Genomic DNA, 144179 nt, shown 5'->3' on the forward strand with positions numbered 1-144179 from the left:
TGCTGGATAGTTCTGCAGGACAAATGGTCTTTGCGTTTGCATACCATCTGAGTCTGGGCTCTTCATTCAGCCATTTTCAGACCCTTACACTGGCCTCTTTGTTGGCCCCTTTCCTTTCTTCCCTCCCTCTTCTCCTCACATCCTCAGTGTCATGTCCACTCTGGACTCCCAGACATCTTTGTGTCTCTGCTCTCTTTTTCGTCTACAAAAAAATGTTCTCCTCCACCATACCTAGGAGCATTCGCGTCTTACCTTTCTCTCTTTCTTTCTCTTATTCTTTACTTATATATTTATTTATTTATATTTATTATTTAATTCATCTGGTGCCAAAACACAGGATCAATCATGTCCTTTCTTTTTTAATTTCTTTTTCTATTCAATGGCTGCTCCTAGGTATGGTGAAGGAGTAGGTTTATTGTAGGTTAAAAGGAGGAGGACATAGGCAGAGACAGAGACGTCTGGAAGAGATCAGAGTAGACATAACACTCTGAACCATGTGAGGAGAGGGGAAGGGAAAAGGGGAGAGACCGGAGAGTAAAGGGTAAACTAGTTAACCAAAATGGCTGGATTATATATGGAAGGGCAGCTAGGAGAAATGCAGCCCAGCCCAGTTTAGGGTAGGGGGTGGGACACACAAGCCAGGAGTGCCCTTTAACAAGTAGGGACTGAAGTTGGGAGAACCTGAAACCAAGTCTGATTCGATATGTTACTCACCTGCAGTTAGCCCTACCAACAAAACATTACTCAGAAACATCATGTGAGGCATGGTGGGAAGAAAAGATTTCTCACCTTGACTAATAACTATCTTTTCTCCTTTTTTTAAAAAAAAAACTTTTGTTTATATGTACATTGGTGTTTTGCCTGAATGTCTGTGACGCTGCCATGTGTGGCTGCTGGGAGTTGAACCAGGGTCTTCAGGAAGGGCAGCGAGTGCTCTTTAATAGCTGAGCCATCTCTCCAGCCCCTATCTTTCCTTTTATATCCCTTGCTTCTCACCATACCAGCAAAGCACGCCCCCAATACCAGTCTCCATCTACAATCTTTGCACCTAGGCAGATGAGACCTGCCCAGGGCTCACAAAGTAAACAAGTTCATGACCCAGTTGGGACCAGGCATTTCCCACATCAGATAGTACCCGAAGAAGGAAGCTAAGGCATGGAAAATGTAGCCTTCTTCTATTCTGACCGGGAGCCTTTTTCCAGGGAGTTGTAGCCAGGCCTCTCAAGTTCTTTCCACAGGAAAATGAAGAAGCATACAAGACTCGAAAAACGGGTCCCTAGCACCTCCTAAAAGCTTTTCCCTTTCTGAGGCCTCTCACCAGCAGGCAAGAGGCTTTGACTAGGGAAGGGGAAAGCAGCTGCAGAGAGGGCTCTTGGACAGGCAGCTGTTCCACTCTCCTTCTCTAATCCCTTATTCCCCAAATGGAGGAGCTGTTGCCAAAAAAGGGCTTGGCGGATTTGATGTGCTGCTTGAGACAGCTCCCTGCCCTCTCAACTCTGAAGGCTCAGCGACCTATTTAAAGGCAGAGAGACCAGTTAAGGGTTTGGGTATCGCCCTGGGCAAGCAGTGCCTCTCAAGGGGAAACTCTGGAGTCTCTCCGGCATCTCTTTGAGTCTCTCTTTAGAGTAGTAGTAGGGAGCAAGGAGGGAAATTAGCTGTTCTTGTGTATACTGAAGGCTCAGAACGTCCTTGAAGACTCCCCCACAAACCCGCCTCTCCCCAAAAGGAAGAAAGTCAAATTAGGGCCTCCCTAAAAGGCAGGCTAGAGAGGTACCAACCCTCCTTGCCCCACCGCTATCCCTGCTGGTTCCCACCAGGGTCTGGATCCCCTGTCTCTCTTCTGCTGCCCCTACCAGAGCTCTGAGTTAAAACTGGAATGTGGAAATGAAAACAGAGCTTGGAAGAGGAACACTAAAAGTCCTTTGCTCGGATATGTTCTTCATTAGCTGGATGCTAACGTGGGAAACAGAACGGAGCTCCGAGGCCAGGCCATGAAGATTTGGATGGGGGTAGGGGTTCTACACATGTTGCCTTTAAAGTCAGGAGGCCACTGGGCTATCCCTTAATGAATGCCCTCTCTGTATTTAGCCCCAGGCAGTGTTCCAGGGACCACGAAACTTTATCTTTGTTTTTGTTGTTGTTTGTTTGTTTCTTTCTTTGCTTTTGTCTAGAATGAGCAGATAGCACCCAGGGAAGGCTTTTGCTCAGGCAGGGGTGGGGAGGTAGTGGGGAGTGGGGAACGGGAGGGGGGATGGGGGTGCTGCTTCCAGTCAACTTAAAAACTTCTATGTTCATATCACTCTTCACTCATTAATCAGTATTTGGTGGTTCCCTTGTGCTGGGCATTAGAGATACAGTAGCACTGTTTTGGCTAGCAAAGAAGAAAAAAACAAAGGGAAGGGATGGGGGTCCTCCTTGTGCTAGAGGTTTAAGAGAGGTCTCTCACATCACACTGTAGGAATTGCTTCTTAAAAATCTACAGATGCTTTCCAGTACTACTGCCAAACCGAAAGTTGAACAGCAGCCTGGAAAAACTGCCAGCATTTAGCAGACATACAAGACTCAGAAAACGGGTCCCTAGCACCTCCTAAAAGCTTTTCCCTTTCTGAGGCCTCTCACTAGCAGGCAAGAGGCTTTGACTAGGGAAGGGGAAAGGGGGCTGCAGAGAGGGCTCTTGGACAGGCAGCTGTTCCAGTGTAGTTCCCTAATCCCTAGTCCCTATCCCGCCATAAATCCCTCCCTGCCTTAAAGGCACAGTACTTCAGAGCTACTCTGCTAGACTTTTTCCTCTGAGCAGTCACAAAACACCAACAGTGTTAGGGGGGCTAAAGATTCAAGAGTAAACTTCACAGCCACCGCCTCTAAGGGAGCTCACAGTCTAGTCAATTAAAGAGAAGACACTCAATCACATGAATAACTAATTAATTTTGATTATAGGAATCAATCTGAAAGAGACTAAAAAATACAGAAGATGCTATTTATAAAACTCAGGATTTAAAACTTGGTGTTTAATGTGGTGCTTTCTTAGAGAGTACAACAAGGCCCCGAGTTCACCAGGGAGAAAACCAGGAAACAATATTACAAAACCACAAAACAAAGAAACTAAGACTAAGGCTTAAAGGGTGAGCAAGATGGGGCCTGGAGGGATGGCTCAGCGGTTAAGAGCACTGACTGCCTTCCCTAAAGGTCCTGAGTTCAAATCCCAGCAACCACATGGTGACTCACAACCATCTGTAATGGGATCTGACGCCCCCTTCTAGTGTGTGTGAAGACAGCAGCTCATAAAATAAAGTAAAAATAAATCTCTAAAAAAAATTAAAAAGAGTGAGCAGAATACGGCCTGTTAAGATGTTGGGAGAGATTGTCATACAAAGAAACATGTCCCTGGTCATAGGTCAGACAGTACCTCCTCATCTTTTAATTATATTTTTATTTTTTCCATATTGTTCACTTATTTACTAACATGGCATGCATGTACACACTATATTTAGATAAGATACATCTCTGACTTCTAGAAATTTTGTGTGTTTCTTATTTATTTATCTATTTATTTATTTACCCTGAGGAGATGTTGCGGGCTGGCATCACTGACTTGATCTGGTGTGCATACCAATGTCTTCTGCAGTGAGTTGATGCGCGCAATGGGTGTGTCATATCCAGGAGACAGCATATCCCAGCAAGCCTCTGCATCCTCCGTCTACCACTGTAGTGGTTTAGTGGTTTGCTTAGAGCTTTTTGCCAACTTGACTCAAGCTCGAGTTGTCTGGGAAGAGATTGGCAACTCTGTGGAGGCATTTTCTAAATTAGTGAATGATGAACAAGGTTCCATCACCGTGTGGGTGGAGCCACCCCTGGGCTGTTGGTTCTGGGTTCTATAAGAAAGCAGGCTGGACAGCCATGTTGAGCAAACCATTAAGCAGCACTCCTCCGTGGTTTCTGCTTCAGTTCCTGCCTCAGTGTTCCTTGATGATGGTTCCTTGTATGTCCAAATAAATGGTCTCCTCCCCAAGTTGTTTTTGGTCCTGGTCTATATGACAGCAATGGAAAACAAATTAAGACAAGCTCTTACCTTCTTTCCACTTTTAATTAGCCTATATTAATAGTACAAAGTAAAGCATCTCATGACATGTCTATACAAGTGTGTAATGTACTTTGATGATGTTCTCTACCTCTTGTAGTTGTTCTTACACTCCTCTCCCTTTCCTCTTCCTCTTGCATATCCCTGGCAAGCCCCCCCTTTTACCTCCAGGTTCTTTTTAGCCCTGGTATATATGAGAAAAAGCAGAGATTATCTTGGTATAGGCCTGGCTAATTTTATTTCACAGGATGACCTCCAGTTCCATCCATTTTCCTGCAGATGTTGTGATTTCGTTCATTATACCTGAATAAAATGGTTGATCACTGATTTCATAACTGGGCTGGTGGGACTACTATACTGAAAAACATGAAAAAGCAGGGTCTCTCTATAGTAAGCTGACTTCAATTCTTTGGGGGGCGTATACCCAGAGTGGCATGCCTAGATCATATGAAAGTTCTATTTTTGATTCAGGGGGGATGTCTAGGACAGAAAATCAACATACGAAAAGAAGCTTTTTTATATATCAGCAATTAACTCATTGAAAAATAAGTCAGGAAAACAGCCCCGTTCACAATAGACTTACCTAAACTCTTGGCTATGTTTATAGCCAAGAAATGCTAAAGTGATGTACAATGAAATCACCAAGCCCTGAAGAAAAATGCAACAGGGTGGCACAGACCTGTGATCCTAACACTTTGGAGACCAAGGTCAGAGAACTATGTGCAAGACCTGCCTGGGTTACAGAGTGAGTTCAAGGCCAGTCTGGGCAATGTAGTGAGACTCCATCTCAAAATTACTAATAGAAAGAGCTGAGGATAGAGGTTGATGGTTGTATTCTTGCTTAGCATGTGCAAGGCCTGCAGGTTTTTTTCTTAGAACAGCTAAACTTTTATTTGAAAAGCAAATCAAGCATATTTGTCATCTTAAAAAAACATGTAAACATTGCAAAATTTGGAGGATTGTTTATAATCTGAAGACACTTATAAAATTATTGGACTTGTTAGGACTATAAATACTAACCCTTCCACCTTCACACACCCCCTGGAAAAGACCAATTGTTATAAAAATATAAAAAATATACTAGCTTCTAGTTAACCTTTCAGGGAAGAATCTCAGAACTCCGGAGCACATCTGGATTATATGCCCAGCAAGTACACATGCTACCTTTTCAGCTTTTAAAGGAAAAGTTGTAGAGCATTGCATCCTGCTGTGGATGTGGCCGCTTCCTTCACGGTAATGTGCCTCTCGCTTGCCCTGAGTGGTAACAACTTGAAGTTCTTTTTTTAAATATCTCTCTCTCTCTCTCTCTCTCTCTCTCTCTCTCTCTCTCTCTCTCTCTCTCTCTCTCTCTCTCTCTCTCTCTCTCTCTCTCTCCTTGATCTCCCCTAACTCACTGGGTACCCAGGCTCCTGAGCCGGAGCTCCCCCATGCCTTCCCTCACTCTCACTGAAGAACAGAGACAGTTAAGAGCTGGGGAGAAAAGCCTGCCCTGGCTTTCCCTGTAGCACCGATTTCCTGGGTGTGCACACAGCCCACCCAGGTATGCTAATTCAAGGGATATACTTGCTTGGTGGCTACTACCCTGTGACCCACAGGGATGGCTGATGATACAGGATGCTGTCCACAGATCAGGGAGGGAGGCAGGAAACTGATGTGGCGAGAACACGGAATCATATGGCATGTGCTCCTTCTTGGCAGCCAGTGTAACCAGGCGCCATGATCAGTTAGTTACAGACGAATCAAATTGAGCTTGAAATAATTTAAAAAATCTTTCAGGGCCTTGTAAAAGCATAGCCTCCATTTTAAGCCCTTGCTTATCTCTGCTGCCACCAGCAGAGGGCAATAGTGTGCATAAAGGCTCAGCTAAACCTGGAGAAAACTGTTCTAGGTAGCCAGGGCAATCTAACCTGGAATCTGATGACCCCTGTCCTACTACTGACTTCCATGTTCTTGTCTGTGATGCGCAGCCTATCTCCAGACCAGAATGTCCAGCTTTCTCTTAGTCTTCACTAGACTTGCAGGTTTACTGTCCAAAAGGCTGCATTTTCACACTGGTAAGGGTTTTAGTTATGGATCTCACTGTTGATTTCTGGATTTCCAGGCCTTGTCAGGTTAAGTCACATATTTCCCAACACCTGCTTGTTTCTACAGATTTGAAATGTGTCATTTCAATGTAGTCTGGCTGCTTAAAACCCAAAGGAACTTTCCAAACAGGACAGCGATTCAGAGATTCCCAAGTACATCCGCCAAGCAGGTTGAGACTACTTTAGTTGCATTTAAAAAAGCAAAAGGAAAAAAATAAATAAAAACAGGGCCTGCGAGACATTACAAAATGTTTGCTCAGAAGAACTCTCGAACATCAAGGCACAAAGAAAGAAGTCTCCTTGGAAAACCGATGATGAACAGGGTTGGTGACCTGCATGAGGTCTGAGGCAGAGTCCATAAAGAAGGCCTGGGTGGTATTGGAACCGAGACCCAAGAAGGGGTCTCACTCTGGTGCCTGAGGCATCCTTGTGAGTACTTCTCCAGGAACTTTAGGTGAAAATCTTTCACCTCTTGGAGGACTGTCTTCAGTTTCTCCACTGGAAGGAGAATTGTCATTCTGAACTAGTAGGTGACTTCTCGCTCCCCAAAGCCACTGCCAGGCATGACACAGGTGCCAGTCTCCTCCAGGAGCTTCATGCAGCAAAACATGTCTGGAGCCATTTTCTAGGACTGAGCTGCGTTCACGAAGGCCTGCAGTTTAATACCCATTACCAAAATTAAATTGAAAGCCATTAGAAAATTGAAAGCTCTCCCATGTTCTTGTATCAAAGTAAATACTGTTAAATTGGTCATATTACCAAAAAAAAAAAAAAACCCTATGCAAGTCCCATATAATCCTATCAAAATTCTAATTAAATTATTCACAGAAAATGTTATGAAATTAATATGTAAACATGAATGGTCCCTGAACAGTCAAAACAATCCTGAGAACAAGAGTAGTGCTGGGGACACTGTGATGCCTGATTTCAAACTACATTGCAGGACCACACAATCAAAACAAGCATGGGGGCTAAAGAGATTTCTGAGTGGTTAGGAGCACAGGCTGCTCTTGCAGAGGGCCCAGGTTTGGTTCCCAGCACCCTGCATGGCAGCTCACAACCACCTATACTTCCAGTTCTGGGGAGTCTGATGCCTTTTTCTTGTCTCTATGGACACTGGGATGCATGCGATGCAGAATACATGCAGATGCTCATAAGCATAAAATAAAAATAAATCTTTTTAAAAAATCAATTTGATACTGGCACAAAACAGACAAGTGGCACAGAGTAGAAGATAAACAAGCTGAAGCAGCTGCGGATATCTAATACTTTTTTTTTAAATTAATTTAATACTTAATAATAATTCTTTGGTTTCCCGACAAACATCCCCCTCCCCCCTCCCCTTCCTTATGGGTGTTCCCCTCCCAGCCCTCCCCCCATTGCCGCCCTCCCCCCAACAGTCTAGTTCACTGGGGGTTCAGTCTTAGCAGGACCCAGGGCTTCCCCTTCCACTGGTGCTCTTACTAGGATATTCATTGCCGTGGTGGTCTGATAGCACGCATGGGATTATTTCTATCTTTCTGTACCTGTTGAGGCCCGTTTTTTGACCAACTATATGGTCAATTTTGGAGAAAGTACCATGAGGAGCTGAGAAGAAGGTATATCCTTTTGCTTTAGGATAGAATGTTCTATAAATATCCGTTAAGTCCATTTGGCTCATGACTTCTCTTAGTCTGTCTACGTCTCTGTTTAATTTCTGTTTCCATGATCTGTCCATTGAAGAGAGTGGGGTGTTGAAATCTCCCACTATTATTGTGTGAGGTGCAATTGGTGTTTTGAGCTTTAGTAAGGTTTCTTTTACGTATGTAGGTGCCCTTGTATTTGGGGCATAGATATTTAGGATTGAGAGTTCATCTTGGTGGATTTTTCATTTGATGAATATGAAGTGTCCTTCCTTATCTTTTCTGATGAATTTTAGTTGAAAATTGATTTTATTTGATATTAGAATGGCTACTCCAGCTTGCTTCTTCTGACCATTTGCTTGGAAAGTTGTTTTCCAGCCTTTCACTCTGAGGTAGTGTCTGTCTTTGTCTCTGAGGTGTGTTTCCTGTAGGCAGCAGAATGCAGGGTCCTCGTTGCGTATCCAGTTTGTTAATCTATGTCTTTTTATTGGGGAGTTGAGGCCATTGATGTTGAGAGATATTAAGGAATAGTGATTATTGCTGCCTGTTATATTCATATTTGGATGTGAGGTTATGTTTGTGTGCTTTTCTTCTCTTTGTTTTGTTGCCAAGACAATTAGTTTCTTGCTTCTTCTAGGGTATAGCTTGCCTCTTTATGTTGGGCTTTACCCTTTATTATCCTTTGTAGTGCTGGATTTGTAGAAAGATATTGTGTAAATTTGGTCTTGTCATGGAATATCTTGGTTTCTCCATCAATGTTAATTGAGAGTTTTGCAGGATACAGTAACCTGGGCTGGCATTTGTGTTCTCTTAGGGTCTGTATGACATCTGTCCAGGATCTTCTGGCCTTCATAGTTTCTGGCGAAAAGTCTGGTGTGATTCTGATAGGTCTGCCTTTATATGTTACTTGACCTTTTTCCCTTACTGCTTTTAATATTCTTTCTTTATTTTGTGCGTTTGGTGTTTTGACTATTATGTGACGGGAGGTGTTTCTTTTCTGGTCCAATCTATTTGGAGTTCTGTGGGCTTCTTGTATGCTTATGGGTATCTCTTTTTTTAGGTTAGGGAAGTTTTCTTCTATGATTTTGTTGAAGATATTTACTGGTCCTTTGAGCTGGGAGTCTTCACTCTCTTCTATTCCTATTATCCTTAGGTTTGATCTTCTCATTGAGTCCTGGATTTCCTGTATGTTTTGGACCAGTAGCTTTTTCTGCTTTACATTATCTTTGACAGTTGAGTCAATGATTTCTATGGAATCTTCTGCTCCTGAGATTCTCTCTTCCATCTCTTGTATTCTGTTGGTGAAGCTTGTATCTACAGCTCCTTGTCTCTTCTTTTGATTTTCTATATCCAGGGTTGTTTCCATGTGTTCTTTCTTGATTGCTTCTATTTCCATTTTTAATTCCTTCAACTGTTTGATTGCGTTTTCCTGGAATTCTTTTAGGGATTTTTGTGTCTCCTCTCTATGGGTTTCTACTTGTTTATTTATGTTTTCCTGGAATTCTTTCAGGCATTTTTGCGATTCCTCTCTGTAGGCTTCTACTTGTTTATTAATGTTTTCCTGTGTTTCTCTAAGGGAGTTCTTCACGTCTTTCTTGAAGTCCTCCAGCATCATGATCAAATATGATTTTGAAACTAGATCTTGCTTTTCTGGTGTGTTTGGATATTCCATGTTTATTTTGGTGGGAGAATTGGGCTCCGATGATGCCATGTAGCCTTGGTTTCTGTTGCTTGGGTTCCTGCGCTTGCCTCTCGCCATCAGATTATCTCTAGTGTTACTTTGTTCTGCTATTTCTGACAGTGGCTAGACTGTCCTCTAAGCCTGTGTGTCAGGAGTGCTGTAGACCTGTTTTCCTGTTTTCTTTCAGCCAGTTATGGGGACAGAGTGTTCTGCTTTCGGGCGTGTAGTTTTTCCTATCTACAGGTCTTCAGCTGTTCCTGTGGGCCTGTGTCTTGAGTTCACCAGGCAGGTTTCTTGCAGGGGAAAAGTTGGTCCTACCTGCGGTTCCAAGGCTCAAGTTTGCTCGTGGGGTATTGCCTAAGTCCTCTCCGCAGCGGCAGCAACCGGGAAGATCTGCACCGCTCTTTCCGGGAGCCTCCGTGCACCAGGGTTCCAGATGGCGTTTGGGGTTTTCCTCTGGCGTCTGGATGTGCACAGAGTGCAGTCTCTTCTGGTTTCCCAGGCGTGTCTGCCTCTCTGAAGGTTTAGCTCTCCCTCCCACGGGATTTGGGTGCAGAGAACTGTTTATCCGGTCTGTTTCCTTCAGGGTCCGGCGGTGTCTCAGGCGCAGGGGTCCTGCCGCTCCTGGGCCCTCCCCTACGGGAACCCAGAGGCCTTACACAGTTTCCTCTTGGGCCAGGGATGTGGGCAGGGGTGGGCAGTGTTGGTGGTCTCCTCCGCTCTGCAGCCTCAGGAGTGCCCACCTGACCAGGCGGTGAGGTCTCTCTCCCACAGGGTTTGGGAGCAGAGAGAGGATATCTAATTCTTCACAGAGGTGCTGACACATCTTAGTGGTGCTAGGAAAACAAGAGAAGACTTAAAATATATCCCTTATCTCTCATTGTACATGGATCAATTCAAACTAGATCAAAGACCTTAACAGAAGATCGAAGCTACTAAAACTGCCACAAGCAAGCATAGGGTACACACTTCCAGACTTAAGCATAGGCAGTGACTTTCTGAGAACAACGCTAATAATTCAGGAAATAAGAGCTTCAGTTGATGGCTGAGATTACATGACATTACAAGGCTTTGACACAGCCAAAGGAACAATCAGGAGAGCAAAGAGACATCTTGTAGAATGGAAATTTATTTGCGAAATATTCGAGCAACCGGGTATTAATATCCAGAAAAACAGGAAGAACTTGAAAAATTAAACACCAAGAAAGAAAGATATCCAATTAGCCAATGGGCAGGGTAAATGAACAGATGCTATTGAAAAATGGACCCCCCCCAAAAAAAATGCATGACCAGAGTGTTTGACTTCATTAGCAATCATAGAAATGCCAATCAAATCTAAATGAAGAATCCATCTCACCCCAGTCAGAAAAACAAAATCAAGAAACGCTAGCAAGTATAAGAGTTTACAACCTACATTAGAGAGGTTTCCTCTGGCAGCTGACAGAAACGGATGCAGAGACCCACAGCCAAGCATTAAGCAGAACTCAGGGAAACCCACAAAAGAGGAGGAGGAAGGATTGTAGGAGTCAGAAGTCAAGGATACCAGGAGAACATGGCCCACAGAATCAATTAAGCAGCACTCTTTGGGGTCCACAGAGACTGATGTGACAATTATGGAGCCTGGATGGGTCAGAACTAAGTCCTCTACATGTGTTGTGGATGTGTAGCTTGGTGATCTTGTAGAACTCCTAACAGGGAAAAGGATTTTCTATGACTCCTTTGCCGCCTTTGGGGATCCTTTTCTTCCCACTCAGTTGCATAGTCCAGCAAGGGTTTGTGCATAGTCTAATTGTATCTTATTTTGTCCTGCTAGGTCGATATTCCTCTGAGGCCTGCTCTTTTCTGAAGGGAAACAGAGTAACAGTGGATCTAGGGGAGAGGGGAGGGGAGTGGAGGCTGTGTTTGGATGTATTGCATGAGAGAGTAAAAAAACATGACTAAGGGGAAAGACCTTATTCATGCTAGTGGGGATATAAAGTTAATTCAATCTTCTACTTTTGAAAGTATTTTAAAATTTTTGTTTATTAATGTGCATGTTTATGCCCTAGTACACACATGGAACTCAGAAAACAACACCCAGTTGCAGCAATCAGTTCTCTCCCTTCTACTGGGGATAAAATGCAGGCCACCAGACTTGCACCCACGTGCATTTACCTGTGCACTGTGACTCTTGTTTTTAATTCATTCATTCATTACTTACATCCCAAACACTGCCCCTTCTCCCGGTAACCCCCTCACAGAGTCCCTTTCCCCATCCCTGCACTTTGACTCTTAAGGAAGAACAAACCGAGGGTTAGAGTTGAGTAAGAGGATCAGACAGGCTCAAGATGAGTCATGGCAAATAGGCAAGGAGGGGCCACGTTGATAAGGCATCAGTGCAATGGTATACCTTAAGAATATTAGGGAGCTCCTGGAAAATTTGGATGGCAGTCTGGATGAGGATTTTACTGTCCTTGGAGGAACTACTGGAAATGGGGAGGTTGCAGGAAGCTGCCAGAGTCCTTTTGGCAGGCCTAATGGCAGAAGCTTTGACAAGTATGGTGTGGTTAAGATAGAGTGAGAGCATTTAGTACACAGGGTCCAGTATATTTAGGCGGGGGAGTCAATGAAGCACTGTGATGGATTGCCTATAGAATTTGCGCAGGGAGGGGGCAAATAGACGTATTTTTCTCATCCTCTAGTAGTTTTAAGAAGACTCAGGAGAATCTTTAGAACTATGGGCTTGGTAAAGATTTAGATGGATGTCAAGGGTATTCATATATGAGAGGGGAATGCCCATTTCCAAAAACTACTATATCGTTCTGTTTCTTGAGCATTCTTTTAGTGACAGAAGGGTTGAGATGGAAGACAGTGGTGGCTGGGGCTTAGGGACATGAGGCTGAGGACTAAGGCAGGTGTGTGATTATCTGAGAGTAGTTCCTGGGAAGTTTTGTGGTGATGGAATAGTTATTTATGTACACTAGTTGGCAGGTACTCATCTAATAAAATGTATACCTTAAAGCAGTGTTGGATTCCTGGTTCCACTATTGTTCTGTAGTTATGCAACCTTTAACTATGGGGGACAAATTAAGGTACACGGGAAACTCCATTCTGTTTTCATGGCTGCCTGTGAATCTATATTTATAACTTTTTAAAATGTATAAGACACAATTTCCAGCATATAGAAAGCATTCAACCCAATGTTCCTATAATTAAAGCCACGTACCTTCCTTCTATCTTTCCATCCTTCCAAAAAAATCTCCAGGAAGTTTTTGTTTCTGTTTTTTCTTATGGATAGAGAAATGAAAGGCCTTGGTGCCCTGGTACCCAGTCCAGTGTTTCTCAACCTTCTTAATGCTCTGCTCTTTTAATACAGCTCCTTCTGTTATGGTGACCCCCCACAGTAAAATTATTTCATTGCTACTTCATAAGTGTAATATTTCTACGATTCTTATGGATCGTAATGTAAATATCTGATGTGCAGGATATCTGATATCTGATCCCTCCGAAGGGGTCACAGCCCACAGTTTGAGAACCACTGACTTAGGATGGCTTTTGACAGTGATTTAGGGACATTTTGAGTATTAAATAGAGGACCAGGGGAAGGACAGAGAGTAAGTGAATACATGAAGCCTTTTGTTTAGAAAGCAAGTATTAATAATGAAAAGTAACTAACTAAAAAGTAGAATAACAGATGAAATACTTTGGAATGGCTTGGAAAGACTCAGGATATCTTTGAAAGATTTTGAATTTCTTCAGATTAACTGACGCCAAGTTTGTATAGTGAATGGCCAAGAAACTTTTGCAGTAAAAACCCCATTCAGGCACATGAGTAGGCTGTGCCACTCCACTAATAACTCCCTTCTGAACAAAACGAACCCTTTAAGGCTAAAAGGATGTTTGTGGGGCAGGTTTAGTTTTAGAGTAAGACTGGGCAGAAGATCCAGAGGCTTCTCATATAATCCTCCCTCTACACACAGGTTTAAGTTCTCTCATGATCAACATCCCCACCATTCAAGTGGTGAATCCCCACTGACCCAGCATTACTACCAAAAGTCCATAGTTCCCACTGGAGCTGTACACTGAATATTCTATAATACACACTCACTCTATAGTATCACACAGTGTAGTTCCATCTCCCACATTCTGCCAGCCCATCGCCACCTTGCATGTAGCCCCCTGGCAACCACTGATCGCTTTATTGTTGCCATAGTTTTGCCTTTTACCAGAATGTCAATAATTGGATCTATGAAGTATTTCATCTTTTCAAAATGTTTTATTTTTCCCCACTAAGTGTCTTCTATGTCTTTCTATGGTTTGACAGATGTTTCCGGGTTTTTTTTTAACATGCTGAATATTCCATTTTCTTGATAAACCACTGTTCCTTTATACATTTGCATTTAGAACACCTTGGTTGCTTTGAGGTTTGAGCAATTATGAGTAAAGCTGTGATAAACATTCATACTCACAGTTTTGTGTGGGCACAAGTTTCCAGTTCATTTGGAAAAACACTGAACTTGGCAGCTGCTGAGTCATATGCTAACATATTAGTTTTGCAAGAACTTGATAGGCTCATTCCTATCAAGGTTGAACCACCCACTTCGCATTGCCATCAAGCAGTGAGTGAGGGTTTCTATGGCTCCACATTCTCGTTAGCATTGGTTGTCATATATATATATATATATATATATATATATATATTATACATATATACATATATATACATATATGCAATTATATATGCATATATGCATATATATGCAATTCCAGGACCTCATGCATGCTCAGCCAGCACTCCACCAAGGGCCTACTTCGCCCTTTAATTCACATTTCCTGATGACATCTGATGCCACACTCTTCATCTGTATAGCTTTTCTGGTTGGGTATCTACTAAGATCTTTAGAGAATCTTATCTTCTATTGAATTTTCACTTCTTCCTTGATAGCTTAAGGATTCATGTATATTTCAGATAACAGTGTTTTCACTGTATTTCAGAAAATAGTTTCACCTGGTCCTTGTCTTTTCTTCTCATTCTCTTAGCCTTTTACAGGAGAAAAAATTATTATAATAATAAAAGTTATCAATTATTTCTTGCATGCAGGCTACCTTTGCTGTTGTATCCAAAAACCTATTGCCAAAGCCAAAACAGTAGAGATTTTTATTTTATGTCACTTTCTTGGAATTGTATTGTTTTGTATTTTACATTCAAGTCTATGAACTAGCTTGAGTATATTTGTGTGAAAGGGTTTAAGTATAGATTTTCTTTACATCAAAATATTCAATTTTTCTAGCCCTATTTTTGCTGTGCTGAATTGAATTTATTGCATTTTAAAGGCCAGTTTATTATTATGTGGGTCTGTTTCTAGGGTCTCTATTATATTCCATTAATATATTTTTCTATTCTTTCATCAATACTACACTGTTGTGATTATTATAGCTTTACCATGTCTTGAAATCAGATAACATCAACTGTCCAACTTTGTCCATATTCTTAAATAGGAAGTTGGCTGTTTTAAGTCTTTCCTTTCAAATAAAGTTTAGAATTGACCTCTCATGCTTCCTTTAGCTTTAGGCCCTCTTGTGGAATAGGGCTCCACTAGGTCCTCTTATAACATGAAATGCAAACCTTTCTAGAAGGTCATATGCCATGGTGTTTTCCATAGAGAATTACAGTTGTATCGAATATTAATTGGAAACCTTTAGTGGATGAGGGACTGAAAAGAGGAGGGCAAGTTTGAAGGGAGCTAGTCTGTTATAAGAGGAGGGAAGTGCTGGGGTACATCTGGATATGCTAATTTTGTGAAAGGTTCAGAGAGGGGGAAAAGTCTCTTAAAATAGCCAAACACGTTTAATATGTGTACTCAGAGAAACCAATACATGAAAGCTAGCCACTGAAGGAAGAACACTGCTTGTCGTTCATTCTAGGTTATGGAAGTTTGGAGAGAGGGGAGAGGGAGGGAAGGAGAAAGGAAAGGAAGGAGAGAGAGAGAGAGAGAGAGAGAGAGAGAGAGAGAGAGAGAGAGAGAGAGAAACAGACACAGAGAGACAGAGAAAGACAGAGACAGGGAGAGGCACTAAATAATAAACAAAATAATCACACGAGGTAGAGAGGGACCTGGGAGGGAGAGAGAGGAGGGGGAGGAAAAAAGGGGGACAGGATCACATGTTGGAAGGGACAGGAGAGAGGTACAGAGGGTCAGGAAATTAATAAAAACATGTAGCAGTGGAAGATAGAGAACTGGGGTAGTCACTAGAAAGTTCCAGATGCCAGGGAAGCAAGAGGCTCCCAGGACCCAGTGAGGATGACTTTAGCTGATATACCCTACAAAGGGGAGAGAGAACCTGTAGAGACCATATCCGGAGGTTAGGCATGATCCCTGGTTGAGGGATGGGGCCACCCACCCATCTCAATAATTTTAACCCAGAATTGCTCCTATCAAAAGGAAATACAGGGACAAAGAGTAGAGCAGAGACTGAAGGAAAGGCCATCCAGAGACTGCCTCACCTGGGAATCCATCCCATATGCAGGCACCAAACCCAGACAATATTGCAGATGCCAAGAAATGCTTGCTGACAGGAGCCTGAAATAACTGTCTCCTGAGAGGCTCTGCCAGAGCATGACAAATACAGAGGCAGATGCTCACAGCCAACCATTGGACTGAGCCTGGGGTCCCCAATGGAAGAGCTAGGGGAAGGACTGAAGGAGCTGAAGGGGATTGCAACCCCATAGGGAGAACAATATCAATTAACCAGACCACCCAGTGTTCCAGGGACAAAGCCACCAACCAAAGAGTATACATGGAGGGATCCATGCTCCGGCTACATTTGTAGCAGAGGATGGCCTTATCTGACAACATGCGAGGGGAGGCCCTTGATGCCCCAGTTTAGGGGGATGCTAGAGCAGTGAGTCAGAAGTGGGTGAGTGGGTGAGGGTGCACCCTCATAGAGGCAAAGGGGGGGAGAAAGGGGGTAATGGGATGGGGGTTTTGTGGAGGGGTAACCTAGAAGGGAGATATTATTTGAAATGTAAACGAATAAAATGATTAATAAAAAAAAAATAATACCTTAAAGATTAATGAGGAACTGTGTCCAAAACCACAGAAATGGCAAAATGTCGCCCTCTGCTGGGTTAGGTGAGTGACTGCTGCTTCCTTACTGTTTTGCCAGTTAACAGCTTTAAGGTTATCTATCCTCATTCTAGAAAAACTTTCTCGAAATGCCCGGTCAGAATGCCCTGACTGCCAATCAAATTGAAGCTAGAGAAAATCCAGAATTCCTTAAATCCTCCCCAAATTCCAGAACAAAAGCCCAGCTTCTGTGCTTTCAATCAGTCTTCTCTTGAGATGGCCACAGTTAGTGCTGGTGCAAACGAGGAGCAAAAGAGCGAGGAGAAGAGAAACACACGGGTTCTTTTCTCCGTGATTTACTCTTGGTTTCAAATTTGCCACTTGACATAAATAATGACGCCTTGGGACAAAAGTAAAATGAGCAAAGTAGAAAATTAATCATCTGAGTAAAACTGGCAGGGAGGCAGTTTGTTTCATTTAAAAGTAGCATTGGTTTTTTAATTGTGTACTAATTACTTTGCCTTATCTGTTCATTAACAAAGGTCAAGGAAACCTCTACTTAGTTAGAGCCTGTTAGGTATTTGTGTGAGCTTAGCATTTAACTTGAAAATGGCTTATATTAAAGGTGCCTATAAATCAGACTTACTACTTCAGGAGGTTGCATGACCTGCTACTATTTGAGAAGTGAGGAGCCCAGCTGCCTATCTCACGCCATCAGGGGGCTCGAATGCTGGTCCCTGGGTTGAATAGATGTAGAGAAGAGAAGTAACAATCAGAATATAGTTGGGCCAGCAATCTGAGGAAAGAAAATCCAAGGAGATGGTGGAATCTTTAGTGACACCTGAGCCCAGGCTAAGAGATCTTCAGAGGAACCCCAGAGAGTATGAAAATAGAGTCTGATTAGGAAATAAAAATAAGAATTGTCAAGGCAAAGGCTGGAGTGGGCTGAGCTGAGCAGAACTAGAGCTAGAGGTGAAGACCTAGACCAGCTTAGATGAGGCATCATGGTAGGAGGTAGGAGGTGTGGAGGAGGTAAGAGTTCCACATTCTTAGGTATTTCCCTAGCTTTAGGTGTGGAGCACCAAGACAGCAGAGCAGAGCAGTAGATGAAGCTCATGAAAAGTTGAGGATAGTATCAAAACATCTTTTTCTTTGTTCTTTGAGAATTTCACACAAAACACACACACGTGATGTGTAGTCGACCCAACCCATTCTCCAGTGTTTCTCCTCCAACTCCTCTCAGCTCACCCCAACCGTATCTCCCTCCCATCTTTATGTACCCGCCTTTTTAAACCACTGAGTTCAGTTGGTGCTGCTGGCAGGCATACGGGGCCATAAAGATGGCATTGTTTATCTTGAAGGGCCAAGAGTCATCTAACACTCCCAGAATATTACCATGTAAACTCTGCTGAGTCATGGTATATCATCAATGCGTTTTGAACCTACATTTGGATAGGATTCGGCCCTGTAGTTTTATTGATTTGGTAATATTTATGGCTGTCTGTTTGTGCTATCTGGTTAATGTTGGTCTCATGTGTGAGTTGAAAAGTATGCCCAAACATGTCTTTTTATGAAGGAAATTAGGAAGAACTGGTATTTTCTTTTTTAGCTATTTTCATAGAATTCACCAGTGAAGTTATTTGGTCCTGGCTGTTTTACTGTAGAATTTAAATTACCAAATCTATTTCCTAAATAATAATAGTGAGACAGATTTTTTAAAAATAGAGAAAATTAAGGAGGCATGAGGAAAAAAACATTCACTCTCTTAGATTTGATTTATGTCTCTGGCTGAACGTCAGGAATTTTAATACAACCAATGAAATCATTGCAAAGACAACCTACAAAACAGCCATATGTAATTCACCTTTGAGAGCTATCTCAGGTAAGAATTTGAAATCAGTTCTCTATAGGTACAAAGGTTTCGTTGTTTAAAAATTCATTATTCAGGGGTGTAGAGGTGAGTGAATCTCTAGAAAGCCCCAGAGACCTGGGATATAAGAAATGCCCAGGACTCAATGGGGATGACCTTGGCCAAAATGCCCAACAGTGGAGAAATCCAACCTGAAGAGACCACCTCTAGTGGATAGACAGGGCCCCCAGAGGAGAGATGAGATTACCAATCTACCTTCAAAATTTTTAACCCAGAATTGTTCCAGTCTTAAAGAAATACAGGGACAAAAATGGAGCAGAGACTGAAGGAAAGGACATTCAGTGACTGGCCAACCTTGGGATCCATCCCATGTGCGCATACCAAATCCTGACTGTATTACTGAAGCCAAGATGTGCATGCACACAGGAGCCTGATATAGCTCTCTCCTGAGAGGCTCTGCCAGAACATGACTAATACAGATGCAGATACTCAGAACCGACTGAGATTGGGGACCCCTATGGAAAAGTTAGGGTAAGGATTGAAGGAACTGAAGGAGATGGCAACCCCATAGGAACAACAACAGTGTCAATTAAGCTGAACTCCTGGGAGCTCCCAGAGACTAAACCACCAATGAAAGAGCATATATGGGCTGTTCCAAGGCCCAGCACATATTTAGCAGAGGACTGCCTTGTCCTCAGTAGGAAAGGATGTGCTTAATCCTGTAGAGGCTTGATGCCCCAGGGAAGTGGGATGCTGGGGGAGGTGAGATGGGGGGTGCATAAAGGGGTTGAGGGCGTGGGGGAACACCCTCTCAGAGCAAAAGGAGGGGGGGTGGAATAAAGAAGGAGGGGGCACCAGGAAGGGAGGCAACATTTGGAATGTAAATAGATAAATAACATTTTAAAAAGAAACCCATTATTATGTATAATCTTATATGCTAATAGAATATTAAAAATAGCATTAAAGTAACTTATGAATGACACTTAAGGACAAAATATATTAAATGCTTGTGAGCTTTGATTTTTCATATTATCAGCACATATTATTGTCCTCCATAAATCTGTTCACTATACTCATAAACCATTTACAATCTCCTTTGTAAAGGAAAACTGGCTCATTTATTCTTAATTTTTAAACTTTCCTTTATCTTTCAAATTGGCTATAAATTACATCCACAGACTAACATAACTTTCAAAGGGACCCACGTGTAGCTATTCTTAAGACACTTAAGCCTGTGTGTTTATTCATGCCCACACTCCTGGAGTGGGTGCTCGCCTTTCATTACTAAGCTCTAAATGTGCTTCAAACTGGCTTGTCCGAAATTCTTTTCTGTGACGTAAGTCAAGGTCTCAGTTGCATTTCCTCTGCCTCCTCGGATCACATAATTCAGATTAAACAAATTGGAACAGCTTCTAGTTTTAAGGAATTGGTCTGAAATGGTCAAAGATCTGTGTAGAGCGGTTAGGATTGAACCCTTAGGCTGCCTTTGGTATATACAGTGTCTGTACTGACACAGTGTTTTATTATTGTCTTTTTTTTTCTGTTTATCTTGAGAGCTTAGAAGGTCTTGAGATTTACATTGTTCATTTCAAAACCCTGAGGTTTTGTTTGTTTTGTTGCTCTTTTCGTTTCTTTTTAATCTCTTTGGATTTTTGTTTTGTTTTGCTTGCTCTTTATTGCTTTCTTCTTTCTCCATAGTATGGGCTCCTCTTGCCTTTCTTTTTGTAGCTTTTTGGAGGAAAAGCTTAGCTCATTGGTTAAAGATCTAATAATGCAAATGTACATCTCCAAATTGCTTTCATGGCGGCCCCCCAAGCTTTTCCAAATAATATTGCCGTCTCCACCAAAAACATTTCCTAATTTCTTTGGAATCTCTTTGTTTGACACATCGCTTTCTGAGAAATACGATATCCAGTTTTGAAACACAGCATTTGTGCTTTGTGTCTTATCTGTCTGCTACTGATTTCTACCTTGATCCTATCAGAGTCAGAGAACACACTGTGATTTCAGTTCTCCTTAGTTGGTGAGACTCTTTTTATGACTCAGGATATGGCAACTTCAGCAAATGTTTAGATGGACTTGAAAGGACTGTGTCTTTGGAGTAGGTGGACTGTCCTTTAAATGGATATTAGATCTGCTTGGTTGATGTTCTCTATAACCTCTATTGATTTTTTTTGTCTCAGCTCCATTTTTAATCAGATTTGAGGAAATGCAGTGTGGCCTTTATTTAATACCTTTTGCTCTGGGCACTGAACAAGGACGATGAAAACTGGACCTAAGAGGCACCCGATGGAAATGGTCTTCCTAATTCAAAGGCTTTCTCACACACAGGTACAGAACCTAGGGGGTTCTAGACACCCAAAATTCAGATTCAGTAGGAGGAGCCACCTCAGAGAAAACACATGTAGCTGATTAAGTCATAGAGTGGGCTGTCAAGAAAAACTGGCCTCCAAGAGTGTTTAAATAAGAAGAGAGGGGAAAGGGCTCAAACAAGGAAGGAGGACATGGGAGCGTCAATTCTTTGGTCACAGTCTTTCTTGGGGACAGCCTCCAGCTTTATGAGTCAAGGGAGGTTAGCCTTGGGTGAAGATTCTCAAAATGCTGGCACATCCTTCAGGGACAAAGGAGATCTTAATATCCCTCCACTCGCAAGGATTCGGCATTTGCTCTCTGTCGATCCTACTCAGCCTTATGATCATTAGCACCTGGGCAGTTTCCTTGGCGGCAGACACCCATGAAAGTCATCAGAGAGACAACGTCTTGTATTCCCTGGAGCAGCACTAGCTGTTTCCTGCAGGCACTTACTTGTTTACTCTAAGCCCAAGAAGCACATTTCCTTCTCCTCCTCCTACCTGTACTTTCCCATTGGCTCTATATGTCCCTAACCCACTCATTTGCCTGAAGCATTCTGTCTGAGAAGTCAGGTCAGGGTAAAGATATGAAACATAGCGAGGAGATGCATGAGAACCCTGGGTTCCTTGAGCTATGTCTTCTCTTTCCTCCTCTCCTCTCCCTAAAGGACAGCTGAAGCTCAGGTAGCTAACTCCTGCGTGGGCTGGGAAAGGGGCAGAATGGGCAAAATGGATAGCAGTCCAATGCAGTGGTTCTCAGTCACCAATTTTAGGCATTTGGTAGAATGATTTTGGTCCTCCATCCCAGAAGAAGAAAAAATATATGCCCGTAAAACGGTCTCATAGTTCTGCCTTCAGTTTTAGGAGTGTTTGAACCCTCCAAAGGATTAGTCCTTGAGCCCCATTTTAAGCCATTTTGTTCAGAAGAGACAACACTAAATGTACAAACACTATACAAGGCATCGCCTCTGGTTTTAAGGGGTTTGTTGCTTTTTGTAACACAGGGTCTCACTATGTAACCAATCTTGCATAGACTTCTCCATCTTTCCAGCTCAGTCCCCAGAGTGTTGCATTATAGGAAAAAAAAAACCCAAAACTGAAAGCCAGGCGGTTATGTCATAGCACTAGCTAACTCCATTCCTATTTCCTCTGCATTTGATCACCACTTAACCTTATGCCTTTGTATCCATTATCTCACACTGGATCTCATTGATTTATACACCGAGCAATTTAGATTATTTATATTTTGAATATTTTCTTTCTTTCTTCGTTTATTTTTTAAGATTTATTTATTTTGTATATGTGAGTACACTGTAGCTGTCTTCAGACACACCAGAAGAGGCCCTCAGATCCCATTACAGATGGTTGTGAGCCATCATGTGGTTGCTGGGATTTGAACTCAGGGCCTGTGGAAGAGCCATTTATTTTTTAAGTTATTAGGATCCTGCCATAGTCCAAATTGAAACAATAAAACAAGACACTCCCTTGTCTGTTCCCACCCATCCATTTTTTACCTATGGATATTCTGTTTTATTACTTCCCTCTTAAAGTTTGGACTGGGATTTTTGCAGTGTTTGTGATCTTTTCCTGCAAACACAGGGAAGTGTTTGTTCTTCCCTTGGAACAAGGGTATTGCACTGCAGAATAGGTCTTCCCACTCCAAAACCCTGTTCTGCAAGGCTTGCTAACTTCTTGGCATTTTTTTTAAAAAGCATTTTGATTCTATCTCAAGGAAACTAATGCATTCTATCTGGGTTCCTGGATAAGTGTCTCTTGCCACTTCTGCTTCTTTGGTTAGTTAGGAAATCCATTTACCTACCCATCTCAAACAGATAAGTACAGCAGATACAGTGTATTGAGAATTTGCGAGACTGGTTTATGCAAAAGCTTTAAATGTCAGGAGGGAGAGTTTGACCTTAGTGCAGTTTATGTACATGATGGCTCAATGTCTTAGGTATTACAGTAGATCCTGGCTTCAATGCAAGCTCTGTTCCTTGATCAATTCTTTTTACTTCCCTGGGGCTCTGTCTCCTCTGCTGTTATGTAAAGATAATCACTTGCTATCAAGAATTGGATGAGGACCTTATTGGTTGCCATAGTGATCGTGACCGGGAACAAGATGCACTTACCCTCAGCCATACCTTCAACTGATCTCATTATATTGCCTTGTAACACAAGTTCTGGGCAGATCTGCTTATTTAATAGTCTGTGTGGCAGCCTCTATGGCTGTGGATATACATCGGGAAGGGCCTCAGCTGCCCCTTACTGCCCAGTAAGCAGTGGCTCCCAGGGTCTGTACCATGATTCCCATATCCCCTGACATTCTGCATGGATACTGCAGCCTGAATTTGGGAATTAAGCTGTTTGGGGAGAAATGCCCTTAATGCTATGGGTTGTCAGGTTTTCACTGTTTTGTTCTGCTCCCAGCTTCTCTGTGCTTGTTTCCTAGAAGGGAATGTAGGCAAAAGTGCTAAAATGTCAGGCCACATTTCAGGGTCATCCTTTAGAGATCAAAGAGACCACACATACAATGCCACTGACACAAACTGCTGGCAAGCACATAGAGATAGAAGTTGGATTGGTGCTTTCTTGGACCTGGAGAAGACAGAAACTGAGAGTGATTGCTAATGGGTACAATTTTCTTTGGGAGTAATGAAATGTTCCAAAATTACAGTGCTGATGGATAATAACTCTCTTGAATAGACTAAGAAACCCAATGGATTATACACTTTAAAGGGGTGAATGTTATGATATGTGAATTTTACCTCAATAAAGCTGTCACTTAAAGAAATGATCAAGCATATTTCTTCGTCTATGGCTCCTAAGAAGCATGGACATGCATACACAGACACAGAGGGAAACACTGCAAGGACTGGATTTTCACTGAGGAACTGTTTGTATTACTGTATTAATATTTAGCAACAGCTTACCAGTCTTCTAAATCTTCATTTGCTAAGAGTAAATCACCTTGGAAACAGGGCAAAGGGCTGTGTGTTTGTGTGTTTGTGTGTTTGTGTGTGTGTGTGTGTGTGTGTGTGTGTGTGTGTGTGCATGTATGTATCCATTATTTTTTTCCAGATGATGAGGCTCCAAGGTGGAAAAACCTACAGGAACAAAACATAAGAGGCAAAAACACTTCCTGGAGGCCAGTGCACATATTTCAGATAACCCAAAGTTTTAACATAGTGCTGGGGAGCCCTGGTGTTAGGCGTTCATGTCATTTCTCTCAGATTCTAAGTGTGGGCACATTTCTGCTCAACATTTGCTAGACATTCAATTCATCTTTGCAGTTTGAATGAGCTATCAAGCGTGCTCATAAAGCATGGCCTAGAACACACCTTCTCCCACGCATCAGTGAATCAGATCCCTTCACAGATGTATAAAATTCACTTCAATAAATGTTCATCATGTGCCCACCATACACAGTCACCAGAAAAGAACAAGACGGTTTCTTGGGCAGTCGTCTCTCCCTCTCTGTGTGGCTGCTCCTGGGAGCAAGATTTTATTGGGTGCCAAAATAGTCCACCCAAAGGAATATGTAAGATGCACACTGGGAGAGTCCAGCTTCATGCCCGGCCTAGGTTAGCTCTGCTGCTGAGTCAGAGTGAGAGGCCTTGGCAATCTTAGTGAACCAATAGCTTTGCCATGTTTCCCAAGCTCCATGACGTTTTACCTCTGCACTCCCTACGTGGTCTGTCAACATTCGAGGCCATCTGCCCTGAGGACCTAGAGAACTAATGTTGGGCTCTGTCACAGACTCAGTATGCAGCTCTGACTAATAGCTTTCTCTTTGTGAAACATCTCTCTTGTAAAATGGAAGAGTGCTGCCTAATGCAAGCTCTGTGTGGTGCGTTACCTTAGAACAAATAAATCTCAGAGGTGGGAGGATTAACGTGGATAGCAAGGCTGAGACCCAATCAATAGGAACTGCCAGAGGCAAAGGAAAAAGGGGTCTGTTTAGTGAGAAGTCACCTTGATGCTTATATAAGCTAATTTTTGTTAAATGTCAGTGATTTGTGATTTGGAGAGTGTTGTCTTTTCGCTGCGTTAGCTTTGTTAACTGAGGGACTGGGGAGATTGATAAAGGTTGGAAGAGTGCATACCATACACGCACAGAGACATCTATTCCCAGTACCATGTCAAAAACTGGACACTGTGGCATATGTTTGTAATCCAAATACTGGGGAGACAGAAACAAGTGTATATAGGGGTCTCACTGGACAACCAACCTACCTAAGTTCCAGGTGAGTTACAAAAGGAGGGAGAATTATTTTCAAGGTTGATCTGTGGTCTCCATGTGTACCTACACATGTGTACACAAGTACACAGGCACACACATGTACATACCTCTGCATACACAACACATAATTTTTTTAGACTTACATAATTTTTAAAATATTGATATATTTTTACAAGGTAGTTGTGGCACACACCTTTAATCCCAGCACCTCAGAAGCAGAAGCAGGCACATCTCTAAGAGTTCCAGGTCAGTCTAATCTATATAGAGAGTGAGTTCCAAGACAGCCAGGGCTACATAGAGAAACTATGAGTCAAAAATAAGATTTATTTGATTATGTTCGTGGGTCTGTGCACCGTGTGCATACAGTGCTCAGAGAAGCCATCAGAAAGCATCAGATGCCCTAGGACTCAAGGTATAGACAGTTGTTAGCTGAGGTATGAATGGCTATTCCTCTACAAGAATAGCCAGTGCTCTTAACTGCTGAGTCATCTCCCCAACTCCATAAATGAATCATTAAAACAAAAAAGTAACCAAACATGAAACTAAAAAAGGGAATCATGATGGAAAAAGGGGGTGTTGAGGAAGGAAGGAGAAGTAATAGAATAGATGTAACCTGAAATTGGAAAAGTAGTGACTGGGTGTAGAAGGATATAAGCAAGGAGGAAGGGTGAGAATTAGCTAAAAAGTATCAACACAACAAATTATGTTTGAAAATGCCTATACTAACCTGAATCTCCTAGACTCGAGCAATCCTCTGTCTTGACATCTTGAGTAGCTGAGATATTTGAACCACTGCATCTGGCCGAAACTTTCCCTTTTTAAGCTGTTCCACAACAAAGGAAATGATTTGTCTCTCACAATTAGTGGAGGACATTGAGAACTCCTTTCATAATGTTCTCACATTCTCCACAAAGACTATCTTTAGTCTCTGGAAAGCAGAGAGACTTTCGGTCTCCAAACCTCTTCAGTGCTAGACCTGGCCAACAGTGTAAGAAAACAGGCAACTTCTTTGGAAAACAGACACACACACACACACACACACACACACACACACACACACACACACACACACACGACAGGAATACGTCAATGTGGTCCAACCTGCCCCGTATATTGCTATAGTCCTAGCCCAGAGCATAGCCACTGCAGACTGCCCAGCCTTCAGGCACACCGTGTTCTTTCCATGTCTGTGCCTTCACACCAACTGTAGTTATGGCTTCCTATTGTCTCCCCTGTCTCCATCAGATAAGTGCAATTCTGCCAAGATCTCGATCAAATACTGTCACTGTGTCTTATGAACATTCAACATACACGGAATGGCCTGCAGAATGGATTTCTTTCCTTTCCCCTCATAACGCAGGGCAACAGTGTGGTATAACACGACACAGTCAGTGTATGTGTGGCAGATCTCTGGGTAGCCTTACCTCTTCAACTATTCAACACACATACATAATAGAATAATGTGAATATTCTCACAAACATAATAGAATAATGTGAATATTCTCACAAACATAATAGAATAATGTGAATAGGGAGATGAAGGTCCAGACAGTCTGGTTTTCAGTTCCAGCTTTGTCACTACCTGATGAACAGGACTCTGGAAAGCACGTGATCCCTTGTGTTATTTCACAGTCTGGCATATTTGAGCGAGCATTTAAACACAGTCAGGCACTAGCAGCTCAGGTGACTGGGAAGTGAGGACCAGCTAGGTTAGTCAAGGAAGCTGCTTCCCTTCACCTCAACATCGCCTCCCATATCCTATCTTTTCTTTTAGGACATGCCTCACTCCATTACCTGTTATATAGATTGTTGGGTTATCAGGTATCGGTGCTCCCAATAGACTAAGCTCTGTAAATGTGGTGGTTTGAATGAGAAGTGTTCCCATAGTCTCGGACTTGTGAACTCTAGGTCTGCAGTTGGCTGTGCTGTTTGAGGAGGTTTAGGAAAGATGGTCTTGTTGAAGAATGATGTCGCTGGGTGTGGCTTTGACAGCAGTCTGCTCGCTCTGCTTCATGCCTGCAGTTCATGATGTGAATTCTCATCTTGCAGCTCCAGCTGGCAGACCTACTGCTGCTACCTGTTGTGCTTTCCCCACCCGCATGGACTCTAACCCTCTAAAATTGTAAATCAAAAGTCAACTCTTTCTTCCACAGGTTGCCTCGGGTTGCAGCAGGAAAGTAACTAATAAAATGAGGCAAGAAAGTACTCGTGGGTTTGTTTTTTGTTTTTTTGTTTGTTTGTTTGTTTGTTTGTTTTCTTGGAGCTGGGGACCGAACCCAGGGCCTTGCGCTTGCTAGGCAAGCGCTCTACCACTGAGCTAAATCCCCAACCCCTGGTTTTTTTTTTTTAACCACACTCCCCAACTTGAACCAGCGCCAAGAAGTAGTCGCTCCAAAATAGTCAGTCAATTAACAAACAAATGAGAGAAAATCCAGAAAGGAGGGTGTATGATTTTAATGGCTTTGAAGGACAGTTTAAAATTGAATAGAAAGCCAGGGGTAAATGCACAGACCTTTAATCCTAGCCACTTAGGAGGGAGGTCGAGGCAGGAAAGTCATGAATCCAATGCCAGCCTGGGCTACAGAGTGAAATCTTCGCTCAAAAACAAACAAACAAAATACCCCACAAAGTGTAGATTGAGAAAACAGACCAAAAAGTTTCTAAATGAGAGACACACCCCCAGGGGAAACTCCTGCACGTACAAAACACTTAATGACAGGCTGGAGAGGGAAGGGTAGTAGCCAGCAAATGGATTCACTTGTTAGGGAAAGCAAGAGCCTGTTACTCAGTTTTAAGAGGCGAGTACTGAGACTTGTGAAGGCAAGTAGTGAGTTCCCCTGAACAACAGACCATTTAGGAATTCATTCTATTGGTTGTAGCTCTGCCTTCTACTATTATTAATACTGTGCACATAGTCCTAGAGAGGTATATATTAATACTCAAGAATAATGGAGCATAAGTTGATTGCTGTTTGCCTTATAGGAAAGTCTGCAAAAAGGGAAAGGGACCATTTCAATGGGCTGCTCAAAAGAGAAAATAATGCCCTTGGGATCATTAAAAGTATGTCAAGGAGAAGATACGATAAGGACAAGCCTTGCTCATTCCAGGGTTCCTGAACCTGAACTCCAAACTATTTAGAGTTTGCTTCGCTATAGAATGTCCCTTCTTTATGAAAATACATGCTGTATTTTATATTTATAAAATATGGATGCTGTGTGTTGTACGGGGAAATCTTTATGTATTTATTTACATCCCAAATGTTGCTCCCCTCCTGGTCCTCCCTGGAAGAATTCCTTCCCCTCCCCCCTCTACTTCCCCTCTGAGAGGGTAACCCCTCCTTTCTGGTATCCCCCCACTCTGGTACATCAAGTCTCTGCAGGATTAGGATCATCCTTTCCCGCTGAAGCCAGACATGGCAGTCCTCTGCTACATATGTGCCAGGGGCCTCGGACCAACCCATGTATGCTCTTTGGTTAATGGCTCAGTCTCTGGGAGCTCCCGGGGGTCCAGGTTAGTTGACACTGTTGGTCTTCCTGTAGGGTTGCCATCTCCTTGAGAACCTTTAATTCTTCCCCTAACTCTCCATGTAGTGGGTTGGCCTGATTTTTGGATCACTGTTGAGATTTCTTCGTAGGTCTGCTTAGCTTTCCATGTCTTCTTGAATCACTTGGATAATACATATGTTTTGCCTCCCGTAATCTTTTAAGTGCTGAGGTTATAGGCGTACACTGCCACACCCAATTTGCCTTCACTGACCTTCAGGGGCTGATTTCCCCACTCCATATTATTATTTCTTCTCAATGTTATTATGTCCAGAAGGCTTAAGTTCTATGTAGGTATGACAATAATTGTTTTTACTCATTGTTTCTTTGAAACACTTCCCTAGGTAAATACTAGGTGTATAATCTTTTTAAAAAAAATCTTTACCTTTTATGCATGTGCATTTTATTTCAATGTATTAGGTATGATTGTTTTTCCCAATTAGAAATCATTTTAGCAGCATTTACCGAACAATCTCCCTCATTGCTTTGAACTTTGTAATTTCTTGCATGTGCTTACAACCATGGTCTTGTTTTGTTTCTGGGCTGCCTATTCTCTTCCAGCGATCTGCAGTTCTATCCAAAAGCGTTTTAAAGTTGTCATTTTCTAGTACATTTACAGCAATACTCATTTCTTCAGCTTTGTGTTAGCTGTTTGTTACTTTGCTTTTCCACACAACATAATTATTTTGTTAGGTAACTGCTTTGTCTTGGGAGCTCATTCAAGTTATACCTTTGGGGGCTAATTCCCCAACTTTGATCAGGAGATAAGTTTGTTTTATTTTATACATATGGGTGTTTTGCCTGCATGTATGTCTACGAATCACTTGTATGTCTGGTTCTTGAAAGAGACCAGAAAAGGGTATTGGATCTCCTCGAATTGGAGTTTATGTTGGTTGTGAGCAGCCATGTGAGTGCTGGGAACCAAACCTGAGTCTAACCATTGAGTTATCTCTCCAGTTCCACAAGGCAACCTCCTCATAAAGAATTTCTGGCTTCATAATAAGTCAACTTCCTGTGCCTTTATGTAATTATTAGTTACTACAGAGTGGATAGAGAAAACCTATTTTGTACATGTCTGAAAAGCTGAAATGGAAAGCAATCATTTACTATACCGAACATGTTTCATGTCTATTTTTCTGTATCTCCAAAGTTGAATTACTCTCTAAGGTGACATTATTTTATCTATATTTTATTATTTTACATATATTTTATTATTAACATCCTGAATTACATTTTCACAATGTTTTCAATGTTGTCTCTGTGATTGTAACTAATTGCTAAAGCACTCTGATTGTCATAGCCAGGTGTTTTGCACATTGAGGTCACAGGTAATCAGTAACTGAAAGCTATATCATAGTTCGGGAAAGCATAATTGCTAGAGTCAGGTTTTGGGGCTTAATCTTTATTAAGTTGTCTTTGATTTTTACTTACTTGTTTTTGGTTTGGTTCGGTTTGGTTTGGTTTGGTTTGGTTTGGTTTGGTTTGGTTTGGTTTGGTTGGTTTTTAATAATGGCCTTGCTATGTAGCCCTGAACACATTCTCAGAATAAGAAATACGAATGGCTGAGAACTATTTTGAAAAGTGTACACCATTATTCGTAGCCATTGGAAATGTGAGTTAAAACTGTTCAGGATCATCTTATCCCAGTGAGACTAGATAAGATCAAAACTACAAATGAAGACAAAGGCTGATGTGGATTGGGGAAAGGGGAACACTTATTAGCTATTCGTTGGAGAACAGACTGGTACAGCCACCATGGAAATCAGTTAGGAGGTCCTCAAAAAAACTCGAAATAGATCTACTACATGATACCAAGATACCACCCTGGGGCATAGCGCCAATTCACCTAGCATACCTGCTCATCCTGCTCATACCTGCTCATCCGTGTTCATTGCTGTTCTATTCACAATGGCCAGGAAATGGAAACGATCTAGATGCCCATCAACTGATGGATGGATAATGAAAATGTGCCACATATACATAATGTAATTCTATCAATCTGTAGAAGAAAAAGTGAAATTATGACACTGTGGGTAAATGGATGGAAATGGAAAACATTATACTAAGTCTAAATAACTCAGACTCGGAAAGACAAATGTTACACGTTCTCACTCATGTGTGGCTTAGTGTCACATCTTTAGATGGATACTCGGAGAGGAGGAATTGACAGGGAAAAGATAAATTTTATGTAAGGGAAATAATTCCTTTAACGAACAGCCAAATAGCCCCAGTCAATGACAGCTGAAAGAATCAGTTATCCTGTTTCAAGTGGTTTATCCTAAACACAGTACAGATGAGAAAGATTAAATAGATTCAGTAAGTTATAAATACATATATGTATGCATATATGTAACAATAATAATTACTGGAGAGGAGGTCATGAATTGGAAACAGAGTGAGGAGGGAAAAGATGGAGTTGCAAAGTGAGAGAGAAGGGATAAAAATGACACAAATATAGCCAGGTGCAATGGTGCATATCTTTGATCCTAGCACTCGAGAGGGATGAGGTAGGAGGATCTCTGAGTTCAAGGCCAGCCTGGTCTATATAGTGAGCTCCAGGATAGCCAGGGCTACATAGTAAGATACTGTGCCACACACAGAGACACACAGACACACAACAGATGTAGTCATGGTGTTCTCATGTATGAAACTCTCAAAAGGAAGTTTAAAAATTGCTTATCAAGCCAGGTATGGTAGCCTGTACATTTAATCCCAGCACTCAGAAGGCAGAGATAGCTGGATCTCTGTGAAATTGAGGCCATATATATCAAATTCCAGGTCAGTCAAAGATACACAGCAAGACCCTGCCTGAAAAAGTTTTGCATAATAAAATAAAATGTAAATAGCTTTACAGATGGTTTACTGCACCATTATTTCTTCATATTTTAATTTTTTGAGAATGCATTTAGCTATTATTGCTATATATATTTATAAATATAACCTTCTGAGTCCATTTTAGGGTTACTCATATCTAGATGTGTCTAGGGAAAGTTCAGATTGGATACTCTATCAGAGTTCTGATTGCTGGAGAACACTGATTTTTCCCTCTCAGCAGCCATTAGTTGTCTGTGGCTCTTGCTCTAGGTGTGAGGCCTTGTGATAATTCCCTTTTCCACATCAGCATGTCAACTGGTGATGTTCTTTTCCTGATCTTGGTCAGGCAATCATATTATTGAGATTTCGGCAGCTTCTCTGTTATATACAGAAGATACTGTCTCCTAGCAGACATCCTGTTCCTCTGGCTCTCAGAATTTTTCCTCTCTCTCTTTGGTTCTATTCCCTGAGCTGTAAGTGGAAGAGTTGTATCATTTCAGGCTCGGTCCCCTTGCTCAGTTGTTCTATGACTTTTGACCAGTAGTAGTTTCTATAGTAGTCTCTGTCTGCTGCAAAAAGAAGTTGCCTCTGTAAGGGATGAGGTACGGGCTAAGTTTAGAGCCCAGTTTGAAATTGTACTGGTATAGGGACATAACAGTAGAATTTTCCCCTCTAGGGCCCATGCCTCACCAGCCCCAGGCAGTTGGCTAGATTTACAGTACATACCAGGCATGAATTCTCTCCTCTGGAGGGGGCCTTAAGGCCAATTAGAACACTGTTGGTTATCCCTGGGGTATAAATGCACTATTGTACCTTTTAGTATGTCTTGTTATTCTGGTCATTGTTGTACTTTGTGGCTTTATAGCTGGATTGCCTTTCTCCTTTACAGCTTGCATAGCTTCTGCTGGTACTGTGAGAACTAGCTAGGCCTCAGGGAGGAAGCTTCCAAGTCACTTCCACCTGGATTACCTCCAAGTTTGGTGTCAGAAGAGTGTAGTCTTTATCAATAGGGTATTACTTTCAATTTCTGGGAGGCAAGAGCAATGGCAATAGCCTATTTGGGGAGTCACTTGGGCTCACCTGACCACAACTCAAAAGGTTTCTCATGCCTGGCATTGGAACTTTTGTTCTGTTTTGCTTTGTTTTTCAAGACAGTGTTTCTCTGTGTACCAGCCTTGCCTCTCCTGGAACTCTTTGTAGACCAGGCTGGCCTCAAATTCAGAGATCCAACTTCTTCTGCCCCTGAGTGTGGGATTAAAGGTGTGAACCATCATGCTATGTTTTTTTTCGGGGGGGGGATTGGGATTTTTGTTATACGGTCTATGGTTTTGGGGAACAGAAGCACTGTGTGTGTGTGTGTGTGTGTGTGTGTGTGCGTGTGTGTGTGTGTGTGTGTGTGTTTTGTATGAGTTCCTGTATGTGCAGAAACATGTGCATATGTGTATATGGAGGCCAGGGGTGGGGTCAATGTCAGGGTATCTTCCTCCATCGCCTTAAATTTTTAAACAGATTCTCTCATTGAACCTGAAATCCCCTGAGTTAGACTGAAAGGCTAGCGAATCCCCAGGATCCTCCTACCTCAGCCTCCCCAGCGATGGGCTATTAGGCACACCTGGGTTTTTACATGACTTCTGGGAATCTGAATTCAAGTACTAATGCTTCTTCTGTCACGCACTTTGACTGTGTCAATTCTCTAAGCCCAAGCACTGGTTATTTATAGTCTGGAAAGCTGCTACAATACATTTTTCAGCAAAGCTAAGAGGGCAGTTTCAATAAACCTACTAATTTGAAAACATATTTTTGTTCTTATCATTCTCTCAAAACTACAGCATGATAACCATTTAGTATACATAGGAGCCATTATAGTTACTATTCATAAAATAAAACAGGAAATAAACCTAATTAGACAAAATAAATCAAGGTAAAACATTTAATAATAGCTCCTGCCATCATTAAAATTATGTTTATGAATAATTTTAGTGACCTAAAACTCTATCAAAGGAATGTTCATAGATAAAAGGCAGGACAGATAATTGCATGTGTAACTTACTAGTTGTATAATCTTGTGCTATTTACCCAACTCTTCTATACTTTAGCTTACTCATCTGCAGATGGTGTAATAGTAAGGATGATTTTATAATGGAACTTGGAAAAGTGCCATATACATTTATATATATTAACCGGCAATATATATATATTATATATATATATATATTACCTATATTAACAGGTGTGTGTGGGGTGTGTGTGTGTGTGTGTGTGTGTGTTTAGCACGAGTGCCTGTGTGGTGGGCACTAGAAGAAAAGAGGGAGAGAAACGGCAGTCATCTACTTCAGTGCTACCACATCTCCTAACACCCTGTGTATTAGGCGGTCGTTTATGACCACAGTGGTGGGGGTTGGCTTCCTGCAGTGCCGCTCTGGCGTTCAGTTCTGGAAGTCAGTAGTCTCCTGAATGCTCAACTTTACACATATTGCCAGGTTTTGTAAGGCACCTTTAAGAGCAACCTTCTCCATTGACTCAACTTTAGGGTCATTTCCTTCACTTTTCAGCTAATACTTTATGATGCAAGTTGAGCATGCCCACAGGTTTTCCTATGTGCTATTTTAACCTGATCGACATGTGTCTCATGCCCTTAAGTAAGCATACCCCAAAACATTTCTGGCTTCTTTCCTTCTCAAATAATGGCCTTAACTGAGCATGCCCAGGAACAAGCCCACCTCTGAAACACTTTTCCTATATTCAAATGTCTAGACTCCCCAAATAAAAATTTCATGCTTCATTTGTTCAGAAAATAGCGTAGAAATCACTTCATGCTCTCCTTGTGCACTGTGGTAATAAATCTTTCTGTATACTTTGATTTCATGGTTATGTTGGTTTAGGATTTGTACTCAGCAAAATGTAAACTTGTTGCCTTCAATTCCAATAACAGGGATGGAATAAAACATTCTGCTTTTTTTCTTTCTTTTTTTTCTCCATCTTTATTAACTTGGGTATTTCTTATTTACATTTCAATTGTTATTCCCTTTCCCGGTTTCCAGGCCAACATCCCCCTAACCCCTCCCCATCCCCTTCTAGATGGGTGTTCCCCTCCCCATCCCCCCCATTACCACTCTCCCCCCCCCCCAGCAATCACCTTTACTAGGTGTTCAGTCTTGGCAGGACCAAGGGCTTCCCCTTCCACTGGTGCTCTTACTAGGATATTCATTGCTACCTATGAGGTCAGAGTCCAGGGTCAGTCCATGTATAGTCTTTAGGTAGTGGCTTAGTCCCTGGAAGCTCTGGTTGCTTGGCATTGTTGTACATATGGGGTCTCGAGTCCCTTCAAGCTCTTCCAGTTCTTTCTCTGATTCCTTCAACGGGGGTCCTATTCTCAGTTCAGTGGTTTGCTGCTGGCATTCGCCTCTGTATTTGCTGTATTCTGGCTGTGTCTCTCAGGAGAGATCTACATCCGGCTCCTGTCGGTCTGCACTTCTTTGCTTCATCCATCTTGTCTAATTGGGTGGCTGTATATGTATGGGCCACATGTGGGGCAGGCTCTGAACATTCTTCTTTTTATATGTAAAAAAATATTGATGTTTATTGATTTTAAGTGTAAGTAAATGTATTTAAAATATGGAGCCCAGTGGTAACATCAGGATAAAACGTTTAAACAACTGACTCATATTTATATGAATAATATTCTAAGCCAAAGAGACAAATAAAACTGATTGTCATAACAATGATAATAGATGCTGTCCCATGAGATACACCTGGGCACTGCAACATTTCACAGCCTAGAAAAAAAGGGGGGAAATTGTAGCCATGATTGAAGAGTAGCCAGAGGGGAGACAGAGAGAGAATGGAGAGAAATCTGGGCCCTGATAATGAAGGAAGAAAAAGCTTCTCAAGGTGGCAGGCTCAAATCTTGCCAAATAATCTTGAAAGACAGAGTTAAAATAACATCCAGGTGATTGAAACCTAAAGATGAATGGGAGAGAGGCAGTAAGGAGGTACCTTAGTTAAGGTTTCTATTATTTCAACAAAACACCATGACCAGAAAGCAACTTGGGAAGAAAGGGTTTATTCAGCTTACACTTCTATATCATAGTTCATCATTGAAGGAAGCCAGGACAGGAACTCAAAACAGAGCAGGGAATGGGGAGGATATCCTCTTGGAGACAGGGGGAGGAGGAATGAGATGAGGAATGGTGGGAGGGGGTAACAACTGGACTGTAAAAAAATAATATAAAAAAGTCTCTCAACTATGGGCTCCAATAAAATATTTTTTACTTCAAGAAGGAAAAAATTCAGAGCACAGTCGCAATAAAATCAAAACAAAATCAAACTCTAACATCCCAATGTCTGGGATCCACTCAAGGTCTTCTGGACTCCTCTTAAAGGGTTTGGGTCACTTCTCCAGCTCTGCCCTCTGTAACACACAGCTGGTCCTTGAGGCTCTGGTTAACTCCACTCCACTGCTGCTGCTGCTCTTGGTGCGTTCTTATGGTACTAGCATCTCCAATATACAGTCTTCTGCTGTAACTTGGCTGCACTTTCACATATAGCCTCTCACAGGCACTCTTCATGGTGCCAAGCCTCAGCTTCTCTGAATGACCCCTTCAGTCTTAGGCCTTCAATTGCTACTGAGGCTGCACCTTCACCAACAACATCTCCTGGCCTCTCAAGAGTACCAAACCTCAGCTGCTCTCCATGACCCTTCTTGACTTCAAAACCAGTACCACTCGGGTGACTTTTACAAACATTACCAAGTCTGGCAGCAAACACGAGGTACAACCTTGGCTATCTCTCGAACACAGCCTCTCTGTACTCTCAGAAAACACTTTCCAGGAAATTTCAGTTCAATGATGCTAGTCTCTCCTTAATCATTGCTAATTTCTTAGGTCCAGCTAACCAGCATCCATTGTCTCAGTAGTGTAAAAGTTTCACTTCAGCAGTTCTGGTATCTTGCTAATCACAGTTGAAAGTTCAGCCCCAGATAACCAAAACCACAGAATCTTAAATCAAAATAGCAACGGCCCTGATAAAATCTTTAATCCTCTCTCTGAAGCCTCACAAACCAGGCCTCCATCTTCTGCACTGGTCTCAACATTTTTTACCTAATACACCCAATCAGTTTTTGTTTATGTATTAGTAGCTTGTTCATACAAATTCACTGGATTGTCTGCATACATGATCATGCCACGTGTTAGGAAAAAGCGTTCTTACCTTTCCAATTTTGTTTTAAGGATTTCATTTGGATGGTTTTCAGAGTTGCTGCTTTTAGGTCCTTTCCATGTATGTTTTACTAGTTCCTTATTTTAAATGGTTATAGGGTTTGTTACAGTTAGGATCTTCTCGTGTAAATTTTACTTCTTTCTTTTTTAAAACTTTTTGCATATGTATGGATGCTTTGCCTGCATGTATGTCTGTGCCCAAGGCAGTCAGAAAGGGGGGCATCAAATTCCAGGCACTGGAGTCCGAGATGGTTGTGAGCTGCCATGTGGGTGCTGTGAATTGAACCTGGGCCATTAGAAAGAGCAGGTAGTGCTCTTAACCTCTGAGACCTCACTCTAGCCCCCTTTAAATTACTTTTTAAATTATTCTTTGAGCATTTCATATGTGTTTTGATATTTGCCCCATTTCCCAACTTCTTCCAGGTCCATCCCCAACTTTTTGCACTCTTCCTAATTCTTTTACCCCAACTCATGGAGTACAAATTTGTGAGACCTGTATATTCTTGAATGTGTGATCTTCCTTTGGAGCGGAGTCAAGTAACCTGGGGTTATACTCTTAAGGAAAACTATTTCTAGCCTTTTAAAGAAGCTCTAACCTGAGCTTCATAGTGACTGCACCAGTTTGCACACACACTCGGAGTAAAAAAGTGTTCTCTCCCCACATCTATGTCGGCATGCATTATCGGTGTTTTACTTTGTTTTTTTTTATCTTAACCATTCTGACGGGGATAAGGTGAAATCTTAAGTAGTTTCCATTTGCTGCTCCCTGGTAACTCAGGATGTTGAACTTTAAAAAAGAATTGTTCCTTGTCCATTTGCATATTATCTTTTGTGAACTTCGTGTTTAGTTCCATGCAACATTTAAAAAGATTAAACTTAAATTGTTTTAAAAGTTCATATATGTGTACTGTGCTTCCACGCTTTCTCAATTTCCTCTTCCTCCTCCAAACCCCTCCCAATGCAACTCACATTCCCTCTTGCTTTTAAATTGACTTGTTTTCTTGGTGTTTAGTATTTCTTTTTAATTCTTTGTATATTCTAGATACTAACACTCTTTCAGATGAATAGCCAGCAAGGATTCTTCCCTATCTGTAGGCTGGCTGCCTTGTCACTGCAGGGATGGTATTCTTTGCTGTAGAGAAGTGTATTAGTTATGTAAGATCACATTTAGTAATCATTGGTCTTAATTCCTGTGCAGTTAGATTAGTGTTCAGAAAGTCATTTTCTGTACCAATGAGTTCAACAGTATCGACTTTCTCTTTCATCATATCCAGGGTACTAGGCTTTATGCTGAGATCCTTTATCCATTTGGAGTTGAGTTTTGAACAGGGTGATCGATCAGCAATAAAAGAAGCAATAAACATTTTATGAAACCACCTATTCCCAAGCTGGTTATCCCTGTTTCCTTCCCTCACACTGTAGAAGATGGCCACTGTGTTCCCTATGGAGCAGAAGTCTCTCCTTGCTTCACTACCTATCCAATGTGTCTGTTGAACACGTTGCCTTTTCTCCAAAGTATGCTGGGGTTCTCTTAATAAAAGAAAATCAGGTGGCTGTAGGGGTGTGAGCTTCTATGTGGGTACTCAGATCTAGTCAGTGTGTCTAACCTGGAATCTGGGATGGTAATTCTTCCCTCAGTTTTTGTTCCTCCTGTTGTTGTTCCTGATTGCTTTGGCTATCCTGGCTTTTGGGTTTCCATATAAAATTTAAAATTATCTTTCTTCACTGGGTGGTGTTGGTGGATTTAAGGTATCTTTAATCCCAGAACTTGAGAGGCAGATCTCTGTGAGTTCAAGGCTAGCCTGGTCTACATGGAGAGTACAGGACAGCCAAGAATATACCAAGACATCCTGTCTTGGAAAACAAAACAAAATTATTTTTCTTTAAAGTTCTGTATCAAATTGTGTTGAATCTCCCCCAACCACACTGGTATGTCACTGGTATTGTTATTATGTCAATCTCCTTGAGGTCAGTCACACTGAAAGTTCCTCAGTGTATCTTCCCTGTTATGATGTAGCAGCAGGAACTCTATAGCACAGAAAAATAGAGTTAACTGGTTGCTTTGGTGATCCTGCCACAAAAATAGAAAAATTAGAGAAGACATATTTCTCTTCCATTAATTGTAGGTGTTTCCAGTTAATGGATATATTAGTCAGCATTTTCTTATTTTAGCAAAATACCTAAAATAGGCATCTTATAAAGAAAAGATGTTTATTTAGAGGTTCAGAGCTTGAGTTACGCATTTACACAGTTCTGATGTGGGCTGCATCACATGATGGCAGGAGTGTGTTTTGTGTGTGTGTGTGTGTGTGTGTGTGTGTGGTCTCTCCTTCTCATGAAGTCATCAGGTTTCAATTATTGGAGCTCCATTTCAGTGACCTTACCTTAATTACTTTCTAAACATTGTGGGCAGATTAAGTTTCTATCCTCTTAAATATCTTAAAACGGGAATTAAATTTCAACAAATCAACTCTTGGGAGACATTTAAATTGTTTACAACACATAGCAATGATATTTCGGCATAATATATGTATATATTATAAAGGCATTGAGTGAGTGTGTGTGTGTGTGTGTGTGTGTGTGTGTGTGTGTGTGTGTGTAAACCCACAGAAACATTAGGAACTGACTGAGAAATTGGTCTTTGATGCCCTATTGCCTGTACTTCTTTGATGTTCTCTCCCATTTTATTTAAGTCTCCTATCCCTGGCCTATCATACCTTTTTCTTTTTCCCAGACTACAGAAGATGCCCACCGTGTATCCTGTGGAGCACAAATCCCTCTACCTATTTCACTATTCACCAGTTCTATTTGGATGACATTGGTTACGAATGGGTTAATGTGATTCAAAAAGGCCCAGTATTGCTTTAGCAAACCACTGTGTTACCTAGGCAACACAATGCCTGCATTTCTCCTGTTTGTTCTTGTTCGTAAAAGTCCCTATGGAGAGAATGGTGAAAATATTAACATTGGCCACCACTCAAGCCCTTGCTCTTCCCTTCCCCCTCCCCTGCACTTGACCTTTGTCTCCTACTGCATGGAAAAATGTTGAGCCAGTGAAGTGTGAATTCTAAAAACCTTAGGGGTCTCTCCTTCATTAAAGGATGATATATGATCCTTTGTCTCATCTTTTGATTTCATCCTCTCCTGTCTCATTTGATGCCACAGAGCGGAACAGCACCCCCTCCCCCTTTCCTGTGTATCTAGTCTCCAAGCAACTAGAAGGTCTGCTGCTGTAGCCTGAATCTATTACAGCTTGCAGAAAAACAAAACTCAAACCACAAAATCTATCTTCCTTCTCATCCCCACCCACTATCACTTCTTTAGGTAAGTACTTATTTAGTTCATTTATGCTGCCATAACAGAAATACACTGACGGGGTAATAATGTATAAATGACTATAAATTCTGAAGGCTGAAAAATCCAAGACGGAAAAGGCCTGCGTCATCCATCTCATTGCAGAAGGGAATGGAGGAGAATCTTTGATAAGGAATCCATCCATGTAATACATTAGTCTATTCAAGAGAATGGAACCATTGTGGGCAGATTACTTCCCACTAAACCCTCCACCTTCCATCACCACTACATTGGGGATTAAGTTGGGGGGAAGCATTCAAACCAAAGCATCATTAAATAGTATCTTCTTAGCATGGTAGGGCCAGTGTACTCGTGAATTCACAACAGCTGTGGATTCCTACAACATCAGGCCAGTCAATACTCCAGCATGGATAGGGAGGTGCTTCCAAAACACCACTCCGAACTACGCAGCTTTTTGGCAAATAATGAACATCTGAGCAAAAGCAAGCTAGTTTTCTTCAGTGGTGTCGCCAAAAGTAGATAACTGTTGATTCCATGGAAAACCTGCCAGCCATTCACATACATACAGTAATAAAATGAATAGGATCTAAATTCATCATATCTCTCTGTGAAATTGCCAAAGAATGTGTAATGATAACAAGATTATTTTTAAAAAGAACATTAATATCAGAATTCGCAAACATAAATTTTAGAGAGCAGATCTCAACTCTTATGTTCCACTCGCTCTTGAGGACCCTCAAGACCAGGCTTTTTTATATTTCCCATGTCATATGAAAATTTGACTCTGACATAAGTAACCTGGGTTTTGGAATGACCTAGAACAATCTTTTCATGGTCATCTTTCTTGCTTCATTTGCACAACATTGTGAACCTCTCCTTCTTCATTTTCTGTCAAACCATATATCCTGGAGACGGCTCAGTGGTTTAAGAGTCCTTATTGATTTTGCAGAAGCCCTGAGTTTGACTTCCAGCATCCATGGACTGACTTACACCCAAGGATCCAACACCCTCTTCCAGCCTCCATGGGCACTGGGTGCATAGACTACACTGACAAATATTCAGGCTAAATACCCATACCCATAAGACTGAAGTGAAAATAAATAAATCCTTAAGACAAGATACTATGTTGGCCCCTTTGTTCTGTCTACAGCCCACTAGAAGCGCCTGCTAATGTAGATGAATAATGCAGTTATGATACAGTATATGCTGGAGTTCACAAAGAAATAAACCAGAACTTTGGAGACACTAATATTGTTCTCTTTCAATTTCCATTTCTAACAGTCTTGAGGGAAAAAAAAAACCCAAAGCAAAACATTTGAGTATCTACTTAATTATGCCATTAACCAAACACAGGAAATGCAATAAAAAACAACAGGGACAAGGGAGATTCCCTTAGGCATACCTGGGAACGGAGGCAACTGCTAATCAACACCAGCCAGTTGCCAAACTGTAACAGAACATCAGATCCTTCCTCCCCCACTGTCATTTTGTTCTATCGAGAAGGGGTTTGTTGTGTTGTAGTTCGGGTTATTAATAAATAATTCTTCTGCCTCAGCTTCCCAAAATATTGAAATTATAGGTGTGGCCCAGCTCCATTCTTTTTGTCTTTTTTTTTTCTTTTCGGAGCTGAGGACTGAACCCAGGACCTTGTGCTTTCTAGGCAAGCGCTCTAACCACTGTGCTAAATCCCCAACCCCTCCATTTTTTAAGACATGGTAGAAATACAGGTTTGCTGAAAGGATCTAGTGTTTACATGTTTATATAAAGATGTCTCACTGCAAAGTATGCAACACTGCTATATTATTTGAAAGGAAATTACTTGAAAAGTGTAAGTTCAGGACAGGCCATTTGGCCATTCTTTTTTTTTTTTTTCAAAATGCAAGCCATAAATATTCTTTGAGAGTGCTGTGCATGGTGTTTCACACCTGCCATCCCAGCATTAAGAAAGCAGAGGCAGAAAGATGATGGTAAGTTCAAAGCCAATTTGGTCTGCATTCAGAGTTCAAGGCTACCCAAGGCTAGAGTGAAGCCTTTTCTTAAAAAGAGTAAAGCAAGGGCTAGAGGGATTGCTTAATAGTTAAGAGCAGGGCTGGAGAGATGGCTCAGTGGTTAAGAGCACTGACTGCTCTTCCAGAGGTCCTGAGTTCAAATCCCAGCAACCACATGGTGGCTCACAACCATCTGTAATGAGATCTGATGCCCTCTTCTGGTGTGTCTGAAGACAGCTACAGTGTACTCATATGCATAAAGTAAATAAATCTTTAAAAAAAAATAGTTAAGAGCATCGGCTGCTCTTCCCGAGGTCTCAGGTTCAAGCCCTAGAACCCATATGATGACTAACAACAGCCTATAATTCCACTTCCATGGGATCTGACAGTGTCTTCTGATGCAGATACTGCACATGCAAGTCATGCATAGACATAAATGCAGACAAAAGACCGATACACATAAATAAAAAATTTTAAAGCAAAAGAAAACCAAAAAATATATTCTTCCAATATCAAGGTAAAAAAAAATAGCCTCAATCATCATAGACTGGTCACTGGGACAGCAGTAACTCTATTATAAATAAAGTTATAAATGAATAAGTTATATATATATATGTATTCCTAAATATAATCTGCTTACTCCATAATGTTTCTAGGGCGAACCATTTAGCATTGGACAACTAATTGGTATGCTCTTCCCTGGGAAGGATAATTTTTCCTGCTCCTAGCTTTCCTCAGCTTTCCAGTTGCCTATAGTTGTGTAGGGTTGAGGCCTTATGGGTATTTCAACATCCAGTGTGCCATGTCCATTGGTGTCATCTTTGTTTAGCACAAGTTTGGATTCTCATGTTAGAGAGACTGTGTGTGTGTGTGTGTGTGTGTGTGTGTGTGTGTGTGTGTGTGTGTACGCACGCGCGCGCACAATAACAATAACAATTAGTGAATAAACAGCCCATGAGTTTGAAGTAGAGGGTGGATATATGGGAGGGTTTGGAGGGAGGAAAGGGGAGGAAGAGACGTAATTAAATTATAATTTTAAACAAAAAAAGTTACTGAGCAGGAGAGATGGACTGGAGGTTATGCGTGCTTAGTGCTCTGCCAGAGAAACTGAGTTTAGTTCTTGGCACCCACATCAGACAAGTTATAATCCCTTGTACCTGAGGACTAACAGCTTCTTCTAGTCACCTTCCCAAGTGGAACTCTGTCTCTCTGTCTCTTTCTCCCTTTCCCCTCACCCTCACACAAATAACAAAAAGAAGTCTTAAATATTAAAAATAAAAGTTTTGTACTTTTTCCTCTTTAATCATCTCTTGGTTCTACTAGTTTTCTCTAGCTACAGCTAAAATGCCTGTAAAAGAAGCAAGGAAGAAGTATAGAAGATCTTTCTGTCCTCTCCTTTTAAATGGAATCTTTTTTTTAATTGAAAGAACTTGAAAATCAAATAAACATGTGTTTGATTCAGCCCTAACCACCAAAGCCAAGAGTTTTCACCCTTGACTTAGCACAGAGTTCAATGAGACTTGGAGAGACCTCTGCCCTATGTTCGCTCAGTGATCAAGTTCAACACCATTGATTTCAGCTACCACCTACACAGGCTCCTATTACCTACCTTTCTTCAATCCAAACCTATGCCTGAGACACAAACCCAAATATCTGCCTGCTACATTATTGGCTATCTTCACTAGGATGTTCCTGTCGTCTGTGCTTGGACAGCAGGAGTCTGTATGTGAGTCACCATTGTTGGTGATTCTAATTCAGTAGTTAGATATACTACATACAGCAAGGCCTTGCATCTCTAGTGAGTTCCCAAGCAAAGCCAATGTAATTGGTGGTCCAGGGCCCATGCTTTGGGGCATAGTTCCATTTAAATATAAAGTCTTGTCTGCAATTTTGCTCTTCCCTGCGTGCACTTTCTATGTCCTGTCTACCCAGCTCTGTAACATGTGCCTTAGCTATCATGGAATGTAGACCCTCACTCCCACAACCTTGATGTGAGCCCACACACCCATACTTTCTTCTATGGGAAGGCTCCACACTGACACCGTTCAGCGTCCACCTTTCTGATTGCAGCCTTAATGCTCCTGCCATTGCAATACTTCCAAAAAGGGAAAATGATCTCGAGGAGAGAGAGCGCAGGCTCTGTGTCCAGACTGCTAGATTTAAATCCCACTTCTATCTCTCATTAACTATGTGATTTGGGACAAGAAATTCCTCCATGTATAATTTTCTTATACAGAATAAGACGATAATGTAACTTGGCTTTTGAGAGGGTCTTAGAGAAACAAAGTGTTTGTAACAGTCAATAACTGCGTAATTCTCAGATGTTGCATCATTCCTGGCTATAGCATGGTTGAAATGTTGAGTGTGAAGAGATAGTAGAGGAGAGAAGTGAACAGACCAGATCAGAAAGGGCAGGGTTTCCTGGAAAATTGATGGAAAGTAGCATATAGGAGATTTTCTGATAAGTGCCCTTGGCATCTATACCCAAAGGGGAAGGAAAGCAAATACTAGGCAGTAGGAGAAGCTCGCCTGCCCTGTGTTCTCAGCTGAACTTCCACTCCTCTCTCTTAGGGAGTGGGGCAAGAGAAAGAAGCTTTATATCCCCGTATTAACCATTTACTACCTGCAGGTTGCACAGATAAGGAGGTGTGACTTGGGTAGGAAGGTCTGTTAAACCCAGTGCAATCTCAGACCATCTACTTCCAGACTCAGAGCTGCCAACACTTGAGCAACCAGAGACAGAGTGCTTGGATCCTGACTGGAGGTTGAAGGTGAAATCTGAATAGTGTGCCAGTTAGGTAAACCTTGCTTCAGACTTTGGACTTACTTTCGCTGTCAACAGGGAATAATTACAAGGCTTTTCTTCAGGATGGGGCAAATTATGTCATATCTCTAAGCCTTCACTCAAATAACTTCTAATTTCTTTGGAACCAAATTGGAATCATCTGAGCAGGTTTGTGAAATTGTTCGAATGGAGATAGAGGAATGGTAAACATTTAGATCCAGGCTGACTGTGAATTCTGACCTGGTTCTTTCCTAGCCAAGTAACATTAAGGAAGTTCTTCATCTTCTTCTCTCCTTAAGTTTCCTCAGTTGTGAAATGGGGGTAATATAACCAATATCCTTACGGAGTTTCATGAACAACACATGGAATTAATCCACAAAGTATTTAGAATATTACATGGCATAAATTCCATGCTCAGAAGTTTCAAGATTTCTCAGGTCTCCATTATTTCCTTCTCTGTTGCTGTGATGAAACATTGACCAAAATCAACTCCAGAAAAGGGATTATTTCATCTTACCACTTCCCAGAGGGAAGCTGGAGAAAGAACTCAAAGCACGAGCCTAGCAGCAGGAACTGAAGCAGAGGCCATGGCGGAGTATTGCTTTCTTGCTTGCTCTCCATGGCTTGTTCAGCCTGTGTTCTTAAACAACCCAGAGACACCTGCCCAGGGGCAGCATTGGCCACTTTACATTACACCGTCCTACATCCGTCAAGAACCTGCACCATAGACTTGTCTACAGGTCAATTTTGATGGAGGTATTTTCTCAGTCGAGGTTCTATCTCCTCAGATGACTGTTAAATAACAACAAAAAAAGTTTTAAAAAAGGGCTGGGGATTTAGCTCAGTGGTAGAGCGCTTACCTAGGAAGCGCAAGGCCCTGGGTTCGGTCCCCAGCTCCGAAAAAAAAGAACCAAAAAAAAAATTAAAAAAAAAACCCTAGGGGTTGGGGATTTAGCTCAGTGGTAGGGCGCTTGCTCTGAAAAAAAGAACCAAAAACAAAAAACCCCTAACCAGCTTTACACAACATCCTTGGAAAGAATACATTTTTTTTTATTTTTTTTATTTTTTTTTATTAACTTGAGTATTTCTTATATACATTTTGAGTGTTATTCCCTTTCCCGGTATCCGGGCAAACATCCCCCTCCCCCCTCCCCTTCCTTATGGGTGTTCCCCTCCCAACCCTCCACCCATTGCCGCCCTCCCCCCAACAGTCTAGTTCACTGGGGGTTCAGTCTTAGCAGGACCCAGGGCTTCCCCTTCCACTGGTGCTCTTACTAGGATATTCATTGCTACCTATGAGGTCAGAGTCCAGGGTCAGTCCATGTATAGTCTTTAGGTAGTGGCTTAGTCCCTGGAAGCTCTGGTTGCTTGGCATTGTTGTACTTTTGGGGTCTCGAGCCCCTTCAAGCTCTTCCAGTGAAAGAATACATTTTAATAAGTATCCTTTTCTGCAGACTCTGTTGATCTTCACTGAAGAGACTCCATCTCTATCCACCTGAGAGAAATGAATTCTACCCAAATGTACTTTTTCTCTATAAAATCTCTATAGGTCACACGTACCCAACCACATGTCCACCTCCATGTTACTACGTGTAATAACATGTCTCTGCCGTGTGCGGTAAGGGCTTTGCATCCCCGACCAGAGCACAGAGCCTCACCAAGACCTAGAACTGAGCAGAGGCTAGTAAAGTGGAAAGCGCTTTTGGGTGTCCGCCATGCAAACAACAATTACTGCTCCTATCTGAAGTCCCAATACCACGGCGCTAATCAAATCCTAATCAGAAAACTACTTGGCAGCTGTACCACTTGCTTTTCTGCTTTTGACACTTTAAATGCTTCTCCTTCCTTTTTTACGATAAGAAAAAAAAAATACGCTCATTCAAAAAGGAGAAAGCAAAAGCTACCGTAATCTCATACTCAAAGATAACTATTATTAACATTTTACTTCCTCCAGCCCCTTTCTCTTATGTGTGTGTGTGTGTGTATTTAGCATAGTGCACTTCCACAGTCAAATAAATTCAATTCCACAAATATTTACTGAGTGCCTACTCTATTTCAGGTGCTGTTCTAGTTTTTAAATTTTACTAATTTTATTTTGTATATGGCTGTGTTGCACATGTATGTCTGTGAACTGCTTGTATCCCTTGTGCTGGAGAAGGCATTGGATACCCTGGTTGTGAGCCACCATGTGGGTTCTGGGAATCCAATCCAGGTTGTCTGGAGGAGCAGCTAGTGGTTTGAACCTCTGAGCTATCTCTTCAGTCCCCAGGTCCTCTTAAATATAGGAGACGGAACAGTGAAGAAAATAGACACAATATCTGTTCTTGAATAATTTATATTAAAGTCAAGAAATTAACAAAAATGAGAACTAATAGTTATATAAGTTATACAGTAATATAACTTCCTAATAAGGAAGCAGTAAATGTGATAAGGAGAGTAAAATGGAAACCAGGGGTGATGGAAAACATGTCTAATTCCAGCACTGTAGAGGCTGAGACAGAAGAATAAAGAGTGCAAGGTCAGTCTGGGTGACAGAATGAGTACTGTAGCCTTGGCTACATAGTAAGACTGTCCCCAAATGAATGGATGGATGAATGAATGAATAGGCGAATAGAGAAAAGAAATGAGGAGTAGAATGCGATATTTCAAGAGTAGAAAGGGAGGGTGTGACCTGTGATGGAACCCAGAGAAGAGCATTCTGAGCAATAGGAATCATAAGTAGGCTCTGACTTGAAAATAAGCCTGATGAATGGCTGTCGGAGAAGTCACTGTACGTGGAGCACAAGCATCAGGTGGGGGGGCAGTGGTCAGTGAAGGCCTAAGGTTCTAAAGGGAACTGTGGGTGGGATGGAACAGATTCTCCTGAGCCTCGCAGGATACTGTCAGGGATTTGTTTTTACTATGTGGTTTCCATGTTTTTCCTATTATGTAACATTGTATGTAATTTTTCTATATCAATCTGTGTTCAGATTTCTGAGCATGTCCCTAGGAAAATTCCTTGAAGTTATTGTCCTCATAAAATGAATGTTAGGAATGATTTGAGGCATTTGTTGCATATTGCCAAGGGGCTTTCTAGAAAGCCTATGCCTAGTTACAACATAAGTGAGTTCAATAAATATTTGAGGGCCTACTATGTATCAGACATGGTCTAGGGACTTGAAATAGGTTAGTGAACAAAATGAATCTTGTATTCTAGCAATTTCCTTCTTGCCGGCATTTGCCAGAATATTTGTCACGCATATGCCTGCCAACTCCAAGTATTTCTGTTTTTAAGAACTCCAAGGGGAGAGAAAAATGTACTAATAATTGGAATGATGAAAACTGATACACTGCTCCTTTGGATTTGATTAGCACTGTGGTTGAATTGTCTCCTATACATTTTCTAACTAATCAGGCAATTGTGCTAGCTTTCTTGAAAAGCCTTTTAGAACCATGAAAGATTATTTAAGGGAGGCAGTTTGAAATTGATAAAAGACTTAACAGGTATCTTGGGTCAAGTAGATAGGATCTAGGGGTTACTTTCCAGCCACAAGTATGTACAATGAAAGTCTCATGTTGTGTGTCTGTGTGTGTGGGGGGGGGGGGCGGTAAGTGACAAGGATCCTTGGTTATTTGAGAACTTCTACGGAGGATGGCACCTATCCATCTAGCATGAATTCTAAGAAAAACCATACAGGTGGGATGCTTTTGAACGATCTCAGTGTCCCGCTGTTATCAGTAGCCCATTTCATTTAACATTAAATCAAAATATGTATAGTTTTAAACTGTATCACCTGAGGTTTTACAGTGCAGATTTTCTATTCTTCACATAAAGCAAAAGTTCTTTTCCTGGGTCTGGAAAGATGGCTCTGAGGTTAAGAGCACTTATTCTTGCAGAGGATCCTAGTTCGGTTCCCAACACCCACATGGTGGCGCACATCAGTCTGTAATTCCAATTCCAGGGGACCCAACACCATCTACTGGTCTCTGTGGGTACCAGGCATGCACATCCTGCACACACATAAATGTGGACAAAATACTCACACACATAAACTAAAATAAATAAATATTTTTACATTTTAAAAACTTCCTTCCCTTAAGCCATTCCCCTTCCAGAAGGACACTGATCTGAATAGCAACTCTCTGGCCCACCATGCAAACAGTTTCTACATCTTTAATAGTAGTTACCTTGGAGTAAACAGAATGAAGAGTGTGAAGAGAGGGGATTTACTTTTCTTTTGTGTTTTCCATAGTTTGAACTTTAACAGTCTTGCTATACACCCCAGGGTTATCTTGAACTCATATCCTCCTATTTCTACCTAGAAACTACTGGGATTAAAGTTATGTGCTGCCAAGACTAGTCTGTAAATTTTAACTTTGAATAAATATAACTTCAAAAAGTTTGAGCAGGAGTTGCCTGAGGAACCTAATGACTTCCTTTCTTTTTTCTCTTTAAAAATAGTATTTGTGCAACAATGCCAACCAACCAGGGCCTCCAGGGACTAAACCACTACCCAAAGACTATACATGGACTGACCCAGGGCTCTAACTGCATATGTAGCAGAGAATGGCCTTGTTGGGACACCAGTGGAAGGGGAAGCCCTTGGTCCTGCCAAGGTTGGACCCCCAGTACAGGGGGATATGGGGGGGCAATAAGGGGGATGTATAGAGGGAATACCTGCATGGGGGAGGGGGAGGGGAGGGAATGGGGGCTTATGGACAGGAAACTGGGAAGAGGAATAACATTTGAAATGTAAGTAAAGAAATATATCTAATAAAATATTTTAAATATATATAATATATAAAAATAGTATTTGTACTAGAAAAGAGTAGGTCAATATGTTGTCATTTGAAAGTACTTCTAGTATGATAAAATAAAATTTGTATGTGCCCAAGTTTCACTTTTGTTACTGCTTTTATTATATACAATTAAGTACCTCTTCAGTCTGTAATAATGAACATATATGTCTTAGTCAGGGTTTCTATTCCTGCACAAACATCATGACCAAGAAGCAAGTTGGGGAGGAGGGCATTTATTCAGCTTACACTTTCCATAGTGCTGTTCATCACCAAAGGAAGTCAGGACTGGAACTCAAGCAGGTCAGGGAGCAGGAGCTGATGGCCATGGAGGGATGTTACTCACTGGCTTGCTTCCCCTGGCTTGCTCAGCTTGCTTTCTTATAGAATCCAAGACTACCAGCCCACAATGGGCCCTCCCACCCTTGATCACTAATTGAGAAAATGCCTTACAGCTGGATCTCATGGAAGCATTTCCTCAAGGGAAGCTCTTTTCTCTGTGATAACTCCAGCTCAAGTTGACACACTAAACCAGCCAGTACAGTATATAAGTTTTATTTATTTATTTATTTATTTATTTATTTATTTATTTATTTATAAAATAAACCATTTTCTCAGGTGCTTAAAATGACTTGTGCATCTGGGCAGTGATGGCTCATGCCTTTAATCCCAGCACTCTGGACACAGAGTCAGGTGGATCTCTGAGTTCGAGGCCAGCCTGGTCTACAAACTGAATTCCAGGACAGTCAGAGTTACATAGAGAAACGAACAAGGAGGAGGAGGAGATAAAGACAGAGGGAGGGTAAGAAAGATAGGAAATAAGGAAGGAAGGAAGGAAGGAAGGAAGGAAGGAAGGAAGGAAGAAAGGAAGGTAGGTAAAGTGCTATGTGCAACTTGTGAAAAATTAATAACATTATCGTGTTTCCTTTCAGGCTTCCCTTTAAGTAATTTTAGGGAATTAACAATGTATATAGTTTTGTACACTATTTTCTCCCTGTATACTGAAATGTAAATATTTTCCCATGGTGTGTGCTGTTTGAATAGTCCAACTATGATTTTATCACGATATAAGTGAATTAATTAGCCACTTTATTTAAACTTGGACATTTGGGTTGTGTCCAGAGTTTCCATATTAAAAATGAATGTGTAACGAACATCTTCCTAATGAAATCTTGGTCCTCATTCTAAGCAGGATGGATTCCTAGAAGTGGATTACTGGGACAAAAATTCTATTTCTAGAAGTGGGTTTCTTGAAAACACTTATGGTTAACAAAAGCTTATGCCAATGTTGGTGTATGGGAGCATGCTCAGTTTCCTGCCAGCATGCTATCCCTTTCTGCTCTTTATTCCCGTCCTATAGAAAGATGGCAGATGACAACGTTATTTCTGTGTATTTTTAAATTGCGAACAAACCTGAACATTTTATATGCTTTTATTCACCACTGATACTTCCTCATTTTTTTTCCATTATGACTAGAGGATTTTACTAATGATTTTGTTTTCTTTCTTTTTTTGCTACATGTCTGTGCGTGTGGTCTGTGTTTGAGTATGCATGTGTGTGGGGGGGGGTACATTTGGGTGGATGGCAGAGGTTGAAGTATATAGTGTCTTCCTTGATTACTCCCACCTCAGTATCAGGGCAAAGGAGAGTCTAGCCTGCCGCTCACTCTCCAGCTCTGGCATTAAAGGCTAGCTGCCAACCCCTCCTGGCTTTTCTATGGGTGCTGGGGATTGGAAATCTGGTCCTCACACTTGCATGCCAGTGTGTTTTGCCCACTAGGCCATTTCCCCAGTCCCTTAACGATTTTCCTATCAATTGAAATGAGCACTTCAAGACAGAATTCTTTTGCCCTATTAGTTTCAAATGAAAATATTTTTTCACGAGCTTGTTATTGTTTTAGAAATGTCTGCTGCTCACAGGACTCTGTGAAAGGGATAACTGGATTATAACTGTACCTGAGTGCTCTCAGTTTGAGCTTGTTTCATGATGATTAAGTTGAAGAGTTTTGACAAAAGATCTGGAGGGGCCGGTTTAGCTAATCCTAAATTTAGCTCTGGAGAAAAATGTGTGGGCTGGATATAAAGATTGTTTGGCTCATTACATTTTAAGAAGATGGGGTGGGGGGCAGCAGGGATTAAATCAGTCTTTGCCAAAATTTTTCAGAATTTAGCCAGTATTCAGCACAAATCTCTTGCATGTAAATAGTGGTGGTAAACTATGCACAGACAAACAGGATTCTATGGGAAAGTAGTGCTCTGGTCTGCAGATGGTTGCATGGCTTGGTTTTAATTACTCTCCTTTTTCTTCTGTTACCCTCCCTCAATTACAATTTAAAGGGTGGGGTACAGCCAGATTAGGTCTCTGAAAAATAGGTGCAATTCTTGTTCCATAGAGGCCTGCTCCCAGGTAACCTGTTGGCATACCAGAGGCCTAGGTATCTCAAAAGATAAAACCTAGCATCCTTCCAAACTCCAGCATTTATCAGGGACTATGCTCAGGGTTACCATGACTCCAAAGGTAGTTTCCACAAACTTCAGATAGAAGAATGCTGTCAAGCAGAGAAACTTTCAACATTATTCTGGTATTTTTATAGAAAAAAAAGCTCAACAACAGAATGTCAGTGGCTGATTGCTGATGCCTTGTGACTAAGCATAATCGATGATTGCAAAAGGGAAAAAAAAAGAACAAACTCAAATCTGGCTATCTGAGCTCCACGTTTTAAAGTGTTGGCAGGCCTGTTACCTGACTGGCAGTACTTCGGGTGTTAGTTAGTTCTGCAGCTTTGGGGCAAGAATTGGAGGAGAACCATCCCAAAATGGATATTTGAGTAGTCTAGGTCTGTAAGATGAAAAGGAGTTGAAGGCCTGATTTTTGAGTATCCTAAAACAGCTTCCTGGCTCTAAGGGTTCGGCCAGGAGAGAGACTATAGGGGCTTTAAAATGGAAGCAAAGCAACAGAAATGCGACCCCATTTTAACAAAGGAGCAGGCCCCCAGGAGCAAGCCCTAGAGGCAAGGCTCTCCCACAGGGTCGGCTGGAAGCTACCCACTGTACCCAGGAGACTGAACTGTGTGTCTGTGAACTGCACTACGCTCAGAGCGAGCCGTGAAACCGCGGAACAGGCCCAGCAGGTAGAACCGAGAGGTGGGCTGGGCTCCGTGGCCCACAATGACAGAGCTTTTGAGGGAGAAAGGCCAAGACCCCAGGCTAAGGAGCCTAAGCTGAGGTCGAGACTGCGGGAGCCAGCCCCAGCCAGTCCGAGCAGGGCGGGGCGCTTAGGTGGCCGCGAAGGCGTGGCGTAGAGGCTCCGCCCCTCGAGGCCCCGCCCCCTCTCGAGGCTTTTCTTGCAGAGCCACTGAACGCTGCGCGCCACTGTTCGCTTAGAGGGCGGAGGAAGCCGACTGTTCCGGATCTCTGCATAGCAGGGCCCAACCTTTGCTCCAGAGATCATGGCTGCCGAGGATGTGGTGGCGACTGGCGCCGACCCCAGCGAGCTGGAGGGCGGCGGGCTGCTTCAAGAGATTTTCACGTCGCCTCTCAACCTGCTGCTCCTTGGCCTCTGCATCTTCCTGCTCTACAAGATCGTTCGCGGGGACCAGCCCGGTGCCAGTGGGGACAACGACGACGACGAGCCGCCCCCGCTGCCCCGCCTCAAGCCGCGTGACTTCACCCCTGCCGAACTAAGGCGATACGATGGAGTCCAGGACCCGCGCATTCTTATGGCCATCAACGGCAAGGTGTTCGACGTGACCAAAGGCCGCAAGTTCTATGGGCCGGGTACGGAGGCAGGGCCAGGGGGTCGTGGAGACAAAAGAGGGGACCCTGGCGTGGGAGCGGGGCGGGAGAGAGACCGAGGGAGGTGGGGCGCCCCCTTGGGAGGGTCGGAGGGAAGGCGGGGAGCTCCGGGAGCGTGCCCGGGGCAAGAGGAGCTGGGGGTGGGAGGTGCTTACGGGGGGATGGGATGCCCGAATGAGGCTGAAGCTTGGAAACCGCGGGTGGGAGGGACAGCAAGGCTCGAAGGCCCGGGATGTTGGTGAAGTTTTCGAAGGTAGCGGGCTTTGGGCTTTGGATTGGGGGTCCTGAAAAGACGGGGAGGTTTCGGGTTTGAAAAAAAAAAAGGAAGGTGTCTCCAGAGAGGCCCAGACACTTGAGAAGACGTGGAGGCCGATGACGCCGAAGGAGCCATGGTGGAATGTAAGGGTGTGCAAAGAGAGAAAGTGGAGAAGGGGATTAGTGTCAGGTAAAGAAGCATTGTTCCTGGTGGAGAATGTGTGTGTGTGTGTGTGTGTGTGTGTGTGTGTGTGTGTGTGTGTGTTACACTGTGCATGCGCAGTGAGTGTGTTTGGTGTACACCGTTTGGTGGGGGGGGTGCTTGGAATGTGACATGTGTTAGGTATGCCTTTGGTATGTGTTATATGCTTGTTATGTGGAGTGCACTGAGGCTGGATGATGACCAAGCAAACAAGCTTGATGGAGGGAAGGAGACTAGTTGAGGATGCATTAAGAAGAGCAGAGTGTGATGGACCATGGTAAGATGGTGAGATGGTCAGAAACATCATATTTAGTGTTGGGTTAGGGTGGGGAGACTGGGAGGTGGAAAAAAATAAAATGAAATTAAACCAGGGGCCGGGTTGGAAGGGAGGGTTGAGAGGGTCCTAAGAAACAATAGGGTAAGGCCATGAAGCCCGATGGGTGGGGGGATTTCAGGAAAAGCCAACCAGGGGATAAACAAGGCATGGACCACTAGTGAACTGTGGGAAAGGATCCCTAAAGATGTTTTTCCAAACTGGATTGCCTATCACAATCACCTACCTGATGCTTGTGAAAAGATACACATTCTTGGCCTGACCAGCCATAGTCACACTTACCTCTCTGGGGGAGGGGAGAGAGCTAAAAAATAATCTATGTTTTAGTACTCTCCTGTGGGGAAATCAGCCAGGTTTGGAAAGCCCTGCTTTCTAGAACATTTAGAGGGGAAGAAGAGGTTTTCGCTCTTCCAATATGGATTCCTCTAAGCACTAGGAACTCAGGGGGTGTGTTCACATGCTCATTGGTCTGAGAGGGAAGGCTAGTCAGCACTAATCCAAACCAGACATACCCACTCCATTAAGTCTCCAAAGTCCAGCCAATCAAAATCACATGTGCAGAAGGCTTTTAGCGAACACTCGCCCTTCATTTCTGCTTTCAGACATTTTAGAAAATCTATTTTCTGTAGGCATGTAACTGCAAAACAATGGGAAAACTGCTTGTCACTGCACTCGCACATTATCCATAAATAATCGTGTAAATACCCATAATTATTAAGCTAAACTCTAAGGTAATCAACACAAAGGCATGAGGCATCGGCATATGGTTGTAGTTTGCAAAGTCATCACACGGATCCTCGGTGCTTTCAGAGAGCACGGCTGGAGGCCATTCCATTCTAACCAGGTAGGTTATAGTTTGCAGAGTCATCCTGAGGGACATGGCTGTGTATACAGGGATAGCTCCAACTAGGAGTCAACCTGCACTCTACATTCAAGCCTAGATGTTGTCTGTCACTGACCAGCTGTGTGATCTGGCGCAACACATTGCTGTCTCAAGGCCTCACTTCTGGGAAAATAAAAAGGCAAGCACACCCCAATGTGAGGAGCCCGAGTTGCTACTCTCCATTATTGAAAGGGCTCAGGAACACTAATGACATCATAGTGGAAATATTTTCTGGTACAGAGCACACCTAAAATCAAGTCATTTGGGTGTCTAGTACTATGTGCACAGCACCATTGTGGGTGCTATGGAGTAACAGTGTGAGTTTAACAACATAGAGCTCTGTTCACCAAGCATCTAATTAATATGCTTTGTAGTGAACAAAATCTATTCTCTAAAGACTTAATATTTGCCTTCGATCTTGTTTAAGTAGGCATTACCAGTCCAGGAACTGTAATTTCTAAAATGGTTAAGAGTCCAAACCAAAACAGTTTGCTTGTTTCCAAAAGCACGAGGTGCTACTCTTTCTGTTAGCAGTATACATTTAGTGAAAAGCCTGTGAATGCGTTTCTTTTTAAATCTTCTCTAGTGGCAGTATGCAATGAGGAATGAAAACAGCCCCCATTTTAGAATCTTAGTTGCATTTACAAGTTGATCCCAAGGGCTTGAAGTATGTCTCAGCAGTAGGGTGCTTTCCTAGAATATGCAAAGACTGAGTCCTACAGAAAAGGGATCATAAAATTGAATATGTTAGAAAAGCAGTTGGGTGGACTAAAGTTTCAGATCACCAGATAGTAACCAAATACCAGGCACTCTGCTAGTTGACATAATGATTTTAAGGTCAGAGTTGCTCTCCAGCCTACTTTTGGGAAAACGAGGCATTGTTTAAAGTACCCTGAATTCTTTTCATTTGCTTGTGCCATATTTAACTAACACTAAATAAACACTTTAGGTGAATTCAGAATGATCCACTGCTCTCAGACAAAACCTTGCTATGATGTTATACGTACATAATAGCATTTTCCAGGTTTTATGAGATTACTTGAAGGCACCGATTGCAGCCTTTTTCAGGGAAGATTTTAGTGTTTTCACCACTGTTGGTTCTTATTTGTATGCTTATACTTAAAAAAAAAAAAACAGTTCAAACCTGATCTCCCTTGTTCTTATTGATTGACAGTAAAGGTTATATAACGTGGGTAGGTTTTTGAACCACTGACATTTGTAAAATCATTGCTCCTACAGAAGCCTTACGGTTCATGTCTTGAAACCAAAGATCATTTAAAGCACATCAGAATGTGTTGCTAAGGAAATGTTTTCATTTACACATTAGTGTTTAAGAAACCGTAACTTTTGACTGCCTTGGCTAAAGCACCTAGAATAGAGCTAACCTGTAGATACAAAGTCTGAGCTGAATTCTAAACCTTGATGATTATACACTCAAGGCCACCCCCGAATGAATCACTTATGCTTATATTAGCTATGTGCAGGACATAGGAGATTTCAAATGCTACACGTTTTAATTTCATTTTACTTATTGAAGTGACAGGAAGTCTGTCAACATCCTTTATGTAATGATCAAAGCATCAGTATACATGTAGCTTAAGAATGGAATAGGAAACCAGGAAGTGATATTCATTTAATCCCAGCACCCAGGAGGCAGAGGCAGAGGCAGATGGACCTCTGTGAATTTGAGGACAGCCAGAGCTACACGGAAATCCTGTCTCAAAAAACCCACCAAACAAAAAATAATTAAAAGGAGGCTTTCAGTGTTGAAAGCAAGGAAGCCATCTTTTGCATGTGAGACACAGAGGTGTATATATCTAGTAAATATCTTTGGTTTCATTTTGTCTTTGAAGAGGGGCCATACGGGGTCTTTGCTGGAAGAGATGCATCCAGGGGCCTTGCCACATTTTGCCTGGACAAAGAAGCACTGAAGGATGAGTATGATGACCTTTCTGACCTCACTCCTGCCCAGCAGGAGACCCTGAATGACTGGGACTCTCAGTTCACCTGTAAGCATTTCATTATATTTTGCCTGGATCAAATTTACACCAGTAGTGCAGGTTTATGATCAAACACTAGTTATTACTAAGCACCCTGAAATTGGGCGCGTTTTGATTAGGTTCCTGAATCTTGGAGGGGTCAAGTTCGTGGCATAAAGGAATGGAGGCAGTGCTGAGTCACTTGCTGTGATGGCGTATCGAGTTTAGCTTGTCCTCTACACATACGAGCTTTTGATCTTGATGTGTGCATTTTTGCATGAAGGTATATAGATTCTATACTACTAGCATTTGAGCATGTAGGGGAAAGGACAGTGGCCCTTTTGCCTACAGGAAGAAGGATTTTCATAAGCCCTCTCGTCCCACTTACTGTTTAAAAGCAGCCCACAGCTCTCTTGAAGAATGGGAAACCTGTGTTCTGCCAAACAGCTTCTCATTGACTCTGATGTAGCCTAACTATAAATTAGGCCTCATCTATAAATGCTGCTTATAATCTGACCAGCAAACAATGGTGTCTGCATTGTTTGTTTTTTTTGTTTGTTTTTTTTTTCCGGAGCTGGGGACCGAACCCAGGGCCTTGTGCTTCCTAGGTAAGCGCTCTACCACTGAGCTAAATCCCCAGCCCCAATCTGCATTGTTTTTTAAAGAAAAAAGAAGCACTTGTTTCAGGCTTTTATGTATGTAAGGGAGGGAGGGTAAAGTGTTTACAGTTGAGATGGAAATAAGGGGTGAGGGGTTGGGGATTTAGCTCAGTGGTAGAGCGCTTGCCTAGGAAGCGCAAGGCCTTGGGTTCGGTCCCCAGCTCCGGAAAAAAAGAACCAAAAAAAAAAAAAAATAAGGGGTGAAATTCAGATCATGGAAATGCAAGAACAGGCTTCAGCCAGCCCCAAGTCCCAAGGGTTAAACGATCATTTTAAGATTACTTCCCTGACATAGATTTGAACTATAATAATCTTTTCCAGATTTTATGAAATGTATGTGAAGACCATGCCCACTTGGTTTAAGGAAAATGTTTTGGTGTGGAGGGGAAGCTTTTAATTTACCGATCCCCTCAATCAGTTAAATCGTGCACTCTGTTTTGGCTCCATCCAACTATCTTTTTCAGAATAGCCCGAGAGAGTTCTTGGTTAATGAGTAGCCAGATGTGACACTACCTTTTGAGTTTGGATCTTGAACAGACCAAGTACAAGTACAGCTTTCAAGCCAGGACGCAAATCTTTGGACTTTGAGAACAGCCTAGCTACCTAACATAGTCACTAACATTTGCCCAAGATGCCTGTGTAGTCATAATCTTCTGTACGAGACTAGTGAGTTATGATTTATAATCCACAAAGCTCTGTGCTCTAGAGCTTTCTGGCATCAGTGGGGAAAAAGTCATTCTTATTCTTTTGCCCACTACTCCTTTTGCCTAACCCAACCTGTTATGACACCCCAGCTATACTCAGATCATTGTGGAGTCCACTTAAGCAGGCTTCCCAGGTGCCGCTTGGCTTTTATTTATCTCGCAGTCCCAAGCCACCACCCCCCAACACACAAATACACTCTATACTATGTTCAAATAGGGAAGTTTCGGTTGCTCCCAGCGATTATTTCACAGAAAAGCAGCTTTAGTTACCTGTTTAGACAGGTTCCTTACTCCTCTCATTCCTCCCCATTTCAAAAAGGAAATGTGCATTAACCCTGGATTCACTTGGTTATAATGGAGCTTGCTAATCCTGACTTCACACCTCTTGGCTACATCTTCAGTCCCTTCCTAGTCCCTTGCCATTCCTTTAATTACTCATAGCTTTTTCCCACACTGGGGAACATGTCTGTCTCCTGCTGTCCTGCCTATGTACTTAACAGACCCCGACCCCTGTCATGGACTAACAGATACTCCAAGTTGCCCCTAAGCACTGCTTCAGCTTTCTATCCCTCCCGGATCCTTGTCTGGTACTAATTTCTCAATTCTGTCTCCTGCTCTGGCTCTCCTTTCATGTGGCCTTCTAGGGTGGCTCCTTTTTTGCAGTCCTCATTTTGGTTCGCACGCTGTCCAGATGCTGCTTCATTAATGGATCTTTCCAGGTTTCTTTGAAGCTGTCCCATATCCTTTTACTTTAATTCTAATGGTCTTACCCAACTCCTCTCTGTGGTTCCTTCATATCTGACTCTGCATACCAGGCCTCCTGGTCACCCTGCTCAACTGCTCTTACTGAATTCTGCCCTACATAGCTGGGTGATAACATTGCTGGAGTGCTATTTTGCTGTGTCATTCTTTCTCTTACAAACTTTCAGTACCTTTGCCACCTATAGGTGAAGTTCAGATTTCTCAGGATGGCTTTTCAGGTCTTTCCTAATATTCCCACACACTGATTAGCCAGACTTACCTCCTACTATTTCCAAATGCCAGTTCTGCTCCTGACAACATGTTCTCACTGTTTCCCAGATATGCCCTGTCTTGTCTGTGTGCCTTTGAATGTGTTCTCATTTTTCTGGAAATACCTTTCACCCAAATTCTGTCCATACATTTCCCAAAGCATATCTTTATTCCATGTATCCCCCCACCCCCAATTCATAGCAAGATCTTACTATAAATACTTCCTACATGGTTACTACTTTGTATTTTTGTCTTTTGAACAAAATTCTTAATTCCATTTTTGGCAAAGAGTATGATATAATAATCCCTTTATATCTATCCAGAAGCCTAAGACATTGCTGAGTATAATGTGTGGACCTCTCATAAATGCTTTAAAATGAAATGTTGTGATTTTTTTTTTGTAAGTCATGAGAATGACCGATTGTCTTTTCCTTTTCCTTTACCTCCAGTCAAGTACCATCACGTGGGAAAACTGCTGAAGGAAGGGGAAGAGCCGACTGTGTACTCGGATGATGAAGAACCAAAAGATGAGGCTGCTCGGAAGAGTGACTGAAGCAGTCAGTGGAGCATATCTATTTTTGTATTTTGCAAAATCATTTGTAACATTCCAGTCTGTCTTTACAACATGGTGATTTCAATATTTAGAGAAGTTTTGAACTTGTAAGTTTTTTAAGTAACATCACTAGTGACACCGATAAAATCAACTCGTCTTAGAATGCATGATGTGTTTGTACGTCACAAATCCAGAAAGTGAACTTCAGTGCTCTAATGCAAATGGTAAAGCTGTTTCTCTTCTATCTGTAGTTAAAACTGAATTACAATTTTATTTTCCTGAGAGGGAAAACTTGGGTTATCCACAAACTGGCCAAAATGGCAAGTGCACACACACACAGTGGCCAAAATGGTCAATGTACTAAGAATGAAGAGAGAAGGTCTTAGCCATGCTATAGTCTGAAAACAAGCCCATTTTACCCAACAGACTTAACTGCATGATTTTTGTTTTATCTACCTCTAAAGCAAAACTGCAGTGTTCCAAAGTCTGTGGTATTGATTCAAAACAGAAGTCCAGTAACAAAATGAAAACTCAATAATGGGTTTAGTTGGGGCAAACACATTGCCTGTGTTCATGGACTGATTTATCATCCCTGTCCCCACGTGGACACTCCCACACACAGTAACTCTCACACACCTGGTAATTGGCAGTTGGAACTACAACAGAATCTGAAAATTCAAGGTAGAACTTTGCAAAAGAAAAATCTGTTGCTTGTAGCAGGGCAATGGTTATGTGGTTATTGGCCAAATGTAAAATTTGAGAGCAATATACAGGACAGGAACAGGTGTGCGCTTTTCAAAAGCTTCCACTGACATCTCTGAAGAATGAGAAAACACTACATGGCACTAGCTGGGTGATTTTGAAAGGAAAATACATTCCTAAGGTAACAGTTAAATCCTTCTGTTGTTACAAAACTCGTAGTCGCTTCAAAAATAGTAGTCAGGTGTCTAGGTCTTGGATAATACTCTTGGTTAATACTAAACCTAGCTTAAGTAGACTCTGCAGTTGTATACATTTGTAAAAGTATTATCTGAACAACTAGTGAGGTTTCAGACTCTTGTAATTGTAGTTAAATAGTCATTGTATTTTCTTGTGAGCTGTGTTTAATGGTTTTACCTCAAATCAGAAAAAAAATGAAGTGCTTGGGTCAGTTAATAAAACGGTTTTGCCCAATATAGAGGCTAACTTGCTTTAATTTTTTTTAAACCTAAGAACTGGGGATGGGAGTAGTGCGGTACCATGGCTGATTCCAGTCATGACATGGCTGGTGCACTCAGGAACACACAGCAAGATGAAGCCAGCCAAACTCCAAGCCCCAACTGAAGAGCAGTTTATAATCCCAACTTGCTGAGGAGCTTTTGGTAGTGGATGGCAGCTACAGTGGGGCTCGTCAGTTTTCTTTGAACGTGGCTGCTAGTATGTTCCTCATGCTCCAGTACCTTGTACCTGTGTGCACATACAGGTAGCAATAATTACATGTAGTGGGGTAGCTTTTTAAAGACTACTGGGGACATGCTGGGAGGGTTCAGGAGAGCCAAAGTTTAGATATGATCATGACACATGGTATATATGTGTAAAATTCGCAGAAGAATAAGTTTAATATTCTTAATCAGATTTTGTCATTTGACTGTAGCTTAAAATGGAGTTTAACTTTTGGGTGTTCGATTACGTTAAAGGCCTGCCTGGGCTACGTAGTGAGAAGGGGAAAGGGAAGGAAATGGGAAGAAAAGAGGCAACAAGTTGAGAAAGAGAATGCAGAACTACTCTATTGTGAATTGTCAAATTCTGCCTCTGAGTCAACTTTCTAAACTGAAGTCTAACATTGTCATTGAGTGTTAGGAGAGTTTAGGGGGGTTATGGCAGCAGGAGTGTGGCTCTTCCCTATTTTTTATTTGGGAATTTCATACATACAGTGTGTTTTCATTGTACTCACTCCCCGCCTTGTTCTCTCAGACTCAGTCCTATCCCTTCCCAACAATATGTCCTCTCTTGCCATAACCAAGTTCAATTTATGTTGGAAATACACTTATAAGCAAGGGGCCATTCACTAGAATGTGGCCAACCTACCATGGGACACAGAGTGTTTGTTTTTTGATTCAGAACAAGCATTCACTTATTCCTTAATGTTTCTGAAATGAGTTTGTGGAACCCAAAAAGGAACATTTCAGCTCTAAAGTGCCCAGAGTTAAAGGTACAATCTGTCTTCATTAGAATACTTGGAAGCAGTTTACTACTTATTTTATGTACAAATACACTTAACTCTGGAATGATCCATTATGATTCTAAGCTCCCTAGATTAGGCTCCCCATTCTGTACCCATATAGTTTTGGACATCTATAAACTTTAAGTTTCACGCACAACTGAGAAGATGAAATGAATTCCTGTAGTATCAATTTTGCTACCATTTGGCAGCACTGATTACACGTGCTGTGTCAAACAAGGTGGTACACATATGCAGTCTGAGCATTTGGGAGGCTAAGAGGATAAGGAGTTCAAAGCCAGCTTAGGGTACAAGTGAGACCCTGTCTCAAAAACATGCACTGAGTGTTTAGCTCTAAATAGGACCTCACCCCACCCACCACTAAGGTTCAGGGGTCATCACTTAAGAGGAGGCAGAAAGAACATAAAAGCCAGAGGCAAGGGAAAATACTGTGAAATGCTGTCTTCTGGACATGAGATGGCTACTGCAGGGATTCACCGCAGCTGTGGTTACCTGCCCAAGATCAAGCCAGCCACAACCCCAGTGTAAATGGTATAGATGATCCCCCGGCCCTACCCTATACTGAGGAACCATTGGCAGAGATTGTTGCTTGGGAGAGGGGGAATCATTCTTTGCGATGTGGTCACTGATAGGTTTCCCATGCTTCCACACAGGTACATATCCAAGGCACTAACCAGATTTACACTGGGCTATCAGAGAAGGAAGACATTAAGTTGGAAAGGAGTGTTAGGAACACCAGGGAAATGGAGAAGAGACATGGAAGTGGGGGGCAGATAAAACTCTTTCATTGTATACATGTATGAAATTCTCAAAAATAAGTTTTAGATGTACCTAAAGAAGGATGATTTTTGAGTCTAAATGTGATTTCAGTTTATCCAAAATGAGTAAGAAACTGCTTTCGGTTCCTCTGAACCTGACAGACAGTTCCTATCATAAAGGAGTAGAGTTAAAATACTGATGAGTTGAAAATGTTATGGGTGTGCACTGATCTACACAGTACAGTGATCAGTCAATAGTCACTATTGTCACTACTGACAATTTTATTTTTAAATATATGAAAATTAAATGTGCGTCATTTATCTAACAATGCAAATAAGCAAAGCAGAGCGACATTAGTGTGACATACCCTACTACAGATAGAGACATCCTCCGAAAGTGGAAGTGATCACGTTTATTTTAAAATTAACACATTGAACAGTTTTGCAACAAAAACACATTGATTTGGTTGTGTTTTCAAAATGCCTAGGTTACATGGCTTTCTACCTGAGAAATTCAAACAAATGAACAAAGCACTTAGCAGACTTTTCCTTTACAGGATTAGCAGCACACACAAGGGAAGCATACGGAAACCCGTCTTTAAATCAAACAAGTTCAGGCCCTTTGTTTGAGAAGACAAAAAGAAGATCCGAGTAAACACTTTTCACAACTTAAATAACAACAGTATCAAGAACAAAAGTAGTCATAACAGTGTGTTCCATTACATTCTTTACAAAGCCGCCGAGTGACAAGCACGGAGTAAGCTATTATCTTTCTTGTGGAAGGCCTACACCAAAAGGGTTGACACAGATCTACAATGCATTGCCACAGACAGGTACAACACTCCAGGGGTCAGCGAAAGCAGTATTTTTACTTGGAAACCCTAGGTGAGCATTAAGCAAACAAATCCAACAGGACAAAGGTGCTGCATCAAAATGACTTAGCACTGTGTCTATTACAGGGAGCAAAGACCCAAAGTTCTGCACATGCTGCTTAAATCTGCAATTTTCTTTTCTTACTGAGCAAAAATGCCTAAAATCTTTCAAGAAAAATTGATCAAATGAGGGAAGAAACTGAGTGGGGTTTTTTTTTTGTTGTTGTTTGTTCGTTTGTTTCAAAACAGTCAGCTGCTTTCTATTACAAACCCATAATGTTTTCTGTTTCAATAGAATAACATGTGGGGAGGGAAAGGAGGCAGATTTTTATTGGAGGAGAATAATGTGTTGCCAGAAAACTCTCTGACAAGATCTGAGCTGTTAGTGATTTCAGAGGCTACTTCGGGCAACATTACTTTGAACAGGAATAGTCACTGCTAGTCCTCAAAAAGAAAACAAAAAAAGGCACTGTCACCACAGGAGCGATCTTTCGGAGTCACTAAGTCAAACCTAGTTTAAGAGTGAAACCAACTACTGGCTTCAAAGGGAGATTGTTCCTTTCTTAGTAATCATGTGGCTCTGTTCCATTCCTTTCTGAACTTCCAAGTGATTGAACGATCTCTTCATAGGAAGACGCAGATCAATGAAACAACCTGTGGCTTTTACTTCAGGTACATCCTAGTCATAACCACCGCAGACACCAGGTTGCTCAAGAGGCGGTTTAGGGGCACACAGTGTGTGACAGGATCGTAAGTAACCCCACAGACTGACATCCTACCTGCCTCTGCTAGCAGATGCTTTCCTGCAGAACGTCAAATTGAGACTGAACTGAAGTCGCCATGAGAATGCTAGCCTTCGCCAATTCTGTGAACTGGAAACAGCTATTCCTGTTGTTGCAGACAAGTCTCTGAACTTCACTACTCGCCAAATGCCAGGTCAGGTACAGCGTGGCTGGGAAAATGAAGGTCAACACGCTGCCCTGAGGTCTTGAATCCAATGTAAGGCAGAGTTGTCCAGGCTTTCTACAGAGCATGCGCTGTGCTAAGGGGTTAGTCTGAAGGAATCTACAAATATCTCGATTTAAAAACACATTTTAGAAGTCCAAAACGAGTCAGCAAAAAGATAAATCACTTATTTAACATCGTTTACAAATTCCGCAAACAGTTTTTCCACAGCTAGAAAACTGTGGCCTTTTCCTTCAAGTCTTCCTAACGCCATGGCATTGTTAAGGATTGAGGAGGCACTTGTTACTGTTCTATAAAAGTCAGTGTGGGGGATAGTCAGTGACTTTTTACAAACTGATGTCACCCAACCCTGAGTGAAAGGATTACATAGCCTGAAATAGAATACTGTCACAACTTTTCTTCCCAAGTGCCGTTACTGATGTGCCAGGATGTTTTTGATATTTCCTTTGCAAATCCCCCTGATTTTATAAATTCAATCCTGGTGCTTTGATGGAAAGATATGGGGTCCACAAAACAAACAAGAAAACTTCTAACGGTCCCAGCTAGTTAACCATTAAAGGGCAATCGGCCCCTTTTAGATTCTTCCTCTAGAACTGTCTGTAAATGAATGACTCCTTCAATACTATAAATATATCCATTTCCTTCTAGTGGGTCTTCATGAAATTCTAAAGTCATAAAATGTATTATATGTTCTAACCTCCAGAGCTCTTCTTTATCTAGAATTATTATGAAGTAAAATTTAGCAAGGTTTGTTACCATACATAGTGCTTCGGACAAAAGATGCCTATGTGTCCACTATTGTCCCTTTGAAGATAGATGCCAGATGATGTTATGACAGCAAAAGAGCCATTGAAGGCCAAATCAGCCATCTTAATGCTAATCTGCTCCTTTACTGGCACCAAATTAAAGCTTAAAGTAAAATGTGTCCTTGGATCAAGAAGTTTTGCAATTATGTTGTTTCACCAAGCTTTAGAATCTAAGGTTTTCTAGGTCGAAAGCTTGCTGACATACATACCTGCAGTCACTCTGACACACACTTTCAGCTTTGGCAAGAGGAACAAGCTTTTGCACTTGACTCTCTTCTAGTTCTTGCTCTGTGGTTGCTAACAACATAGCTATATTTGGTTTGAAGTTTTCCTTTTTGTCAACTGTTTCTTGTAAATAAGGGTGTTCCTGATCAAAGTGGCCATCAGCACATTTTAAAATACAAGGAGCCAGAGTAGCTGTCTCCTAAGTACCTTCCATACTCAATGTGCTCCTGCTTGTCGTCGTGACTGACATAGTAATTATCAGGATCGAGCATGTAATCTTCAGAACTTTCATATCTTTTAAACCTTCTTACATCCTGGTTATAGTCTGACTTCCATGGATTCTGTCTTTTCCTGGAGAAATATCCCAAACAGAATGCTCTAGCACGTTTTGGCGGCATTAATGGCATAGGAAGGGGCCTGTATTTCACATTTTGGTCAAACACACTGCTACTAAGTCTCCTTCTCTTCCTCGTGGTGTTCTCTGCTTCATCACTGGAACTGGACTCATGGTAGTAACCTTCATCGCACATGTATTTGGGGGCTACTTTTCCCCTAGTTTTGCTTACATTCTTGTCGACTCTAACGGAATCACATTCATCCTCAAGCCACGAATATCTCAGTTCATACTTGGACCTTTTACCTGGTGCCCTAACTTTGTGTTTAGAGTATTTTTCCTCACTGTCATATTTCCACTCTGAACATAAGGTCTGCTGACTCGATCTGGTTTTCTGTTTGCCCCTACCGATTCTGTCAGTACCAAGAGGTCTTTTTTCCGGGGAGCTATTATAGACAGCCACAGACCTTTCCTCCTCTTCGTTCATGCTAAGAGTTTCACTGAAGCACTCAGAATCACTACTAATTTCCTCCAAGAAATCTGCCAGTGGCAAACCTACATCTACTGACCTTAATGATGAGGAAGCTGGACTTTTTCTGGTGTGTTGAGAATCTCGGACTCCATGACTATGGATCTTTTCCACAGGATAGTTCTCTCCCTCAGGCAGAGACAGGTGCTCATCAGATTCACTCGAAATGTCTTTGTAATGGTTTTTTAACTTCTTAGTAAATTCTTTGGCGTAATTCATCTTGCCTGTCTTCTGTGGCGTACTCTCAGGACCTTTCATATACATCTCCGGCCAGCCCTGCTCTTCGTCCAGTTCCTTCTCTTGCAGGCTCTCCACCTCACTCAGACTGTCTGAGTGGGACCTCTGTTTTCTTAAATAGATCTGAAACCCATCCCCCTTAGCGTAGACATCTCTCTGCCACTGACACGTGCTCGGTAGGTGACTTGCTTCAAGACAGAATCGGGCATACTCTGGAGTCTGATAATAGTTTAATAGATAGTCAATAAATTCATCTGTTTCATAGATCTTCTGTTTCCTGCCACGGTTTCTCACAACTTGTCTAGAAGAATGGGATTCATTTGCACTGCATTGGTCTTCCTTTTCAAGGGACTGATCTGGAGTCACTGTACTCTGCAAGGAATCCTGGTCAGAGACCAAACTGTAATCACACCCATCAGTTAACCCTTTTCCAGTTTCCTCTTTCCTAGCTGAATATCTTATTTGTTTCGCTCCGGGGCTGTGTGAGGATTTCTGTAACTGAGTCTTAGTTCTTTTCTTCACTTTTTGTTTTTGTTTACCGTCAGACTTGGGAATCTGATGCCTTGGCATTTCTTTCTGGTCCAGAAGATACTGAGTGTTTGATTCTTCTTCCTCTGGTGATTTCACTGTGGTCCCTGGGGTATGATGAGCGTCAGACTCCATAGTATCAACCTCCTGTGGATTACACTGTGTGGATCCCTTTAAGAGAAAAAGATTTAATGATCTCCCATGAAAACTCAAATGGGGCCAGAAAGATGGCTCAGAAGGTAAAGGTGCCTGCCTCTAAGGCTGAGGATCTGAGTCCCAACCCAGAGACCTATACGAGAGAAAGGACAGACCTGACCTCAGCAAATTGTCCTCTGACCTCCCCACACACTCACACAGTGGCATGTGAGCCATCCCCATTCACACACAAAACAAACAAACAAAAATATACATAATAATTCAAAACAAAAGACAAGGAAATTAAAAATTTCCAAAAACTGGGCTGGTACTGCTCTGAAAAAAAAAAAAAACCAACCCAGGATGGGTCCAAATTAGGAGTAATACTGTATGAGGAAACTACTAAATTAAAGCGTTTTGATCTAATAAGAGCAATTTTTATGACCATTCTTATGCCATGGCACTTAAAACACCTAACTTTTTATTTGCTCAAAAAATTGACAAGTCTGTTTTAAGTCTTGCAATGGCTGCTAGAGAAACAGAGGAAAACGGAATGCTTTGTAGCCCTCAGAGGAAACCCTAGTACAAGAAAAGACACATGGGTGAAACAAGTCCAACAAGGTAACTGACTTACTAAATAAACTGTCCCTCTATTTCATACTCCGATCTTTCTCTAGGGATTGCAAGTTGATGATGTCTCCAAGTGGAGCCACCTGGCCTGCCTCGTTAACAGGGAAGGCCTGGGGAACGAAGGTTCAGTTCAGTGGTGGAACATGTGCACCTTACAAAGACAGCAAAGAAGCGCCAAACGACGGGTAGAAAACAGCACTGTGCCCAGGAATCTGCCTCTGGTCAGCTCTGATACAACCTGCTCTGAACAGCTACAGAGTAAGGGGAAGATGATGCCTGCACAGCTAATCTCAGGAAGGTTTGCTGTGCATTCCCACTGAGGTCTGTCACACATCAGAGCACAGCACCTCTCTAGTAACTTGTAATCAGTGTAAATATTAATGGGTTTCAGAATTATGCTCCATACCCCTTTTAAACAGGTAGCTTCTACAAAAAAGTCACACTTGGACATTGTCTTAGTTACGGCTTTACTGTTATGAACACAACATGACCAAGGCAAGTTTTATAAAGGACAGCATTTAATTCGGGCTGGCTTATAGGTTCAGAGGTTCAGTCCATTATCAAGGCAGGAACATGGCCACATCCAGGCAGGCATGGTGCAGGAGGAGCTGAGAGTTCTACATCTTCATCTGAAGGCTGCTAGCAGAATACTGGCTTCCAGGCAGTTAGGATGAGGGTCTTATAGCCCATGTCCACAGTGACACACCTCCTATTAGTGCCACTCCCTGGATCAAGTACATACAAACCATCACATTCCATTCTCTGTCTCCCACAGGAGACCAGCTGGGCAAACTCCAAACTCTGCATCTCCATGTCTGATGTCAAAGTGGTCTTCAGACCCCCACCTCCTTTTTCTTCTGTGTTGACTGCAACAAACTTCTTTCCCTGTGTTGGTTCCACTCCCTGTTAGCAGCTTTCCTCAGCAGATAGCCCACAGGTCTGGCATCTTTAACATAGGCAGCTCTGATGTTACAGCTTCTTGTTTCAATGTCTGGGATCTACCCATGATCTTCTGGGCTCCTCCAAAAGGCTGGTGTCACTTTCTCCAGCTCTGTCCTCTGTAGTACTCTAAACTCAGGTTGATCCATTCCACTGCCGCTGGTCATCATCCCATGGTGCTGTACCTCCAGTATGCTGGGGTCTTCCACTGTAACTAGGCTTCACCAATAGCCTCTCCTAGGCTCTCTTCATGGTGCCAAGCCACAACTTCTTTGCATGACTCCTTTAGTCCCGGGCCATCAACTGCAACAGAGGCTGCACCTTCACCAAGGGCCTTCCATGGCCTCTCACAGTGCCCAGCCTCAGCTGCTCTTCATGATCCTTCATGCCTTCAAAACCAGTACCACCTGGGTGATGCTTACACATTACTAACTCTAGCTAAAGCACAGGATACAACCTTGGCTATCTCTGGAACACAGCTCCTTTGTGCTCTCAGAAAACACTTCCCAGAAGATTTCACCTCAGTGACACTGGCCTCTTCTTAATCACCACTAATTTTTTCACTCCAGTTAATCAGCATCAACTGTCCCAGTAGACCCTTGTATTTTTCACTCTAAAGCCAGAGCTACATGCCCAAAGCTACCATGTTCTGCTGCTTGCTGAGGCTGGAACATGGCACCCCTTTATTCTATCACCAGCTGTCTGTTTCCTGTATCCCTCACTTCCTAAGCTTGGCTGTCCTGGAACTTGCTTGATAGATTGACCTTGAACTCAGTGATCGGATCTGGCATGTGTCTCCTGAGCACTGGGATTAAAGGTGTGGTACACCAAGGTTGGATTTAAGTTTTCTTCACCTAGAACTTGGTCTGTCCCTAGCTGGACTTGAACTCAGAGATCTGCTTGGCTTTGTCTCCTGGGATTAAAGGTGTGCACCACATGCCTGGATCTAAACTTAGCTGGGAAGGATCTTGCCCCAAAGTCCCACTCCCTTAGTTCAATTTAATATCCTTGAACATAGGACTCAGCTCCATTTCACTTCCTGGTGCCCCTTTAATACTCCAACCATATATTTTATATTTTCCCTTTCTTAGCTTGCCATATTTGTTCAAAATGCTCTTCGTGAGACTTAACCAGAGAACAAAGTCTCTGCTGGGCTTTTTTGAGACTTCTTTTGCCAATGCAATTAATATAAATCTCTTCACCTTAGCCTCAAGGCTTAAGACAAGGACAAAAAGCAGCCACATTCTTCACCAAAATACTATAAACGCAGTCTCTAGACCACATACTGAAATTCTCCTCTGAAACCTCTTGGGCCAGCTCTGCACAGTTCAAGTCACTCTCAGCAACAAAGTCTTCCATAGTTCTACTAGGACATTCAGCCCCACTTAAAGAATTCCACTGCTTTCCAAATCAAAATCAACATTCTTCCCAGCAAAAGCATGGTCAGGCCTATCACAGCAATACCCCAGCCCCTTTTACCAACTTCTTAGGGTTTTACTGCTGTGAACAGACACCATGACAAAGGAAACTCTTAAGGACAACATTTAATTGGGGCTGGCTTACAGGTTCAGAGGTTCAGTCCATTATGATCAAGGCAGGAACATGGCAGCATCCAGGCAGGCATGGTGCAGGAGGAGCTGAGAGTTCTACATCTTCATCTGAAGGCTGCTAAGAGAACACTGGCTCCCAGGCAGTAGGATGAGGGTCTTAAGTCCATGCCCACAGTGACACACCTACTCCAACAAGGACACACCTCCTAATATTGCCACTCCCTGGACCAAGCATATCAAAACCAGCACAGACATCACTAAGGTAAACTAAAGTCCAGTCTAGCTGGGCTTGCTATATCAATAATTGAAGTATTAAATAGTTTTTTTTCTGATTCTGCTTTTACCAAGTTCAGTTATCCAGAAGATCTATAATTAACTATCCATAGTAACGAGCAAGAGCTTTCCATGGCAAATAGGCAGAAAATTCACTTGATAGAAGAGTGGCAGCAATCATTCTTCCTATTTAAATCTGCATATAGACTTTTAAATGAATATTTCAGAAATATCTCTGTCTATTATTCTAAGGTATCTGTGATTCTGGCTATCTCTAGGAGCCCACAGAAGGATAGAAACACCTTAGAGAAATGAAAAAAAATCTATGAAGAAGAAAATTTGTGAGTTAGGAAATTTCTTACCAGACAGTTCAAGAGAAGGCTAATGTGCGTTTGACAAGGCTCAAGGTTCTTCTCTTTTCTCATCCAAACCTGTTACAGATAGATGGATGAATGAAGTTACTGGAAGGCTACAGAGAGAACACCCTACCACACCCACCCTTTGTGTCTCCCTAGCATTTTTCTGTCATATCCATTCGGAACACAAACAAGAAGATGAAGTAGCTAAAGTCACTTAAAGTTTAGACACAGGAAGTGAGGGCCAAGTTAAGACAGTCCTGCTTTAGAGACTGGTTTTAGAAATGCATGGTTGGGATTATGGGAGAAGCAAAAGGAAACCCCTATGAAAGCCACGAGTCTTCCACGCAGTTCGCTGTTGGTGGGACAGTACTTAGAGCCAAAGGGTTAGGCCTTGGAAAGACTAGTACCTACCAAAATTAAAGAGAATAGTTAGGAAACAGCCTTACTGCAATTTTCTTCAGAAGTACCCGAAGCAACCGAAGAGCTTCAACCCGCCTCCGAGCCAGCAAGTACTTCCGCTCCTCCCACTCTCCGGAAGACTCCTGCTCTTGGCGAGCCTCAGACTTGGCTTTCACTTTTTCCCTTCTTTGACGGTGTCTGTCTCTTTCCTTCAGAGCTCGCCTCCTGTCCCTGGCCTTCTTTCTCTTTTCTTGGGCTTTCCTTACTTCGTCTTTTCTTTTTCTGAACAACAATTAAGATTCATAATTCATTCAAGCAATAATTATTAGCCATTTGGTCTCACACCCATTCCCCACCCCGAAGAACTAATAATCATTTAGGCTTCCAGAAACCTATGTCTGATACCCTCAGGACCTGGAATTGACAACTCATGGCAAAAAAACAAACAAACAAACAAACAAAAACAACCCGGGGGGGGGGTGTGTGGCTCCATCAGTAATGCGACTGTCTTGTACTTACAAAGACCTGACTAAGCATGGAAGGGAAAAAGAAGGGAAAAAGCATGGTGTGTATAAGCATGGTGTGTATTCCTTTAATCCCAGTGCTGGGGAGGCAGAGACAGGATCCCTGGGACACACTGACTAGATAGTCTAGTTACAAGCCAGTGAAAGATTCTTTCTCAAAAACAAAAACAAAACAGGTGGACAGCATCAGAAGAATGACAACTGAGATCCTCTGGCCTACACACACACACACACACACACACACACACACACACACACACACATATGCACACACGCACGCACGCACGCACACACACTCATACATACATACATACATACATACATACATACATACATACAAAAGAAATAAAACACATGTCCCCTAAAATAAAAAATTAGTCAAGGGAAAAGACACAATTTTGTGTGTAAAATACAAATCTATAAGGGATACCTTATAGACACGGAAGGAAGGACAGAAAGAAGGGAAGGAGAGAGAGCTCTGGTAATTTTATATGATGTCCTGAAGAACAGGCAAGAAAATGAGCAGCAGTTCCTATTGTGAAAGCAGAAAAAGGGCTATAGTCTGAAATCACAAAACTAATTCTAAGACAGCTGAAAAGCTCAGAAAAACAAACAGGCCATGAAACCAGTTCACCCAGTTCCCTGGCAGGGGAGGGGAACCCAGAGTCTCAGACCTAGTGTGCCCTGGTAAAACAGGACAGTCATCACAGTCACAGGAGGATGCCACAGTTCTCACAAGCCTTAAGTCCAAAGGGAGGATTCAGTGTGACAGTGATTCCTCCTGCATGCCAGATATATAGTAAAGACAAAATCCATATTGCCCTGCTTCATAATTTGGAAGGCTATATATAATCAGGTGTCTTCTTGAGTGGCACCCTATCATTTGAGACTGGACATGCCATGCTGAGAAGTTCAGGCAGCACAAAGGCTCTGACTGGAAAGTACATTGTGATAGGTGGGCCCCATTCTTTGTGGCAAGGGGTAGTAGACTATCACCTACAGGTAACTGTAGAAACTCAAGGCCTGGGTTAGTGGGTGGCTACCTCTCTCTGCCATGGGTTTTGGTCAGCAGGACTGAGAACTGTGAAGCTCAGGTCTAACAGGCCTCTCTCAAATTTCCACAGCATCCTTCCTTTTATAGGAAGGATGTACATTTAACGCTGTACATGATTTGAAAGCACTGAGACCCATACATACTTTAGTAAGGATCTCAGCTCTCTGTTTGCTTCCCCACTGGGCTACACACTCAGAAGACACTCCTTGGCTTGGATATTAGCCCCTATGGGGTATACAAATTGAAGTTTTTAGAGCAAATGAGAATCTACCCAGTACACAGGCTGCAAAGTGGACAGAGATGGCTCCCGATATACAAAAAAAAAAAAAAAAAAAAAAAAACAAACCAAAAACAACAACAAAAACAGACACCCCTATAGTGACTGTAGATCCACTGAACAACTGAGCCTTGACAGGTCTGGGCTCAGCCCCTGTTTGAACAGTATGAAGACAGGAGACTTCAACTTTAACTGAGCACACCCTTCCACCTAGCCAGAAAGAAGCTGTTCTAATAAGTTCCTGCTATTTACTCACTCGTTCAGTGTGCTTGGTGCCCTCAAAGGCCAGAAGAGGGAGTCATATTCTCTGGGAGTTACTGGCAGTTATAAGCTACCATGTGGGTCCAGAACATCTGGAAGAGGAGCCAGTGCACTTAACCACTGAGCCATCTCTCCAGCCTCCTCATTTATTAAAAATTTAACTGCTTGTCCTTTCTGTTTTCCCTTTTTTTACTCTAAGATTACATGTTTGTATGTATCTATATAGATATATTCTCAATGGAAAGAGAGCCTATGGAAGAAACGCTTTTCCAACTATGTATCCAAAGGAGTTAATAATACATAAAATATATGAACTTTCAAAACTATCAAAAATCAAATTATCCAATTAATAAGTGGGCAAATACATTAATATATAATTCTCAAAAGGTGAACAGATGGGAAATAAGCACATGAAACAGTATCTAATAGCTATCATCATGCAAACCAAAACTATACTAAGAATGGCGTAAAGACATGGCCATGGCTTAGCAGTGGCGAGTGCTGGCTGCTCTTGCAGAGGACCCAGGCTCAGTTCCTGACACCCACGTGGCAGCTCACAACTGCCTGTAACTCCAGCTCAAGGGAACCTAACATCCTTTTTGGCCTCCACAGGAACTAAGCATGCTCAAACTACATGTAGTCAAAACACACACATAAAAAAACATTTTAAATGCATCTTAAAACTCCACCACGATTCATTCCATTTCATCTCTGTCAGAATGGCTATAATAAAGAAAACAAACAACTACAAATGCTAGAAAGGATATAGGGGCTAAGGGAACTAGATAAATTCAGTTATCAGCTCATGAGAACGTGAGAAGAAATAATGGGCTATTAACTGGATCCGCAGGTAGCCAGAGGACAAAGGATTATCTAAATGGAATTTTCAGCCTTCAGAACAAATAGTACCTTGAAGTGGCAGAAGCTCTGGCCAAATTGCCTACATGTGACCAGCTAAAAACGAGAGCCATATGGAAGAGTGTCCTTAATGTTTTTTTTTAAATAGTGTGGTTTACATAAAAGAGAAGGGATCAGGAGGTCAAAACTGGATTTCCAGAACCCTATAACGCTGGTATCTGTCCTTTCTTGGCAAATGTTTGGCAATGGTCTAGGTAGGCAAATAATCTAGCTAGCTAGGCTGAAGCCCCAACATTGGTAGGTAATGTGGTGAGACTGAAGGAAGTAAATGGAGTACCCCAAATTCCCAGTAAGAATTCTGGCCAATAAGAAAAATGATGGCCCCAACAAATCCATGAGTCTCTTACTTTGATTCCTGATCATTTTAGAGACAGAAAGCTTTTCCATGTTATTTTTTAATTTTTAATTGGGTGACTAATTTTTATTGGCAAACTAATAAAGTTTCTAATTTAGTAGATCAGGATTATCACTATAAACTTTCAGCTCATAACTGTAGCCCACCAATGGGATGCTTGCCTAGCAAGTACAAGGCCCTGGGTTCAAAGCCCAGCACTGAAAAAAAAATTCCTCACTCTCTCTTAGAATCCTCTCCCCCAGACTTCCTAATCTGGCTGGTCCCATCCTTCTTACTCATTCTCACTTCCAGGCACACTGGTTTCTTCATTTTCTCTATTTTGACATCTGCATTGTATAAGACTGTCTTTGATAGAGTTTTTGATCTGTGCCAAAGCCTACCCCTCCCTTCCATACTGTCTACCAAATCTCACTATTTACCTAGATGAAATAGTCCAAAAATCAAAAGGAAAAACTTCTTCGATGATAAAAATCAGCCCACTTACCTTTCAGCTACTTCTTCTTCCCTCTTCTTTTCTTTTTTCCTCTCTTCCTCCAACTCCTGTAATTTTAGCCTTTCCTGATTCCTCCTCTGTATGGCTCCTTCACTGAAATGTTTGGTTGTATCAAACATAACCTGTCCCAAGACAAATTAAAGATTTCTTAGAAAGACTTGTCAAAGGCTAGATGAATCCCAGACCAGAGGGAGGAAGCTAAAACGGTACACCGCAATTCCAAACCAAATGAATGCGAAATGCCCTCTTCGAATCCCAGCCACGATGCTCTGCTGCTTATGGGCCCAGGGCTGGATGGTGCGTGTAGGCACTAGGATGTTCTTTGGCAAAACCTTTGAAATACAACATCAAATTACCATTTTAATTCTATATGACTAAACTTAAGTGTTTCACAATATTTGTTGGTTAATTTTTATTTAATTCTTGATAATTTGATACATGTTTTCACTGTATTGTGAATAGACTCACCTCCTTGCCCTCTCTGATTACACTCCCACTCTAACAAACCCGCACCTCCTTCCCAACTTGGTCCCCTCCTACTTTTATGTCTTCCATGTTTTGTGCAGGAGCTTACTTTACATATGACCATGGGAAGCATCACAGGGCAGTCTGGACATAGGTCAGGAATATATTACCTCTAGTAAGCCATACAAGTCAACCCGATTGATGAGTAGTAGTAGTTGTTGTTTTTTAAGTCAGCAGAGGTAAAAGTAATAGGCATGCCGTGGAATGGGTAGGCAGAAAGACAAGAAAACTAACCTAATGCGATAGCAGATGAAATTACATGAATTATCTTGAAATATAATAAGTGGGATAAGGACGCTAAAAGAGGCAGATGCTCTGTTAGCTTGTCAGTATTCAGGAGGTCTTTGGTTTGATCCTCAGCACCATGAATAATAAAATAAACAGGAAAACTACTTATTGAAATATACACAAGAGGACTGGGGATGAAGCTCAGTGGTAGAGTGCTTGCTTGGCATTAGCAAAATCCTGGGCTGATCCCCAATGCTGCATAAAGGAAACAATAAACATGCATGAAAATAATAAATTCACAGCCATGGTTCCTCTTAACACAAGTAGCTACACACACACACACACACACACACGAGAAACTGAAAATGCAAATTCATGCCAATGCCAAAGACTGGCTTAGAGAAGAATTTAGCTGTCTTTTCCATTGTTGGGTTAGGCCTTCAGGGTGATAATCGATGGGTGACAAGCCTCCTAGAGAGAGCTACTCGGGTTAGCATGTGCTGATGCCTGTGCTGCCAGGCTAGTGTACGACCAACCCGGAAATGCAGAGTTCTTGCTTGAGTACCCCAGCTGGTCCAGGGGACTGAGCTTATTGGTTCCATGGGATGTATGCATCAGGCCACGGCCCTTGCTCCCAGCCGATGGTTTGCCATAAACCTGCCGGAAGCCTGCTGAATGTCTAAAGGCTGCTGTACTTCTGCCTAGGCCAAGTGATGCAAGGCTGTAGCTCCGAGCAGCTGGGTGTCGCCACAGCTAATTTTTTCCAGAACAAATTTCCAGTGTATGTGGTCCATTGGCACTTATTATGTTTTCTCTGGTGTTGGAAGTGGGAATGCCCATAAGATGGTGGTGAACACAAGGCTGGAACCCATAGTGCAAGAATGTGAAAAAGGTCCAAAGAATCACATATCACGTATACCTCCAAAGAGGACTTTTATGAGGAAATCCTCAATGGGGCCACTGTTGCCTACCTTGGCCCAGAAAAGAACTTTGATTCATTAGCACCACATATTTCAGTAACTCATGAGATTGAAGAAACGACTAAATGACTACAACATTTTCTTCCAGGTTTCTAAAGACAAAATTATGAATGGCCATGGATGAAAATGACCTTATTTCTTCATTCACTGTTTCCTAGTATTTCGCTGTTCATAAACTATGGAGTCCTCATCTTGATTGTATTTTTAAAGGCAAACATTTTTCTATAGCTGTGAATTAAACAATACGATGTAGTTACTCTACTGTGCTCCAGTTGGTAAATTCGGTGCATCCTATTGTAGTAGTAAACTATTCACTTCGAATTAAGAGGTTATTAACGCAGTAAGTTGGTTAAAATGAATCACTACAAATATAAATATATGAAAATAAGATGATGTATACAAAAACCAAGTCAGTGATTTGAGACAAAAACCAAAAATCTTATGGTAAAATACCAGCCTACTTGTATAGCATATGCTACTAAGCAGGGCAAGCTTGAAAGTTTGATAATTCATTCTAAGCCTAAGGAGGAAAACCACCCATTTTTGCTATCTTGTGCATTGGTATATTGTTGCAGGCATGAGACTTTTATGAATTTTGTTTGACGGCTTTCCCATGTGAGGACAGTTTATTGTGCTGTGTTGTGTCCTTAATTCCAAGTGGCCTAGATTCCCTCTGCCTATCAAGGGTTTTTTGTTTGTTTGTTAAAGATGGTGTTTTTCTGTCCCACAGATCTCGGGGTGCTTTTGTGTGTATGTTTGTGTTTTATAATACATCATTCTCCTTTTCAAAACAGTAGCTATTCTTTTTCTTCAATACTCTTCTTCCTTTGGTTCTTTCTACCTTGAAAGGGCTGTCAGGTTTTCCCATTAGCAATGGTCTGAAATTGTACATTTAAGAGACTGCATCTATACTGTTCTATTCCGTCACAATAGGAATCGTGACTAAGTGTGCACCAGTGTTGTGCTCTTAGGGTTCTGCAGGATTTAAATGATACCTGCCTGAAAATCTAGCATTCAGGAGAATGAGGCAGGAGGATCATAAGCTTGAGGCTAGACTGAAGCTACAACAGAGTGAGTTTTGGACCACCCCATCTCAAAATAAAATAAATTAATTAAAACTAAAGGTAAATAAACGAAATACCCATCCATTTGTATGCTAGTTTCTTAACACGAAGTATTCTCCCCTAAACATACTAATAACTAATTAAAATATGAAACAATTAGAAGATTTTTTAAAAATATATGATTATATGTTTCAGAGCAACCCTAGGTTATGCTGGCTGTATATGCCCAATATAATTTAATGCTAGACTAGAGGAGCTTTTTTTGTATTTGAGATATAGAGTTTTAGTCAAATACCTTGTATTTTTCCTCCTACTAAGTATAACTTTTGTCATTTGGGTCCTTTGGTTTGTATAAGCCGAAAGTAAAAATCTTGTCATGTTAAGGAACTTCAATTACAGATTTCTCTGGGTCTGTCAGATAGTTCCCTATATTCTTGTTCATTTCACGAACAGATTTTCTGGTGGAGAGTGAAGTATATAGAAGGTAATTTCTAAAGATTCCTCATTGTAAATCATTTCTGAGGTGTAGGAATTAATTATAATTACTGTGAACATAAGCACTTACAAAGCCTATAGGAGAACATTAAAACTGTCAGAGAAGGAATGGAGTAAAGGAGAAATTCGAGTGGATTTATATACATAATACACGCACAAATAGACTACAATCAGACTAGTTTGTATATGTGCAAACTGCATTATCCAACGTTCAGACACTAAAAAGTATAACAATCCACTGAATTTCTCCACAGAACCTAAGGCTTCGTGGATGGCAGGCACGCAGGCCACCAGCTCAGTTACATCCGCTGCACCAACTACTATTTTCTTGGAGACTTGAGTCTCAGAGAGTCCAAACTGTTCTTGAATTCCTGATCCTCCTGCTTCCGTATCATAAGCCCTGGCATAAAAGACATTCACTGTCATTCCTAACTGAGCATATATTTAATTGTTATAAATCCCATACGTAAAAGAAGGCTCAATTATGAGTGGCTTTGTGTGACAAAGGGAGCAGCTTTCTATTTCTTGGTAACTATATTTTCCTTTAGCATGTGGCACTTCTGTTATGTTAGTTTAGTTTATGTGTATGGACATTTGGTTTGCATGTATGTTCATATACCACCTGCATGCCTGGTAACCACGGAGGCCAACAGAGAACTTCAGATACCCTGGAACTGCATTACACAGGTTTGTGAGCCACTATGTGGGTGCTGGGAACCAAACCTTGATCCTTGCTCCTTGCTCCTTGCTCCTCGTTCCTCTGCAAGATGCTGAGAAGATGTGTCTCCAGCTCCAGTGTTTTGATATTTTATTGGCACCTTATCTTTTGCTAAATAGCCATTGCTCTTTTTGAAAAAAAAGTATATTATTTAGGTATTAGCTAATCGTGTGCATTTTCCAAAGTTTTTATATCGTGCTTATATATTATAGAAAAATTACAATAGTTCCATTTTGATAAGTCTAAATGCTTCCAGGCCTTGAAACAAATCTTGATGAGTGTAAAGAAAACATAAAGATGACCAAAGCAATCTCAGACATCAGTGAAGTAGCATGCCTACATAGACAGGCTGGATCTGAAAGCAAAGGTCACGGGCCTTTGGGATTTTGATTCAAGGCAATGAGGGAGAGAAGTGCTCTCCTTGTGATTTCAGACTTCATGACTCCCTATCCCAGCAACTTGTCAAGTACAACAAGCATACGTAATAGTTCCACAGGAGGCACGAAGAATCCTTTACTGACCTCTTAAAGCTTGGGCAGAGCCCCAGATGGTACGAATCACCGCTTTACAATCACAGCGGGTGGGCTACCTGGGTTCAGAAGCTTGGGTGTTCACATTAAGACTGTGTTTCTTCCTACACATACATGTATAAATGATAGCATGCATCTCTGCATCACCGATTGATCAGAGCCTAGTGGACCCTAAAGACATTTAATTTAGATGCTTCTTTCCAACACGGGCCCAGGATCAGTAGAATAGTGAAACTGAAGTCCGGATCCTTCTTACCTTAATATTACATGCCAGAGCTTTGCCATCATCTCCTTTAAGCATCAGCTTCATTCCTCGAAGGGATTCCATGGCTTTTATGAAGTCAGTTGACTCCTGGTATTGTATAAAGGCTTCAAATGTTTGCAAGCCAAAGTTAAAACCCCCAAAGCTCCCACCTGTCATCACTTCTCTGTAAGGGTCAAGCATGGGGATATCCACATTCTTGATCTTCCCAAAACTCTCAAAGACTACTCGAAGGATCTCTTCACAGGGCTTCTCTCCGCTGGAGCCTTTAGGTGCAAACCACTTACAGGGCAAGCCTTCAAAATAGATTGAATCAGGGCTCTTATCATGGTCTTGTTCTTCAGCTCCCTCAATCACTGAGGCCTCTTTCTCTTTTGGAAAGTGTTCCCACTCTCCCTGGGCATCTGTGGCTACGACTTTTAAGTCAGTTTTCAAGCCATTGAGCTTGATGATCTTCCCATGTAACTTCGCTTTCAGGATCTGAACCAAACTTCGTGTTTCTGCCTCACCCTCAAACCGGATGAAGTCTTTTGTACTCTTGGAGAGTCGCACTGTGGTGAACTGGTCAGGGCAAATCAGACTTTTCAGTTGGTCAAGAACTTCCCAGTTAGAGAAGGGCCTCACAGGTTCTATACATTCTGGGAGCAACACGTTGATCATTAATTTTGCTATAGGCTTGAGGTAGAGGTGCTGAGCAGCACAGAGCTCTGTTGCCTCAGAGTTATCATAAACCACTGTGACTGTCATGGTGTCCTCACACCACCTTAGAGGACAAAAGAGAAAAGTTTAATACAGATGGAGCAAAACACAGATTGGAACTGTGAAATGGTGTTACCATTGCTAGTCTTAGGTCCAACTGATGGAGGGAAAATATACTAAGAGAGTAGAATTAACATAGTACCTTATAGCTCTTGAAACTAATAAACAATTATAGTAGGGTTATAGGATACAAGGTTAAACAAAACAGCCAAGGGAGAGCCTATATGCCAACAACGTAGTTGAATTCGGTACTTGAAGCATAATGCCAATCCAAGTATGGTGTGGCTCCTGCCTGCAATCCCAGCACTCAAGAAACAGAGGCACCTGGATTGCTCTGACTTTGACTTCATCTTGACCTAAATAGTTCCAGATTATCCTGAACTACAAAATGGGACCCTATCTAAACTTCCCCTTTCCTCCAACAACAAAACCCAGAATGCATTTACATTAGCACCAAATCCATGAAATGATTAAGCAGAAATCTAACAAAAATATGCATAAGATCTATACAAAAGAAACTATAAAACTCTGATGAAAAATATCAAAGAACTAAGCATGTGCAGTAAGTCAATTCTTCCTAACTAGATCTGTATGTTAAACAGAATCCCAATAGAATTCTCGACAAGTTATTTTCTGGATGAAATATAAATTCTAAGGCCAGTACACGGTGGTCCACACCTTTAATTCTGCTTTCTGGAGGCAAAAGCAAGCAGAACTCTGTGAGTTCAAGGCCAGCCTAGTTTACACAGAGAGTTCTAGGCTAGCTAGGACTATATGAGACCCTGCCTCAAAAAAGAGAGAGAGAGAGAGAGAGAGAGAGAGAGAGAGAGAGAGAGAGTGAGTGTGAGTCTAAAGTTTAGGCAAAAACAAATACCTAAAATAATCAACTTAGTATTGGGGGAAATGTTAGACTTCAAAAGCAATATAACACCATAGTTGTTAAGATGGTACAAATCAAAGAAAAGACAAGTAGATTTATGTAACAGGATAGAAAACTCAGAAATAGATTCACATAAACTATGAAGAAGTTAGCCAAGGTAATCTTTTCAATGACTAATGCTAGAACAATAGACATCTAATCTAAATATGGGCCAAAATGGGCTGGAGAGATGGTTCAGCTATTAAGAACATGTACTGCTCTTGCAGAAGACCAAGGTTTAGTTGACTCAAAATGGCCTGTAACTCCACCTCCTGGTGGTATTCCACCCTCCTCTGGCCTATACAAGCAACTAGACCCCTTCATACATATCACCACACATGCCCGCACATAACTAGTAACAATTTTTAAATGAGCCTGTTGCAGGACATTTGATCACTTTGTGACCCCTGAGATTGTATTATTTATTGGAAAAAAACCTGTTTCTAATGTGGTGCATCTTAGCCATTAGCACACATTTAATCCTTCTGGCTGGAATACAGATATGCCCTTAGTACACAACGTTAATCCCAAACAGTAAAGGTAAATTTTATAGAAGGAAGCATCCATGTTTGAAAGTGATGTCTAATTGAGTGTCAAAGTGATGAATTAGAAAAATTTGATGGAGTAGGTTATGCCCAACTCTCACAAGAAGAGAGAGGAAAGAGAAGCTACTTCAGAGGCAATGCAGAGAGACGGAGAGCAAGCAGTTTTCCTGGGAGGGTTTTACAGAGACCGGGTGAAGAGAAATCAAACTAGACACAGGTGAAAACAGAATGAGCCAGAGAATGGGAAGGAGACAGAAGATTAGAACACATTGCCAAAAAATTAGCGTGAGGCCAAGCAGAGCAATTCAGGAAAAGCCAAGAGAAGCAAGTTTGAATCCGTTTGGAGAGCAGTTTTGACTCAGCCACCCAGAGCTCAGAAAGCTAAGTAAGAGCTTATTTAACAGTACGTCACAGAGGCTGAAAACATTGTAGGCCTAGATTAGATTGTATGAAGGCTAGAAGCTTTCCAAGGACTAGGCCTAGGTTAGCAGACAGAGGCAGTAAGCCACTGAGATAACAATTATCACAGGTCAATAATAATTATTTTTACATGAGGCAGCCGAACAGGTTTGGGAATGTAGCTAAGTGATAGAACATTTTCCTACCATGTGCATGGTCCTAAATTTGATTCCAACAACGACAGAAAAAAGGACAAAATATCTTAACAGATATCTCCCCCAAATTATACTGATAGAAAAATAATCTTAAATAGTGCCTCCCCAAGATTAATTTAAAAGTCTAGGCTACATTCTTTTAAATAGCTTAATGGAAATTAATTTCTAAATTCTTTTAGTACAATTTTTTTTGTGATGTCAGGAAATAAACCAAAGCCTTTGCACATGTAAGACTAGTACTTTACCACTGAACTACACCCTAGCACTTAGCTTTGATATTCAGAAATCATCAAAATGATCTCGAATCAAGAATGCTTTGGAGAAAAAAAATGAATTACTATAAAAGATAACCGATTTTCCTAAGACCTGATTGTCAATATTACAAATTTTTATTTTATTGATTTATGTGTATGGGTATTTTGCCTGCATGTATATGTGTTGCACCGTGTGTGGGCAGTACCCATGAATCCCAGAAGATAGAGTGAGATCCCCTGCAACCAGAGTTACACACAGTTGTGAGCCATCATGTGGTCCTGAGAATCAAACGTGGGTATTCTGGAAGAGCAGGCAGTCCTTTTAACTGGAGCCATTTCTCCAGCACTGTCAGTCATTTTTTTTAATGACCTCTGAAAATCTCAGCTAAGGCAATTAAGAAAGAGAAAGGAGATAAAAATCCAGTGGGAAGGGAGGAAGTCAAATCACCCTATTGCACATAACATTATCTGATCTACAGAGAAGCCTAAAGACTGTACCAAAATATGTTAGAACTGATAAACAAGTTACAGAATACAAAATCAATATATAAAAGTTAGTACTGAGGGCTAAAGAGATGGCTCAGGAACTCAGAACACTTGCTACTCTTTTAGAGGCCCAGGGGGGTTGGTTCTCAGTAGCCACATAGCAGCTCACAACCATCTGCAACTCCAGTAACAGGAGATCTCATGCCATTTTCTGGTCTCCACTAACACCGGGCATGCATGTGCTGCACAGACATACATATATGCAAAACACTCATACACATGAAATTAAAAATAAATATTGATCTTCTTTATTCTTGAGAGAGGGGCTCACTGTGCCCACCAGGCTGGCCTGGAATTCATTATGTAGACCATACTGGCCTTGAACTACTTGAACTCACAGAGAGTCACCTGTCCCTGCCTCCTGAGTGCTGGGATTAAAGGGATATAGTAACACATCTGACTTATATTCCTATACAACAATGAACAAATGGAAAAAGAAACCAAGATCATTTGCAACACCTATAAAGACACCTAAACATTAATTTAACCATAAAGGTTAAAGAACTCTACAATCAAATCTATAAAAGACTGGTAAAAGAAATTGAAACACACATAAGTACACACAGAGGGGGGAGGGGAACGACAGCCCGGAATGCTCCTGGACTGGAAGAATTCATATTCTTGACATAGGTATACTGTCCAACATCATCTATAGATTCAATGCAGCATCCATCAAAATAGCAGCAACATTCTTCGCAGAAACAAGAGGGAACACTCTTAACACTTGTATGGAAGAACTGCAAAGATCCTGCCAAAGTAACGAGCAAAATCCAATATAACAAAGCTGGAGACATAATAATACCTGATTTCAAAACATGTTGTATAAAACTACTGTAGCCAAAACAGCATGTTACTAGCGTAAAGACAGACACATTGGCCAATACAGAATGAAGAACCCAGAAATAACTGATTTTTTTTAAAAAGGCACCAAAAATACATTGGGGAAAATCTCTTCAATAAATGGTGCTTGGATATTACTGTATATATAGTAGAATATGAATATATATATATATATATTCTGACTCCTCAAAACACTCAAAATAGAACCAGAGGGAGAATGCGGCACAGATGTCTCTTAACTAGTTGGGCATATGTCCAAAGAAATGAAGTCAGTATATCAAGAAGACGTCAGCACTCTCATGCTTACTGCAGCATTATTCACAACGGTCAAGGTATGGAATTAACTTGGGTGCTCACAGAATAGAGGATGGATACAGAATATTCAGTATATAAGCACGATGGAATATTATCACGCTCTAAAAAGAATGAAGTCCTGTCATTTCCACAACTAGGAGGAGCTAGGAAATATTATGTTAAGTGAAATAAGCCAGGAATACAAGGAAGCTAAAACACTCGCTTTCATAGAAACAGAGAGAAGCCTGGTAGTGCCACAGGCTGAGAGGAAGAGAGGAAGAGAGGCTGAAGAGAAGATGGTTAGTGTACATACAGTACAGCTGACTAGTGTACATACAGAACAGCAGGGCAACTAGAGAGAAGAAAAATTAATTGTATATTTCAAAATACCCAGTAGGTCAGGTTTTAAATATTCTCCACCTCAGAAATGATGCATGTCTGAGGAGACAGACATATCGTACTCTAATTTGAGCATTACACATTGCATACATCTGTTGTCAAATTATGTCCCTTGAATACTTATAATTGTACGTTGAGCTTTAAAATTATGTGCCAATTAAAATTTTTAACTTTTTAAATGCTCCCTTTCAAAGCATCACAACTCGGATTCTCAAATTCCAATTTCCCTAAGACAGCAATAACAAAACCAGTTGTTCTCACCCCTTAGCTAGTCATAGACTTTAGATCCTAAAATTAAATGCACATGGATTTTCAATTACTTTCCGGGAATAGAAAGCTAATTTTCAATTCTTATTTAAAAATCTGTCAAGGGCCTAGTGCATATCAAGTAATTGGATTTTTGCATCTATCAGAGTTTCAGTGCTGCAGCAATGCCATGGGAAATCAGTGTAACACCTGGCCCAGAGTTACAGACAATCAAGTCCTCTGTGGCACCTGTTGTTGAAGGGCGCCTCAGACATGACTGGGGGGAGCAGAGAAAGAGACAGACACACACACAAAGAGAAACGGGGAGGCAGAGAGACAAACACACACAGAGACAGACAGACAGAGAGACTGAACGAGACAGAGAGATGGAGAGGAGGAGGGAGAAAGAGATCATAAAGTTGAGTGGTTAGGGACAAGGGGAGGATCTGGAAGGAGTAGGGATAGGGAAATATAATCAACATGTATTGCATGAAAGGATTTTTAAATAAAAACTAAAGAAAAATAACAAGGGGGGGGGAGAAAGAGAACAGAGGAAGATGGAATAAGGAAAGGAGGAAGGAGGTGGAAGGGAAGAGAGGGAGGTGTATTTGCTGATAAGATGGAGTACCCATGATAGATTCAGAAAAATGTTGCAGAATAATTAATATTTTCAAAAATGAAATATAGTAAACTCATAGAATAATGTAAACATGTATGTATGCCTACAAACACACATACATAAAATTTAAAGTTACATACACCAAATTGTTAGCAATATTTCCTCTAGAAAGTAGGTTGGAAGTAGAGGAGAGGCACTTCCCCCTTTTGCCTTGCAGACTTTAACTATTTACTATTTGTTTCTTCATTCAGTTGTGCTAGAAATGGAACCCAGAACCTCAGACATGTTAGACAAGCAACCTCTCATAGAACAATTACCAAGAAGTAATTGACAACTGCAGACACACACGTGCCTAGGACAGGGTCACAACAAACTAATACAACAGTCCCCTTTCCACCTCCAATGAAGCACTCCATGTGTCCTCACTAGCATCTAATGCCAGAATTGAAGGTTGTATGAGTCATGACGGAAGCCTGGGAGACTGCAGTACAATTCTTAGAAACAAAGGGTCACATGCCAACTGTGTTACTGGCCATATCACAGGTTGTGCAGGTGATTTTTAGAAAACTGCTTGATTGATTTGGGTTGGGAATGAGGCACAGTGGTAGAAAGAAAGCTTGTCTAGCATGCAGGCGGCCCTGGGTTCCATCCCCAGGACCACAAAAATATAAAGACTGTTTGATAGAGACATGGTTAATGTATAATATCCATTTTATAACATAAAGTGAACAAATGTTGTCAGTGTACATTTTAGTAAGTCTTGACACATGTATACAGACCATGATCACCAGAGTGGAAATAACCATTATTTTCACAAATTTTCTTGCCTTTTGGAATCCTCCTGCCATTGGCAATCACTCAACTATCTGCAAAGTGTTTAATTTACAACCTGTTTAAGAATAGGCATGTCTTAAAAATATTTATATATTAATACACTAGCAAGTACTTTCTTCTAAACCAGAATACTTTCCCAGCTCCAAAAGGTCAATGTGCCAATCCTTATTTAATTAAATCTGTTAAGGAACCCTATAACATTCTTAAAAATAGGTCTATAAACGTCTTTAGTTTTCTCTTCACATGGTCTCTGCATTTTTAAAAAAGTAATCTCTATTTTATGTGAGCTTTTAAAAAAGATTTATTTATTTACTATGTATACAGTATTCTGCCTACATTTATACCTGCATGCCAGAAGAGGGCATCAGATCTCATTTACAGATGGTTGTGAGCCATCATGTGGTTAAGATCCCATTACAGATGGCTGTGAGCCACCATGTGTTTGCCAGAATTTGAACTCAGGACCTCTGGAAGAGCAGCCAGTGCTCTTAACCACTGAGCAATCTCTCCAGTCCCTGCCTCCTTTTTTTGAGATAAGGTTTTTCTGTGTAGTCCTGGCTGTCCTGGAACTCAGCGATCTGCCTGTCTCTGCCTCCACAGTGTTGAGATCAAAGGCTGCCACCATCTGTAAATGAGATCTGATGCTCTCTTCTGGCATGCAGGTATAATGTTGGCAGAATATTGTAATACATAGTAAATAAATCTTTTTTAAAAACCTCACATAAAATAGATTACTTTCTATTATATATATATGTTATATATGTGAGATATATACAGATGATATAGATATAGATATATTAGGATTTGTTACATATTAGCCAAAATATAGATACAACTGGAATTTCTAACATCAGGTTATTAGGCTATGACATAAAATTGACTCTGAAAGCCAAATTGCCTTCCAATTTTGTGTTTAAGGAGGTCATGCTTCTGTATATTCTAGGATTAACTGACCACTTGCCAATTGCATTGAAGGTTGGCTCAGTAAGCTGAAATCCATGCTTGGTACTGTTAACTGAGCCAAAAAACTGTAGCTGGGTAGACCACAGTACTTGGGAGAACTTACTAATGTTTGCTAAATCAACTGCCTCCTATGTTCTTACCTTTATATCCATAGATTAGTGCATCTCTCGACCCTCATCAGAGAAACTCCTTTTTTTGCAATAGATGGTGATTAATGAAGAGATCTACAAGAAGTCAACGTGCAAGGAAGAGACTGGTGTTTTCTGCTCTAAATGGTACCTCTATATCACACGCCCTCCTCTCAAAGCTCAGAAACTGCCGTGGAAGACGACTAGAAAGATTTTAAGAGCTAGCTACAATGGAGTTCTGCAATGAGACCATATTTTCTGTACAGGACAGCTTTATTGCACACATGAACTCACAGCCGTTGCAATAACACACACAAAACCCACATAAGCCAGACAAACTCCCAGCGTGGAATGGGAAGGAGGTCAGTAAGCCATCATTATCTCCCTTAGCTGAGGAGCTAATAGCAATTGCTAGCTTCTAGGAAATGCTGAGTCAGTTTCCTTAAGAGATGTGGCCCCAGAGAGGCTATTCAAAATGGTCCTATACCCATGCACATACCGGCAGCACTGAGGACACTCAGTTAGTTTATAAGAACCACATGAAGTTGGAGGGGGATCTGGGTGGGATAACTCAGAGGGGAAATGCATGGAGGATGGGAGTAGATCTGATGATTTACCTTTTAAAACACACACATTAAATTTAAAAATAAATCATGCATTGAACAAACACAAGAAGCCTTGCTTCATTTGGCAGTAGCAGTAGAATGAATTACCACTAGTCTCATCCTTTTCATCAATCACGGTCAAGCTCATAGACCAGTTTACTCAAAAAGGTTTAAGAGTCTAGTAGAAACCACATCCTCGTATTTGTCTCCAAGATCTCATGTTAATAGCCTAAGATAAAATACAGTACAACTTTAAAAGTCCTCTAGTGCTTAAAATAAATGCTAAATGCTTTAAAAGTTCAAGGTCTCTTTTCTGTGGGCTCTCATAAAATTAAAGACAATTTAAGAACTTACTCCAAAAAGGAAGAACTGTGCACAAGGGCAATCATACTTAAGCAAGACTAACGGCCCCAGTGTAGCTCAATGGCTGACATCTGAGACTCCATCTTCCGGGCTTCAAAGGGCTTGGAAAACCAAGCTCACTTCAGGTCTGTTGTCTGCAAAGCACACACCTCGACTTAGACAGGCTCCACTTCACACCTCCCACTGTCCCTAGTGGATATCCCACGATCCTGAAATCTCTAATATCTTGGCGTCTCCACTGCATCTGAGGCTTCACCAATGGCCTCTCAGAACTTTTCTGGGGTAACTCCAAACCTGCCACAAGGCACCAAGCCTCCACTGCTCTCCATGGCCCATTCATGCCTTCACACTGGAACCACATCGGTGCCAGTTACACACTGACAAGTTCAACTGCGGGCTTGAGATGCTAACATGGCTCCTCTAATTCGTAGCTTTTGTGTTCTGACTGTGAGAAAACACTTCCCCGAAGATTTCACCCTGAATGTGCTCGTCTCTTACTACCCACAACTGATTCTTCAGCCCCAGCTGATTCACATCCACTGTCTTAGTTGAAACCCAGTTTCACCTTAGTGATGCTGTTCGCTCATTAATCATGGCTGACTCCTCAGCCTCAGCTGACCAACAATCATAGATTCTTAATCCCAAATAGAACACAAATGGTCTCAACAGTCTTTGCTTCCTTCTCAAACTTCACCATTGAAACGTCTACTGTCCGCATGTCTCAGTCTTCTAAGCTCCCAGTAAAGCAGCCCATTAAGCTCTGAGTACACAATGTTTTGGGTTTTTTTTTTGTTTTGTTTTTTGTATTTGTTTTTGTTTCTGTTTGGTTTAAAGTGCCCAAATCCCCTTCAATCCTCTAACAAAAATAGTCCAAAAGCATAAAAAACATCTGGTAAGTTTCATAATAAAACCAACACCACTCCTGGTACAAGTCTGCATTCCTGCTGCTCTGATAAACCACCATAAACAACTTGGGAGGGAAATGGTGTATTTGGTTGACATTTCCAGGCCACAGGGAACAAAGTCAGGACAGGAACTTAAATCAGTTGTGCAATGTCTTCATTTGTGAGTTAATTAGAATTAAATTATTTTATTTATGGCCCATTTATAAAAAAAAGTATGATTGCTCCACAGTGCTTACACAGCATGCACTCTACCAGTATTCTTTTCTTTTTGTTGTTGTTTTGTTCTGAAACAGGGTTTTTCCATACAGCCCTGGTTGTCCTAGAATTTGCCATTATAGATGAGGCTGGTCTCAAACACACGGCCATCTGCCTGCCTCTGCCTCCCGAGTGCTGGGATTAAAGGTGTGCATCACCACAGCTGGCTTCACCAGTATCTTGTGTCTAGCGCTTTATTGGAATATTGCACACAACATGCTTCAACGTCAGAAAGTTGCTGGGAGATTCCCAGGAAACATGGCTGCTTCCATTACTTATCAAGTCATTGGCCTTCCACCATCTGCTCTTGCCTGCTGATCTACCTGGTAGCAAAGCTGCCTAGAAAACAGAAGAATAAGAACTTAGAGACAGGGCTGGAGAGATGGCTCAGCGGTTAAGAGCACTGACTACTTTTCCAGAGGTCCTGAGTGCAATTCCCAGCAACCACATGGTGGCTCATGACCATCTGGAATGGATTTTAAAAAAAGAACTTAGAGATAAGGAAACAGACTGGAGATGTTCACAACCCGAAACAGGTTTTTTTTAATTGCAAGGCCAACTTAACAAATCCTACAGAGCTGACATCCAAAGTCACTCCAATGCTTTCTCTCATTTCAGGACAGAGAAATTCATCAGCTACTTCATGGATTGATTGATTGATTGATTGATTGATTGATTGAAATTGGCCTTGAAAGATTAAAAGCAATTCTGTCATAGGAAAAGTACCCATCAACGACCACCAGTTGTTTTTCTCACTCTCTGGCATCTGCAGTCAGTATATCAGCAAGGACATTTGCATGAAGGACACACAAACAGTAACAACAGGAAAAAAAATGGGACAGTCAATGCAATCAGCTCCTGTCTGAAAGCAGCCCTTTGTTGCCTTTCTTTCTTCTCCAGGCTTCGTAACCTTAAGGTTGTCATTTTGAAAGCATCTAAGACATACCAAATTCTACCAACACATTATGGAAGTCAGCAAGGCAGCCAACGTTTATTTGGGTCAAATCGACCTAGCCAACGGCCAATCTTCCGGCAAACACAGACTCTTCAGTAAGTCTTGCTCAAATACAAGTATTCCAGACCTCTTCAGTGAAGATGCTCTCATTATCTGGGCATATCATTAACCTAAACATCATTTCAAAAACCAACACTGACCATGTGCTCAGATCTTTGAATAACATCAAAATCACATCATTAACTTAAGCAACAGTCAACTCTGCAATAATAGCCAATTTATGACTTTTTGTGAAATCCCCAGATTCTGATGGTCTGAAAGAACTCAAATAAGACACTGAGACTTTCTGGACAGAGAAGAGGGGGATTTTAGAGACCCCATAGCCATTCAGGCACAACAGATTGGCAGCAATGAAATACTAAGAGAAGACCTCTTCTGCCACTCACCACTCAGATGCAGCTGTAAGGTAGAGTTCAGTGTGGGGAATTTTAATTGTAAAACTAAGACAACTGACCAGGCCTGGTGGCACATGGCTTGTTATCCCAGCGATCAGGAGGTAGACACGGAAGGATCACTAGATCAAGGCCAGCATAGGATATATAAGATTCTGTCTCAAAACCAGAACCCAAACAAAAGGAAGGGAACCCAGGAAAGGAGAAAAACAGAGCCATTAATTTATCTCAGTACAAATTAATTTCCTGTTTTCCTTATGCACAAAACCCTGGGTCCCATCCCAAACACTACATAAACCAGGCAAGGTGGGCATGGACCTGGAATCCCAGCACTCAGGAGATAGAGCCAGGAAGGCCAGAAGTTCAAGGCCATACTTGAATACATAGGGAATCTAAGGCTATTTGAGGCCAGCCTGGGAAACATGATAATGTCTCAAAAAACAACCAATAAACAAATAAAAAAGAAAACAAAATAAATAATGTGTTTATATAACTCTGCATGCTATGGTGAATCCATGATAGCAAGGAAGGCAGCTAGTTAAAAACTATACGCACAAGCAGCTGGCAGACCTGTCCGACAAGTCCTTTAGTCGTTTTCTTCTCTTCTTTAGCACTTTATTGGGAAACACCTTTTCTCAACACCTCCAGACAAGAAAGCTGCTGTCTATCTTGGATTAATTTCCCATGATGCTGCAGACGTACTACTTTCTCTTATTCACATGAAAAAAAAAAAGGTCATCGGGGATTTAAAGGAATGTGTCTGAGTATCTGCCAGGCTCTTACTTCACTCCTTGAATAATCTGAGTATTATTCGTGGGAAATGCTTATCACAACATCGCCAGTGTTTTGCAGCTTGTAGCTTTGGTCTGAAAATTACCAGCAAAATTCCTGTCTACCAGTCGCCACCTACAGGGGAAATGCTATCTTTACACCAGAGTGTACTCACTGGGTTTCTGAGAGCTTGTCTCTCAACCTTTCTAAAACCCCAAGGTGAACTTATTCAAATCCAAGTCTCAGGGAATAGGATATATTACCCAATACCTTATGCCGAAAATGTGTCAAAGAAGAAAATATCACAAAGGCCACGATTCATGGGAACTCTTCATGTTGAGCACTGTGCTGTAGCATCCTAAGCAAGGGACACTGTCAGAGAGAAACAGGAACAAAGTCAAAAGTGAAAGAAGTGATTTACAAATAAATAATACAAAGGTTTATCATTTTTACCATGAATGGCTTGTAAGGTTTACACACTTGTACCTACACATCGACGCTCTCCAAGATTTGCCCCTGCTTTATTAACAGTTCCAGATATGGATGTATGAAAATTATATATAGGGAGATTCTATATGGGGGTTACTATAACTTTGGTTAGTATCTTAATTATCTTTGACTGTCAACTTGCTATACAACCTAGAGTCATTTAAGAGGAAAACCTTAATTGAGGAACTGCCTAGATTATACTCACGTAGGGGTTTGCCTTGATTACTAATTGATGCAGGAGGGCCCAGTCCACTGCAGGCAGCACCATCCCTAGGCAATATGACTTGGTTTATGTGAGAAAGCATGAGCTTGTGAGTGAGTTAGCAAGCAGTAGCCAATTATGGTTTCTGTTTCACATTCCTGCCTTGGAATCTGGCCTTAAGTTCTCTCAATAACAGATTTCAACCTGGCAGTATAAGCCCAATAAGCCCTCTCCTCCTCTAAGTTGCTTTCTGTCATAGTGTTTCATCACAGCAACAGAATGAAACCAGAATGGTTTCTTCCTTCTCTTTAGGGATTTGTGTGTATTTTTCTCCCCCCACCCCCTCCCAAGAAAGAGTCTCCCTACGTAGCCCTGGTTAGTCTGGAATTCACTAGGGAACCCAGCTGGCTTCAAGCTCACCATCCTCCTGCCTCAGCCTCGTAAACTATTGGAATTGCAGACCAGAGCCATCATGCCTGGCTCTGTTTCTTTTCCTAAAAGGACTCACTACCCCTTTTAAAAGAGCCTTACCCTAGACTATTATTATAAGAATGGACACTCAGCATAAAAAGCTCTGTATAAAGCTTTTAAAGATTGTTTCTTCAAAATACACTATGTCAAAGGTTAGGAATAATTGTCTCCAGCTCATTACCTATTGTCAATTTGGTCTCCTGGAGCATTAAGGCAAAGAATCAGGCCATCAGCAGTGTCCCCATGCCTGATTTCTTCGCAGCCCTGATCACACTGGATCATTATCATTTTATGTGTGATGTCTATGCTAGTATATTTTGACACCCCAGAGCACCTTTAATTTGCATTTAATTTTATGTGTTCTCAAGCTCTGCCAACCTGAGATTCATATTCAACTGCCTATTCATTGTCTCCAGTGGAATTTCTCCTTGGCATCTCAGCAAGCAAAGAGCACCTTAATTCCCATCTCCCAATCCTGCCCTCCACTTCACACCAGCTACTTCCAACCCAATAATTTTCATTTCCCTAAGTATAGGCACCTCCACTTAGGGCATCAGCCTGAAAACCTAGGAGTTAGCTAGCCCTCCCTCCTCAGTTTCAGTCCCTTCACCTTGAACCCATTTCCCATTTGTTGCTACCTCCTAGGCCCAATCTTCCACCACCCTAACCTGAATCATTCTGGAAGTTTCCTAACTAGCCTTTCTTCTTCTATTCTTACCCTAGATAAGTGCCAACATGATTTAAAACAAAAATTTTCACATATTTTTGAGGCAGGCAGACACACCAGAGCCCAGGCCAGTCCAAAATTCAGAATGTAACTCAGGCTGGCCTCAAACTCACAGCAATCCTCCTGTTCACAGTAATGCCTCTTGAGTGCTGGGATGAATGAACACTGAGAAACTCGGGCGTACCTACCAATCACCTACTCCGTTAGACACATTGGGAGCTGTAGTAGTGTGTTATAATGAGATCACCCTTGAAGAATTGAGTCAAAAAGAGACAGAAACCAAGACAAGTAACTAGAACCTGATGTGTGTGCCACCATGCCTGACTTAAAATACCCTAAACCAAATCGTGTCAGATACCTGCTCAAAACCCTCCAGTGGCTTCCAACCATGCTTTAAAGGAAATCTGAACGTCTTACCTTCAAAATGTGGCTTCTGCCTGCTTTGGTCAATGCAGCTCACCTCGTCTCTCCTGAATTTCCTCTCCACCCCAGTCCCATGGGCCTCTTTACTGGACACAAGACATTAGGCACACTGCTTATGGCTTTGCCTGCCTCTTTTGCTTTTCCGATTTGACTCAAATGTCTAGTCTCCTGCTCTGAGATGCTATCCCTGAACAGTTAAAAGGGCACCGTTCTTCTGACACCTAGACTAGTGTTTGTAACTCCTTTCCTTCATCCCTTCATCTGTAAGTTCCATAAGAGCAGGGAATGTATGTCTGCTTCACCAGACAAGAACAGCTTACCCCAGAGCCAAGAACATCTGGGAGGCAAGAGAAACTCAATAGGGACAAAGCTAAGTTAAACAGCGACTTTGCCTGACAACTCCTTTCCAAAGGTGTTACTTCTGTATTTAGAATCCCACACCAGCATCTCAAGGCCAATTGTGCAATGGTAATGCAAGGCTAGCATGCTTTTTTAGACTAGAGCTATTAGCACTAATGAACACTGAGAGTAATTCGGGTGTACCTACCAATCACCTACTCCATTAGACACATTGGGAGCTGTAGTAGTGTGCTATAATGAGCTCACTCTCAAAGAATTGAGTCAAAAAGAGACAGAAATTAGGACGAGTAACTGGAATCTGATGCAGAAAATGCCATAAGAGGACCAGAATACTTTGCACCACAGATTAGCAATGACACCATTAACATTTCTCCACATGAAATGTTAGATTTCTTGAGGATGTGCTTGTAGGTGTTAAATGTGCCACTATTATTCCCCTCAAGAGCAATGGAATGTGTAGCAGAACAACTTTAGTTATCAGAACAATTGTGCTAGGAGGGCACCTCATCACTATTTGGTAAGCAGGGGCCACTAATGCTAAATGCCCTGCAGTTCCTGGACAGACTTGTATAATGTTGTCCAGTGCTAACACAGCAGGGACTTATATCTAGCTAGAACACAGAATGCTTATGGGGCTGGAAGACGGTTTCATGGGTAAGGCACACAAGTGGCAACCACACTAGTGGAAGGATGTGAATTCAGATCCCCATAACCCATTTATACCTGGACACAGTACGGCGTGTCTATAACCCCAATATTCCTATGACGAGATGGGAGATATAGGCAAGAGATTCTTCAAAAGCTCAAGGACCAGTCAGTGTGACAAATGCAATATTCAATAGCCTGAGACTCTGTCTTAAAACAAGGTAGAAGCTAAGGACTGATACCGGAGGCTTTCCACTGACTGCCACATGTGTGATGTGGCATGCATGTACCGCCTCTCACACACATGACCATATATACACATCACACATATACACACAAAAAAGATTTAAATGCTTGCAGAGATTTCTAGGTTAATAATTTTAGCATGCTACTCTTTAAAATATTTTTTGAGGGAAATAATACAATTATATCATTCGCCCTTCTTTTTCCACACTCTAAGCTAGCATGATATTTTTAATTGTTTTCCTTCTGTTTTTTTTTTTTTTAGCCCTGAACTATTTTTTAACATCTTGACCCAGATCCTATATTCATTCAGTATGTAGCAGCAAGAAAACTGGTGTCTAAGAAAAGAATACAGATCCAACAGAATGTGTCATAAAATAACAGGCTTTCGGTCCCAGGCCCGAGAAAAGAAGCTGCCTAGAGACGCTGCTCAGTCCCTGGCAGGCAGCTCTCCCTTCCATGGTGATATCTGCAGCGTGCCAGCATGCCAGGATTATGTTCATTTCACGAAGACAGTGCTATGGGAAGTTGGCTGACAATTTTCTGATTGTGTGATAAGGCAAGAAGGGAATCTGGGATTGGAATCTTCTAGATGGGGCCTGGTCCCCTAGGTCCAGTGTCCAGAGGCTCCAAGGCCATGAGAAAGGAGGTGGAGAGGCTGAAAAAGAGAAGCAATGCTCAGCTGCCCCGGCTAAAGGAGTTCATTCTGTGAAGCTCAGTCTTGTGTGTATGAAGCCACCCAGACCTTGTAGACTTTCAAGATAAGCTAAAGGTCTTGGTTTGTAATGAAATCTTCAGGTTTTCAATGCTGACCTTTCCCCAATTCAATTGCTTTTTTTTTTAAGTAGTACAGGCTACTGGGCATGGTAGCTCACACCATTAATCCCAACAGTGAAAGTCAGAAGCAGATGGATCTCTGTGAATTCCTGTCTCAAAAATAATACAGGGGTTGGGGATTTAGCTCAGTGGTAGAGCGCTTGCCTAGCAAGCGCAAGGCCCTGGGTTCGGTCCCCAGCTCTGGAAAAAAAAAAGAAAGAAAAATAATACAGACCAGAAATCAAATCGTATAGGCTAAAGCCTACTCATTAGGGGCTGACTTTCACACAAGGCTCCTAGCTTCCTTTTCCTATATAGCAGACCCAAGAACCCACTCGGTTGCATGCATTTCGTACTCCCTTGGGGGTTTAGAGATATCAAAAACAATAATTAAATACACTCACACCTGAACAAGATCCTCAAAAAAAAAAAAAAAGAAAAGAAAAGAAAAGAAAAGAGGAAAGAGACATAGGCCCAGAGACCCAGGGAACTCACACCAGTCTTTACTTTTGTCATACTGTTTCTTGCTCAAAGATTTTGAACATGCCAGACTGACAATATGGCTCAGTGAGTAGATAAACATTTGGCATGCAAGTGTGAGGCTCTGAGTTCAGATCTCCAGAACCTACATGAAGCTGGGTGTGGCAGCACACACGTCAGTAACTCCGGTGGACCTGCAGTGAGATGGTCCGTGGCAGCGCTCAGGCTAGCTAGCCTGACATACCCAGGATGGAACAACAAAAAGACCCCAGCTCAAACAAGGTGGAGGTGAGGTCAGGTAACTGAGGTTGTCCTCTGGGCACCACACACTTACTGTGACATGCGCACATATACACACTCAAGGTAAATAATTTCTCAGCAGCCTCGAGGTATTACTGCATCAAATCCCAAATTCCCCTTAAGGCACTACAAACAAGACCGTTCCCACCTCAGCATCCTTAATATATATCATATTTCTATGTTCATGTCCCCATGCTAGTTGAGCAAGTCTTCCTTGAGGTCTTCCAAAGGTGAAGATTCCCCTAGCCAAATATCCCCTTTCATATAAACCTTACCCACCCTTCAAAGTCTTCTTCATGGAACCTTTATAGTGGCAGAAAAACAAAATCAACAACCAAAATCAGTCAAGCTCAAGTAGTCCTGGTTTTAAATGCCATCGAGCAGCTAGGGGATTTTCTTGGGTCTGTTACCTGTTTGAACTGTAGGCTATCCCTTATCCAGAAGGTTTGAGATCATAACTGTCTATATAAGGAGATAGCTTGAGGGTGAAACCGAGTTACAAACACAGAGCTCATTCATGTTTCACTCGCATGTTTTATGCATAGCCTCAAGGTAATTGAATACAATATTTTTAATGCAGCTTCTATCACAGGAGGGCATATGTGAGCTTTTCCACTTGTGGCATCAGGACAGGCTCCAGATTCTAGAGTGTTTTAGATTTCAGATTTTTGTATCTCAGATACTCAACTCCAAATAGTCACCAGTACCTACCTTAGAGTTACCTCTTTCTTATCATTGCTGTATACTTAAGACAGAGTTTTCCACAGCTCTGCTAGACTCCAATGTAGCCAGGAAGGACCTTAATCCTTCTGTCTCTACCTGAGTGCTGGAGTAACAGGCCTAAGTCACCATGCCCAGTCTTAATCCTTCTGTCTCTACCTGAGTTCTGGAATAACAGGCGTAAGTCACCATGCCCAGTCTTTGTGTGTGTGTGTGTGTGTGTGTGTGTGTGTGTGTGTGTGAGAGAGAGAGAGAGAGAGAGAGAGAGAGAGAGAGATTTGAAGAATCGCATGAAATGAGCAAATACTTAGCTCCAAGTAAGCATAATTAATATAAGCCATTATTATTATTACTCCATTTTCACTGGACCTCCTTAATATGTTCCAGTCCTACTGTCTCTTCTGAGAAATATCCCCTATATGCCATGCAGTCTGTTTGCTTCAACTGTGACCTGCCTCCACCAGCAACTGAGCTTTTAAGCTTCTTAAAAAGCCAGGAATAAAAAAAAAAAAGGGTTGGGATTTAGCTCAGTGGTAGAGCGCTTGCCTAGCAAGCGCAAGGACCTGGGTTCGGTCCCCAGGTCCGAAAAAAAAAAAAGCCAGGAATATGTTGGAAACAACAAAAACAACAGCAACAACCAAACAAAAAAAAACCTCTGTAGACCTGAATGGAGATTGAATCTGAATTCTTAAACTACTACCACCAACAAAACTCTTCTCTCAACTACTAATAGCTAATGGCTTCTGAGGGAGGAAGAGTTGGCTTTTGTTAAAGGTCCAGCCTGCTGCAGTGGATGGCCCCCAACCCATGAATATATAGGCAGCCCAAATTGGACTCTATGGGTTATTTTTTTTTAAAGAGAACGTGGTGTTGGGAGGTGTCTGAGAAGAATTGGGGGGAATAATGGGGATAAATATGACTAAAATACTTTGTATGAATGTATGAAATTCTCAAAGGATTAATAAAATATTATTTCTTTAAAAAGATCCTATAATTATAATTAAAGTAAGATTGTTTTTCCATCCTGAAAAAAAAGTTCTTTTATCTGGCAAAGGCAGGGGTGCATGCTGGGAAAATAAAAGGCATAGCTAGCCTCAGCAGCAGAGAGCTTCTTCTGTCTCTGTCTCTGTCTCTGTCTCTGTCTCTCTCTCTCTCTCTCTCTCACACACACACACACACACACACACACACACATCACCACCATTTGTATTGCCTGATCTTCAAATCCACATTCTCTAAGCAACAAGCCTTACCATTTCTTCTGATGCTGGAGATGACACATGGATCTAGTAAGAGGCTACACTTGACCTGAGTGTATGATATCGAAAATAGACAAATGAGCCACACTTTTTCGTGTGATATTTGGTTAAGAAGAAATGGGAGACCCTGAGTCCACCTACTTCAGAAGATCTGCATGCCCTACCCTCTACCTTATGATTCCTCTTCAAGTCAGGCCCAGCCATCCTCTGACGTGTCCAGCAGCTGCTATTCTCTGGGCACCGGTGCCCAGAGGCTTATTCCACTTTCCCGTGTGCTTTACAAGGACTGAAGTTAAAAACTACTTTCGTGGAAGTTACCCCATGCTTCAAGTTACTCCATCCTTTTGAGAGGACACACTCCCCACACAGTAATAAAATACAGAACCCAGAAATAGGTGGCTACTAGAATCTCACATGCTTTAAAAAATTCTTTAAAAACTGAATTTGAGAGATTCCCACTACATTTTCACAAATGAAAAGGCATCCCTATGAATTATACTGCACAAACTTACAGTATTTCAACAGTATGAGGTTTCAAAGCTAGATGTGAGACAGGAAGAGCATCAGGCAAAATGGGCACCATCTTTGAGACCCTGCGGGAAATAAAAAGACCAAGGGGGTCCCCATACTGGAATCCAGGGTCCCAGGGTTCCAATCAACACAAGTTTAGAGTTAGTGACATTCAAAAGTGCTCAGGTAATGACAGGTTTCAAATAAAATCACAATAAGCAGATGATAAATGTAAAAACAGCACTAGTCCCAGTGACCAACATGCTCAGAGACAGCAGTACCACTGCATGAGTCTCCCCACCTTGCTTCCTTTCCGATACTTTTGCCCATCTACTCAAAGCTCAAGACTATGCATTCCATAGGCTTAGAGGTTTACCCTGCTTTCTTGGTCAAATTAGAAGCAGTTTAATTCCACCTACGCTAGGAACCTCACAAGGCCCTTGGTGGTCATCAGTGGGCAGAGGCAACGGACCCTTGGTAGTGATTAACTGGAATGAATGTCACTGAAGCAGGTTGAGAACTAGAGCCCTTGGCTTTTGCATACAGCAGGGAGGACATCCTTCAGTTTTCCTAAGCAATCTAGTACACCCTAAGGAAAATCTCCCAGTGACCTCAGCTGCAGCAGCAGCCACAGCGCCCCCTAGTGCGGCACCAAGACCCAGGAGAGCAGCCGAATGGATCCAGGGGGAAAGCCTAGGGGCATCTCTAGAAAACCTGATTCCGCCTAGAGCAGGCCTGGCTACCTGGGTTCTCTGCAAAACCCCTCCCAAGTCCTCACTCAGGGTCCAGCGTGACCCTGTCTACCAGGCACCCAAGACTCCCGTAGGCCAGGGCGGCCGGCCAAAGGGGACGCAGAAGGACGCAGCCGCCGGGTGGATTCGCAGAGCTGGGCGGGGAGGGGGGGGGATTTACCCGGCGCCTCAGCAGCTGCTGTACCTTCACGCTTGGTTCCGCTGAGGTAGCGGGACCGCCACCGCGCCTGCCGCCACCTCCCTCCAGCCGCCGCAGCGTCAACGATCAACCCTCCTGGTCGCTCTCTGAGACTGCTGCGGGCGAGGCCAGCTGTTGAATGGTCGCGACACTGAATCCTCCTCACCGCATCTGAGACAGCGACGCAGGCGCGGGTGCTGTGCCAACGCCCCGGGCACCACGAGCGCCACGAGCGCCACGAGCGCCCCTCGCCCCCTGCAGGCCTCGTGAGCTTCCGGGTAGCTGCCTCCTGACTCCCGGCTGGGGGCTGCAGGGTGCACGTTTGCACGCCTGCCAGCTCCTCTCCCTTGGTGGGCTCCTGCGGACCAATTGACTCCCTCGTGAGCTCCGCCCCCTTCGCTGCCATCCCTCGACTTGAGGGCAGAACCAATGGCAACCACCGACTAGACCCGCCCCTTGGATTTCCCCAGGGCCAATCGCCTTCTGAGCAAACATTAAAGTAACCCCGCCCCTCCTGTGTAGCAAAGCTAAGGCCAAAGTTAATTCTGTTGCAGGGTTCTAACTAGCCCAAGATTTTGTCCAGGTTACTCACCGCCTACCCCAACCGCCTAATTATGTGATTTAGAGATTGCAGACACCACCACCACCATCACCACCACCACAACCAACACCACCACCACCCCACACCCCCACACACACACTCCCCCACACGCACCATTTCTCTCTTCTCTCAAATAAACTAGTATATGAAAGCTAGTCCAGCGCAGTGTCACGAGCCTTTTAATCCCAGCGCAGGCAGAGGCAGACGTATCTCTGAGTTCGAGGCCAGTCTGGTTTACACAGTGAGTTCCAGGACAGCCAGAGCCACACAGAGAAACCCTGTCTCAAAAAAGAAAAAGAACAAGAAAAAGGAAAAGAAAAAGAAAGAGAGCCAAAACTGGGGGGAGGTGAGCAAGAGGAGCCAGATCAGATTTGTAGCACAGATGTAAAAGCTAGAATGTGGCGGGGTGAATCTGCAGTACCCATTGCACGGGAATGGGGGTTGGGCCAGGGGTGGCGATATTACCGTGGCTTTTGGGACCTTTCTGGTCAGCCAGGCTAGCTAGCCAATTGGTGAGTTTCAGGTTCAGTGAGAGACCCTGTGTCACAAATAAGAACAGAGCAATCAAGAAGACACCCGATGTTGACCTGTAACCTACACACACTTGCACACACATACAAATTTTTTTTAGAAGAGAGAAAAAAAATTACAGAGAGATTGTTACCCACCATTGTAGCTGAGAACTAGCCATTCTCACCCTGACCAGATCTTCCTCATCAAAAAGTCAGCAAGAGCCTGAGAGAACAACCCCTGGTTGTGTGTGTTTTTTTTTTCTTGTTGTCCAATTTCCGGTATAGGAGCTTAGACCTTGTAAATTGGGATGCTTCCAGGGACCAAGACTGCCTGGCTCTGTGATGGTCACTTAATCTCTGGCCTGAGGATAAGCAAAGCCAGCCTTGCCTCTCCTTCTCCTTGATTATCTAACAATTTAAAGACCACGTTCTCCTGGCTCGCTGTTCCAGGCTCTGTTGTTCAAAGACACAAATTGAGGGTCTTCTTTGAACATGAGCCAATTGCCTTAAATCTTTGCAAGCAGACACCAGGAACTGAGTGGCCCTCCTTCTTTAGCTCCACGCACAGAGAAAGCCAGGTTGATCTCAATCCTTACCCAGATGACCTTTCTTTGAGTTCGACAACATGGAATTCACTTTCTCAAATGGCAAATCACAAAGCTGACACTTATTAGATTTACTGTCAACTCTTTCCCTGGGGAGGTTCTCACAGCAGCAGCTGTCACAGGGCTGGTTTTGCTTGATTACCTGGTGTGGAGGTTAATGATAATTTCACTCACTTCCGTCTAGACCCTTGCCACTCGCTCTGACCTAAATAAATCTTCCCCTCTGCTCGATGGTCAGACCCCCATCCTCTTTGCACAATTGCCACGGAGGCCCTGAGCAAGCCATCTAGCCTCCATATTTGTATGCTTCTGGCTGAGAGGGTTCCCAACATTGAATGTTGTTCTTGTCCATTTCACAGCAGAAGCCACAACTATGGTTCTAAAATATAATAGGGTCCCCACACTGCATCCCCACTTAAAGGCCCACCACAGCTGCTAATGTTTTTCCACTCCCCTCTTGCCTCCTCTGCTCTTACAATAAAGCTCCAAGCTACTGCACTATGTATAAAACCCTTGGTAATCTGGCCTCTCTGCCCAGCCACATTCCTAGCTACTCTATGGCCATCTCAGAACACGTTATACTTCTAATATACTGAAATTCCTATTGTTTCTCCAGTAAGGTACATTATCTCTCATGCCTATTATACAAAGTCTAGAATAAGTTGATCCCTATCCACCTCTGCCTGGCCTACAAATCACGGACGTGTCTTTTTTATTAACAGTGCAAATATATACAGATATGTAAGTATGCGAGATGTGCTCTCACTATGTGCCAAGTCCTTGGGATATAAAATGTGTAAGATTAAAATAATGTATAATATCTAGAGTTGAAGAGGAATGGATACAGAAAATGTGGTACATCTACACAATGGAATATTACTCAGCTATCAAAAACAACGGCTTTATGAAATTCATAGGCAAATGGTTGGAACTGGAAAATATCATCCTGAGTGAGCTAACCCAATCACAGAAAGACATACATGGTATGCACTCACTGATAAGTGGCTATTAGCCCAAATGCTTGAATTACCCTAGATGCCTAGAACAAATGAAACTCAAGACGGATGATCAAAATGTGAATGCTTCACTCCTTCTCTAAAAGGGGAACAAGAATACCCTTGGCAGGGAAGAGAGAGGCAAAGATTAAAACAGAGACTGAAGGAACACCCATTCAGAGCCTGCCCCACATGTGGCCCATACATATACAGCCACCCAATTAGACAAGATGGATGAAGCAAAGAAGTGCAGGCCGACAGAAGCCGGATGTAGATTGCTCCTGAGAGACACAGCCAGAATACAGCAAATACAGAGGCGAATGCCAGCAGCAAACCACTGAACTGAGAATAGGACCCCCGTTGAAGGAATCAGAGAAAGAACTGGAAGAGCTTGAAGGGGCTCGAGACCCCATATGTACAACAATGCCAAGCAACCAGAGCTTCCAGGGACTAAGCCACCACCTAAAGACTATACATGGACTGACCCTGGACTCTGACCTCATAGGTAGCAATGAATATCCTAGTAAGAGCACCAGTGGAAGGGGAAGCCCTGGGTCCTGCTAAGACTGATCCCCCAGTGAACTAGACTGTTGGGAGGAGGGCGGCAATGGGGGGAGGGTTGGGAGGGGAACATCCATAAGGAAGGGGAGGTGGGAGGGGGATGTTTGCCCGGAAACCAAAGAATTATTATTAAGTATTAAATAAATTTAAAAAAATATATCTAGAGTTGAACACTCTCATGGCTTCACTTGTGACCACCAACCACTTAAATACACACACACACACACACACACACACACACACACACACACACACACACACGGGAAGGGAGACAAGGGTAAAAGGAGAGGGAGAGGGAGAAAGAGAGAGCACACAGGTAGATAACTTCAAAGATTTATATTTCCGATATGACCAAATGAATGAAGGGTTGGGAAAAAGTAACAGGCTTTCCTTTCTCCCCTGTTGAGTATCACTGGGTGATTATTAAACTCATCTCACTAAGTCTGGCAACTTGAAGGCTAAAGATTATGGCCTTTTGCTTTCACATTCAGTTTAAAATTTAAAACCCAAGGTAGGAAAATGTTTTTGTGTTGCTTTTTCTCCCTCTTTTTGTGTATCGGACCAAATAAGAAATTGAGAGCATACCGTAGCTGTTAATGATCCAAAGAGCAAAGGCATGAACAGGAGGATATGTTGTCAAAATGAATCAATTGCAATCCTAAAATTACAGGGCTTTGGTATTAAATAGGATTTTTTAAATTAATTTTATCAAATGTTAGATACTTAAACTACCACTGTGTGGGCAGATTTTCATGTTCCTTAGAAAACTCTTAGTTCTTTGGCCTCTAAAAGCATGCTTCATTGTTCCCATTAAAAGGAGTGGTGTCTACACAGCTGACTTCGCTGCATGTGGAGTAATTTGTGGGGTGCACTGGATGTTCCTCTGTACATTCTTATCTTATCCATAGTTCAGCATGTTCCCTTTCCAAACACTAATTGTGCTTGGAAGAATCACATATCATATTTGCTAATTGTTAACACCTAGCATAAGGAAAAAAACATGATTTTAGTGGGAAAAAATTAAAGCAGTTTTCAAAATGTTTTCATTTCTTTTAGCATATTTGACCCATATAATAACCTCAGAAAATACCTTGCTTTTCATTTTGACCGGAGAAAACGCTAATACTTGTGTAGGTTAGACCATTCTACAGGGTATTTGAACTACAATTCTGCCATTAACCTTGGAAAGTGTGAGCATGCTATTCTAGGATACGGTGTTTCGACAAGAATCTTTTCAGATTGTCTACAATCCCTTCACTTCTGCTCCCTGAGATAGGGACCTCGGTTGTGGGGTGGTGAATAGGCATTTTAATGGAGACAGGAAATCACTCAGATACCAGCACTATTTCTTGATAGAAGATGTTCTAGGAGAATGCCAGTGCAGACAACACAGAAAGAATGAAAAGCAAAAGTAGGGCTGAAGAGACGGCTCAGTGGTTAAGAGAACTGACTGCTCTTCCAGAGGTTCTGAGTTCAAATCCCAGCAACCACATGGTGACTCACAACCATCTGTCATGAGATCCGATGCCCTCTTCTGGTGTGTCTGAAGACAGCTACAGTGTACTTATAATAAATAAATAAATAAATAAATAAATAAATAAATAAATAAAGTCTTTTAAAAAAGAAAAGCAAAAGGATTTCGTAAATAGTAATCTCAGACAAGAAGCTCTGAATGCAAAACTCAGCTGTCTCTTCCACTTGAGAGCTGAACAAAAAAAACAAAAAAAACCCTACAATGTAGTTTCAGTTTCTTTGCTGACTGAAGAGTCTTCTAAGCAAACTGAGATTAACGAGAGTACTTTGTCGAGAAAAGTGCAGTGAAGGCAACTAATCATGGACCTTCCTCCTCCTTGGCCCTGCCACCTTTGGCTCCTTTCCCGTTTGCCTCTGTCTGCAGCTGGAGGGCAGTGTCCCGGGTCGTCTGGTTTTCTTACTAGAAGGGAGTAAAGATAGTTTGACATATTATAAGGTAGAAGTAGAAAAGAAGAAAACTCAATTTCTAAAAGAACCTTAGCAATTGTGATGGAGTGGCACTATTAGAAGGTGTGGCCCTGTTGGAGTGGGTGTGGCCTTGTTAGAGTAGGTGTGTCAGTGTGGTTGTGGGTTGTAAGACCCTCATCCTAGCTTCCTGGAAGCTAGTCTCCCACTAGCAGCCTTCAGATGAAGATGTAGAACTCTCAGCTCCTCCTGGACCATGCCTGCCTGTATGCCAACCCCAATTAAATGTTGTCCTTATAGGAGTTGCTTTGGTCATAGCAGTATCTATGTGTCTATGTTGGTGTCTGTTCATAGCAGTAAAACCCTAAGACAGCACTCTAGTGTGCCCTCGATAGAGGATGCCTGCTGTCATGAGTTTGTGGGCACAGACTGACTGGCTTGAAAAATTTGCGTGTGGATTCTTCCTACTCTGTAGTAGATTGCCTTCAATGGTGTAAACTTATGAAACTTTTGCAAAACATTTATCGTACAAGATAACCCACAAATTGTAGACTTGTTCGGATTTTTTCCTGTTTCCTCACCTGAGTAAAAGTTGTATTTATTTGTTTTTATTTTTTTAAAAGAAAAAAAAAGAAGAGGGCTTTGGCAGACCATTTGATCACATTTCAACAAAGTAAGCAAAATAATTCCATTTACCTATCTATTGAACATTGCTTGCTTACTCTGTATAGCCATAAGTACAGGTGAGGAATCGTGGTCTAAGTGGCTAGTGAGATGTCTCAGTGGGTAAAGACGCCTGCTGCCTCAAACCTGAAGACCTGAGTTTGCATGGCTCACGTGGTGGAAGGGGAGCACCCACTCCCATGAGTTGTCACATCGCACACACACAAATATAAGAAAAAGTCTTTTTTAAAGAAAAAGAAGACACTGCAACCTCAAGTCTCCGTTTGGAAGGAATACCAGTCGGTCAATGTTACTTTATCTAAGTTTCCAGGTGATAGTTATTTCCTCCTCGACACTCATTCATTTACTGAGAAGGTTGTAGGATCCCCAAGATGCAGCTAATCAAACACACTGTATTTACTTAATCTTACTAAGAAAACACAGGCTTTATGCCTAATACAAAGAACCCATGATATCGGGTGAGAAGTGATCTTCAAACTGGTTGGACCAGAAACTGAAAGCTAATTCCTCAAATAATAACCCTACTTAATAGTCTGTTCTTTTGAGAGTGATTAAAAACTTGTTTAATTATAGTGGAATCAGTTTTGGCTTACATACATTTAATCACTTTGCAGTAAATGGCTCTAAAGTCCGAACAAATAATGTTAACCTACTTCACTGAGTTGTTACAGGGATTACTTAATTAAAATTGAGGGCTTCTTAAGTCTTCTATAACAGTGGCCTAGAACTCTGGAGACTTACACAGTAGTCCAGCTTCTGCCTTCAGAGGCTGTGTAGCCTACAGTGACTCATTTAGTTTCTCTGGACTCAGTTTTTCCAACTGTAAACTCACTCCTCCTTCCAATCTCAAAAAGCTACTAACACTCTCATCCCCATCCACCCAAAAATTCTTAGAGAGACTAGAACACAGTGTCATGAAAATACAAACAAGGGGAGTATAATAAAGATACAAAAGCATACGGTCGAGACTTATATTACCTAACAAGTAAACAGCAGGCTCTGATTATCATTGTAAGTCCACTCTTCCTCCTTCCAACCCATTTTTGCTGTGCTTTTGTTTTTCAAGGATCTCATTAAACCATCTCTTCTCTAAAACGGATCAAAGATCCTCATTACCAGCTCCAGAAACAGTGTGACTATTTATAACAGGACTGTTAAAAGATTTTTTTAAAGGAAATGACATTATAATAGGTAGAAAGAAATAGATAACTTAAAGGAGGCTAAAAATAATAAATATACCAAAAATGCAATGGCTACACGCCAAAATTTCAACAGTAGTGGTGATTAGATAATAAACTGTCCTTTCACTTTAGCTTATTAAACATATGTGCTAATGTAAACTAGTGGTGAGCATCTGTGGTCCCAGCTACCCAGGAAGCTGGGGCAGGACAATCAAATAAGCCTAGGAGTTTGAGGACACCCTGAGCAACATTGCAAGATCCTGTCACTAATAAACAGATAAACAAAACAAAAAATGATGGGCAGGTATCTGTTTAATAATCAGAACACACATACATACACCGTGTTTATTTTGGTATATTTTTATACATTTTTATTTTAATTACACAAATGCGCGTTTGTCTTTTAGAAAAAGGAAGTAGTGGGGGCGGGGCGCAAAAAAAAGAAAAGAAAAAGGAAGTAGTAGTGGGATCCCTAAACATTATTTGCTATTTCCAATGCTCTTGGTTTCACTCCAGAATGTGACAATATGACCTGATTGCTGAAGATACCACATACTTGAGTCATAGGACATGGAGAAATGAAAATTTAATCGATACTGGTTAGCTTTCATAGTGCTAGAGGTGCTATACAAGCTACTGGGGGTAGTAATTATCAGTTATATCTAGTAGTGAACCCTTCAAGCTACACTAACGACTGATCTGGCAAGATATGCCCACTAGTGCAATAGTGGTATGAGCATCATGGGAGGAGCCAACCACTAGAAATTCAATTGTTAATTGGGTTTAAGTCCTCTCCACAAGACAAAATCCACGCCTGACACCATTATTGAGCATAGCACTTATGCCTAAACAGGTCGTAGGCCCTGTGGCAGAACATACTACTGCTATGCTGCTAAATTGACATAATATTAAACTGACTTCTAATAACTTATCATTATAACTGTAAACTAATGCATCTTTCAACCTGCAATAGAGAAGTTTCTATTTACAGTAGATAATGATGAGCACAGAGGCCTGTAACTGGCCAAGGTGCGGAGTAGAAGAATGTACAACCTAAAGGAGGTGTCTGTGTGTGTGTGTGTGTGTGTGTGTGTGAGAGAGAGAGAGAGAGAGAGAGAGAGAGAGAGAGAGAGAGAGACTCCCTCTCCCAAAGCTCAGGAATCATTGTGGAAGAGAGGCAGAAAGAGTATCAAAATGAGAGGTGGTGGATGACTATGAGTAAAGTGCCCTCTGGACAGAGCAAGGGCAGTTTCATTTGCATCAGGATGCACAAAACCTTAAGACAGACCAAATTCCGTTTGGAAAGGAGCTGTTGGGCACATAGCATATTTCTAGCTTTGGCACTATTTACAACTGTTAGCTGCTGGGGAAAAGAGAGTTTTGTCTAAGAGTGGTAAGTCATTAATGCTCCAGTGGAAGATCATGCATCCAAGAAAACTAATTGGTCTGGAAGGACTCTTCAAAAGTAAGACATGAAGTTCTAAAGGTATGGAAGGAGTGCATATGAGAAGAGTTAGGGAAGGGGACAAATATAAAAAACGATCAAAATACATTGCACAGGGGTTGGGGATTTAGCTCAGTGGTAGAGCGCTTGCCTAGCAAGTGGAAGGCCCTGGGTTCGGTCCTCAGCTCCGGAAAAAACAAAAAAACAAAACAAAACAAAACAAAAAACCAAAATACATTGTACAAAACTCTCAAAGAACTAATTTTTAAAAGATGGCCTCCAGGGTCTCTGCTTCCTACTCTACATCCACTTGCATGATCACCTCTTTTTAAGTGTGCGCTGAATCTCTAAATTTACTTCCAATCATAGAATACAGCAAAAATATATGGGCTATCATAAGACAATTGACCTTTGTCTAATCCGTCTCTCTCCTTTTTCTCCTTCTCCTCCTCTTCCTCCTTCTTCCCTCTCTATATTTCCTCCCTTCCTCCTTCCCTTATCTACCCTTGTATAAGGATCTGTAATGGGTTTCTAGCCAACAGCCATTGAAAAGCTTGGATCTTCCATTAATAGCTCTTGAAGAAGTAAGTCTTACACCTGCAGGAAGAAGAGCCTCCCTCAGTTCAACTTTCAGACTGGAATTTCCTGAGAAACTTTAGTAAACTGTGCACAGACTCTACACACACACATACACACACACACACACACACACACACACACACACACACACACACACAAGCAAGCAAGCAAGATAGTAAATGTGTCTTGCTTAAAGATGCTAAGTTTTGAGATGTAGAAAACTAATACAGAAACTAATGTTCCATGTCCATGATCACTTCTGCCTGCTCGAAGCCTCTGATTCTTTCTAAGAACTGCTCCCCTAACATGAATTTCCTCACCAGTCTGCTCAGGCTTTGGTTCCCAACATTGCCAGCGCTCCCCTGCCCACCCCACCCCCCAAACACAGAGATGCCCTCCGCATCCAGCTCAGACTCCAAGAATGCAGGCCAAGTCTTTGTCAGTCTCCTCACTAGATTGTCATTCCATAGGGACACCTTCATCAACCAGCTTGACTCTAACTCCTCCTAGCAGGCACCTTCAACAAAAACACCCTTCTCTCTCTGCTTGGTCTCTGACATTTTAATCTAGTTGCCTGTCCCTGATCCTATACCTGACCCTGACCCTGACCCTGACCCTGACCCTGACCCTGACCCTGACCCTGACCCTGACCCTGACCCTGACCCTGGCCCTGTCCCTACCCCCACCACTGTCTACCATGGATGGCTTTCTTGCTCTGCTTTATCTAATGGCTTTAAGACTGAATTGTCCAAGAAAGAAAGGGAAATTGACTCTGTATGTCACACACACATACATTTAATGTTGATACTTTTGTGATATATAAGACCCTCTGAGGATCTTACTTGTGTTAACACTCTAGTACCCCTCCTCCTTCCATTGTCTTGTTTCCATTGTCTGATAGATTTTCCTATTATTGTTCCTAGGTTTCTCCCAAATGAAATGTCAAATGCCATAACGTTCTAAGACATATCCTCTGAGTTTTATTGGCATATCCAAACAAGGAGAATTCCTTCCCTTAAAATGCAAATCTCTTTCATGCTCACCGGAAGACGGAGCATTTATATTCTTGGTCTGTAAGCTCTAATATTGAGAAGTATAAGAAGGGAAAAGGTGATGGCTGGAGAGATGGCCCAGCAGTTAAGAGCACTGGCTGCTCTTCCAGATGATGCTGGTTCAATTCCCAGGACCCACACATGACCACTCACAACTGTCTGTAGCTCTAGTTCCAGAGGATTCCACACCCTCACACAGACATACATATAGGCAAATTACCAATGCACATGGAATAAAAATAAAAATAATTTTTAAAGAAAGGGGTTATTAGTTTACAAAGACCATCAATACGCCATCCTATCTTTTGTGATGAATACTTCAATTGTGCAAGTACAGGAATTTTTTTTCAAAATGAGTTATCTTGCCCTGTGTTACAGTCTGGATCACTAACAACATAGCCTAGAAGGAGTTTGTTGTTTCTTAGCCCATCATCTCGTTTTTCAGGTTACAATCTGTGCTTAAGAGTGTGTTTACTCCACATGATGCTCTAAGCACTCTGGCCTTTTGTTTCTGTCCCTTAGGATAAGACTTACTATTTAACATTCACCAAGCATATTGTGGGCCTATTTTAACCGACAGCCCCCATAACAACATTATGCTTTTTTTTTTTTTTGGTTCTTTTTTTTTTTTTTCGGAGCTGGGGACCGAACCCAGGGCCTTGTGCTTCCTAGGCAAGCGCTCTACCACTGAACTAAATCCCCAACCCCCATTATGCTTTTGATATCTCTGCCCTTATATAAGAACCTATAAGGAAGATCTGCCCTTTCTGGTTATGATTTACCAGGGTAAGGGAGTAACTTGAGGCTGGACTACAAGTCTCCTAATGCTGTGAAGTCTTATCACTGTTTCTGAGTGATTGTCCTTGAACCCTTTAGATTCAGTCCCTCAGTAAACCTAGAATAGCAAGAAACCTCTGACCCAGTCTGCCTGGCAGGCTTTGTCCAGACCAAACCAGCTCTTTAAAAGTGATTTGCACTTGAATTTCCATACATCTCTTTATTGTGTCATCAAAATACAGTCTTTAAAAAATGTCTGGGAGAATACAAAATATTCAAGCATGCTTACTAGAATAAAAGTGAAAATTAGCTAGTATGCTCATCAAAAGAAAGTATCTGCAATTCTCACACTGACACTGTGTTGACTGATAATTTTCCTGTTTACTGACCTCTAAGAAGATAAACTAGATGCCAGGAAACAAATGGGCTTTAAATTTTTTAAAATAAATTGCAGTACTCACAAGCAAAATATATGTTCAAATTTTAAAGACACAGAGCAGATCAATACATGCTGATAAGTATCTTCTAAGCCACAGTGTTAAAAGGATCCAAAGAAGATTTAAAAAACACTGTGAGCAGCATCGTGTTATTTGTGAAATGCACACAGGTATACACAATTGCATGAATGTTCGTATGTGCATAGGGTAGTGGACTGTCTCTGGAGGGACACACAAAGCACTGAATTAGTGGATGCTTCTGTGAAGTGAGTAGATGACAATAGTGAGGAGGCAAATTAGTCTCCACCAACTATCCCTTTTCATCAATGCTCAACACGTTTGGAATTTTCATATGCTGGTATTTTCTGTTACAATGTTTTACCTGTATAGCATTTGGCACTCTTTAGAAAATTTTCATATCACATGAGTTGTGGAACATACCTGCAACCATATGTTCTGTATATATGACTAATGGCTATATGTCTTAGACCACTTTTGTGCAGATCTTCAAACTGCCTTCCTTTCTGCCTCTCCACTCGCTGCAAGTTCCTGCCACACCTTACAGAAGATCAATCTGTTCTCTCTCTCTCTCTCTCTCTCTCTCTCTCTCTCTCTCTCTCTCTCTCTCTCTCTCTCTCTCAGTAGGGCCTCCAGCTCCACTCTCTCACTCCCTTCTAATTAATGTAACTAGGCATTGTGTTCCATAATTACAGGGTTTGTCAGTGAAATCAATAGTTGCCTCCCTTGTGACAATGACATTTTAGCTCCATCAATCTCCCCAGAGCCCAGTGGCTTCTCTGAGCCAAGAAAACTCCCACGATGACTAACATGTGTATTTGTTCTCACTCATCTTAATGTATGAGTAAATATCAGCAGATTCTCAATGCACATAACTTTATATAGCCAAACTATTTGGAGACAAATTGATAGGTATATGTTTTAATGGTTTTATCAAGGTATACTTTATACACCACAAAGCCCACTATGTATGATTCTGTGATTTAATGTAAATACAAAAAAAAAACTCTGAAAGCTCAAATATGTTTGTGTTGATCTTAAGAATCTAACTCAATGTATCCAAATATTCAAAATCATAATATATTTCTGATACCACTTATTTCTCTCCTCTGATCTCAAATTCAAAGAATTCTGCACTCTCCTCGTTAGTGAAAGAGTTCTAGCATCATTGTGTCTCTAGAACAATAGGATGAGCAAGGTATGGTGGCACATCCCTGTAATCCAGCATTTGAGGGATGCAAGTAGGAGGATCAGAAGTTTGAGGCCAGCTACATAATGAGACTCTTTCTCAAAAAGAAAAAAGAATCCTGGGGGTTTGCTCTGCCACCGCCATTCACCTGTTACAGATCATATAAATTGTATGCCCTCGCTCGATCAGCTTTTCACCTTCAGCTCATTTCCACAGCCCCTTTAAGACTTACATGAAAGAGTTCTTCTCCTTTTTCCTGGTTATTGTTTGGAAAAGGGGTCTCACGCTGTAGCCCAGGTTGGTTGGCCTAGAATTCATGGCAATTCTCTTGCCTTGGCCTCCCAGAATACTGAGAGTACAGACACAAGCAAATATACCTGTCTAAAACCAATCTAAACTTCACAATCTAAACTTCACACACACACACACACACACACACACACACAATACAGAGCCTCTGCTTTCAAGCATTGCTGGTGTGTCCTGGAAATCACTCAGTCAACATCCATCAATCAATTTGCCCAGCTACATCTAAAGGTCTCCTAACAGGACATGGCCTTGGTTTGGGGGTGAAGCTAGATATCACCTAGGAAATAAGAACTATTTGTTTTACAATCCTTTCTCCGGTTTTAGCATAATTAACTGAGAAGAAATGTTTTTTCTTCCGTTACTAACCAATAGTGTACACCATTATTATTACCTTTATTCTTGTACTATTTTAGCATTTGTTAGCAAGAAGGGAGGTGGCATGAATTGTAGCAGATGAAACCAGTTGTATAGGCACTGCTTTCTGCTTTTGACAAAAAAATTGCACTAAAATTAGTCCCTATTCCCTGGGGATTTGAGCCAGGAAGGCAATTTAAGTTCTCATCTTGTTTTTCTAGCAATCAGGATGTAACCATTAAACAACTGGAGACAAAGAGAGTGCACCTTATGTGGCTGTGTGAGGAGACCAGAAAATGCTCTCTGCCATCAACTGTAGTGGCACTTGGTGTCACTGGAGTCAGGAGGGGCAGGTCAGAAACAGTTTTGCAGTGCTGAATGTGCTATTCTGAACTAAACATTAAAATCCCCAAATATTCAGATTAATGTGGAATCTCTGTCAACCAGTTCCATGTTTTTAACGAGCTAATGTACCTTTCCCTTTTAAAGGCATCATTTCCCTCAGTAACTGTCACTGTAAAAATATTTCTTCTAAAAAGGCAGAAATCCATGGCCACAGATATTTGTCACCTTGTTTGTTTGTTTCAGACAGGGTTTTTTCTGTATAGCTCTGACTGTCCTGAAACTGCCTTTGTAGACGAGGCTACCCTAGAACTTACAGAGATCCACCCGCCTCTGCCTCCCGAGGGCTGGGAAATAGTTATTTATTATTATTTTTATGTGTATTTTGCTTACATGTATGTGCATACACATGTGTACCTAGTGCCCATGGAGTCCAAAAGAAGACATCAGATATCTGGAACTGGAGTTACAGAGAGTGACCCGCTGTATGGGTTGTGGGAATCAAACCTGGCACTTCTGCCACTAAGCTATATCCCAAGCCCTATTTGTCACATTCTTTTAAAAGAGGTAAACTTGGGGCTGGGGATTTAGCTCAGTGGTAGAGCGCCTACCTAGGAAGCGCAAGGCCCTGGGTTCGGTCCCCAGCTCCGGAAAAAAAAAAGAAAAAAAAAAAAGAAAAAAAAAAGAACCAAAAAAAAAAAGAGGTAAACTGTGGTGATAATCAAAAAAATTGAGGGGATTACATAAAATATAATAGTCCACAAAAGAGAATTTTATGCAGACATCAAAAAAATCACTTTTTAAGAGTTTTTATTGTTCGCTTGTTTTGCTGTTGCTGTTTTATCCTTTCAGCCTTTCTGGGATATAACGTATTTACATCCCATAAAGTCTCTTTTTGAGCTATAAAAATTGAAAAGGTTTTCATATATTTTCAGCATCAAGAACTGTCCCTATGTGTTAGTCGAGTTTGCATTGTTATAATGAACTGCCTGAGGCAAGTTGCTTTTGACAAAGTGAGGGTTTTATAGCTCAAAAGGATTTGGAGGCTAAATGTCTGAAACTCAGGCAGCACCATTTATTTGGAATCTGGAACAGACTTAACAAAAATCATAATCATATCACAGTGGTAGAAGAGATCACATCTTTAAACAGGAAAGCAGAGATCTGGATGGGACCAGGCTTACTATTTGTCTTAGTTAGAGTTTCCATTGCTGTAAAGAGACACCATGATCAAGGCAACTCTTATAAAAAACAGCATTTAGTTGGGGCTGGCTCACTGTTTCAGAAGTTCAGTCCATTATCATCATGGTGGGAAGCATGGCAAGGTCCAGGCAGGCATGGTGCTAGAGGAACTGGGAATTCTATATCTTGTTCCAAACAGGAAAAGACTGGTCTCCAGACAGTTAACAGAAGGATCTCATAGCTCACCCCCACAGTAGCATACTTCCTCTGGCAAGGCCACATCTACTCCAACAAGGCCACAACACCTAAAAGTGCCACTCCCTGGGCCAAGCATATTCAAAGCCACCATACTGTTTATATAACAACGCTATAGTGATGACTAACTCATGACCTCAAAAGAACTACCTTGATCCAAAACCCTCCTACCAAAGAGGTGGAGAGAAGGTTCAGTGGTTAAGAAGACTTTCTGCTTTGCCAGAGGACTTGAGTTCATCTCCTAGCACCCACTGTGCAGATCATAACTGTAGTACCAGGGAAACCCAATGTCTCTGGCCTCCATGGGCACCTGAACACGTGCACACACGCATACACATAAATATAATAAAAATTAAATGTAAGCCCTGCCTCTTAAAGTTTCTACCACTTTGCATCTCACCAACTAACCATATATCTTACACATACACACTTAGGGGGCACACTCAAGCACATTATAATCCAATCTAAAGACACGATCACATCCTCAAAAGAGAACTTGCACCCATCTAAACCCATTAACAGTCATTCTTCATGATCAAAACCAACAAAGTAGTTTTTAAAAGACTCAAAAGATTATAAAAAGAGAAGGCAACTCACAAAGAAGACATACAAATTAGTACACACGGGGAAAGATGCTCAACTTTGTAAATAAAAAAGGAAATTGAAGTCAACATAATAAAATCCCATTTCCCACATCAGACTAACAAAAAAATTAATTACTGGCTTACACACACACACACACACACACACACACACACACACACACACACACACCAGTTGAGGGTATGAATTGTTGCAACCATTTTACAAAATAATCTGACACTATTTTATTTTTTAAAATGTATTAATTCCTATTTTATGTACATCAGTGTTCTGCCTACATGCATGCCTGTGTGCCAGAAGATGCCAGAAGAAAGCATCTAATTCCCTAAAACTGAAGTTATAGATGTTTGTGAGCTGCCACGTGGGTCCTAGGAACTGAATCCAAGTCCTCTATATGGGAAAGAGTAAGTGTTCTTAACCACCAAGACAACTCTCCATCCCTATTTTAATTGAAAGCAAGTAACATTTGAATCAACTAGCTTTGGGAATATACTCTATAGACTATAAAGGGTCCCTGCCTGGACCCTGCCATGCTTCCCACCATGATGATAATGGACTGAACTTCTGAACCAGTAAGCCAGCCCCAACTAAATGCTGTTCTTTATAAGAGTTGCCTTTGTCAGACTATACATGGACTGACCCTGGGCTCCAACCTCATAGGTAGCAATGAATAGCCTAGTAAGAGCACCAGTGGAAGGGGAAGCCCTTGGTCCTGCTAAGACTGAACCCTCCCTTGGGGGGAGGGCGGCAATGGGGGGAGGATGGGGAGGGGAACAACCATAAAGAAGGGGAGGGGGAGGGGTTAGGGGGATGTTGGCCATGAAACCGGGAAAGGGAATAAAGATCAAAATGTAAATAAGAAATACCCAAGTTAATAAAGATGGGGGAAAAAAGAGTTGCCTTTGTCATGGTGTCTCTTTACAGCAATGGAAACCCTAACTAAGACAAACAGTAAGCCAGGTCCCAGTACAAGTCATTTAAGTTTATGTATGCAAAACTGATTTTTGCCCAAATAGGTTACAGAACAATACATATAATTCGATATCGTATTCATACAAGAAACTTTTCTTGGCATAAAAAATATATTCCTGATTTTGATTCTATCAACCCAATGAGTAATCATTTTCAAAGAGGAAACTTGGCCTCAGAGTTGTATACACAGCTGCCAAGTTGCTATTCCTGTCCATTTAGCCCCCAAACCCAGATGGATGATAACTTTCAGCTTCTAATACCCCAAATCCCATCAGTTTTGTTTTGGGGGTCAGCAATCTTGGTATATCATTTTGACAGTTCTTCACAAATCCCCAGGAAAAGGCATGCACCATTAAGTTCCCAGTCAGGAACACAAGAGAACCAAGTTCAGAAGGAGAAGTTGGACTGTTTCTGCTTTAGGCGCTAAGCCATGCAACTAGAACTAAACCACAGGTGTCTTCCCCTGACCCTGTCATATTGGAGTGGTGTGCCTTTTTGCTACAGTAGTATTGCTCCTACTGTGAGTGAAGAGACATGTAACTGACATCAAGATGTCTGCTCAAAAGGAAAGCCAGGGTGGAAAGACAGAGGGGAAAATCCCTTGGAAGCCATTTCCTTATACATTTTACATCTTATACATTGCATATATATATATACACACACACATATATACACACATATATATATACATATACATATATACACACACATATATATACATATATATACACACACATATATACACACATATATATATACATATACATATATACACACACATATATATACATATATATACACACACACATATATACATATATATACACACACACATATATATACATATATATATATATATATATATGGGGATAAAATTCCTGGATGAACATGCTCTGCCAAGAATATGGGGATATCTTGAAAATGGCTCACACACAAACAACAGAATATAATTTAATCCCTTCAAGTATCACTGTGGTGGTTTAAATAAGAATGGCCCCCATAGGTACATATTTTCAAATGCTTAGGGAATGGCAGTATTTGAAAGGATTGGTAGACATGGCCTTGTTGAAGGAAACGTGTCACTAGAAGTGGACTTTAAAGTTTCAAAAGCCCAACCCGCCCAGTGGCTCTCTCTTCCTGTCTCCTGCAGACCCAGATGTAGGACTCTGAACTACTTCTCAGCACCATGTCTGCCTGCATGCTGCCATGCTCCTCACCACGATAACAGATTAAATATAAGTTTTGCCTTGTACTGACTTGCAATTTCATATGTCTCAATGGGGAGTCATATGCAAAAGAGTACAAATTTATGCTATATAGACCCTCCCGAGATCAAATAACTTGGAATTCAGGACAGCAGTGGGATAATGAAGGAGAAAAGGGGTAGAAATGATAGTGCTGAAACTGGTCATAAGAGGTGGTATATAATGCAAAGGTCACCTGGCCAGACAGGACTGTGTTTACAGCAGAGCGCAGAAAGAAGCTCAACTCAAAAGGGATGCCCAGGTTGGTATGGGGCTTTTGTGGTATGAGCCTCATGGTGGATCATGATCATTATTGAGGTAGGAGAGGGTCTGGAAGATCTGAGTGACTTATCCCACTATGTATATTTGATGTATAATGTGCTAGATCAATCCAGAGGAGAGGAGAAGAGAAGATAGATAAAGTGGCCTGTCCAGGTCGCTTGACAACAAATGTAGCAAGATTTATATCAAGTCAGGTTCCTAGGCAAATAATTTATAGACTTTCAAATGATGAGCTTCTAAGCTTCTGGAATGCCTTGATACCTGAAGGCAAACCTTCACCAAAGGAGAGGATAACAGGGAGATACCAGTTACTGTAGAAGAAAGATTTTTGTGAAGTGGGAACCACTTAGCAGCATCCCTAATGGGATAGCCACAGTTGTCTGCAGGTCAGGATTATGCAGAACAACAGAGGTATAACCTGAATTGCAGATTAATTTGTCCCTCCTTAATCTGCAGCATATTTGTTTCAGGAAGGTGATGGAGTCAAGTGTGTCTTAGTTTCTGGTGACCCCAAGAGCATTGGGGACAAAGGGTGTCAATGGATTGGATATTAATATAGAGCAGTGTTGGTTAAAAGGTTTGAGATTTCCTAGGGTACACTGGGTACATTTCTCCCATGGAAGTAGAGATTATCCACCCAGCCTAGGGCTCTTTCAGAAGTTAGCTGAGGTCAGTGAAGAGGAAGTGGCCAGAAGTGGCCAGGAGTTTATCAGACATGAGGAGCCTGCAAGAACCATGCAACATGTGCAGCAGGGGAGAGTATGGCTGTGATACTCCATAGCCATAGCATGAACAGAGAAAAACTACCTGGCCCTTCTGAGCCATGGAAGATGCATGTCATGGGAAGATGCATGTCAACCCTATGGCAGTGCCCCAGAATGACGAATCAGGATGGATTATAGAGAATTATCAATTGTAGAGGTTTAAATACAAACCACTATATTCATCCTTTTTTGCGGGAGCAACTGATAAAAGTTATTGAATTGTTTCAGGCTTTTTAAATTCTAAGATAGTCTGTGCCTGTCAATATTAAAACAATGGTTAAAGACTTTGAATTTAGGTATTCTGTGTGGGTAGAAAAAGACATTCCCAGAAAACATGATTATTGTGGTAGTCTGAATGAGAAATGTTCGCCATTGGTTCAGATATTTGAATACTGACTTCACCTGATGGTACTGTTAGGAGAGGTCATTGCATGTAGTCCTGATGGGGAAAGTATATCATTGAAAGCAGAATTTGAAACTCCTTAGCCTTTTCCTTCTTTCAGTTCACGGTCTCTGCTTTATATTTGAAATTGAGGATGTGATCTCTCACATTCTACTGCAATATCAGCTGCTCGTTGCTATGCTCTACCACCATAATGGATGGACTCATCCCTCAAAAACTATAAGCCAAAATAAACTTTCTTCCTTAAGGTGCTTTTGGTCATAGGATTTATCACAATGACAGAGAAGCAACTAAAGCAATTACTGAACAGAAATCCTCATTTTTTGTTCATAGTCTAATTACTTAAGAGTTGCCTGGGATAGGGTGCATCTGAAGCTTCCCCTCACCCCATGCAACACAGACTCCTGCCACTGCTACTAACCCCATACTGGAACGGCACTGGAACCCTACTGCTGAACATGCTGCATGTTTTAGTTTCAAGACATGGAGACTCAAGCCAGAACTGAACTAGATAATTCCCTGCTGAGGCATTCCTAGTGTAGATCACCGACAGTCCTACTTGGTTTGGACCTCTATACCACACTGTAAACATGCCAGGAAAGATGTGCTTTAATGGTGCAACAGTGACAAAGCTATTACAGGCACAACCAAATGTTTCACAAGGAAGGAATCCACATCTGGTGCTGTAACCCAAAAATTTGTGGTTAGAAAGGTCATGGGCCTAATGGGGAAAATACTGCTGTTGTTAAATGAATAAAACCTTCCAAAGCACCTTCTCAACATTAACATTTTCACCCATAGGTCATTGCTACTGTTGGTCTTAATCAGAGATCAACAATAGCAGCAGGCGTTATCACAGAGACAGAATTGATCAGATTGCTGAGAATAGAGACCATTACTATGTAGGCATGTTGGCCTAACACCCATTTACAAATGGAACAAATAACAAGATATCTATATCACTTCCTCTGAGGTTCAGGAAACATGGCCGTACAGGAAGTGGAAAGAATATACAACATGGAGTCAGGAGTAGAGTATTGGGGAACTTCATCCTGTCATAGCCAGTACCACAATAATCAGAGAGAATGCGCCTACCTGAATGAGACAGGACATGATCAGACCTGTTAACATTCCCTCATCAAAGCAAAGTGGGAAGGATCATTAAACCTTTACCTAGGATTCTAGCCACTGGCTTCCACCTGCATCCCAAGTATATGTAATTTTGCCTCACATAATTCAGGAGGCACTAGAGGATATAGGAGAAGGAAGATTAACTGAAGTGGAGATTCCATCTATGCAGCTTTTGGGTTTTTTTTATGATATAGTTCTTTTTAGGTCATTAACATGCCTATGGGGTTGGGGATTTAGCTCAGTGGTAGAGCGCTTGCCTAGCAAGCGCAAGGCCCTGGGTTCGGTCCCCAGCTCCGAAAAAAAAAGAAAAAAAGAAAACAAAAAACAAAAAAACCATTAACATGCCTATAAGTAAAATTAAACATATCCTTGTGAGTAGGCCCAATAAATTCATCAGTCCACCAAGCTGCACTTGGATATAATTTACTTCTTTGGTCTGTTATATACACCACATCTGGGATGAATAGACATTTATTCACATCTCCCCAGGAAAACATCCCAAGGCAAGAGTGTAGAGTAAATTCGTTTCAATGAAAAGGGTATCAGTTTCTGATGGACATGGTAAAAGGACTATTAATAGCGAAAAGAATTTGGTTATAGGGAACAAATAAATCGTGTACTTCTTCATGTGACAAATATTTATTACTACTTATTATGTAACAGTCACTGCTTAAAGCACTAAGGGATTTGTCACTGAACAAAACACATGAAAATCCCTACCCATAGGGATTAGGGAGCAGAATGAATCAGACGAGTCACAAACTAGATACAGATATATTATGGCAGATGGTGAGTAGTACTATGTACAAAGCAGTCTCCTTTCACCCTTGCATGATTATTAGCAGCTGTAGAACTCTTGGAAGCTTGCTTCTTTAAGGCCAAGAAAAGAGAACAGTTGTCTGTTCTCTAAACTCCCTTGTTTTATTGGTATATATAATAGTGATGGTTCTCATAAAGCTAATTTCAAGCATCCAATTCCCTTTCCAAAGAGGTATGATTCATTCACTTTGTTGGGTCAGGCTCACTTCAGATAATTTCCCCATGGATTAACTCTAAGTTATCTTTATATTAGGCACCTTAATTAAATCTAAAAGTAGTTCTTGAGCTCTTGTTTGACCAAGCCTTATGGGGCAGTAGGAGGGTGGAGGTAGGCTGGGTCATGTAATTTGTCCCAGATAATTAAAAAATGGTGCCCACGGCAACAACTTGAAAGCAGTGGTTGGGAGGCACTTTTCCCTCATGCTGGCATCACGACAGTGAGGGCCTTGTGTCATGCCATGACTAACCATGAAGAATCGCCTGCCTGAAGCAGTAGCACTGCAGTCAGTTGCCCTGGAATCCCCCGTATGTACATTTATCATCTTTAAGTCAGAGGATGAGACTCTGAAGGTACTGAGATGATTCTTAAGTTGATTTAGAATTTCATGTATGCATATAATGTGTTTTAATCAAGTCCATCCCCATTCCCTCCCCTCTAATTCTTCCCTGTTATGTCTAGTTTTAGGTGAACTTGATGTAAGCTAGAGTCATTTGGGAAGATAAAACATCAATTGAGAAAATGTCCCTGCCAGATTGGCTTATGGGCACACTGTGTATTTTCTTCATTCTCGGTTGGTGTGTGAGGACTAAGATCGCTGGGGTTTGTCATCCCTGAGCTGGTAGTCCTGGATGCTATGAGAAAGCAAGCTGAGCAAGCACAGGGAGTAAGCTAGGAAGTGGTGTTCCTTCATGGCCTCTGCCTCAGTTCCTGCCTCCAGATTCCTGCATCCTTGGATGATAGACTATGAGATGTAAAATAAACCCTTTCCTCCAAAAGTTGCTTTTGGTCGTGGTATTTCATCACAGCAATAGAAACCTTAAGACACACTTCCCTTCCCATCCCCACTACCCCTTCCCTAATTCTGTGCTCTCTTCTTTAAGAAAGAGACTATGTCGTGCCAGGATATGCACGGGTACAGGACCATCTCCTGGAGCATGAATAGACAGACTCTCTTCAACAAGAGCAGCCTATGGCACATCTCAATCGTTGTGGTTGATTCCAATGATTGCCCTTGCTTACCTGCTGAGAATTATACCAGTTGATCTTTCACTCAACCCTCAAGTCCAACACTGCCTATCTTCAGGCTTGGAAGTCTGCGATTGAGCCAGCTGCTTCCCACATTTTTGTGCTTCAGAATCACCTGAGACTTTTTTTTCTGGGCCCAATCTCCTGAGTATGTTATTCAAAATTTGGAGGCAAAACCCAAGAAGCTTGCCTCACACTCGCTGGTAATGGCTGCACTACTGATCTGAATACCATACCTTAAGAATCTCAGGTATAATTTTCCTCTGTCACCCATTCAGCAAACACTCCTGCTTTTGTCTAGGAGTCTAGACAAAGTGCTATGGGGCTGGACAGATGGCCCAGAAATTAAATACACTTCCTGATTTTTCCAAAGGACCCAACTTTAGTTCCCAGCACCCACTACAAGTACTTGGAACTTGAGCTCCAGGAAATCTGATGCTCTTTTCTGGCCCCCCACAGGTATGTACACAAACATACAAAGACACATACATATAAAAAACAAATACAGTAAATAAATCTTTTTTTTTTTTTGGTTCTTTTTTTTCCGGAGCTGGGGACCGAACCCAGGGCCTTGCGCTTCCTAGGCAAGCGCTCTACCACTGAGCTAAATCCCCAGCCCCAGCAAATAAATCTTTAAAAGTGTGATAACTTGGTTTGTGTTCTCACGGAGCCAGCTGCCTATGGGAAATCATGGACAAGCAAGCTTGTTGTCTTAGCTGTCATCAGGACTTTGGTGGAACAAGCAATAGGGACCAGGGATAAGAGAAGAGGATCCTACCCTGCCAATCAGAAAGGCTTTCTGGACAAGAATATCTCCTGTATGCATTTAATGACATGATAAAAATACCTCTAGCACTTTGTTAATAAGGAAATGGAGAATTATGAACAGGTGCATGTCATGAGATCCAGACCACACGGACACAAGTATAACCCTTGTTCTATATGTATATGACAGGCGTAGAGGGGCAAATGCCAGGAACTCTACCAAGATAGTAATAAGACTTCTCAATATATGCTACTAATATTTTTAGCTTTCAAAATGTCTTCACTTTTGCTACATTAATAATCTAATCATCACAGTGGTAAGATATGTACAGGTCCCATTTTCAACGAAAGGAAATGAATCATGCAGGGTGCAGTGCAAAGGGGCAAACATCACAAGGCCTATAATAGAATTCTGTCTACCACAATCTCTAAGAGCAGATGTCAATTAAGCAGGTGAGCATATGAGTCTGGAGTTCGGAACAAATATCTGGATGGGGACATGCATATTATGATATCATCAACACATAGATGGTACTTAAAGCTATAAGATTGGATGAGGCCTCTAAAAGAAGAATGCTGATAAATATGAATTCTGAGTCCTGAGCCCTGGAGAACACTGATGTATACAGTTTGAATAGAGTAAATGAAAACAACTGGCTTTGATCAAGAGCAGCCATAGGGTATAGTGTTGCACATCTTTAATCCCAGGACCCAGGAGGCAAAGGCAAGGGGATCTTTGAGAGTTTGAGGTGACTCTGATCTACATAGCAAGTTTCAGGCCACACAGACCTATGTAGTAAGACCCTATTTGAATCTTGTTTTCATTTCAAACATTACAGAAGGCTAGGAAGAGTGGGATGCAATACCCACAGTGAGATACTTCTGTTGAGTCATGGGAGAGGATGATTGAAGGCAGCCCTGACAAAAGCTGTTAGGTACTCTATTAGTCAGGGATCTTTAGGATCACAGAACTTATGGGTAGTCTCTCTATAGTAAGGGAAATTGTTGATGACTTGCAGCCTGTAGTCCAACTCCCCAACAATGGTCAGCAGCAGCTGTGAATGGAAGTTCAAGGATCTAGCAGTTGCTCAGTCCCACAAGGCAAATAGGCAAAGAAGAGTCTTCCTTCTTCCAATGTCCAAGATCTCCAGCAGAACGTGTGGCCCAGATTAAAGGTGTGTAGTAACACACCTGGATCTGGGACTTTCCTACAGGTACCATGGTTGGAATAATAGCTTATCTAAATTGTGTTTAAGAGAGAAAAATACAAGAAGAAAAATTGGAGTTGTCAAATACACAGAGGTCTTTCAAGGAATTTGGTTAGGGAGGAGCCAGGAAATACGTGCAAAGGTTAAAGGGGGAAGTTGGGTGAAAAGACTTTTTTTAATAATAGAAGAAATAACATCATATTTTTATGCTTATGGAAATTTTCAAGTAAGAGGGAACATTTTTAACTCTATATATTTTTAATTGCATTTTTATTTACATTTTAAAAGTTACCCCTTTCGGGGTTGGGGATTTAGCTCAGTGGTAGAGCGCTTGCCTAGCAAGCACAAGGCCCTGGGTTCGGTCCCCAGCTCCGAAAAAAAAGAAAAAAGAAAAAAAAAGTTACCCTTTTCCTGGTTTCCCCTCTATAAACCCCCTGTCCCATCCCCCACCCCCTTCTTCTATGAGACTGTTCCACCACCCACCCACCCCTTCCCACCTCTCTGCTCTGACAGTCCCCTACACTGGGGGGTTGAGTCTTGGCAGGACCAAGGGCCTCTACTCCCATTGATATCTGACAAAGCCATCCTCTGCTACATATGCGGCTGGAGCCATGGGTCCCTCCATGTGTACTCCTTGGTTGGTGGTCTAGTCCCTGGGAGCTCTGGGGTGTCTGGTTTGTTGGTATTGTTCTTCCTATGGGGTTGCAAACCCCCTCAGCTCCTTCAGTCCTTTCTCTATCTCCTCCATTGGGGACGCCATGCTCAGTTCAATGGTTGTCTGCGAAGAGGGAACATTTTTAACTACGTGTTGGTGACAGAGTTGGGAGGAAGTGGAGCATGATACCGAGTAGGAGGAGTGACTAGGAATAGACTACAGAATCCAAGTGGAAGGGAAGGGTCATACAGGTAAGGTATGGTTAGAAACGTGATAGAGGACAGCGTATGGGCAAAGATGCAGGCAGGTGAGCGAATGGGATTTGAAAATCTGTGAAAATTGTCTCCTTAGACTCCATTTCAGAGCCAACTGGAAATGTCCCCTGAAATCTTCCATGTTGCCTAGAGTGTCAATATGCATTTCCTTGCAGATGTTTGCCAAAGTATGCCACTCTACTATCTACACCACTGTGGGGAGGATTCTAGAACTTCTGTGCTTATTTTATTATCTACCATTAGAAAACATCTCCAGTACACCTAGTCAAGATTTTCAGATAGAATCCAAATGTAAAATATAAATGAATTAAAAGGAAAAAATATAACTAAATTACAGGGGATACTGCAAACCTTGTAGATCATTTGCAACTGACCTTTAAGACAAACCGATTAAGGCATTGATTCTGCTGGAGGGCCTTTAAGAGCAACATGTCTAAGCTAATACATCTAGCTGGCTCTACTTCCGAAATTCTCCTGTCAGGTCCAGGTATCTGAGGATTGAAAGAAGTGCCCTCTCCTGTCGTCAGTGATAGCAAGTTCTCTATCTCTAAATATAAAGTGGCATAACTGCTTACAACACGGTAGGGAGGATTCTAGAACTTCTTGTTTATTTTACTACCTACCATTAGAAAACCTCTCCAGTACACCTAGTCAAGTGCTGCTTTATATTTAGAGATAAAGAACTTCCTATCACTGAAGACAGAGAGGGTTACTTTCATCCTGAAGAGCCTCTGAATAAATTGTAGATAGTGGCTCTATGTTGTTTGAAGTCCCTGCATTTGTGATAATTCACTAAAGCAGCAATGAAAGATCACTGGAGAAATAATGGCAGCTTTGAGCATAAGGCAGGAAAAGGCTCTCTGAGAAAGCCCTTAGCGTCTACCTAGTCTCTGTATTCCTGGAACACAGGAGTGGATGTGATCTGAATCCATAAGCTACTTTCTATACTGTTTCTATGACTCTTAGCATGTATTTTCTATATTAACATTAATTATACTATAGAAAGCACAAGGCCATGGCCATTCAACAGTCAAGAGTAATAGTACTCGGCTACTGCAAAATGTTCTGGAGTTCCTGTAAGGTTTTCACATATGACACAAACGTCAACATAAATGGAAAACAAGACAGCAGGACTCAAAAGAGATGTCATGGGTTAGAGAAAGGAGGACTTCAGAAGAGACTGTAAATGTGACAGGCTGAAAGAGAAAGAGAGGCAAAAGACTCCCCAGGGAAGGAAGTGAACTGTCATCCCTAGCCAAGAAAAAAAATGGTGTAGGCTTACATTGAAAGCAAGCCAAGAAAGCGGTGAAGTGCCAAGGGAAGTCACAAATCATTATGTGATCCATGGAAGTAGAAGAGGTCAGTTCTCAAAGGTCTCACCTCGAACACTGACCCCAGGCATTGTGAGCAGCAGGAGTTGAAAATGGAAAACCTACTTGCCTCAACATTTCGTGGTTCCTGTGTTAGGCAGCTGCCTTGATCCCAACCAAGGGAAAGCCGCATAACATACTTGGGCTTTTGAAGAGAGCTGAAGCCGCCTTCTGAAGCACATTGCCAGGCAATCTTGTCAGAACTTAGACAGGTGGATCACTTCCTCAAGCTCAAAGGCTAACTAAAGGGGAGAAATGGTGTTTACCTAGGATAATAGGCAAGCTGATGGGGGTGTGTAATTTTCAAGCCAGCTGGTAATTCTGCAACTCCAAGTGTTCAAGTGCAGTCCTTGGGTGCCCTGGTATGTTGTACCCTGTATAAGTATTGCCAGCTAACCTAATCACTAACTTCTGAGACAGTTCCTTGTTGTAAGAGGTGTGGCTTTGTTGGAAGAAGTGAGTCACTGTGGGTAGGCTTTGGGGTCTCAGATGCTCAAGCCAGGCCATGTGTTACTCTCTCTTCCTGTTGCCTGCCAATCCAGATTTAGAACTCTTAGCTCCTTCTCCAGCATCATTGCCCTGCTTTTCACCATGATGATATTGGACTAAACCTCTCGACCTGTAAGCTAACCCCAAATTATTTTTTTCCTTTTTAAAAGTTACCATGGTGGCTGGAGAGATGGCTCAGCCATTAAGAGCACTGACTGCTCTTCCAGAGGTCCTGAGCTCAATTCCCAGGACCTCCCAGCCACATGGGGGCTCACAACCATCTGGAATGGGATCCGATGCCCCCTTCTAGTGTGTCTGAAGGCAGCTACAGAGTACTCATATAAATAAAAAAAAAAGAGTTACCATGGTTATGATGTCTCATCACAGCAATAAAACCCTAACTAAACAGATACACACACACACACACACACACACACACACACACACACATCCCCTAAGACAGATATATAGTTATATATGAATATATGTTCATCTTTAAACTTTTAACACAGGTGGATTTCTGATAGACAGCTTTGTCATGCTTTTTTAATTTTGTAATTGATTTATTTAATAGACACTAAAATTCTATATATTTATCACATACAACATAATGTTTAAAAATTCTTAATGTTGTGAAATGGCTCAAATGAACTAATTAACATATATTACTGGGGGGTTTAGGGAGATGGCACAGTGTTTAAGAGCATTTGCTGCTCGTGCAGAGGACTGGGGTTCAGTTCTCAGCATCTCATCGTAGTTCATAACCTTCTGTGACTCCAGTTCTAGGGGTGTAACCTGTTTTCTGACCACTAAGGGCACAAGACATAAACATGTTGCATATACATAGAAGCAGGCAAAACATTTATACACATATAATGAAATAAGTTTAAGTGTTTGAATAAAATCAAAATGTATTACTTCATGTGTTAGCTAAATTTATGGTTTAAACACCTAAAGTTTACTCCCTTGGTAAATTTTATGGGTATATTATCATTAACTAGATCACCATCTTGTATAATCTCCTAATGTTACAACTTTTGTACATTTCCCCACCCTATCTTTTTTTTTTCTTTTTTTTTCGGAGCTGGGGACCGAACCCAGGGCCTTGCGCTTGCTAGGCAAGCCCTCTACCACTGAGCTAAATCCCCAACCCCTCCCCACCCTATCTTTATAGCTCTTCTTAACTAGAATCATACTCTTTACTTCTTTGACTTCACATTTTTACTCTTTTTTTAAATAGGAAGGCATTTTTAATGATTTTTTTAAAGATTTATTTGTTTTATGTATGTGAATACACTGTAGACACACCCCAGAAAAGGCCATCAGATCTCTTTTACAGATGGTTGTGAGCCACCATGCGGTTGCTGAGAATTGAACTCAGGACCTCTGGAAGAGCAGTCAGTGTTCTTAACCTCTGAGCCATCTCTCCAGCCCACATTTTTTTTTTTCTGGAGCTGGGGACCGAACCCAGGGCCTTGCGCTTCCTAGCACATTTTTATTCTTTACATCTTATTTTTATTTACATTAATGCGTGTGTGTCTGTGCTCATGTGTCACATGAGCGCAGATGCCCAGAGAGGTCAGAGGGCACTAGATTCCCTGGATCTGGGGTTACAGGCAGCTGTGGGCTGCCTGATGTGGATGCTGAGAACTGAATGCTTGCTACTTCTATAACTCTTATAAATATTCCTCCTTTCATCAGTATGAAATTAAACTTATTTCAGTGTGCATATGCTTTTACTCTCTGGTTAAATTTATCCCTTAGTTATTTTTGTAACTATGACTTCCCATTCTATTGTAACACTTACTGACCTAGAGATGGGCAGATTCTTTCTGTCACAAGCTCCCTGCTCTTGCTCTCTAGCTACTACTATGAAAAGCCTAAAGGTAATAGGCCTTGACCAGTCATGGACTAGAACGTCAAAAGGAATTTCCAAATCAATCTCTTTGCCTCTCCTTTCTCTGTTTGTTCCCCAAACTGGCCTCGAACTTTTAAGGTAGTCTTCTTGCCTCAGCCCTCCAAATGCTCTAACTTCCAAGTTTGAATTACAAAACCTCACTAAACATTTTGTTCTTTTCAATTTTCTTAAATTTGTGTGTGTGTGTGTGTGTGTGTGTGCGTGCACGCGCTAGAGAGAGAGAGCGCTCGTGTGTGCATGCCATGTATGTGCAGGTGATGTCAGAGGCTAGGAGATGTCATATTCTATTCCCTGGAGCTGGAGTTATAGGCTTCCCAGTGTGGCTTCTAGGAACTGGACTTGGGTGTCCTAGAAGAGCATAAAGTACTTTTAACCACTGAGTCATCTCTCTAACCCATCTTTTCTCCTTATAATTATCTCAAGTAGTTTGTGTTAGCGTTATAAAGCTGTCTAATAAATATATTTTTCACTATCCTTTTTAAAAATCATTTGCAGATTCTCCTGGTTCTTGATTCAACCAAAGATTTTCTAATGAAGCCTTGACATTTTGTATATGTTTGAATCATATTTAAGCCTGAGAATTTAGCTGCTTTCCTGTGATAGCTGTGTCACAAAAAAAAAAAAGGAGAAAGTAAACGCAGTGTACTGCTAATTTGTGGTGAAAGTCCAGGTTATCCTCTTGACTCCCTTCCACATCTGAGGAAGAACCTACTGAGTAGGAATGAAGGTTGTGGGCCTTCCCTGGCTTATACAACACTTTCTCAACTCTCCTTTCTATAAATTCTAAAGGCACCACAAGGCAAGTTACTACTTTCCTTTTTGGCAGCATTCAAAGTCCTGACTCTTTCCCAGGCCTCTTCAGATACCACTTAGTGGGAGGACTGGAATGTGTTGTTATAACCTTGTGTGGGTAGAAGTCTAGGCTCCCTGCTAGAGCGTTTCTGTGGTGTTTGGCTAGAGTAGAATGCTGTCTAAAAATATGCCCTGCGAGGCAACCCTTTACTGATCTTTTGGCTAAAGAGAACAGCCTTTCGATGGCCCTCTTTTCTCTTTGTCTACAATCATTAGCAATTCCAAATAGATGCCTTCTTAACTCAAACTCTAGAATACATAACCCAAAGAGAAAACCCAGGGAAGCTACATCATGACATTTCTTAGGCTCCAAGATTGCTAAATAGTCTACTTTCTCTCCATTTATCACAGTATTCTTATTTTTGTCTTATTAGTGTCAAGAGTTTTTAGTGTCATTTGTGGAAGAAATAATAAAAGGTGTGTGTAGCCTATCTTCTCAAAAGCAAAACTGTGCACATACACACACACACACACACACACACACACACACACACACACACACACAGCCCATGAAGACCAGAACATAATGTTGGAACCTGTTTAGCTAACATTACAGACAGTTGTAAGCCCCTGTTACAGGTACTAAATATCAAACTCAGGTCTTCTGGAAAGACAGCACATGCTCTTAACCAATGAGTCAATTCTCTTGCTTCCTGAACTTCTTTTTAAAATAATTAATTAAAACAATATAGATTGACATAATTTGAGAGTGTCCACCAAAAAGTTCATGTGTTGGAACCTATTGATCTTGTATGGCAGTGCTGAGGACTGTAGCCTAAGTGATGATCCAAATACCTCATGAATGGATAGTACCCTTCCTACACAAGTTCTCAGTCTTGTGGTTGATTATTTACTCTAAGAGTAGATCATATAAGACAAGATCACCCCTTGCCCTTGCATTCTCTCTTCTGTGTGCATTTGATTCCCCTTCTTTTTGCCTCCATAAGTTGAAACACTATAAGGCCTTACCTGAATTCCAGAAGACTCCAGTACCACGCTCTTAGATGTCCCATCCTTTAGAACTATGAAATACAGTAGACTTCTACTCTTTACAAATCAGGTGCTCTGTTACAACAACCTAACATAGACATGGACCAAAGTAAATATTATATATATTATATATACATATACATATATATACATGCACGCATATATATATACACATATATAAGCTCAGTGATAAAACACTTGCCTAGTATGCATAAGGAACTAGATTCTATCCCAACATTGCAAGAAAAGAAAAAGATTATTGCCCTATCCAGAACCTGAAGAAAACAGAGCCGAGGATTAGAAACATGAACCGTACATTTCTATCAGTCACGCCCTTTCCACCAAGATATTCTAATATACTCTAATCTTTGAGGATTCCTCATCTAAGTCATTAATAAAATTGTTAAGAGCAAAGATTTGTAACAGGACTTGAGGTTACCCCTTGGGAGCTTGTCATCATTAACCAGAGCTATCTGAGCAGACTTGAGCAACCAGCTACTAACTCCACTCTTAATTATCCTCACAACCAGTCCCTGTTGTACTGTTTTGTACACATTAAAAAAAAAAGGATGAACGTCCTCAGGTAGTGTTCAGCAAATGTCACTCTAGCAAACCTATGACAGATAATGAAACTAGTCTGACAACATTTGTTCCCAGGGAGTCACAGTGTACATAAGCCATTTTATTAGACTGTCTCCTGAAACTGTCAAGTATTATTGATCTATCCATTAACACTTCCTCCTCTCCTTTCCATTTTAAAATCTATGATCCAACTTGTATGCCCTTGGCCTTTTAGCGCTTTTCCTAAACTCCAAACTAATGAAATAAAATTTGTCCAATAGTAGCTTAGCTGTCACATTTGCTTCTCAATGTTTGGAGTGATGTAATTTGTACAGACTATAGACTTACACCTACTTTAAGCAATGGGACACTTTTTTGATGAGCATTTTACCCAGTTTGGACTTTCCTTCCTGTCATTGTCTGACCTAGACTCTCACTAGTCAACCTGTAGTTAAGAACTACCACCACCAGCAGGAGAAGCAGCAACAGTGTCACTGGGAACTTATTAAGGATGTAAATTCTTCAGACCCACCAAATCCTCACGTATGGCACATACATGTTAAATTTATGTAAACACTAAGCCAGGTGTTTGGTATAAAATTTTCTTCTTGACAGAAAATATCCAAAGAAAGTGGAGTTGGAGGAAGGGGTTCTGTACTTTTATCAACCATAATTATGCTATAGTCAGGCCCTTTCGAGACATCTTTTAACTTACTGAAATTAAAATGCAATCATAGCTTGGTGGGGGTGGTTCATGCCTTTAATCCCAGCACTTGGGAAGGAGAGGTAGGCAGATCTCTCTGTGAGTTTGAGGCCAACCTGGTCTACAGAGTGAGCTCCAGGCCAGCCAGGATTGTTAAACAGAGAAACCCTGTCTCAAAAAAACAAAAAGAAAAAAAAAAGTAATCACATTATTTTCCCTTCCCTCCTCCAACCCTTGGGCACTGTTTACCCAAGTTGACACTGCTTACACAGGCCTTCTGAATTTGTCACTTGTCTTTGAAGATCCTTTCCAAATTTAACCTGCTGCGAGATTACCGTAACTGGTTCTACTAGGGTCAAGAATCAATATGTTTATTCTCCATGTAAGGAAATGATTGAAGTCCAGGCAGCAGTGTGCTGCTTGGGTCTCTCTCTGACTGTTTCTCTTTGTGTGTCTCTGTCTGTCTCCCTCCCTCCCCATCTCCCGCACCCTCCTTCCTTTCCTCTCCCCTCCCGCCGCCCAGGCTGTCAAACAATTAATTTGTCAGGAGGTCCTTAGATGTACCTGGAGAACATTACTCCTTATTTTAGAAAAGTAGAGCATTCTACTTCTGCCATTACTAATTTATTTGTGGTTAACAGGTAAATATCTATGAAGTATTGAAGTCAGACACCACTTTAAAGTGACCCACCCCATTCCATTGATTTCTGGGAATCTCACCCTGATTTTTCACGCAGTCTAGTTACCACCATTTCATTTTTCTGCTTGCAAGTGTATTTGCAAAACTGTTCCAGGTCTACCATGAGATGCAGAGTGCGAAGCTAACAGTCCTTGGGATGCCCACAATTAGCAACTTTCTGTCATATGGACTTTGAAGCTTCTGTGCTTTTGCTCCCTGTTGTGGTTTGCCCTGGAGTTATCTGTATGTTGATGCTAATTCCACTGCCCCACGGACAGCTGCCCTGTTACGTACTCAGGAATCAGGTGACTTCACCAGAAGCCACCTCCCCATTGAATTTGTAAAGTACAGGAGTGGGGCAGGTACAGGATAGAAGGAGGCCTGTCATTGGAGGAGAAGGAAGGATGGGCGGGAGAGAAGTTTGAAGGAAAAGGAGGAGATGGAAAGAGAAGGAGAGACAGGAGATGGAGAGAGGGGAGAAGCCATGGCAGGTGATGTTAAGATTCTGCTCTGTGTATTTACAGGTTGTTATCAATGTTCCTAAGGGATGGATGGTACCGGGCTTTGTATGTTAAGTGGGCAATTATATCTTACCAATTGGGTCAAAGATTATTGTGTTGTGTGTTCTTTTATGTGAGGGTTTGAGTGTAGGAAAGTGTGCGACTGGGATGTGTTTCCGCCAAGATATCTAGCAGATATCTTGGGGCACCGCGGTGCGGACCTAGCAGGGTAAAAGACAACTACTCTTTTTTATTTTTATAATTTTACAACAACAGCTCCCCCCATTCTAGAATGTCAAACATTGAAGAAATACCCTTAAGGCTTTCAGAGAGAGGTGGGGAAGATTTATTCACAGAAACTGAAACACCTCACTAGCACAAAAGGTCAGCAGAGAAATAGAAACTCCACAGTAACACCTGCAAAGTCAGAAGGAAAATAACTTTAACCTGTTCTATATTAGTCAAATACAAGAATGAAAATTAAAAGGGCATTTTCAGGCATGAAAGAACATGGGACTTACTTCCCAGCTATCTGCTCTGGAAACAAACAAACAAACAAAAAAACACATACAAAACAAACCAACATGATTTAAGGATGCACTCCAACAAGCAATCCTTACAAAGTCAAGAAAGAAGACCTGAGGTTTGAGATACAAACAGTAACCCAGTGTGCTGGTGAATTTTTATGTCAACTTTCCACAAACTACAGTAAATTGGGAGGCAAGAAACTCAATTGAAAAATGCCCCCACCAAATTGGCCTATAGGCAAGTCTGCAGCGAATCTTCTTAGCAATTGATGTGGACGGGTCTAGCCCATTGTGGGTGATTCCATCCCTGGGCCTGTAGCTATCCCTGGGTTCTATAAGAAAGCAGGCTGAGCATACCATGTTGAACAAGCAGCAGCCCTCCATGACCTCGACATCAGCTCCTGCCTCCAGGTTCCTGCCCTGTGTGAGTTCCTGCCCTGACTTCCCTCAGTGATGGACTATGACTTGAGAGTTGGAAGCTGAAATAAGCTCTTTCCTCCCCAAGTTGTTCATGGTCATGTTTTATTACAGCAATTGAAACGAAACCCTATCGAAAACACCCAAGATTGAAATAGAGTAAAAATTCTGAAATGACAGCTATATAGGAGGGAGACTTATAAAAAAATGTCAGAGCATTCAAAACTAGTCTATGCCAATGATTGGAAGACATAACACAATGATAAAGGCATGTTTTTATCTATAAAAAAAGATAATTTAAAAAGGAACTCTCCAAAAAGTCACAGTACATATATAAAATGGGACATGAGAAGCTAGGACTATAGCTTATCAATAGTATGTATGTAGCATTTGTGTGGCCATAGATTCCATTGCTATTACCAAAACAAAATTAAATGTAACATGAGCAAGCAATTGATAGAGCATAAGAAAAAAGAGAATCCAATTGAACTTGAAAGGAGTAGAATTCCCCCTGCAAGTGGCCCAGGTATATGGAGATATAGGATTACATCTTCTCCAGAGATCAAATGACACACTCTGTACACAATGATGATTGTAATGTCATGTTTGCTAGCTTTGAATGTCAACCTATAAAAGTGTGAAATATCAATACAGTTACAGATTGGACTGTAAATATAAAAGTGACATAAGCTTCAGCAGCATATAAATGAACCAAATAACTGGCAGTAGTTGGGAGTTATTTGTAGATTTGAAGTGTAGAGCCTTAAGATATATATATTACTAGTATGTCCACCACGCTCCAATGGAAGGTCGCGCATGCATGAATATGTGGGTAGTAGAGTCGATGGGGGGAAAAGAGAGAACACAAAGTTGAGTGGGTAGGGAAGACGCATGGATCTGGAAAGAGTTGGGTGGATGGATGAATATGGTCAAAACTCACTGTACAAAGTTCTCAGCGAACTAATCTTCGATTGAACTTTAAAAAAGAAAGAGAGATATAAATCCCTTATCTGACATGAAGAGGAGTCAGTACCACTGGTAAGTAATGAATTGATATTTTGAAATAAAAGTGTCTTGATAAAAATTATGGAACCCCCCCCCGGCAGTGGGCAGAGACACCATGTTGGTGGTGGTGTTCTTATGTCAGTCAGGGCAGAGCAGAAGGCAGTCCTTTGTTCACCCTAGCTTGATGCCTGGCTTGGTGGCCAAAGCTGTCTTATGCCTAGGACACATAAAAATCAAATCAAATCCTGGCAGCACAGCAGGGGAAAAGGAAAACAGAGACCTGCAGACCAACCACCACGCCACTCACAGATGGGCCACAGATACCTGTTTGCTGCCACGCCTATGCCACAGCACAAATAGAGGATGTGACCCAGGGGATTTCCAGTCACATGGCCAGCCTGCAGTGAAAGACACCACAATGTGTGAGTCTGTGGTGTCAGATGGAGAAAAAGAGAAGTGGAGTAGCTTGAGCATTATGAAGAGAGATAGAACTGGAGCCTTGAGGGAGGAGAGGAAAAGCCTGTTGTGAGTGGCCAGACCCGCCATCTGAGGGTCATGTCTGAGCCTGTGGCTATGCACTGACTGGGGTTGATGTGGATGTCATGGCTCATATTACCACTAGAGAACCTAGGGATGTCTCTGGTCCGGACGGCCATGAGAGACCAAGTGGCTGTCCGGGGGCTCTGCATAACTGGCCCTGAGCCTCACTCTATGCACTGCTCTAGAGAGCTGACCCCATCTCTCCACAGCAGCACCAGAGAGAGCAGGCCCTGTGCCTTGCTCAGGCTGCACAGTGGAGCTGGCTCTGGTGGTGGGGACAGAGGTAAACCGGCCCCAAGGGTGTGAGCATGGGAGAGCTGGCCCTGCCACTCATCTGCCTTGTGGTGGCATAGGTGCAGGGATGATGCCTTCTACCCCATGCCCCTTACCACCTGCTGTAGTCAGGAGAGCTGCCCCCCACCCCAGGACATGAGAGCAGGACAGTGGGCCCTACACTTCCCCTGACTAGTACAGTAGAGCTGGCCCTGGTAGAAGGGATGCAGGTGAGCCAGCCCCAAAGGACAGAGTAGAACTGACCCCCCCCCCTATTCATCTGCCTTGAGGTGGTATGGATGCAAGGGTGATGACCTTCTCCTCCCTCTCACCACCTGCAGTAGCCTGAAGAGCTGACCCTGGAGTCACGACAGTTGGAGAGCTAGCCCTCTCCCATCACTGGCTATAGCACTTGGGAGAGCGAAACCTGCACCTTGCCTGGACAACACAGTGGAGCTGGCCCTGATTGCAAAGGCCTCGGTGAGTCAGCCCCAAAGGTGTGAGGGTGGGAAGGACAGACCCAGCCCCTTGTAGGCTTCAGCACTTGGGAGAGTGGGCCCTGGGCCGTGACTGAGTAGCACAACGATGCTGATTCTGGAGGCTTGAGTGTGGGTAAGCTGGCCCCTGGGGGCATGAGAGCAAGAGAGGTCTGTGTCCTGTCACAGGTGGCCTAACCAGAGCAGTGGAGCTCTCGAGACCTTGCCCTGGAGGTGCAGATGAGGGAAAGCCAGCAGCCTAACCAGCTCAGCTACAACCCAGGCCTAGATTCAGAGCCCACCACAAAATCTTTATCATCTGCAAATGGTTGGGATGCATGAAAGGGTCAGTCCTGCTATTCCAAACTGCAGGATCTCCATGACACAGGGCAACAACAGGATAACTTGGAGGAGTCCCAATGAGGATTGTTCTTAGGGTTGTACTGCTGTGCACAGACACCATGACCAAGGTAACTCTTATAAAGGACAACACTTAATTGAGGCTGGCTTACAGGTTCAAAGGTTCAGTTCATTATCATCAAGGCAGGAGCACGGCAGCATCCAGGCAGGCATGGAGGAGCTGAGAGTTTTAAATCTTCATCCAAAGGCAGTCAGGGGCAAACTGGCTCCCATGTGGCTAGGAGCAGGGTCTCAAAACCTACCCCCACAGTGACACACTTCCTTCAACAAAGCCACGCCTCCTAATAGTACCACTCCCTGGCCCAAGCATATGCAAACCACCACAAGGATCTAAAATTGATGGTGTCACAGAAGCCAAAGATCTCGAACCAGACCAAGGACTCATTGCAATGATCATTTGCAAGTGAAGATGTGTGGACAGAGGGGTATACTGTGGGACACAGCGGGACATACCTACCTTTCACAATGAGATGCTTTCTATGCTTTGTTGTTGTTGTTTGTGTATGTGTGTGTGATTTATTTTAGGAGGGAGGTTGCAAGGGTGAAGGGTAGGTATGAGGGGATGGGTGACTGGGGTGCATGATGTGAAACAAAGAATCAATAAAACGTTTTTTTAAAGCAAATGTGAAACAATTGAAAAACTATGGAAATAGCCAACTGAATGCAATCAGCAAGATTTAAAATAGGTCATGTTAAGAGTGAACTATGGGGGTTGGGGATTTAGCTCAGTGGTAGAGCGCAAGGCCCTGGGTTCGGTCCCCAGCTCCGAAAAAAAAGAAAAGAAAAAAAAAAGAGTGAACTATGTAGGGCTGGAGAGATGGCTCAGAGGTTAAGAGCGCTGGCTGCTCTTTCAAAGGTCCTGAGTTCAATTCCTGGCAACCACATGATGGCTCACAACCATCTGTAATGGAATCTGATTCCCTCTTCTGGTGTGTCTGAGGACAGCTACAGTGTACTCACATACATAAAATAAATTTTTTTTAAAAAAAGAGTGAACTATGTAGGGCTGGAGAGATGGCTCAGTGGTTAAGAGCACTCACTGCTCTTCCAGAGGTCCTGAGTTCAAATCCCGGCAACCACATGGTGGCTCACAACCATCTGGGATCCAATGTCCTCTTCTGGTATATCTGACAGCTACAGTGTACTCATATAAATAAAATAAATAAATCTTATGAAAAGAGTGAACTATGTAAGAAGCAGATAAGTTTGTCTTTTCACGGTGTCACATTTTATTGAATAAATAATTTATCGAACAAAGTATGTCAATCATTGTCCTCAATGGCCAGATACTCTTACTTTCCTTAGCAGGCCTAACCAAAGCAAACACAGGCTTCTTTATGCCAATATCAACTTACTAGTGCTAATTTCCATAATGCATATTGTACGGTGTGTGTGTGCGTGTGTGTGTCTGTGTGTGTGTGTGCTTTACAAAATGAATATAAAGGGCTAATGAGGCAAGAAAATTCAAAAGGCCTAAGAGGAAAGCTGATATGGATGTCAGTTCTGGAGAGATCTTGTTAGAGAAGCTGTGGTTATCTGTAGAGTCAGGCTACAGTTTGCTAAAGTCGACTCAAGGAAAAAAAATAGAGCAGAATTATGATTATTAACAAAATTGAGGCAGTGGTTAAATATATTAACCAGTAGGGCTGGTGAGATAGCTCAGCAGGTAAAGGCACTGGCAACCAAGACCGAGTTCCATCCTCAGGTCAAACATGGGGGAAGGAGAGAACTCACTCCCCTAAATTGTCATCTAACCTCCGCGCTTATGCCATGGCACAGGCAGAGAGATGCTATGTGAAGCCCCTGGGCTCAGTCAGGAGCTCCGAGACTATCAGTCCTTGATGCACACACCCGGTGGTTGGTTGAGAGGTGGATGGGGCTGTTGTCACAGTACTGTGTGCTCACTTCCTTGTGGAGTCTAGGTGAAGAGTTCACACTCTTTTCTTCTTAGATCTGGTCTTCTAAAACACTTTTAATATGCCCAATGTACCTTGATACATTTATAGGGTAGCACCCTTCATAATCTCAGGGAGAAGACATTTATCAGTCTGTGCTTCATAGGTAGAGTCGGAGAGATGGTGCTGTCCATACGCCCACTCAGATACTCATCCTCAAAACTGCTTAAGAAAGGAAGTCTCTCAGGTCAAGCCCCAGTCTGCTAAAACACTGTTTTACTTAGGGCCCGGCACAGCCTGATCTCAAAGGTCAAGGGTTTTAAGAGTATCACATGATCCTCTCGTGAGGGAAGTTGGAAAAGAAGCATAAAGATTCCCCTGTACTTTCCATTGTTGTCTCATGGCTGTTTCATTCAGTCAGTCACTCTTCCTACACTTAAAGTGTGTCTACCTACCACCACCCCAGGTGTGATTCCAAGCACAGGGATAAGAGATGAAAAATGCAAAGAATCTTCCTGCCCTCGAGGAACCACATTCTAGTGGAGGAATGTAGAAAATAAACTTGAAATCTCCTCCTCAAAAAGGTAAGTATAAATAATATTGTGTGCAAAGAGGATTATAAGACAAGATAAATAATAGTCCTGAGGGGTGAAGAAATCCTCTATGAAAAAAATGAGCTATGAGCTAAATTTTTTTTTTAGAAAAGTTAGTTTCTTCCTAGGAGGCTCCATAGCTGCTATGCAAATTGACCTAGCTCTCCCCAGCAAGCAACTCAACAAACAAAGAGATGGAGAGAGGAAGTCACAACCAGACCACAGGCAGTCTTTCTACAGCCTGAGCCCAGAGCAATGATTGGCCTGCTTCCTTAGAGTCATCAGGGGACCTTGTTTCTAAACAAGGAAGACCTGTTCCAAAGTGATTCGCTGGGGAAAACTCAGAAGGTATTTCCTTTCTCCAGTGTGCTCCTAACCTGTGTCCCATAGCATGGCAAAAGGCCCAGGCTTATGGTCAGGGGCTTCTCTAGAGAAACACAATGGAGAGAAGTGTTTCATATAGAAACAACTGCCTACTGCTTCCTGAGAGCAACACGGAGACTATACCATATTGTGTAACTTGCTACCGAGACTCTTTTTGGTTTTATCTTTTGTCTGGGTAGTTTTGTTTGTCGCTTTGTTGCATCCTGTTTTGTTGAGACCAGTCTCACTCTAGCCCAAGCTAGCCTGAAATTCAGTCTGGCTAGCCTGGAAATCACAAAGATTCTCCTGCCTCAGCCACTGGAGTGGTAGCAGTGGGGGTTTCCAGGGAGACAATATTAAACACTTCCCTTTCAAAGCCCAATGTTGATTTACAAAGCCTTTATTCTACAAAAGATGTTTATCTTAAAGGGAATACATATTCTCACACATATGTCCTAAATGTAAAAGGACCTCATATATTATATGTGACAAGTGCGGCATAAGTACTTTAACTATCTTCTACTCTCCCTCGTGCTTTCTTATCCTTGATAGCAGGGGTTGAGGATTTAGCTCAGTGGTAGAGTGCTTGCCTAGCAAGCGCAAGGCCCTGGGTTCGGTCCCCAGCTCCAGGAAAAAAAAAAGTATTTCTTATCCTTGATAGCAAAAAAAAAAAAAGCGTATTACATATATATGATATATGTAATACATCATATATATGTATACATATATACATCATATATATGTAATGTAACTACGGAATCTGTGTGTTTTCGATTTGAAAAGCCACTCTCACTTTAACAGATATTTAAAGCATAAGAGCCACCTGATTTGTGGACCCTAATTATGTTTGAAAATGGAGTATCCTCTATAGGCCCTTGTACTAAAGGCTTGCTCAACACCTGGTGCTGCTATGTAGAGAGGTGGGAGGTGTTTGAGGAAGTTGGGCCTAGTTGAAGGAAGCGGGTCACAGCGGTGGGGTTGAAGGGCACGTTGTCTGCCACTTTTACAACTGTTTCCTGTCTGCCCTATGGTGTGATTCTGCTATGCTCTGCCCTGTGCTCCCCAGCAGACTGTGCTGTCTCAGCAGAGCCCAGAGGCAGTGAAGCCAAGTGTCCACTTATTGGAAGTTCTGAAAACACGAGTCAAAGTAAATCCTTCCTCCTTTAAGTTGATTCTCTCAGGTATTTGTCTTGGCTTTGAAAAATTGAGGATGTAGTCAATGGCCCGTAGCACACAGAAGCATGCTTGGACTACATTAAGGCAGCACAGCATAGAAGTACATGCTTGTCATCTCATGATTTAGATGACTAAACTAGGAAAACTAGACGTTCAAGGCCACTCTGCCCTGTGTTGTGCCGATAATGATTTTAAAAATTGCTGTCTGAGTTGCTAAACCCTCATTAAATGGATGTGGAGTTAGCATTAGGACAAATCCTGAAAGGGATCCTATATATACTATTACCATCTTGTACTAAGTACTAACGCAAAGGGGTGTTTTCAGCATTGATATTAAATAGAACTGATAGGGCTAGGCCTATATCTCAATTGGTAGAGTATTTGCCTAGCATGTACAAAAGGTCATAGTTTGCTGTATCCTAGATCAGAGGTACTTAAAGATTTTCCTTTGGTTTTGTATTCCCTTTTCTAATTTATTTTTGAGGGTTATTTTTTCTAAAAGTCAAAAAAAATAATAAGACTTCTTCTCAAGGTTATATAAGCATTAATAATAGTTTAGTGAGTGAGTTTATGAAGGTTGCTTATAGAAGTACTGGTAATGAACCACAAAGAGCATGGATAACTCAAAGACAAGTGCATCTCTGAAAAGCCATGTGAAAGCTACATCTCTGGAGCTCCATGTTTGACTTAAAGGCAGCTTCTCTTGTCAGAATGTATCTTTCCCCCACCAACTGTTAAACTGCTTATGTAATATTGGGGAAGGGCTTTGTGGATCTTGGCACTTTCAGGGGCTTCTTGAGCCTTCTAAGTTTCATTTACATCCTTGACCTTATATGTTTCCCTTACTTCCAGTGTCTAGGTAGGTGTGTGTGTGTGTGTGTGTGTGTGTGTGTGTGTGTGTGTGTGTTGGTATACATGTAACAATATGCACGTACATGTGTACACATGCATTTGGAGGCCAAAAGGCAAACTTAGTTGTTGTTCCTCAGGAACTGTCAAACTTGTCTTTTTTGGTGAGACATGTTTTGTCATTGGCCTGGAGATCACCAAGTAAGCGAAGCTGACTTACCAGTAAGCCCCAGGGATCAGTGTGTCACTGTCTCTCCAGTGCTTAAATTATAGGTGCACACCCAACTTTTTTACGTAGGGTGGAGGGATTGAACTCAGGTCCTCCTTACTGACTAGTCCATCTCCTTTGTCTCCTTTATGGGTCTTATGACCTCTCCAAGAGGAAAGTTTCCATTAAGAGCAAACAGATGCACAACAGCAACTCCTGTTCTAGACCGACAACTCCGCACCAGTGCTCATATCTCAGGACATATACTGAAGGCTGGATTTTAGCTGTTTCTCTCTTTTTTTTTTTCCGGAGCTGGGGACCGAACCCAGGGCCTTGCGCTTGCTAGGCAAGCGCTCTACCACTGAGCTAAATCCCCAACCCTTTAGCTGTTTCTCCAAAAGTCTCCATCCCAAATCCTTGTTCACCAGTCCATGGCACTATTGGATGGTCCTGGAACCTTTAAGAAGTAAGGCCTAGTGAAAGGAAATTAGACCACTGGGGGATGCCCATGAAAGAGATATTGGGACCTAAACCCCCTGTCTCTTCTTTGGTGTCATAAGGGCAGCATCCTACTCTACCGCATACAGTCTATGATAGACTGTACTGCCAGCAGTACAAAGCAACAGGATGAACTGCTTGTGGCCTGAAACCTCTGAGCCTGAGCCGTATAAGCCATTTCCTTTCTTTTCCTTATTTTATAATTTTAGCACGGACACATGTAACCCCAGATGACCTCGAATTCACTGTAGCTGAGGATGACCTTGAATTTCTCATTGTCCCGCTTCTACCTCCCTAGTACAGGGATTACAATATATGCCTCCACACTAAGACTTTTCATCAGCTTTGCACAGTGGCATGTGCCTGCAATCCCAGGACTTGGGGAAGCAGAGGCAAAAGCATCATGAGGTCTAGACCAGACAGTGC

General features: G+C 41.9%; 2 protein-coding genes, 1 long non-coding RNA gene, 1 other non-coding gene and 1 pseudogene across 13 annotated transcripts; 4 read left to right on the top strand and 1 right to left on the bottom strand.

Annotated features, from left to right (window-relative positions):
- Positions 1–52757: 52757 nt before the first annotated feature.
- Positions 52758–60958, top strand: Pgrmc1 (progesterone receptor membrane component 1). Its single transcript, NM_021766.2, is given in 3 exon segments — positions 52758–53185; positions 56731–56886; positions 59680–60958. Coding segments are annotated over 3 exon segments (588 nt in total). The 5' UTR covers positions 52758–52857; the 3' UTR covers positions 59784–60958.
- A 2202-nt stretch (positions 60959–63160) lies between these two features.
- Akap17b (A kinase (PRKA) anchor protein 17B) lies at positions 63161–101414 on the bottom strand. Of its 9 annotated transcripts, none has more exons than XM_087599776.1 (8): positions 101076–101414; positions 100142–100222; positions 92765–92866; positions 80223–80991; positions 75418–75548; positions 71592–71826; positions 71149–71217; positions 63161–67430 (listed from the first exon to the last, which is right to left on the bottom strand). In XM_087599776.1, exons 4-8 carry the CDS (start codon positions 80973–80975, stop codon positions 65790–65792), a joined length of 2829 nt encoding a protein of 942 aa, XP_087455902.1. In that variant the 5' UTR covers positions 80976–80991; positions 92765–92866; positions 100142–100222; positions 101076–101414; the 3' UTR covers positions 63161–65789.
- Positions 76146–77283, top strand: LOC147998346 (riboflavin kinase pseudogene; annotated as a pseudogene).
- Positions 101415–136552: 35138 nt separating the features above from the next.
- LOC120099476 (small nucleolar RNA SNORA48) lies at positions 136553–136692 on the top strand. Its single transcript, XR_015647217.1, has one exon. It is a non-coding gene; the product is annotated as a small nucleolar RNA SNORA48 (small nucleolar RNA).
- A 202-nt stretch (positions 136693–136894) lies between these two features.
- On the top strand, positions 136895–139422 carry LOC147998347 (uncharacterized). 2 transcript variants are annotated; one of them, XR_015647033.1, is made up of 3 exons: positions 136895–136987; positions 137617–137755; positions 137941–139422. It is a non-coding gene; the product is annotated as an uncharacterized LOC147998347 (long non-coding RNA). The 2 variants fall into 2 exon arrangements; XR_015647034.1 differs by having other exon boundaries at positions 138266–139422.
- Positions 139423–144179: the final 4757 nt, after the last annotated feature.

The sequence above is a fragment of the Rattus norvegicus genome, chromosome X (genome assembly GCF_021556685.1).
Source record: "Rattus norvegicus strain SHRSP/BbbUtx chromosome X, alternate assembly SHRSP_T2T, whole genome shotgun sequence".
Taxonomy (NCBI): Eukaryota; Metazoa; Chordata; class Mammalia; order Rodentia; family Muridae; genus Rattus; species Rattus norvegicus.

Excerpts from the sequence above, each read along its gene's own strand:
- Akap17b (XM_087599778.1), bottom strand. The coding sequence starts at position 80,975 with ATGACAGTCACAGTGGTTTATGATAACTCTGAGGCAACAGAGCTCTGT. Across the intron at positions 71,827-75,417 it reads GAAGAAGAAGTAGCTGAAAG|AAAAAGAAAAGACGAAGTAA; the intron begins GTAAGTGGGCTG and ends ATTGTTGTTCAG. Across the intron at positions 71,218-71,591 it reads TACTTCTGAAGAAAATTGCA|GTTTGGATGAGAAAAGAGAA; the intron begins GTAAGGCTGTTT and ends TATCTGTAACAG.